The 144,179-nt window shown below is 46.3% G+C and overlaps 3 protein-coding genes across 3 annotated transcripts; 1 reads left to right on the top strand and 2 right to left on the bottom strand.

Moving 5' to 3' along the window:
- The first annotated feature begins 42,060 nt into the window (after positions 1 to 42,060).
- LOC142312977 (uncharacterized) lies at positions 42,061 to 84,705 on the top strand. The gene is made up of 9 exons (XM_075351965.1): positions 42,061 to 42,745; positions 45,383 to 45,455; positions 66,846 to 66,993; positions 67,346 to 67,495; positions 67,621 to 67,800; positions 67,882 to 68,005; positions 68,089 to 68,186; positions 68,384 to 68,474; positions 80,659 to 84,705. Exons 1-9 carry the CDS (start codon positions 42,061 to 42,063, stop codon positions 81,933 to 81,935), a joined length of 2,826 nt encoding a protein of 941 aa, XP_075208080.1. The 3' UTR covers positions 81,936 to 84,705.
- A 24,081-nt stretch (positions 84,706 to 108,786) lies between these two features.
- LOC142312244 (uncharacterized) lies at positions 108,787 to 139,973 on the bottom strand. The gene is made up of 6 exons (XM_075351166.1): positions 139,828 to 139,973; positions 139,519 to 139,698; positions 139,315 to 139,438; positions 139,138 to 139,235; positions 117,913 to 118,003; positions 108,787 to 111,085 (listed from the first exon to the last, which is right to left on the bottom strand). The coding sequence occupies exons 1-6, from the start codon at positions 139,903 to 139,905 to the stop codon at positions 109,701 to 109,703; spliced, it is 1,956 nt and encodes a 651-aa protein (XP_075207281.1). The 5' UTR covers positions 139,906 to 139,973; the 3' UTR covers positions 108,787 to 109,700.
- LOC142310564 (RCC1 and BTB domain-containing protein 1-like) lies at positions 118,365 to 127,027 on the bottom strand. Its single transcript, XM_075348084.1, has 4 exons — positions 126,994 to 127,027; positions 125,334 to 126,031; positions 118,587 to 118,766; positions 118,365 to 118,505 (listed from the first exon to the last, which is right to left on the bottom strand). The coding sequence occupies exons 1-4, from the start codon at positions 127,025 to 127,027 to the stop codon at positions 118,365 to 118,367; spliced, it is 1,053 nt and encodes a 350-aa protein (XP_075204199.1).
- Positions 139,974 to 144,179: the final 4,206 nt, after the last annotated feature.

Here is a 144,179-nt window from a genome sequence, read left to right as displayed (position 1 = left end):
GGTCTTGAGAGGGCGTTTGGTGGGATATGCGGCCATGATTAAATGGAAGACGAATGAGAGTTACAACTCCCACAGCGAGACAGTGCGGATAGCATATACTAAATATTTGACGGACAGGTCTAGTACGGCAAAAGATAGGTGGTTGGTGGCTAAGAGAGATTTTGACGAGTGGGCAAAAAAAAAAGAACAGCTTTTTTGGTCTTACAAGGAAGCTGATCTTCACAAATTTGGCAATAAGGCGGGGAGGATGTTGGCAAATTTAGCAAGGGGCCACAGAAAAATGACAGTAATCTCTAAACTGAAAACAAGGGGTGGGGGGGCGACTTCGGATCCCAAGGAAATTAACAGGGTGCTGGGAGACTATTATAGGAAGTTATATGGGTCAGGACATAGCGACATGATGACGTGTCAGAGTGGCTACGACGAGCCCAATTGCCTAGCTTAACGGAAGAGGAAATAGAAGCCCTAAACGCGGACATTACAGAGGAAGAGGTTTCAAGAACAATAGGGGAACTCAACACTAATAAGGCACCAGGACCTGATGGTTTCAATAGCAAATTTTATAAAGCACTTAAGGATCTGATTTCACCAGATCTAACCTTAGTTTTTAATGCAATCCTGGGAGGAACAGAAATCCCTAGAAACGCCAACATAGCATACATTAAATTGATACCTAAGGGAACTAAAGATCTGGATGACCCCTCGAGCTACAGGCCCATCTCATTCATCAACCATGACTTAAAAATAATGTCCAAAATCATGGCTGACAGATTGGCCATGGTCCTACCCGGGTTAATTTCAGAACATCAGGTAGGGTTTATTAAAGGGAGAAATGCGGTGACCAACATCAGGAAGACGATTTTAGTGGTTGATGCGGTTAGACTGGGGCGTACTGAGGGAAGGGCAAGGCCTGCTTTAGTCACACTCGACGCTGAGAAAGTGTTCGATAATGTTAATTGGGGCTGGTTGGACAAGGTGATGGAAGCTGTGGGGCTTAGAGGTAAAATGAGACTCTACATCAAAAACCTATATGCTAACTCGGGAGCAAGGATACACACCCTGGGCTTCCTGTCGGAAGTGTTTCCTCTGATGAAAGGGATGAGACAGGGATGCCCGTTATCCCCCCTACTATTTAACCTGGCAATTGAGCCGTTATCAAGGGTGCTGCAGGGTCACAATAGTTTCAAAGGGATAAACATAAGGGGAGCAGAAATGAAGATAGCACTTTTCGCCGACGACGTGATTTTATTTATGGGGGATCCAGGTGCGGACCTGCCCCGGACACTTGACATGATTGAAAAATTTGGATCTTTCTCAGGTTTTAAGTTGAATAAAAAGAAATGCGAAATTCTATTTTTGAAGGGAGGTCAAGGGCCAACTGGGAGAAACTTAAGCAAGGGTCATGTGAATGGGATCCCTATAGCACAATCATCAGTTAAATACCTGGGAGTGTATATAGGGAGGACGGTGGAATCAATTTACAAATTGAACTATGGTCCACTGATTAGGAAAATTATAAACCAACTGAGAGGCTGGAAGGGATTACCCCTTCCACTATTGGCAAGATGCCATCTCATAAAAATGATGAGCTTTCCCAGGTTGCTCTACCCCTTCCAAACGATTCCGTTACTGATAACACTAAAGGATGTCAATAGACTCAACTCAGCGTATGAGATTTTATTTGGAGGGGAAGGAAACCTAGACTAAAGCTGCGTACGCTGATGAAGTCAGTGGAGGAGGGAGGAATAAACTTCCCAGACGTCAGGGGTTACAACATTGTGTGCATCATGAGACATGTGATTGACTGGCTGAGAGGAACGAGCAGACACTCAGATCATGGCATGGAACACAAGTATGCGGAGCCATGGGACCTGACGTCCATTCTACACTCCCCACTGTCCAAGGTCGAAGGTCACATAAGAAATTCAATTATATTCCGAGACACCATGCTGGCCTGGAGGTTGGTAAGACGGAAATTGAGACTTTCATGGAAGGTATCAAAATATCTAAATCCTTGGGCATCGCCAAACTTCCCCCAGGGTCGGGAGAATAAACTGTTCCTTAGATGGAAAGAGAAGGGCATTAGAAAAATGAAAGATGTTATGAGTGTGAAAGAGAGAAGGTGGCTAACAGGACGGGAAGTGCTGGATAACTATGACCTCAACAGTTTCCACATTATTCAATATGAACAATTGAAGCATGGAGTAATGAGGGATCTTGGAGAGGTTGGAAGGGAACTGAACAAGAGCATGATTGACGAGCTAATGGAGTGCGATGTAACAAGTGTGAATGTCTCTCAAATATACCGAACATTCAGAGGTTTGTTAATATCCCGGGAAGACAGTCGTACACTTTTAGCGTGGGAGAAGCAACTGAAAGGACGAGAAGTAGTGGGTAACATACTGAAAAGATGGGTGCAGATGCGGAGGCAGGTCACCAATGAGAGCTGGAGAGACACCCAATTTAGAATATTGCACAGGGCGGTGTTGGGTTTCAACATACCGGGTAAAAATGCACGGTGTCCTAAATGCCACAAGGAAAAAACAGACATGCTACATGGTTTGTGGGAATGTAGGGCAATAAAGAGGTTCTGGAATCAAGTCAGAACATTGGTTCAGACAACATGGAAAATTTACTGCAAACCAGAATTAATGGTGTGGATTTTTCACGTCTTTGAGGGTGGAGTTAGAGGGGGACTGAACACTCAAGATAAAAATACATTTGCAATCATACATGACATAGCCATGATAGCTAAAAGGTGCATCCTAAGACATTGGATAAAGGAGGAGGCCCCATCCACAAGGGAAGTCATTGGCGAACTACATAATCTGCTGAGGTTGGAGAAACTAGAAGCAGAAAGGGACAAAGACAATAAGACTACCAAGTTCTTTGGGAGATGGAAAACCTTTATAGAGTCTCATTTCACACGGGAAGAAATAAATAAGTTGGTGACACCTTTCAGGCATTCGGAGTGGTACCTTCTAAATGAAATCCAGGGTAGTTTTGGAAAATTAAGGTTCAACTAGCGGGGACTCAAGGGAAGGGCGAAGGAGAGACATCGGCAACAACAAGGCTCAACATTGATATTGGAAATATTACAGGGTGACAAAGGGGTTCAGGGGTTTGTTTTATATGTGTTACGTTTGGATTTTCTAATACTGACTCATTGTATGTCATTGCAAATCGAAAAATGGTTTGGAATACCATGTTGAGGTGTTATCCTTTTCTTTGAAATATTCTGGCAATGAATGTACGTTTTTTTTTTTGTTTTCTTTGCAATCATACTTCTTTTGCTATGGTTTTGTATAAAATTTTGTAAAATCAATAAAAATTGTTTGGAAAAAAAACCCAAAACAGATGGGGCACGGAACCCCATCCAACAGAGTGCTCAAAAACCAGAAGTGACAGGTGCCTTGGTTGTTGAGGTTCACACTACTTTGCTTGTTTTTAAAGGGAAGGTGTCTTAAAAAAAAAAATTAAATAACTGAAAAAATGTAAAATTTTAATGTTATGTTTAAATAAAATTATTTGGTTTTAATTGAACAAAATGTAAAAAAATTTGAAAGTTTGATATTTCTTTATCGTTCCTATGGGAGACCCAGACCATGGTGTTTAGCTTCTGCCTCCGGAGGACACACAAAGTACTACACTTAAAAGTGTAGCTCCTCCCTCTGAGCTTATACACCCCCTGGAGAACCAGATCTAGCCAGTTTATCGCTTTGTGTTCAGGAGGATGAAGCGGCGGGGGCTTCATTCTCCCCAACTTTTGCAGCAGTGTGGGCTCTCAAAGCCATCTCTGCTTCTCTAGAGGGGATGCATTCCCTCGCCAGGGAATCTATGCCCGAAATGGTTACCTTAACTTTCCAAGCTTCAGCTTTTTCATCCTATGCCATGTCTGCCATGCTGGAGGCTTCTCACCGCACTGCGGTGGCTTCGGCTAATTCCCTCGCTATCCGCAGGATCTTGTGGCTTCGAGAGTGGAAGGCAGATGCTTCTTCAAAGAAGTACCTTGCTGGACTCCCTTTTGCTGGGTCCCGGCTGTTCGGGGAACAGCTGGATGAAATTATTAAGGAAGCTACTGGCGGGAAAAGTACTTCCATGCCACAAACCAAAACCAGGAAACCTGTCCAGGGCAGGAATCAGTCGAGGTTTCGTTCCTTTAGTTCCTCCAACTGGTCCTCCTCTAAGCCCTCGGCCTCGTCCATTAACTCAGCCAAGGACCAGAAATCCAACTGGTGCCCAAAAGCGCATCCACAAAAGACCGCAGGAGGTGCTGCCGGTAAGGCAGCCTCCTCGTGACTATCTGTCCGCGCCAGCAACGTCCTTAGTCGGTGGCAGGCTCTCCCACTTTGGCGACGCGTGGTTTCAACACGTCTCCGATCAGTGGGTGAGGGATATCATCTCCCATGGCTACAGGATAGAATTCTCTTCCAGCCCGCCAAACAGATTTTTTCTCTCAACTCCCCCCTGCTCCAAGGCCGCCGCCTTCTCACAGGCCGTGGCATCCTTGCAGGCCAACGGAGTAATTGTACCGGTTCCCGTCCGGGAACGGTTCAGAGGTTTCTACTCAAATCTCTTCCTAGTCCCCAAAAAGGACGGTTCCTTCCGGCCCATCCTGGATCTCAAGCTTCTCAACAAGCATGTTCAGGTGCGGCATTTTCGCATGGAGTCTCTGCGATCAGTCATTGCCTCAATGACCCAAGGGGATTTCCTGGCATCCATCGACATCAGAGATGCCTATCTGCATGTGCCAATTGCAGTTTCACACCAGCGTTGGCTACGTTTTGCAATCAGAGAGGAACATTTCCAATTCGTGTCTCTCCCCTTCGGGTTGGCCACAGCTCCTCGGGTATTCACCAAGGTCATGGCAGCAGTGATTGCGGTCCTGCACCTACAGGGGTTGGCAGTGATCCCTTACCTGGACGACCTTCTAGTCAAGGCTTCATCCAGCGTGGACTGTCAGCGGAGTGTCTCGCTCACTCTCTCCACTCTAGCCGAATTCGGGTGGCTTGTCAACCTTCCCAAATCCACTCTGACTCCGACCCAGAGTCTCACGTACCTAGGGATGCAGTTCGAGACTTTGCCGGCACTTGTGAAGTTGCCCTTAGTCAAACAGCAGTCCCTCCAACTGGCGGTGCGCTCTCTGCTGAGGTGGCGTCAATGGAGGCTGTTCCCTTTGCCCAGTTCCATCTCCGTCCCCTGCAGCTGGACATTCTCCGCTGTTGGGACAAGCGGCCTTCCTCCTTGCACAGGTTAGTGGCTCTGTCGCCACAGACCAGGAGCTCTCTTCAGTGGTGGCTTCGGCCCCTCTCTCTGTCTCAGGGGCGCTCCTTTCTGGCCCCGTCCTGGGTGATCCTCACCACGGATGCCAGTCTATCCGGCTTGGGAGCGGTATGTCTCCACCACCGAGCTCAGGGTACTTGGACTCCGTCCGAGTCAGCCCTTTCGATCAATGTGATGGAAACCAGAGCCGTGCTTCTGGCTCTCCTAGCTTTTCACCATCTGCTGGCGGGCAGGCACATCCGAGTCCAGTCAGACAATGCGACAGCGGTTGCCTACATCAATCACTAAGGCGTGACACGCAGCCGCCTGGCAATGTTGGAGGTACAACGCATCCTTCAATGGGCGGAAGACTCCAAGTCCACCATATCCGCAGTCCACATCCCAGGTGTGGAAAACTGGGAGGCAGATTATCTCAGCCGTCAAACCGTAGACAGTGGCGAGTGGTCCCTGCACCCGGCAGTTTTTCAGTCAATTTGCCGCAAATGGGGCACTCCGGACGTGGACCTAATGGCATCCCGTCACAACAACAAAGTTCCTGTTTACGTGGCTCGCTCCCACGATCCTCAGGCATTCGCCGCGGACGCTCTGGTTCAAGACTGGTCCCAGTTTCGTCTGTCCTACGTGTTTCCCCCTCTAGCTCTCTTGCCCAGAGTCCTGCGCAAGATCAGAATGGAGGGCCGTCGAGTCATCCTCATTGCTCAGGACTGGCCCAGGCGAGCTTGGTACCCAGCCCTGCTCCATCTGTCCGTAGAGGTGCCGTGGCATCTTCCGGACCGTCCAGACCTTCTCTCACAAGGTCCGTTTTTCCGCCTGAATTCTGCGGCTCTCAAATTGACGGTGTGGCTCTTGAGTCCTGGATCTTGACGGCTTCTGGTATCCCTCCTGAAGTCATCTCCACTATGACTCGGGCCCGTAAGTCTTCCTCCGCCAAGATCTATCACAGGACTTGGAAAATTTTCCTGTCCTGGTGTCGCTCTTCCGGCCATCCTCCTTGGCCATTTTCCTTGCCGACCCTTCTGTCCTTTCTACAGTCCAGTCTGCAGCTGGGACTGTCCCTCAACTCTCTTAAGGGACAAGTCTCAGCTCTGTCAGTGCTGTTCCAGCGGCGTCTCGCCCGGCTGGCTCAGGTCCGCACCTTCATGCAGGGCGCGTCTCACATCATTCCGCCTTACCGGCGGCTCTTGGATCCCTGGGACCTTAACTTGGTCCTCACGGTTTTGCAGAAACCCCCCTTTGAGCCTCTTAGGGAGGTTTCTTTGTTTCGTCTTTCACAGAAAGTGGTCTTTCTAGTGGCCATAACGTCCCTCAGGAGAATCTCCGATTTGGTTGCGCTTTCTTCGGAGTCACCTTTTTTGTTTTTTCATTAAGACAAGGTCGTTCTCCGTCCGACTTTGGACTTTCTTCCTAAGGTGGTCTCTCCTTTCCACCTTAACCAGGACATTACCCTACCTTCCTTTTGTCCGGCTCCTGTTCATCGCTTTGAAAAAGCGCTGCATACTCTGGATCTGGTGCGTGCTCTCCGGATCTATCTGTCTTGCACCGCTGCTCTTAGGCGGTGCACCTCTCTTTTTGTGCTAACCACAGGTCGGCGCAAGGGCTTCTCTGCTTCTAAGCCGACCTTAGCCCGTTGGATTAGGTCGACCATTTCGGACACCTACCAGTGTTCTCAGGTGCCTCCCCCGCCGGGGATCTAGGCACACTCGACCAGAGCTGTCGGTGCCTCTTGGGCTTTCAGGCACCAGGCTACGGCTCAACAAGTCTGTCAGGCTGCCACTTGGACTAGCCTGCATACCTTTTCAAAGCACTACCAAGTGCATGCTCATGCTTCGGCAGATGCGAGCTTGGGCAGACGCATCCTTCAGGTGGCTGTCGCCCATTTGTGAAGTTAGATTCTGCCTACTTCTTAGTTTTTCTGTTTATTTCCAACCCATGGACTGCTTTGAGACGTCCCGTGGTCTGGGTCTCCCATAGGAACGATAAAGAAAAAGAGAATTTTGTTTACTTACCGTAAATTCTTTTTCTTATAGTTCCGTATTGGGAGACCCAGCTCCCTCCCTGTTGCCTGTTGGCAATTTCTTGTTCCGCATGTATTCACCGGCTGTTGTTGTTGACAGAGTCTCCAGTTGTTCCGGTTTTTGCTCTGTTTTTACTTGTGGGTGGCTATTCTCCTTCAGCTTTTGCACTAAACTGGCTAGATCTGGTTCTCCAGGGGGTGTATAAGCTCAGAGGGAGGAGCTACACTTTTAAGTGTAGTACTTTGTGTGTCCTCCGGAGGCAGAAGCTAAACACCCATGGTCTGGGTCTCCCAATACGGAACTATAAGAAAAAGAATTTACGGTAAGTAAACAAAATTCTCTTTTTTCCACTCTTAAACACTAGGGGGAGCAGCTGCTGAAATCCGACTGTAGAAGTACTGTAGAAATATCTCACATTACAGCTTCAGTAAAAGTGGGTGGAATCTGCTCTCCTGTGTGTAATGTCACCCCCCCCCCTCTCCCAAACTGAATGTTTCCAAAAGGATTTGGATGTTATTAAAACAAATAGCCAGTAAATAGCATTTACTGTATTCTGCTTTAGTGTAAGTGACTATTTTGACTCCACTGGCAGACTCTGGAAATTAGCAAGAAGTGGATGTTGCAGAGGGAACATTATACATAGTGCCCAGCTTGTGATCCACGAAACACGTAAAAGGCTGAGACGTATCTAGGACATTTGGCTTTAGGCTATTGCTGGGTTGGATTATGAAGCCATTTCTCTTTATAACCAAGAGTCAGCTACAATCATTGTGGAAACCCTCCATTGTCTAGTAGCAGTTTGGTATAATTTTTAGCCTACAAAACATTGATGGCTCAATTATTCAAATATACGGGAGGCAAAATGAACAAGGAGGGTTGAACATCTTGATCTACTGGTTCCTTCTCTGAGGTCTACTGTTAGATTGTAAACTGTTTTTATTTTAGTAAATAATTACAATTTATATAATTTGCAATTTTTTTAGCTATGTTATGCTTGCAAGTGTGAGTAACAGATGACCCACTGGGCCATAACACTGGATCAACCAGGAGGGGCGTAACTAAGCGATTATGTTATCTTCACTAGAGCCTCTGATGGTGAGGATAAACTTGTGCTGGAAGGTAGCCGCCTGGTGCTACTCCAGGGAGTCTTGGTACTGTGACAGTTGGCCCCATGGCTCTGGGATAAAATACTGACAGTCACTGCAGGTCTGGCAAACACAGCTGCTATAGATAGATATGGCACGTTCAGTAGACACAAATGGAATAGATAGATGCAGCAGGTCCGCAGGGCACAGCGGACACTAGGATACAGACTCGTGTTTGCACACATAGCATAAGACTCATCAAACAGGATGGGACCTCACAACTAGCAACTAGTCTCTAAGGATAAACCACATTGCCCAGGCACCTCTCATTGGGGGAGGATGCCTTAAATACCTAGTGCCTCTCTGTATTAGGCTAAGAGGCAATTCTGGCATAGTGCACACTGGCCCTTTTAAGAATAGGTGTGTGCATGCCCTAAGTGCCCTCTCAGGAGACCTGTGTGGAGGATACAGGTCCTGGGAGACTGTGGCAGGTATTTGGGTGCCTACGTCCCTGCCAGGAAAAGGAGGCAGGACAGTGCAGGAACACCGGTAACAGCGTTATAGTACCACCGCCCCTCTTTTTCCAGGTTTGAAAGGAATGTCGTCGGGAGAGGAGGGTCATTTATATTCTCCTTGGGATTCCATTACCTTTCCTCAGGACCAAACTCCATCCAATCAAGAGGGTTTTACCTTTCACCTTTTTCATGGCAAGGATGTCTTTTGCCTCAAAAGATGTCTTCCGCAATGACTGGTGAAATGAGGGTACCAGGATTTCTGAAGTAGCGACTCAGGATGACAAGCTTGAGGAGAGACAAATGAAAGGAGTTGGGGATCCGCAAGGAGGCCAGAAGCTTCAGCTTATAGGAAAGTGTTGATCTTTTAAAGCACCTCGAAGAGACCAATAAAGTGGGGACCCAACTTGTTGGCAGACTTCTTGAGGCAAACATGTCTAGAAGAAATCCACACCTTGTCTCTCGGATAACGTAGGAGGATCCAGGTATCTCTTATCCGCATGCCTTTTCATCCTGATAGAGCACTGCTCCAAGCAGACAATGGTCTCAGCCAAGACTTCGGAGAACCCCTAGACAAGAACATTGGCCATAGGTTTACAGAAGGTGATGATAACAGGGGGAGGAATTTTGGGATGTTGTCCAGATACATGAGATATGGAGAGTTAGCCGAGGAATTACGTGATTATTATAAAAGAACTCCGCCCATGATAGAAGCTTGACCCAATCACTGTGGTGTTCGGTGACGAAGAGCCACAGGAAATTTATCAGGACCTGGTTGACCTGATCCACTTGGCAGTTAGATTAGAGATGGTAGGCCGTTGAGAAGTTTAAAGGGAACCAATAATCAGGATTTTCGTATATAACCTAAAGCCAGTGCTGTACAGGCACTATCAGGCTGATTATCTACAGTTAGGTCCAGAAATATTTGGACAGTGACACAAGTTTTGTTATTTTAGCTGTTTACAAAAACATGTTCAGAAATACAATTATATATATAATATGGGCTGAAAGTGCACACTCCCAGCTGCAATTTGAGAGTTTTCACATCCAAATCGGAGAAAGGGTTTAGGAATCATAGCTCTGTAATGCATAGCCTCCTCTTTTTCAAGGGACCAAAAGTAATTGGACAAGGGACTCTAAGGGCTGCAATTAACTCTGAAGGCGTCTCCCTCGTTAACCTGTAATCAATGAAGTAGTTAAAAGGTCTGGGGTTGATTACAGGTGTGTGGTTTTGCATTTGGAAGCTGTTGCTGTGACCAGAGAACATGCGGTCTAAGGAACTCTCAATTGAGGTGAAGCAGAACATCCTGAGGCTGAAAAAAAAGAAAAAATCCATCAGAGAGATAGCAGACATGCTTGGAGTAGCAAAATCAACAGTCGGGTACATTCTGAGAAAAAAGGAATTGACTGGTGAGCTTGGGAACTCAAAAAGGCTTGGGCGTCCACGGATGACAACAGTGGTGGATGATCGCCGCATACTTTCTTTGGTGAAGAAGAACCCGTTCACAACATCAACTGAAGTCCAGAACACTGTCAGTGAAGTAGGTGTATCTGTCTCTAAGTCAACAGTAAAGAGAAGACTCCATGAAAGTAAATACAAAGGGTTCACATCTAGATGCAAACCATTCATCAATTCCAAAAATAGACAGGCCAGAGTTAAATTTGCTGAAAAACACCTCATGAAGCCAGCTCAGTTCTGGAAAAGTATTCTATGGACAGATGAGACAAAGATCAACCTGTACCAGAATGATGGGAAGAAAAAAGTTTGGAGAAGAAAGGGAACGGCACATGATCCAAGGCACACCACATCCTCTGTAAAACATGGTGGAGGCAACGTGATGGCATGGGCATGCATGGCTTTCAATGGCACTGGGTCACTTGTGTTTATTGATGACATAACAGCAGACAAGAGTAGCCGGATGAATTCTGAAGTGTACCGGGATATACTTTCAGCCCAGATTCAGCCAAATGCCGCAAAGTTGATCGGACGGCGCTTCATAGTACAGATGGACAATGACCCCAAGCATACAGCCAAAGCTACCCAGGAGTTCATGAGTGCAAAAAAGTGGAACATTCTGCAATGGACAAGTCAATCACCAGATCTTAACCCAATTGAGCATGCATTTCACTTGCTCAAATCCAGACTTAAGACGGAAAGACCCACAAACAAGCAAGACCTGAAGGCTGCGGCTGTAAAGGCCTGGCAAAGCATTAAGAAGGAGGAAACCCAGCGTTTGGTGATGTCCATGGGTTCCAGACTTAAGGCAGTGATTGCCTCCAAAGGATTCGCAACAAAATATTGAAAATAAAAATTTTTTTTGGGGTTTGGTTTATTTGTCCAATTACTTTTGACCTCCTAAAATGTGGAGTGTTTGTAAAGAAATGTGCACAATTCCTACAATTTCTATCAGATATTTTTGTTCAAACCTTCAAATTAAACGTTACAATCTGCACTTGAATTCTGTTGTAGAAGTTTCATTTCAAATCCAATGTGGTGACATGCAGAGCCCAACTCGCGAAAATTGTGCCACTGTCCAAATATTTCTGGACCTAACTGTACATACCATTAGTGGTCAGCTCGGATATTCAGGCTTTCAAATCCAAGAAAGTGAAGTTTAAAAATTTGACAGCTTTTTGATTGACAATTGCACCGCAGCAGAAAATAGCAGAGTGGTTTATGCACATGATTCCCTCCCCCCTGCCGCCTGTTCCTCCCTCTCGCTCTGGCTCTATGCTAATTTTTCTATTCAGTAAGATGGCGGCGGAGTTGGCACCTGCTCATAGCGCTTATCTCTGGCACCATCTTTCTGAAGCCCGTATTTACCCCCTGCTGTTCTATTCTTCCGACTGAGAGGGCGACGCATGCGCTCTTGCATCTTCTGCTCTCGTGACCGCAGGAACGCGCGCGGTCACAACAGCAGAGGACAACAGCTGATCGGAGGACACAGTAACACCCCAAGACACCTGCCAGAGCCAGGGTGAAGAAGACAGAAGACCAGGATCATGGAGGGGTGAGAGGGAGTAAAAAAAATGGAGTCTATAAGTGTGTCTGCGTATTTATTTCCAATTAAGTATTTTCCCTTCGCCACGACAGAGCCAACAGAGAGAGATAGGTCTGTCCCTCAATTTCGACAGGAAACCCACTAAAATAAAAGGGTGGCACCTCTCAACCGCATCAGTTCTGTGTCTCCCATCCTGGGACAGAAACCCGAAGTGCTGTGGCGCTGCCACAGTGAAGGCAGCTAGGGGTTCTTGGTTTTACATCAGGGACTGCCATTTTTTTTTTTTGGCCGGGGCTGTATCCTGCAAGTAGTATACGCTGGCTACCGGGTCTGTGTCCCGCCTGGCTCTGCTGGCGGTTGTACACGCCGTCTTACTGTCCGGGTCTGTGTCCTGCACTTTGCGGTTGCACACGCCGGTAAATAATATGGGCAGGGCCTGTGTCCTGCAGTAACTGTGGTCGTACACGCCGGTGGTTACTATAAAGTCTGGGTCTGTGTCCCGTGGCCCACGAGGCTGCGGTCGTACACGCCGGTGGAGTGTACGGGTCTGTGTCCCGTAGCCGTGAGGCTGTGGTTGTACACGCCTGGGAGACAAGATGTGCGCCAGGTCTGTGTCCCACAGTCGGGAGGCTGCGGTTGTACACGCCGGTAATGATGCGCCAGGTCTGTGTCCCGCAGCCTGCAGGGCTGCGGTAGTACACGCAGGGGATTGTGTGCTGGGGCTGTGTCCCGCAGCCTGCGGGGCTGCGGTGGTTCACAGCGTTCACTTACTTTGTCTTGACTGAGGACACGTGGTTCTAGCGCAGTTGTGGAGGTCCTGGAGAACAGGATGTGACGTCGGCCGGAAGTCTTCTAATGTAACTTCTGATAAGATGGCGCTGCCCTTGTGGCAGCTTGAAAAACCCCAGGACATTATCGGAGCTTTGTTGCTTCATGATGAGGTTTCTGCTATGGATCAGGATCCTTCACAGCAAGAGCGGCAACAGTAGCGGAAACAGCAGCAGTCGTTATCTCCACCCTCACCGCCACCACCATCCTCACCACCCAGACGGAAAAGCATTGGAGGGAGCCGCTCGGGCAGCACTCGGGGAGTTCCCGTAGGAGTCCTCTATCCTCCCATACTAGGGAGAAGATGAAAAGCCTGGTACAGCCTCAGGGGTGGGTAAGTGGCTCATTATGAGGTCATACTTACTTGTTTTTTTCTGTTTTGTCATAAGATAGACTAAAGAAGAGACTTGAGAAGACCCACAATAGGGAATGTCCTCTGTGTAGGACCCCTTTGCCCTCAGGGGTGGATAAAAAAACCTATGCCAGGATTGTATTCAGAGTACCGTAGCTGAGGAAACACAGGGTTTTCAGGCCAGTCTCCGAGACCTCATCAGCAGGCATTAAGGAGGCTCTGGGGGATTACCTCAACCCGGCACTAGTTCTTCCCCCGGCAAAAGGAAAACTAGTGCTAAAGAATCCAGTTACTCATCGTCATCAGATTCTGGTTCGTCTTGTGACTCGTCCTTTTCAGAAGAAGATCTGGAAGGGAGGCCCTGTTTTCCAACCTCAGATGTTCCACGTCTCATAAAGGCAGTCCATGCTACTATGGGGTTGGTGGATACCAAAGGCCCGGAATCTTTAGAGGACCTGATGTTTAGCGGCCTGGAGCACAAACAGAAGCGCTCCTTCCCGGTCCATGCCAAGATTAGGCAGTTAGTATTAGATCAATGGGAGAAGCTGGATAAGAAACCCTTCCTGTCCTCGGCTTTCCGTGCAAGATATCCGTTTCAAGACGAGGATTCTGCTCTATGAGACCATTTTCCAAAAATTGATGTAGCTGTCTCTAAGTTAGCCAGAAAATCTGCCTTACCCTTTGAGGATGTGGGCACATTGAGAGACCCGCTTGATAGGAGGGCGGACACCTACTTAAAGACGGCATGGAAGACCTTGGCAGGTGCACTTCGGTCATTGGTGGCAGGCACATGTGTGGCTCACTTACTCATGGTCTGGATGCAGCAGTTGGAAGACCATCTGACGACTGACATTCCCCGAGAGCAACTATTGCATACGTTTTCCCAGGTTAAGGGAGCCGCAGCCTTTCTTGCCGATGCATCAGCCAATTCCCTAAATCTTACGGCAAAAGCAGCGGCTTTTTCCAACTCAGCCAGAAGGGCACTTTGGCTAAAGTGCTGGCCCGGGGACTCTCAGTCAAAGGCCAGGCTGTGTGTAGTCCCATGCGGTGGTAATTTCCTATTCGGTAAGCCACTTGATGATATCTGTGAGAAGGCCGGAGACAGAAAGAAGGGTTTTCCTACTTCCTTCTGTTTCTTTTAGAAACAACTCCTTCAGGAAAAGAAGGTACCAGAGGAGGAGAACTGCACCACAGGAAGTGTGGCCGGAAAATAAGAAAATGTGGTCGGGGTTTATGTTTGACCCTTCCCAGGAAGGTAAGAAGTCTGAGCGGTAGCTCCGCTCCTCCAGTAGGAGGTAGACTTTCCTCCTTTTCCTCCGCCTGGCAGGCTATTTCATCTAGTCCCTGGATTCTTGAGATCATACCTGGATTCTTGAGATCATACAATCAGGTCTCAAGTTACAATTTGCATCGATCCCCAAGGGGTCACTAATTGTTACATCACTTGGCAGGTCTCAAGAGTACCAGTTAGCTCTACAGCAGGAAGTACAAAAACCTGTCCGAAGCGCAGTCCTGGTCGAAGTTCCCAAGGGAGAATAAGGCCAAGGTTTTTACCCCCCTCTATTTTTGGTGCCAAAACCAGACGGAACATTCAGAACTATTATCAATTTGAAAAAATTAAATCATTCCCTGACAGTACGTCACTTCAAAATGGAATCAATACAATTGGCAGTAAAGCTCCTATTTCCAGGGTGTTTCATGGCAGTGACAGACCCTAAGGATGCCTACTATCACATCCCGATCCACCCCTCCCACTAATGGTTTCTGAGAGTAGCTCTGCCAATCGACGGACAAATAAAGCACTTACAGTTCCGGGCTCTTCCATTTGGCCTGGCAATGGCACCGCGAGTGTTTACAAAAGTGATGAAGTCACGGCCTACATCCGAGAACAGGAAGCTTTAATAGTGCTATACCTGATGACTTCCTCATAGTCGGCACCTCAGAAGTGCATTGTACAGGCCAGGTGCAGGTGGTCATCTCTATCTTGCAGAAGTTGGGATGGATAGTCAACTTCAACAAGTCCCGTTTGACTCCACTACCTATTCAAATTTTTCTCGGCCTGATCCTGGACTCCACAGTTCAGAGATGTCTTCTGCCACAGGACAAAATAGCTTCACTACAGACAAAAGTGCAAGCGGTTATCTCAGCTTCGGTCATGACCTTCCAAGAGGCCATATCCCTTCTAAGGACCTTGGTGTCTTGTATTCCAGCTGTCCCATGAGCTCAGCTCTATTCCCGAGACTTGCAGGGGGAGGTTTTGATTACTCAAATGCGATTAGGTGACTGTTTGGACCATATAGTAACACTTTCCTCCCCGGTCTGTCACTCTCTCCAGTGGTGGTTGCAATCCCAGAACCTGCACGGGGGAGTTCCATGGGCTATTCAAGTCTCAGATACAGTGACCACAGATGCCAGCGTGCAGGGCTGGGGAACAAACTTACAGGGTCACTTTATTCAAGGGAGTTGGAGTCCTCCAGAGGGCAGAGCATCTTCCAATTTCAGGGAACTTTGCGCCATAGAGAAATCTCTTTGGGCCTTTCTCCCCCTCCTGATGGGTCGTCACGTATGTGTTCTGTCGGACAACAGAACAGCAGTGTCTTACATCAATCACCAGTTGGGGGACACGATCACTTACCCTGATGAAACTCACTGATCGGATATTTATCTTCGCACAAGCACACCTGGTTTTCCTCACAGCCCTACATATCAGGGGGGTGGACAACACGGTGGCCGATTTTCTCAGTCGCACTCAGGTTCATCAGGGGGAATGGTGCCTTCACCCGGAAGTTTTCAACAGCCTAACACGTCTTTGGTGCATTCCGGTACTAGATCTGTTTGCAGCCAGATCCAACCGCAAGGTTCCAGTATTTTGCTCTCTGAATTTGCACGAGAGGCCTCGGGCAATAGATGCATATCAGATCCCGTGGGGGTCAGGTCTTTACACCTTTCCTCCTCTGATATTAATTCCGGCAGTATTGCGTAAGATCAGGGAGGATGGGACCTAGATTCTCCTCATAGCTCCCTTCTGGCCCAGGAGGACATGGTTCTACTGGCTCAGGAGACTGTCAGTGTTGGCTCCTTGCGTGTTGCCAGAGAGACCAGATCTTCTCTCCCAGGGCCCGCTGCTACATCCCAGGGTTTCCAACCTCCATCTGACTGCCTGGCATTTGAGAGGCAGTTATTAGAAAGTGAGGGGTTTTCCTTGGGCCTGATTAACACATTCCAGGGTAGCAGGAAGCCTTCCACCACTAAAATCTATGCTAGGGTATGGAGGAAGTTTCTTTCCTCTACGGGTTGCTCTCCAGAAGTCTCTGCTCTGCTCCTACAGATTCTGGAGTTTCTCCAAGGGAGGTTGACCTTGGGTTTGTCTGTCAGTACCCTGAAAGTGAACATGTCAGCTCTGGGAACCTTGTACAGTTGTGACTTAGCAGGGAATAGATGGGTTAGACGATTTATCTCATCCTGTCAGAGGCAGACCCCTGTGCCTTGTCTGTCCTTCCCTGCTTGGGGCCTTAATTTGGTTTTGGATGCACTTACAGGTCCCCCTTTTGAGCCAATTGCTTCTTCCTCAGTTAGATTCCTCACACTCAAGGTGGCACTTTTAATTGCACTTAACTCGGCACGTAGAATGAGTGATTTGCAGGCTCTGTCATTTCTCCGTATCTCCAGGTCAATGATTATAGAATTGTTCTGCGCACTGAACCCGGCTTTTCTTCAGAAGGTGGTGGGTTCGTTCCATCGTTTGCAAGAGATTGTTCTTCCCTCATTTTGTTCCTCTCTACAAAATCCGGGAGAAGAGAAATTTAATTCTCTGGATGTTAGAAGGGCATTCCTTCACTATTTAGATGTCACTGCATCTTGGCGGAAAAGTCAGTCACTTTTCATTTGTTTTCAGGGACCTTGGAAGGGATGTGCAGCTTCTAAAGGTTCTATTGCACTTTGGGTTAAAGAAGCCATTAAAGAGGCTTATGTTGCTCAAAGTGTTCCACTGCATCAGGGCATGACAGCCCACTCTACTTGGTCCGTTTCTACCTCCTGGGCGGAAAAGCGGACGTGCCTCTTGATCTTATTTGCAAAGCGGCCACTTGGTCTTCACCTACCACTTTTTTAGGCACTGCCGGCTAGAGCTTTCCGCTTCCACTGACATGACCTTCGGTAGAGGGGTTCTGCAGGCGGTGGTCCCTCCCTAGTAGTGTTCTTTCAAATCTCTCTGGTGGCGCTGTCGTGGCGAAGGGAAAACTCTAAGTTACGTACCAGTAATGGGGTTTTCCAGAGCCACGACAGCGCCACCCTCTTTTTGCTCACGCGTGGTTTTCCACATTTGGGGTGAACATTTTGGTGTTGGTTTGACTAACTTTTTCAGGTATTCCTCTCTATGCTCTGTAACCTAACTGATGCAGTTCAGAGGTGCCACCCTTTTATTTTAATGGGTTTCCTGTTCAAATTGAGGGGCGGACAAAAACATGGCGAAGCCCACATCAATTTTATTTTATTTATTTTCGTTTTTGGGCAAAAAAACTTAAAAAAAAAAGGAAGGGGCTTCCCTGGATTTTCAATTGCCAGTGTAGGTAACACCAAGCAGTGGGGGTTAGCAGCCAGTAGCTGCTTGGGTTACCCTTAGCTAGCAATAAAAAATGCAGCAGGAGCCCACGCATTTTTTTTTTTATGAATTGAAAAAAAATGACGTGGGCTTCGCCATATTTTTGTATGCTAGCCAGATACAGCAGACAGTTACGGGATGCCCCCAGCCCCCAGCTGCCTATTTGTACCCAGCTGGGACCCAAAAATATAGGGAAACCCTTTTTTTTTAATTATTTAATGAATTTCATGAAATAATTAAAAAAAACCGACGTGGGCTTTGCTTAATTTTTGTATCCAGCCAGGTACAACTTGGCAGCTGGGGACTGGAATCCGCAGGGTAGGGTGGCCAAAGCTTTCTGCCCCCCCCGCTGCGAATTGCAGTCCACAGCCGCCCCAGAAAATGGTGTTTTCATAGAAGCGCCATCTTTTGGCGCTGTATCTAACTCTTCCAGCGGCCCTGTGACCCGGCCATTAAGAATCTCCAATAAAGGGTTAATAAAAGACACCACACAGAGAAAAAATACTTTATTAGAAATAAATACACAGACACACTTAGAGACTCCATCTTTATTACTCTCTCTCACCCCTCCATGATCCTGGTCTTCTGTCTTCTTCAACCTGGCGCTAGCAGGTGGATTGAGATGTTACTGTGTCCTCCGATCAGCTGTTCTCCTCTTCTGTTGTGACCACGCGCGCTCCCGCGGTCACAAAAGCAGAAGATGTGAGGGCGCATGTGCTGCCCTCTCAGTCAGAGGAATAGAACAGCAGGGGTAACATGAGCTTCAGAAAGATGGTGACGGAGATAAGCGCTATGCGCAGGTTCCAACTCCGACGCCATTTTTCTGAATAGAAAAATTAGCATAGAGCCAGAGACAGAGAGAGGGAGGAACAGGCAGCAGGGGGTTGGGAATCATGTGCATAAACCACCCTGCTATTATCTGCTGCAGTGCAATTGTCAATTAAAAAGCTGCCGTATTTTTAAACTTCACTTTTTTGGATTTGAAAGCCTAAACATTCGAACTGACCACTAATGGTATGTAGATAATCAGCCTGATAAGTGCCAGTACAGCACTGGCTTTAGGTTATATACGAAAATCCTGATGATTGGTTCCCTTTAAAGTGACATCCAGCACCTTACAGGTGGCCTTCCAGAACCGAGATGTTAATTGGACGCCTATATCAGGTACAATGTGGAGAGTATATTCGTGCAGGAGAAAGTGAAGGTTGAGAGGCACTTCTGGGTTAGGGCACGTTGGCTCTTTAAAAATAGGTGCTCACGCCCTAAGCGCACTCCCAAGAGTTATGTGTGGCGTGCACAGGCCCTGTGAGATGGCAGCAGGGACTGAGGACATGCAAAGACAGGAGGGTAAGTGTGTCGGGGTCCCTGTCGGCGAAAGGTTGCAGGGCTGTGCGGGAACATCAGGAACAGCGTTACAAGCTATTTTATAAATTATATCCTTAAATTTGAATATATTAACAATAATTTTTATTCTTGGCAGATGACTGTACTAGGAGATTAGAGGCACAACTGACATCTTCAAATTTTAAATCAGATGATATTGATATCAGACAAGATATAACTGAAGGGAATGCCACTGTTCAAGATATAGCACCATCCCTTCACAGCAAAGATCTACCATCTGATTCTTTTAAACAAGTCTTATCCTATGATTCATCACAGACTATTAAGAAAAATAAATGTCATAAAAAAGGCATTAAAAATCGAAGTGCTCTTACAGCAAAGAAGCCATTGTCAAATTCAGAATATCGAAAAATCCATAAAAAAAAAAATCACACAGGGGGGAAAAGATTTTCATGTTCAGAATGTGGGAAATGTTTTAACCAAAAATCATATTTTGTTACACATCAGAGAACACACACAGGGGAGAAGCCTTTTTCCTGTTCAGAATGTGGGAAATATTTTAACCAAAAATCAAATCTTGTTAAACACCAAAGAACTCACACAGGGGAGATGCCCTATTCATGTTCAGAATGAGGGAGACATTTTAGCTATAAATAAGATCTTGTTAGACACCAGATAACTCACACAGGGGAGAAGCCATATTCATGTTCAGAATGTGCAAAATGTTTTAACCACAAATCACTTCTTGTTACACACCAGAGAATTCACATAGGAGAGAAGCCTTTTTCATGTTTAGAATGTGGGATATGTTTTGCATATAAATCATATCTTGTTACACACCAGAGAAGTCACACAGGAGAGAAACCATTTTTATGTTCAGAATGCGGAAAATATTTTGCATATAAAACAAGGCTTGTTATACATCAGAGAACTCACACAGGGGCGAAGCCTTTTTCATGTTCAGAATGTGGCAGATGTTTTCTAGATCTAGTAAGGCTTGATATACATCTGAGAACTCACAGGGGAGAAGCCTTTTATATGTTCAGAATGCGGGAAACGTTTTAATGGGAAATCACATCTGGTTACACACCAGAGAACTCACAGAGAACTCATGTTCAGAATGCGGGAAATATTTTTACTGGAAATCAGGTCTTGTCACACACCAGAGGACTCACACAGGGGAGAAGCCTTTGACATGTTCAGAATGTGGGAAATGTTTTGCATACCAATCAAGTCTTGCCAAACACCAAAGAACTCACAGACAAGGGAAGAAACCCTTGTCATATTCAGAATGAGGGAAATATTTTACATACAAATGGAATCTTTTTAAACATCACAAAACTCACAATGGTAGAAGCATGATCATACCTAGAAGGTGAGAAATTTTGTACTTGAAAATTCTAATTTGTTGACCACTAAGAAAAAATCACATAAAAAGATATATATTTGACAAACTGAACAAGTAAACACAAAAGAGATAATAAAAGTAATGGCAATTAAACAAAAAAGGGAAAGCACGTGCTAAGCATCTCTGGAAACTTCTTCAAGACTGTTGGAAGACCATTTCCGGTGACTACCTCTTAAAGCTCATCAAGAGAATGCAACTCAATATGAGGCTCAGGCCTTTAAAATATTGAAGAATTCCAAGAGTTATACTAAATTATTAGTTAACGCATTGCCTAAATATCAAGCGGAACTATTTGAAATTTTAGATCAGGCGGTCCAAGAGGGAATTATCCCCAAAAAAATTATGGATGCATTGATAGTACCCAACCTCAGAATACCAACGTTCTATTTGATACATAAACTGCACAAAAATTATATAGATCCTCCAGGTCGCCTCATTGTATCGGGCAATGGGGGTCTCTGTGAGAGAGTCTGTGACTTGATAGTTTTATCTTCAGCCATTGGTCTTTACGCTACCATCACATATTAAGGATAGTTCAAAGAGTGAGGGCGGTCCTGCACCAATGTTCAGCGCATATGTTACCTGCGGTGCCGCATGTATTCCGGAGGGAGGTAATACAGTGATAAAATCCAAAGCGGGGGTGCTCGTCACAGGAGAAGGTCCATATGGAAAGAGACGAGAAGGAACTGACCGCACTCCAACCGCTGTGTAGGAATTCTCATTTAATCATCAGTGCAGGTAAAAGGCTGGACGCAGCCGGTGAGCAGGCTCCTACAAGAGGACGACGGCCGTTTTGCCTATCAATTAGGCTTCCACGGGTCCACATGTGGAGCTGAAACAGCACGCCTTATGTAGGAGTGTTCACAGGCAGCGTCACAGAACCACATAAAAACAAAGAGGAATGTACATACATATGACAAGCGGATAATTGAGCAATATACAAAAATATCAAAATACAGATACAAAAATACAATTCAAGCGGACATGATGAGTCAAAAAGGATTCATAAAAATACCGTGAGGTCTAAGCGATCATTTAGACCCAGAGCGCCCTGTGCCCCATAGTTAATAATCAATTTGGTCTCAGCCTGTAACAAGAGTTTGTGTAAGTCACCGCCTTTGAGAGGGAGGGTGACCCTCTTGAGGCTCGAGAAGAGCAAGACGTTTGGGTTGCCTGCATGCTGATCCCGTACATGAGCGATTAGCCTAGGGGAACCTTTACCAGATGTGACAGAATTATAGTGCTCCCTAAATCTTACATATAGACACCTTATGGTCTTTCCTATATAGAATCTGCCGCAAACACAAAGAACTACGTAAAACACAAACTTGGTTTTGCAAGAGATAAATTGGTGCACCTTGTGTACATGCGAACCAACCTGCACGGAACAACCAGTAAGATGGAGAGTACAAAACCTGCAGTTCCCGCATCGAAAATTTCCTGGCGGGCAACATTTATCAAGCCAAGTAGTGGGAGTACTCAATCTATTCTTAACCAGCATGTCCCACAGGCTGTTGCAGCGTCTAAAGGTAACAAAGGGGTTGGAACCGGTCATTTCAGATAAATCAGAGTCCTTTTCCAAAATGTGCCAGTGCTTCTGCAAAGTCCTCCTTATTATCCCATCCAAGGGTCCGAATTTAAAACTAAAGATAAACCTCCCAGGACTGCCCCTATCAACGTTGGTGCGGTTGTTACGAACAGGTCTGGGGCGATCAGCAATAACTCTCTCAAAGGCAGTATCACCCAGACCACTGGGATAGCCCCTCTGCTGCAGTCTACTTTTAAGATCAGACGCTTGTTGGAAAAATGAGTCGTCAGTATCATTGCACCTGCGTACTCGCAAAAATTGGCTATAGGGTAAAGCCGTTTTTGTATATAGCGGGTGAGCACTCTGATAGTGTAGGAGCGAATTAGATGCCGTGGGTTTTCTGAACAAACGGGTGTGGACCCCACCATCAACAATAGAGACCTCAACATCAAGAAAGTTGAGGACATCGCCACCATAAGAGGAAGTGAAAGACATATCCATTGTATTGACGGTATTAAGATGGAAAACGAAACTATTAAATAAAGCTTCCGTACAGTCCCATACAATGAAGATGTCGTCCACATACCTCAAATAGTGGTGAATGTGCTTCAAAAAAGGATTGGAGTCAGAAAACACATATTCGCATTCGAAGGAGCCCAAAAATATATTGGCCATGGCACATGAGACAGGGGTACCCATAGCGGTACCCCCGCACTGCAAGTACCATTTTATCCAAAAACATAAAGGCACTCTTAGAAAGGATGAAATAAAGCTTCTCCCACGAAATTGCAAAAAAGATCGCTCTTACCACACTGTGCCACCATATCTCTCACGGTTTGAACCCCCAGCCTCTGGGGTATGCAAGTATACAGTCTCTCTACGTCAATAGATGTCAGCTTGAAACCCTGCTGCCAAGTTATGCCCCTAAGGAGTGTTAAAACATCTCCAGTATCCTTTACATAGGAAGGGATATGACATAACATTGGTCTAAGTAACCAATCCAGGTAGTGCGACAGTGGCTCAGTAAGGGAACCAATCCCAGCCACTATCGGACGACCCGGTGGGTTATCCTTATCCTCGTGTATCTTAGGGATACAATACCAGCAGGGTTTAGATGGGTAGAGGGGAATTAGTTTGTCAGCCTGCGTGTGAGAGAGAAAGCCTTGCGCCACATAGCCGTTCAACAACCGCACCAACGTCTTCTTGAAGCCTTGAATCGGATTAGAGGGAAGGGGAATGTAGGTAGTTCTATCAGCCAACTGTCTCAAACATTCTTGGACATAATTCTTGCGGGTTAGGAGGACAACGTTTCCCCCCTTGTCAGCATCTCGGAAAATCGTGTCCTTCCAACCCCGCATCACATATTAAGGACACAACAGCTGCCTTAAAAAGATTTCATAATTTGAACATCAGTGACCATGCCCTCATGGTGACTACGGATGTAGAGGCATTGTACTCTTCGATTAGACACCATGATGGCATTGAGGCGGTGAAGTTATTTTTGAAATCTAGTAACTTAGATTCGCAATTGGTTGAATTGATTCTTACTCTACTGGAGTTTATCTTGAGACATAATTGTTTCATATTTAAAAATAAGATATACGTACAAGTGCAGGGAAAAGCGATGGGGGCGTCTTGTGCCCCCTCTTATGCAAACCTATTTTTGGGGCATGGGAAAGAAAAATCTTCCAGACTGAGCAAGCTGTGTCGGTGTGTCTGGTCCAAAATTGGATCAGATACATAGACGACATCTTGTTCGTCTGGGAGGGAAATGTACAAGAATTGGAGAAATGTATGTACCGCCTCAATCAAAATTAGAAAAAAATCTTTTTGACTTACAAATATGGCCACATGGTGGAGTTTTTAGATATCAAAATTCAAGCTTCCCCTACTGGAGACATAAGTACTGATATTTATAGGAAGAAAACCTCCACAAATACATTGCTGCATGCAGAATCCTGCCACCTTCCTGCTACAATTAAAAGTATTCCTGACTCCCAATTTCTCAGAGCAAAACGAATTTGCTCTTCAGCAATCAATACCCCCAGAAATCAAACATTATACTCCAACTCCAATAAGGAAACAGTCGCACAACCAATGAGATTAATAACCACATATAATAATAGATGGCAAGACATTCTAATAATTCTCAGGAGACATTGGAGTGTATTGCTGGTGGATCCAATCCTCAAGAAGTGTCTCCCTTACCAGCCACTGGTGACCGCAAAACGTTCAAAAAATCTGAAAGATTTACTACCGTGTTTTTCCAAAAATAAGACACTGTCTTATATTTTTTTTTACCCCCCTAAAAAGCACTAGGGCTTATTTTTGGAGGAGGTCTTATTCTTGGAGAAACACGGTTGGGGGTAAGTTTAGCCCCCAAAAAAGCGGACCCCCCCACTTCCCAGGAGACTTATACTCACCAGACCAGGACGTCTGCATAGTTCCAAGGTCCTCCTGTGATCTCCGGTCGGTGCTGCACGCCGTCTACCCCTGCTGCTAGCTGACACACACAGCAGATCGCAGGCACACACAGCAGATCACACACACAGCAGATCACTCATACACACACACAGCAGATCACACACACAAACAGCAGATCGCAGATATACACAGCAGATCACACACAGCAGATCGCAGGCACACACAGCCAATCACAGATACACACATCCGATCGCAGGTGCACACACACAGCAGATCGCAGATATACACAGCAGATCACATACAGCAGATCGCAGGCACACACAGCCATCACAGATACACACAGCCGATCGCAGGCACACACAGCCGATCACAGATACACACAGCCGATCACAGATACACATAGCCGAACGCAGACACAAACAGCCGATCGCAGAAAAACACAGCTGATCGCAGACACACACACAGCCGATTGCAGACACACACAGGAGATCACACACACATCATATCACATCCAGCACTTACGGCAGCAGGGAATGAGAGCAAGTCACGTGTCCGGCCACAGGTCCTGTTCGTTGCGCTCCACTGCACTGCACACTGCCTCTCAGGATTCTCCCAGCCAGAAGAGATCGGTGTTGCTGGATGAGGTGAGTGTGTATGCGATCCGATGTGTGTGCGATCCGATGTTTGTGTGTGTGTGTGATTTGATGTTTGCGTGTGATCCGATGTTTGTGTGTGCGATCTGATTATGTGTGCGATCTCACTGTGTGTGCGATCCGATGTTTGTGTGTGAGATCTGGTGTGTGTGTGATCTGATTGTGTGTGTGTGTGTGTGTGTGTGTGAGAGCTGATGTGTGCAGGTGTGTGATCACTGCAGGTCCTGCCGCTCAGCTTCGGGTGAGTGTAATTGCCGGGTGCCGCTGTGTATAATGAAGTGTCCTGCAGTATCTGTAACTTTTTTAGCTGCACGGACACTCATTATTGATCCGCGACTAGGGCTTATTTTCGGGGGAGTGCTTATATTTAAGCCTTTCTCCGAAAATGCTGAAAATCCCTGCTAGGGCTTATTTTTGGGGGAGGTCTTATTTTTGGTAAAACACGGTAGTGCGAAGTCACTACATGAGTTCAAAAAGAGATTTAAAATCCAAATTGTCCCCAGGTTTCTATCCACGCGGTATGTGCAAGAGATGTCTAAATATGATACGTTCAAAGAACTTTAGAGGTATTAGAAACTCTAAGGAATATAATATCAGACTACACCTTACGTGTTCATCAAAAAACGTCATCTACCAGGCCAAATGCGGTTGTAATACTATGTAGGTCTTACAAGCAGGGAAATAAAAATACGCGAACACATACACGATATCGAGAAATCAAAGGCTGCCCAGGAGGCGAACACTTGAAAACATTGCCCAGACACTATAAGCAATACCACAACTCCAACCCTGCCTCCCTCCAAATAAAAGCTATTGATCAAATCCAAGTTGATTCAAGAGGAGGAGATATAAATGCAATGCTGGGGAGATTGGAGAGAAAGTGGATATATACATTAAGCACAGTCGCACCATTTGGCCTAAATGAGCATTTTGGATTTATCTCATTTTTATAGCTTTGGAATAACTCCTCCTTAGTATGTAGGGCTGGTTTAATTAACTAAGGTTTAAGTTAAATTTTAATTGTTTTGGTTTTAATTAGAGTTAACATTAATTATTTGAAAACAGATAAATAGATCATATTGCGGACGTGCAAATATGTCAATTCACTTATGGTTTCCTCAGCTTCCTCTTCCTTCATCATCCCCCCTTTTTTTTTTTTTTTCTTTCTCTCTCTTCCTTAAAAATATAATGGTATTCATACCGGTTCCATGTTATGATTCTAATTTTATAAATATATTTCTTTCAAAGATGTTGAAATATTCACTTCAGAAGGTTTCATTGGCTGAAGCAATTATCGTTGTGACAAGGATTACCGTGTTTCCCCGAAAGTAGGACCCCCCGAAAGTAAGGCAGGGTGGGGGTTTCGGGGGGGTCCGCCAATGTAGGGCACCCCCCGATTGTAAGGCAGGGTAGCGGGGGTGCCCGGGGAATGTAAGGCCGCCTATGGGTGGTGGTCGCGGCGTAATGTATACCTCCTCCGGTGAATGGCCCCCGCAATCTCGCCGGCCTGCGGCGCGTCCCGGGTCAACGCTCTTCCTGCTTGATGCTGATTGGCCGATCAGCCTGTTCGTCACAGGCTCCCTGCTGGCCATCAGCTCGAGCTGTGATTGGCCAGTCAGCCGGCTCGCAGCTGATTGGCCCTCAGCTCGAGCTGCGATTGGCCAGTCAGCCGGCTCGCAGCTGATTGGCCCTCAGCTCGAGCTGCGATTGGCCAGTCAGCCGGCTCGCAGCTGATTGGCCGAAATCAGCCGCGACGTCACCGCCTGCAGGCTCGCTCCGATTTCGGTAAGTTCCGAAACTCTGTGTGTGTGTGTGTGTGTGTGTACGGTATGTGTATGGGTGCCGTATGGGGCTGTATGTGTCAGTGTGTGTGTGTGTGTGTGTGTACGGTACCGGTACGATATGTGTGTGGGTGCCGTGTGGGGCTGTACCGGTACCGTATGTGTCAGTGTGTGTGGTGGCAGAGTGGGGGGCAGAACCACTGTATGGGGAGGCTGCAGGGGGGAGGATGGGGTGGATGCCGGATCTCAAACAATGGGGAGGCTGCAGGGGGGAGGTATGTCATTTTTTTTCCAATGTAAGGCCTCCCCCGAAAGTAAGGCAGGGTGGGACTTTTGGGGGTAAATTTAATGTAAGACAGGGCCTTACTTTCGGGGAAACACGGTAGAATCGCTATGAATAAGAATTACCTCTACAAGATGGACATTACTTTCACTTGGACCCACACAAGATTGCCAATAAGCTTTAAACCGTCGTTTAGCATATAAATATCTGATATAATTAATAACGGAATTTAGACTTCCTGTTCCGGCGCTGAGGATGTAGGACGTGTGGTGAGGAGCTCCTGCACCTGCAAGAGATCATACTAAGAATCAGGGACGGATCTGTGCGCATCCACCACCCCAAAGACACAGCTGCTGAGGGATAGTTGCCTCTGCAAGAGACTCCCTGAGAAAAAGCGGGGTGAGAGACAGATTGAGGGTCTGGCAGACGCATAGGGGTAGAAACCGGAGGATCCCCTGACCCAGGAATCCTGCTGTGGAGACTTCCGCTGATATTCCTCGCTCTGGCCAGATTACAGTGAGGAAGACAGAACACAGCAGTGCTGGGCTGGAGCCTACCATTAAGAGCTTAAGCCAGGGACAGAGACTGGATCAGGGGTAGGTTGGGGTGGTCCACGCTCCCCCCCTCCCTCCCTTGGGTAGCACGGATCACTGAACTGCTGGTTGAGGTCCCCACTGGTGTCCCTCTGCCCCCCTAGACTGTGCTAAGTAGATTCCTCACCTGTGCTGAAGAGAGAGTCCTGAGGACTGCTGGAGGTCAGGAGGGCAGAGAAAGCTGCATGGTGATCACTGACACATTTTTTTTCTCTTTGAAAACTCAGCCTGCCCGACTGCTGGATCCCCGGGAAGCAGTGAGACATCTAGTGGGTGAAACAATACAGTGCATCTCACACAGAGCCATCTGCAGGATACTGCCTCCCTCTAGTAGCCATCATACAGAACTGCATCTTGTAAATTGATTGCTGGCTTCTGAAGGAGCAGACAGTAAGCCACTCATATACTAAGACCCTCACACTACAATTTATTGTCTCCCCTCTGTAGCGCCTGGTCCCACCAGACCCCGTGGGGGGCGCGCTCCCTCACATGTGCCCAGTCCCAGCATGGCTCCCACTAGCACTCCCAGTCATAGCCCCAGGCAGCGACAGCCTTCCTCTTACCGGTCCCATGGCTCTGCAGACGTTGCTCCTGCTCCCAGGCATGCTGCAGCCTCTTCCTGTCTCCCTTCCTTAGGGTATGTGCGCACTAGGCGTTTTTTTCACGCTGCGTTTTTATGTGCGTTTTTGTCTAAAAAACGCACCCGCGGCTAAAAAACGCGGCAAAAACGCATGCGTTTTTGCCGCGATTTGGTGCGTTTTTTGCTGCGTTTTTGCTCACTGCGTTTTTAATCAGTGCACAATGCCATTAAAGATTGTTGATGAAAAAAAAAAAAAAAAAAAGGTCTGATGTCATTTCCTTCTTCAAAATGTTCATTGTATGCAGGAGAGCAGACAGCTGCAGAACTAGTGTATGCAGGAGAGCAGACAGCAGCTGCAGAACTACAAGTCTCAGCATCCTCCATTCACTAGTGTATGCAGGAGAGCAGACAGCAGCTGCAGAACTACAAGTCTCAGCATCCTCCATTCACTAGTGTATGCAGGAGAGCAGACAGCAGCTGCAGAACTACAAGTCTCAGCATCCTCCATTCACTAGTGTATGCAGGAGAGCAGACAGCAGCTGCAGAACTACAAGTCTCAGCATCCTCCATTCACTAGTGTATGCAGGAGAGCAGACAGCAGCTGCAGAACTACAAGTCTCAGCATCCTCCATTCACTAGTGTATGGAGGAGAGCAGACAGCAGCTGCAGAACTACAAGTCTCAGCATCCTCCATTCACTAGTGTATGCAGGAGAGCAGACAGCAGCTGCAGAACTACAAGTCTCAGCATCCTCCATTCACTAGTGTATGCAGGAGAGCAGACAGCAGCTGCAAAACTACAAGTCTCAGCATCCTCCATTCACTAGTGTATGCAGGAGAGCAGACAGCAGCTGCAGAACTACAAGTCTCAGCATCCTCCATTCACTAGTGTATGCAGGAGAGCAGACAGCAGCTGCAGAACTACAAGTCTCAGCATCCTCCATTCACTAGTGTATGGAGGAGAGCAGACAGCAGCTGCAGAACTACAAGTCTCAGCATCCTCCATTCACTAGTGTATGCAGGAGAGCAGACAGCAGCTGCAGAACTACAAGTCTCAGCATCCTCCATTCACTAGTGTATGGAGGAGAGCAGACAGCAGCTGCAGAACTACAAGTCTCAGCATCCTCCATTCACTACTGTATGCAGGAGAGCAGACAGCAGCTGCAGAACTACAAGTCTCAGCATCCTCCATTCACTAGTGTATGGAGGAGAGCAGACAGCAGCTGCAGAACTACAAGTCTCAGCATCCTCCATTCACTAGTGTATGGAGGAGAGCAGACAGCAGCTGCAGAACTACAAGGCTCAGCATCCTCCATTCACTAGTGTATGCAGGAGAGCAGACAGCAGCTGCAGAACTACAAGTCTCAGCATCCTCCATTCACTAGTGTATGCAGGAGAGCAGACAGCAGCTGCAGAACTACAAGTCTCAGCATCCTCCATTCACTAGTGTATGCAGGAGAGCAGACAGCAGCTGCAGAACTACAAGTCTCAGCATCCTCCATTCACTAGTGTATGCAGGAGAGCAGACAGCAGCTGCAGAACTACAAGTCTCAGCATCCTCCATTCACTAGTGTATGCAGGAGAGCAGACAGCAGCTGCAGAACTACAAGTCTCAGCATCCTCCATTCACTAGTGTATGCAGGAGAGCAGACAGCAGCTGCAGAACTACAAGTCTCAGCATCCTCCATTCACTAGTGTATGCAGGAGAGCAGACAGCAGCTGCAGAACTACAAGTCTCAGCATCCTCCATTCACTAGTGTATGCAGGAGAGCAGACAGCAGCTGCAGAACTACAAGTCTCAGCATCCTCCATTCACTAGTGTATGCAGGAGAGCAGACAGCAGCTGCAGAACTACAAGTCTCAGCATCCTCCATTCACTAGTGTATGGAGAGCAGACAGCAGCTGCAGAACTACAAGTCTCAGCATCCTCCATTCACTAGTGTATGCAGGAGAGCAGACAGCAGCTGCAGAACTACAAGTCTCAGCATCCTCCATTCACTAGTGTATGCAGGAGAGCAGACAGCAGCTGCAGAACTACAAGTCTCAGCATCCTCCATTCACTAGTGTATGCAGGAGAGCAGACAGCAGCTGCAGAACTACAAGTCTCAGCATCCTCCATTCACTAGTGTATGCAGGAGAGCAGACAGCAGCTGCAGAACTACAAGTCTCAGCATCCTCCATTCACTAGTGTATGCAGGAGAGCAGACAGCAGCTGCAGAACTACAAGTCTCAGCATCCTCCATTCACTAGTGTATGGAGAGCAGACAGCAGCTGCAGAACTACAAGTCTCAGCATCCTCCATTCACTAGTGTATGGAGGAGAGCAGACAGCAGCTGCAGAACTACAAGTCTCAGCATCCTCCATTCACTAGTGTATGGAGGAGAGCAGACAGCAGCTGCAGAACTACAAGTCTCAGCATCCTCCATTCACTAGTGTATGCAGGAGAGCAGACAGCAGCTGCAGAACTACAAGTCTCAGCATCCTCCATTCACTAGTGTATGCAGGAGAGCAGACAGCAGCTGCAGAACTACAAGTCTCAGCATCCTCCATTCACTAGTGTATGGAGGAGAGCAGACAGCAGCTGCAGAACTACAAGTCTCAGCATCCTCCATTCACTAGTGTATGCAGGAGAGCAGACAGCAGCTGCAGAACTACAAGTCTCAGCATCCTCCATTCACTAGTGTATGCAGGAGAGCAGACAGCAGCTGCAGAACTACAAGTCTCAGCATCCTCCATTCACTAGTGTATGGAGGAGAGCAGACAGCAGCTGCAGAACTACAAGTCTCAGCATCCTCCATTCACTAGTGTATGCAGGAGAGCAGACAGCAGCTGCAGAACTACAAGTCTCAGCATCCTCCATTCACTAGTGTATGCAGGAGAGCAGACAGCAGCTGCAGAACTACAAGTCTCAGCATCCTCCATTCACTAGTGTATGCAGGAGAGCAGACAGCAGCTGCAGAACTACAAGTCTCAGCATCCTCCATTCACTAGTGTATGCAGGAGAGCAGACAGCAGCTGCAGAACTACAAGTCTCAGCATCCTCCATTCACTAGTGTATGCAGGAGAGCAGACAGCAGCTGCAGAACTACAAGTCTCAGCATCCTCCATCCAGGACTGTATGCAGTTTTTTGCCCAAAAAGAAAAAAAAAATGACGTGGGCTTCGCCATATTTTTGTATGCTAGCCGGGTACAGCAGGCAGGTACGGGCTGCCCCCAACCCCCAGCTGCCTATTTGTACCCGGCTGGGAACCAAAAATATAGAGAAGCCCTTTTTTTTTAATTATTTCATGAAATAATTAAAAAAAAAAATGACGTGGGCTTTGCCTAATTTTTGAGTCCAGCCGGGTACAACTAGGCAGCTGGGGATTGGAATCCACAGTGCAGGGTGCCCATGCTTTCTGGGCACCCCCACTGCGAATTGCAGTCCGCAGCCACCCCAGAAAATGGCGCTTTCATAGAAGCGCCATCTTCTGGCGCTGTATCCAACTCTTCCAGCTGCCCTGAAGCCGGGTGGCTAGCTAGGTAATAATGGAGTTAGGGCTAGCTGTATATTATCAGCTAGCCCTAAGCCCGAAATTCATGGTGTCACGCCAATATTAGACATGGCCACCATGAATTTCTAGTAATGATAAAAAAAAAACACAACACAGAGAAAAATATTTTTATTAGAAATAAAACACAACACAATTAGTGACTCCATCTTTATTGAAATAAACCCCCCTCCGCAGTAATCCTGGGTCAAGGGTCCCGCGCCGTCCAATCCGGATCCAATATCATCTGATCGGTTTGCTGGAAGGCAAAGCGATCAGATGATGTGTCAGGATCAAGTGCCTGAATCCCATCACACATCAGCTGATTGTATAAAAGCCGATTATACAATCAGCTGATGCATCAGTGCCAAAAAAAAAAAAATAAAAATAATACTCACTTATGTGCTGTGCTGATTACCGGCAGCTCCTGGAGCGATCGATTGGACAGGAGTCTGATCCTATACGATCGCTGCCGGAGCTGCCGGTAATCAGCTGATGAAGTCCCCTGACGGCAGGATCAGCTGATAGCCGGCCGGGCGCGAAAAAGCCGGCGAGACTACGATCAGCTGATGCGTCAGCTGACTGCATCAGGTGATCCACCGCCAGGTCCTGCAAGCAAGGTCCTGCCCCGGGGAGACTGCACACCGCCAGAGCGGCGGAACCGGGAGGAGATGGGAGTGGGCATGGCATCGGGACCCTGCAGACAGGTGAGTATATGACATTTTTTTTTTTCTACTGTTCACTTTGTTTTTCGCCGCTGCCTCCACCTCCTGCCTGTACATGGCGCCGCACGGAGCTGACATGCACAGGACGGGAGGTGGAAGCAGCGGTGACGGTACCGGGAGGATTCCTGCTTCTGTGTTTACCAACAGAAGGAATCCTCTTCCTGTACACGTCACTGTAGTGCCCACCCCTTGCGTTTATAGCTGCGTTTTTAGTCATAGAAACGCGGCTATATGCGTTTTTCATTGCGTTTTTAACATCTCATTGAATTCAATGAGTGAAAAACGCAGAAATAATTGACATGCTGCGTTTTTGTGGTCACCACAAAAACGCAGCTAAAAAAAAACGCTGTGTGAGGACAGCACTTCTGAAAACCCATTGACATTGCTGGGGAAGCAATGTCACTGCGTTTTCAGCACAAAAACGCGGTAAAAAACGCCGCTAAAAACGCGGCAAAAACGCCTAGTGCGCACAAGGCCTTACACAGAGCTGCAGTAAGTGACTCTAAGCTGCGCGCGAGGCCACGCCCCCTTTCTTAAAGCGGTATGCCCCGTTTTCTGGAAGTGACCTCAGAGGTCACCTGTTACCTAATGGGTATTTAGGTTCACCTCCCCCAGCAGCAGGCGCCCGAGCAACGCTTCCATTAGAGCCTTGCCAGTGTCCAGACCCCCTTGTGCTGTTATCTGTATATTTGTTACCTGGTTCTAATCCCTTGTCTCACCGTAGTGCCATCCGTATCATTCCGAATGTGGATGTCACCGCTCATACCGACAGTGGACGTCACCGTGCCCTACCTGCCGGGGACATTATCTGTGCCGTACCTGCTGTGGACGTCACCGCTCATACCAACAGTGAACGTCACCGTGCCCTACCTGCCGTGGACATTATCTGTACCGTACCTGCTGTGGACGTCACCTGCTGTGAACATCTCCGGTGCCGTTTCCGTGTTCTGCCGGCTGTGGACGTCACAACCGTGCTACACCTGGCCCTACAGAGACTCATACTACCGGTTCCTGGCTACCGTGCATTTAGGCCTTCTGGGGAGGTGCCGCACAGTCCCTGTATAGGGGTTCGCTGCTGGTCGCCTTCTCGGGGGAGTCCAGTGCACGGTCCAGTGGGTCCACCTCCGGACGCTCGCCGCTCCTCGGTGAGCGTAACAGTTTGCTCGGGCCATGGACTCCGCCGGGATCAAGGTTAACCCACTGACTGACCTGCAACAGGAGCTCTCCCGCCAACGCAAGACGCAAGCAAGATTAGTGGCTCACATGAAGTCTGTGGAATCCCGTCTGGCATCCTTGCAAACCTCCGGATCCTCCAACGGCTCCCAATTAATTGAACTACAGAAGGAATTGTCCCGCTAGCATGAGGCCCAGAGACGCATGGCCGAATATATGGCGTCCGTGGATTCCCGTCTATACGCCCTGCAGAATCCGGCCTCCTCAACAACCCCTGACTCTGCGGGATTATCGACATGCATGTCTCCTTCCCGCCTGGCCTCCCCACCCATGTATGGAGGGGATCCCCGTTTGTGTCGCGGTTTCTTAAACCAGTGCTCCCTGCACTTTGAGCTGTCGCCGCTGCAGCGAGCGACTGATCGCTCGAAAATCGCATTTATCATGTCTCATCTGACTGGTCAGGCTCTGGCTTGGATGAATCCGCTCTGGGAGAGGAATGACCCGACCGTTCAAGTCCTGTCCGTCTTTCTGACCACCTTCCGTAAGGTGTTCGATGAGTCAGGCCGTCTCTCGTCTACTGCCTCTTCACTCATGAGAATTCACCAGGAGAATCTCATCGTGGGACAGTATGCAATCGAATTCCGCACTCTGTCCTCTGAACTCAAGTGAAACAATGACGCCTTGGTAGCTGCCTTCTGGGAAGGGTTATCCGGTAAAATCAAGGATGAACTGGCCGGCCGGGATGTACCTACCACCCTGGAAGAGCTGATCTCTCTGGCTACCCGTATTGATCTCCGCTTCCAAGAGCGTGCCAGAGAAGTCACCCGGGCGAGAAGAACCCCGCGCCTTGCGCCCACCTTCCACAGGCCGATGTCACCTCCCTCCACCCGGCCTACTGCTCCGCACGAGCCCATGGAGGTCGATCGCGTCAGTGAGTCCAGACTGCGACAGAGGAATCGGAGAATGGCAGGAGAGTGCTTCTACTGTGGAAGTGCCAAACATCTGATTCAGGACTGCCCAGTAAAGCTGGGAAACTACAGAGCCTAGGGTCCATGGGAGAGGCCACCCTAGGTCATGCCAAGTCCTCTCCTTTTCTCCATGTACCTGTATCCCTGTCCTGTGGTTCCATCCGGTTGTCAGAGCATGCGTTTCTGGATTCAGGCTCTGCCGGGAACTTTATCCAACAATCCGTGGTGGACCTACACCAGATTCCCGTCCGATGTCTTGCTACCCCCATCAGTCTTTCTTCCGTGGATGGAAAACCGCTATCCGAACCCATCCGGTACATCACGGAGAACTGTACTATGCAAGTGGGGTTGCTACACTCTGAGACCATAGCCTTCCACGTACTCCCTGGCATGACGCATGCCCTACTACTGGGAATACCCTGGCTTCGGTCGCACAAGCCAGTACTGGACTGGGATTCTGGAGACATCCTGCAATGGGGTGTGTCTTGCCACAGCAACTGCCTGAAAACAGTGCATCCTCCGCACCGACCCGTTGAACCGGTCACCCTTCCCGGGTTACCCCCTGCCTATTGGGCCTATGCCGATGTCTTTGAGAAGAAGGAGGCTGAGATGTTGCCGCCACACAGACCCTACGATTGTCCCATTGACCTGCTCCCCGGGACAACCCCTCCGCGTGGGCGCATCTACCCTCTGTCCCTAGAAGAGACCCAAGCCATGTCTGACTACATAAAGGAGAATCTAGCACGAGGCTTCATCCAAAAATCCTCCTCTCCTGCCGGAGCGGGCTTCTTCTTTGTGGGGAAAAAGGACGGGGGTCTACGGCCTTGCATTGACTACCGCGGATTGAATAAGATCACGGTGAAGAACAGATACCCGCTACCCCTGATACCAGAACTGTTTGACCGCTTTCAAGGTGCCAAGATCTTCTCCAAATTTGATCTCCGGGGTGCGTACAATCTGGTCCGCATTCGGTCGGGGGACGAATGGAAGACTGCGTTCAACACTCGGGATGGGCACTATGAATACCGAGTGATGCCCTTCGGGCTCAGTAACGCTCCGGCGGTCTTCCAGGAGTTCGTGAACGACGTCTTCCGTGATTTTCTATACACCTGTGTGGTTGTGTATTTGGACGACATCCTTATCTTCTCTCCGGACTTGCATACCCATCGAAGGCATGTCCGTCTTGTCCTGCGGAGATTGAGAGAGAATCGTCTTTACGCCAAACTCGAGAAATGCCTGTTTGAGCAGACCTCGCTACCCTTCTTTGGCCACATAGTCTCTGATACCGGCCTGAAGATGGACCCCGATAAGGTATCAGCCGTACTGAATTGGTCCCGTCTGGAAGGGTTGAAGGCTATCCAGCGATTCCTGGGATTCGCCAACTATTACCGGCAATTCATTCCACACTTCTCGTCTCTGGTGTGTCCCATAACCTCTCTCACTCGCAAAGGGGAGAACCCAAAGAAATGGACCATGGAAGCTGAAGAATCGTTCCTGTCCCTTAAACGAGCCTTTGCTTCTGCTCCAGCCTTACACAGACCTGACACGAACAAGCCGTTTATCCTTGAGGTAGATGCCTCCTTATCCGGAGCCGGTGCGGTTCTTACACAGAAAACGTCAGAGGGTAAGACAGTAACCTGTGGCTTCTTTTCTAAGGCTTTCTCCCCAGCAGAACGAAACTACTCAATCTGAGACCGTGAGATGCTGGCAATCAAGCTGGTCCTGGAAGAGTGGCGATACCTGCTGGAAGGGTCATTGCATCCAGTTACCATCTATACTTACCACAAGAATCTGGCATATCTCCAGACAGCCCACGGGCTAAACCCCCGACAGGCTCGATGGTCATTATTCTTCGCCCGCTTTGATTTTGTTCTGCATTTCCATCCAGCCGAGAAGAACCTGAAGGCCGATGCGCTGTCTCGATCATTCCTGTTAGAGGATCAGGAAGATGAACCTCGGCACATCATTGAACCTTCCAAGCTAATGGCGGCACCAGTTGACATGCACCACCTTCCTCCCAGTAAGACGTTTGTTTCTGATGTCGATAGAGAACGTGTACTCCGTTGGGGACACTCTTCCTGAATAGCAGGTCACGTGGGTCAAAAGAAATCTCTGCAATTGATATCCCGATATTACTGGTGGCCAGGGCTACGTCGAGACGTCCAGGACTTTGTTTCATCCTGTTCCTCCTGTGCCCGGAACAAGGTCCCGAAGACTCTTCCGGTGGGCCCTTTGCTTCACAAGCAAATCCGCTCCATGGCAACTTATCGGCATGGATTTCATCACGGACCTGCCAAAATCGTCTGGCTGCACAGTCATCTAGGTGGTGGTGGACCGGTTCTCCAAGATGGCCCACTTCACGCCACTCTCCGGGCTACCGTCCGCTCCGGTTCTTGCTGAATTATTCATTCAACATATCTTCCGGCTTCACGGCTTGCCTCTCCATATCGTGTCCGACAGAGGGGTCCAGTTCACCGCTCGGTTTTGGAGAGCAGTCTGCAAAATGATGGATGTTCAATTGGACTTTTCTTCTGCCTACCACCCTCAGTCCAATGGGCAAGTGGAGCGCATTAACCAAGTCTTGACTAACTATCTCTGCCACTTCGTGGACGAACACCACAGCAACTGGGTCAAACTGCTTCCATGGGCCGAGTTCTCCTATAACAACCATGAAAGTGAGTCCTCTGCTAAATCTCCGTTCCATGTGATTTATGGACAGCGACCTAAAGTGCCGTGTCCTGTGACATGTTCTTCAGGCAACCCTGCAGCTGATGACCTCGTGAGGTCCTTCTCCGCCATCTGGGCTGAGACCAAGTCGACTCTGGAACGTTCCTCCGTCCGCATGAAGAAACACGCCAACAAGAACCGTCTGGATGTTCCTTTCTTTCATCCCGGAGATAAAGTATGGCTCTCGTCCAAGTATGTCCGCCTGAAACTGCCGTCTTACAAGCTGGGTCCCCGCTTTATTGGTCCCTTTGAAGTGCTCCGACGAATCAATGAAGTGTCTTACAAGTTGAAGCTGCCATCCACACTTCGCATCCCGAACTCCTTCCATGTGTCCCTCCTCAAGCCGGTGGTCCTGAGCCGTTTCCACAGTGATCCTGGGACTTTGCCTCCTCCTTTTGGTGATGACGACGTCTATGAGGTAAAAGCCATCCTTGCGGCTACGGAGGTCCAAGGTAGAACCTACTATCTGGTAGACTGGAAGGGGTTCGGTCCTGAGGAGAGGACGTGGGTACCTGCGGAGGACGTGGATGCTCCTCGTCTCCTCCGGAGCTTCCTGAGGAGGGGGAATGGGTTATGTCATGTCATGTGGGGCCTGCTATGCCAGAGGACGCTTGTTCACATCATCTCTATCCCCATCTGGGGATGTGTCCTGTGGTTTGGTGGGGGAGGAGGTGGAGTGGTCTGTTTAGACAAATTGTGAGGGGATAGTTGGGGGATACGGATGTCGTCCTGATTGATATTCCCTACATTTCATGTGGTGCAGGTTGAGTTTCTCTAATATGCTTGTGTAATCAACCACTTTCCCAATCTCAGAAAAAAGTGAAGTCCATAGCACTTCTGGTGGTGTGCGCAGTTCGGAACACACCACAGTGCATTTCGAATTTAGAGTTATTGTTGCCCTAGGATATTTTTCCTTGTTGTGTATTTCTTTTTCTTTTTTTTTTAACACCTTTCTTCTTTCAACAAAACAATGGGAAGACCTGATGAAGGCATCCCGCCGAAACGCGTTGTGGTATACATCTGCCATTCATCAGTGTGCACAAGCCGGTGTTTTCATTTGGAATATGGATATTTATTTTTAACCAAGTTACAAATAAAGAAGCATTTTTATTCATCCCCTTGGAGTCCAGCTGGATCTTTTCCATTGTTCTGTTCCATTACCTTCCCAGCTTGCTGCTCTAATCCGTGCCGGACTAAAGGACATTAACAGGAGGATATATTCAGGCTTGTCTCTGCAGTGGTGAGCGGTTTTTGTTCTTTTCTCTATATCTTTCTTCTTTCAGGAGTCACAGACAGACTCCGCATGCTGTTTAACCCTTCCACAAGTATCAACTATCTGATAACAGGTAGTAACCAAAACTAACAGGGATTCCTATGATTGTCATTTCCTGGAATGTAAAGGGTCTACGATCTCCGAACAAAAGGTCTAAGATACTGAGGCACCTTAAACGATTCTCCCCAGACATTGTCCTACTTCAGGAGACTCACTTAAGGGAAGAGGATTTTTTTTAGGCTTAATAGATTCTGGGTGGGCACAGTAGTGGGATCGGCAGCACAGGGTAGACATGCAGGGGTAGTGATTTTGTTCCATCGCAACTTTGTTTTTAAATTATTGTCTCAGGAGTGTGATGACCAGGAGAGATGGGTACAGGTCACTATAGACCATGGAGGAGAAACCTATTCTATATATAACATTTATGGCCCTAACGGTTCAAACAAATCCTTTTTTGAAGATATAGAAAGAAAGATTGTCCTGGATAATTCTCCCTTGATAATTACTGGATGTGACTTTAATACTGTACATAGGATAGAGGAAGATAGAAGGAGACAGGGTAGGACCCCCCAGAGAGAGGAAAACACACTCACCTCTCTACTTAATCAGACTGGGCTGAGGGATGTCTGGCGCTGGCTGCATCCTGATGCCAGAGAATTTACTCACTTTTCCCATGTCCACCAGTCCTGGTCGAGAATTGACTACCTCCTGACCGCTGAGAGTCTATTAAACAGATTGAATATGGTCGAAATTTTTGATTTGGTTATATCAGATCATGCCCCAGTGGGTATGGAACTGACGGACAGGGTGCTCAGGGGAACAGACTTTATATGGAGGTTTCCAGCCTTCCTGACAAAGGACGAGGGATTAAATGACAAATTGCGATGCTGGTGGGATGAGTTTGTATCTGACAACAGAGAACACGTAGATGAAACTGCTCTGTTTTGGAACACGGCAAAGACGGTGCTGAGAGGCAGAATTTTAATGTACGTCTCTTTCCTTAATAAAAAAAAGTGAAGGAGGGGTATTCTGAATTGAGTGCAAAACTCAGACATGCCTATACAGAGTTCCTGCAGAACCCCTCAACTCAAAACAGAGAACATTGGAAACTGACCAAACAAGAGCTTGAGACGTGGATAGACAGGAGGGAGCAGGTGTATAGATCTAGGCAAGAGGTTGAATTACTTAGATATGGCAACAAAGCAGGTAAGCTTCTGGCGAAATTGGCAAAGGGACGTTTCCAAGTATCACCCAGAGTCAGAATAAAAGATGGACAAGGAAAGGTAACCTCTGATCCCAAAAAAAATAAATTCCACTCTATAAAACTTTCATAAAGATCTATACAAACTCTCACACATAAATACGACAGAGGGTAGAGCCTTCCCCCAAAGCTTATCTCTCCCTAAACTCACGCAGGAGCAGCTGGATGTAATTAATGCAGACATAACGGAAGAAGAGCTGAAGCAAACTATAAGTCTTCTTCAAAATGGAAAGGCACCCGGTCCTGATGGGTGTAGTGGGGAATTTTACAAAGCACTCAAGGAACAGGTTTCCCCGGTATTGACTACTTACTTCAACAACATTTTGACAACAGGAGATAGTTTAGGTAGATCCAAGGAGATGTATATATCAAAGTAATTCCAAAGCATGGCAAAGACCCCTTGGAGGCTGGTTCCTATAGACCTATTTCACTTATTGACTTAGACCAAAAGATTATATCCAAAATAATGGCTGATCGCTTAGCAATGGTGCTTCCCCAACTGGTAAAGCCAGCTCAGGTGGGATTTGTTAAAGGGAACCTGTCAGCAGAAATTTCCCCTAAAACCTAACAGATTCCCCCTCTGCAGCTCCTGGGCTGCATTCTAGAAAGGTCCCTGTTAGTATTGTGGCCCCTTTCTGACCAAAAAAAAGAGTTTATAAAGAGGTACCTTTTTGGCTTCGGATTCTATAAATCAGACACGGGGGCGGGCAGCCTGATGGCCGTTATTCTGCCCCCTGGTCCTGTATGCCGCCCCCATCGCTGATTTCCATACTTTTGGACGCCGCCCACTGCTCCAGCCATCCCCGCGCATGCCCAGTGCCAGTCTCACGGGACTGAGCACTGTGACTGCTGGTGACGTGTGCGCAGGCAAGTGATTATGGGCGGGACTGTGACTGTTATCAGCAAGTACCCGCCCATAATCTCGTGAGCGCGCAAACCTCTCCAGCGTCACACTGTGCTCAGTGTAGATGCTAGACTGTATGGGCTGCTTCCAGGGATGACGTCCCTTTGTCACGTGATAGGGGCGTGTTCAAAATACTATCACGTGACAAAGGGACGTCATCCCTGGAAGCAGCCCATACAGTCTAGCATCTACACTGAGCACAGTGTGACGCTGGAGAGGTTTGCGCGCTCACGAGATTATGGGCGGGTACTTGCTGATAACAGTCACAGTCCCGCCCATAATCACTTGCCTGCGCACACGTCACCAGCAGTCACAGTGCTCAGTCCCGTGAGACTGGCACTGAGCATGCGCGGGGATGGCTGGAGCAGTGGGCGGCGTCCAAAAGTATGGAACTCAGCGATGGGGGCGGCATACAGGACCAGGGGGCAGAATAACGGCCATCAGGCTGCCCGCCCCCGTGTCTGATTTATAGAATCCGAAGCCAAAAAGGTACCTCTTTATAAACTCTTTTTTTTGGTCAGAAAGGGGGCACAATAATAACAGGGACCTTTCTAGAATGCAGCCCACGAGCTGCAGAGGGGGAATCTGTTAGGTTTTAGGGGAAATTTCTGCTGACAGGTTCCCTTTAAGGGAAGAGCTGCAGCTAAAAACATACAGTCAGGGCCAGAAATATTTGGACAGTGACACAAGTTTTGTTATTTTAGCTGTTTACAAAAACATGTTCAGAAATACAATTATATATATAATATGGGCTGAAAGTGCACACTCCCAGCTGCAATATGAGAGTTTTCACATCCAAATCGGAGAAAGGGTTTAGGAATCATAGCTCTGTAATGCATAGCCTCCTCTTTTTCAAGGGACCAAAAGTAATTGGACAAGGGACTCTAAGGGCTACAATTAACTCTGAAGGCGTCTCCCTCATTAACCTGTAATCAATGAAGTAGTTAAAAGGTCTGGGGTTGATTACAGGTGTGTGGTTTTTTAGAAATCTTCGCCTGAAAGCACACTTTGCTAATGATACTTCCGAGTTCAGCCCACCATCCTCCGCATCCTCTACTTCTTCACCCCCTAGTGGGTTTACACTCAAGGGTCTCAACCTCAGGATTCCCAGCAATTACCAACCCCCACGCTGATACCACCCAGTTGAGACCTTCATCAGCCTAGTCTCGAGGGATGTTCAGGCCATCACTACGGACATTAGTAGGGGGGCACTACCACCTGAGTAACAACATGACCCCCGATGAGCGCAGGGCCCTGACCTCTCTTAAAACTCATAAGAATATTGTCATCAAGCCAGCTGACAAAGGCGGGGCGATCGTGGTACTAGATAGAATCTACTACATGGATGAAATTCGCCAGCAACTTAGCGACACCAATACCTACCGCCCATTACCCCATGATCCCACGTCCTGCATTTCTGCTCTTATACAGGAAAAGGTGCAACATTACAAACAAAATGCCATCATTGACGACAAACTGAGTGAGTTTTTTACTAACAACCACCCCATCACCCCGGTGTTCTATACTTTGCCCAAGATCCATAAGAATTTGACCTCTCCGCCTGGCCGTCCCATCGTCGCATACACTGACTCGCTACTGTCACCTATCTCTATCACCCTTGAAAAAATACTAACTCCACATATTCCTAAAATTCCCTCATATCTGAAAGATACTAACCATTTCCTCTCCATTCTAAGATCCATTTCCAGCGTCCCTGATAACTGCCTACTCGCCACTCTAGATGTCTCCAGTTTGTATACGAGCATAGGCCATCATGAAGGCATCCATGCAGTTGACAGGTTTCTAGATACTCACACTGACCTTCCCTCCTCCAAAAAGGAGTTCTGTCTTGATATGCTCGAGGTGGTCCTTACCCAGAACTTCTTCCTGTTCGAGGATCAGTTTTTTCTGCAATGTAGGGGGACCGCGATGGGATCCAGTGTCGCGCCCCCCTATGCTAATATTTTCATGGACCACTTCGAGCACTGTCATATCTATCTCCATCCATTATTTGACAGTCAGGTGACACTATGGAAACGCTATATAGATGACATCTTTCTGATCTGGACTGGTGACGTTATATCGCTCAACTCTTTCTTCACTGACATCAATAGTGCCACTGACAACATCTCATTCACCCTCCATCACAGTGATCATTCCATCAACTTCCTCGACACCACGGTAATCATCAACCCCGACCATACCCTCTCGACAGATTCGTACACAAAGCCGACTGACAGAAACAGTCTCCTCCTACATTCCAGCTGCCACCCACGGCACATCAAAAAATCTTTGCCCCACTCTCAGCATTGCCGTGTCAACCGGATCGTGTCAGATCCCCCCACTAGGGTCACACGCCATGCTGACATGGATAGGAAATTTTTAGCCAGAGGCTATCCGCCATATGTGAGACCCCCACCCTCTCTTACTGCTCCCAACCCACAGGGTAAAAACAGGGTCCCCTTCGTGAGTACATATCACCTGTTCAGTCCTCTTATTAATGGTGTCATCTTCAAACATTGGCCTCTACTCCATCAAGCCTATCCTTCTATTCCAGAATTTGACTCCCGACCACTCATTTGCCACAAGCGACCCCACAACCTGAGGAACAGCCTTGTCAGGGCCGACATTGGCCCCTCCAAGCCACCTGCCAGACAGATCTTCCTCTCATGCCAATGTAAGGGCACTTTTCCATGCCTGCATTGTCTCCAATGCTCACACATCATCAAGGGTGATTTTTTCACACACCCACGCACCGGTAAGAAATTCCCGATCCGTGGATATTTCACCTGCGAATCGAACTTTGTCGTCTATCTGATCAAGTGCCCCTGCGGTCTCGGATATGTTGGTGAGACCACCCAACATATCCGGGACCGCATTAATAAGCACAAATCCACCATCCGCTGTAAACAGACCACCTTACCCATCCCAGCCCATTTTATTGCCGCAGGCCACACCATACCACAGCTCAGATTCCAAGTCCTCGAGCATGTTGACCAACCCCGCCGTGGCGGCAACCGCATCAAAACACTCAGAGAACGCGAGGCGTTCTAGATTCATACTCTCCAAACTCTAGAGCCACTAGGGCTCAATAGGGAATATGAGCCCCCCCGTTAACACATTTATGGGTTGTATACTTGCATGTCCTCTTGACTGTAATTTCTGGCATTATACTGCTAAGGTTTTAATTTATCAATAATCCCCTAGTCTCTTTCTCTGGACCTATGTAACTATGAATTTATACTTCCTTCACTTGTTTTGTATAATTATACGTCGCGGGCGGAGGAGGGGATGCTGCGCTCTCCCACTGCTCGGGTCCGGCCGCTGGTGCTGCTGCTCTGCGGCTGCCGCTGCTGCTCGGTGGTGGCTCGAGTGGTGGGCCGGATCCCGGGGACTCGAGCGGCGTTCCTCGCCCGTGAGTGAAAAGGGGATTTGATTGTGGGGATTTATTGTCCGTGACGCCACCCACGGTTGTGGTAATAATGGTGATACCACCGCTGCTCTGGACGGGGATCCCGGGAGCGGTGACAGGGAGCAGCTTGGTTGTTATTTCTCTCCTCCGTGGGTAGGGGGTTGGTTGTCCCGGGGCCCGATGATGGGGTAGGAATTGATGGCAGGCGGGCACCGGGGCCTGGTGAGGTGCAGGGTCGCAGGGGCAGCGCTGTGCCGCACGGCACGGTGGTACTCACTCAGCCCAATGATGAAGACACAGTCTCGGTAAAACACATGGCTGGATGGACGGGTCCCACAGACGGCTGCGGTGTTGTTGCTCCCGGCAGGTTGGTGGTGACTGCCTTTCCCTGCACCTAAGATGTCTGTACGGTTCCAATGGGTTCCCACCGGTAACCCGCTCCCCGGCTTGGATATGGGCCGGAGGAGCCCCTTTTGCCCACAGGCGCTGGCCCAGAGAAACGGTTGCCTTGGTGGTGGCGGTGTCTCTCTCACTCGGTTGGACGGTTGCCTTCTGTCGGGATTTGACTGTTTGGAAACCCAGGAGGTCCCCTTCACTAACGGATTTGGCAAATTCACGGCAACTCCTAGCCTTGCCGGGGTCCGAAAAGCCCCTGCCAGATGGTGCTGGCTCCTCTTTGTGTACCGGTCCGGTACCGCCGGGCCACCGCCCGTCCACGGTCCTTACGGTAGACTCCAATCGGCCACTCCTGCAGACGGTCATCACCGTCTGCCAACCTTGCTGATCTGTCCGGGCCACACACCCGGACCAACTTCAGGCTGCTCTACTACCACTTTCCTTCCTCTCACTTTCACTTCTCAACTCTATCTCCTGGTTTTCCCGCCTCCAGGACTGTGAACACCTCGGTGGGCGGGACCAACCGCCTGGCCCACCCCCTGGTGTGATCATCAGCCTCTGGAGGAAAGCAACAAGGGTTTTGTGTTCTGGCTTTGGTGTGCCTGCTGGGAGTGTGGGGTGTGTGGGTGTTGTGCTCTGTGGCCCCTGGCTTGTCCAGGGCGCCACATATACATCTCTAACCTCTAATCTCCTATATGTCTCCAGCTAGCCTTTAGAATTAACCCCCTGTCTTTTTCTTTCCAGATATCGCACAACTGATCTTCTCCCATCCCCCACCTCCATCTAGTGGCACATTCCCATTCACGCTCTGCAGCAGGTAAATTACCGATACAATGCCCTTTCAGCGCACTGCTCCTTCACCCACCCACTGGCCGTCTCATTGTCACGTGCTACTGCACGTCACAGACATGCGCACTCCATGCGTTCCACACGTGCGTTCCTCTGCACGTGACCGGATGTGACGCGCCTCCCATCACACAACTGACTTCCTTATAATGGCGCCGCACGGCAGTCATCTCCACGCCGCTGCAGCCTCTCTCCTTGCCACTGATGCCAGTTCCGGATCTCCACTGCAGGTAGCGCCGCTGTCCTGCACACTCCAACCACCACCGATTTTTGAGATTACCCCATCTCACCATGCTGCTTTGTTTTCCAGGCGTCCTCTCACCTCACATAGTGATCCTGTCACCCCTTCACCTACGGTATGTAGCATCTGCCTCCCTGTTGTCACTAACCATACTTACCAGCTGTGTTCCTCTTCTCCCTCCATCTCTTCCTCTATTCCCCCTTTTGTCTTTCTCTGCACCATTTCTCTTTCCCCTCCTTTTCTTTCTCTTTCCCTCTTTCTCTTTCCCTCTTCTCTTTTTTTCTCTCTTTCTGTCTCTCTCTCTCTTTCCCTCCCTCTCTTTCTCTCGCTCTCTTTCCCTCCCTCTCTTTCTCTCCCTCTCTCTCTCTTTTTCTCCCTTTTTTCTCCCTCCCTTTCTCTCCCTCTCCTCTTCCTCTCTCTCTTTCTCTCCCTCTCTTTCTCTCCCTCTCTTTTTCTCCTTCTTTTCTTTCTCTTTTTCTCCCTCTCTTTCTCTCCCTCTCTTTTCTTTCCCTCTCTCTCCCTCCCTCTTTTTTTTTCTCTTTTTCTCTCTCTCTTTCTCTCCCTCTCTTTTTCTTTCTCTCTCTTTCTTTCTCTTCTCTCTCTTTCTCTCTCTCTCTTTTCTTTCTTTTTTTCTCTTTCTCTCTTTCTTTCTCTCTTTCTCTCTCTCTTTCTCTCTTTTCTTTCTCTCTCTCTCCTCCCCGCTTCTTTCTTCTCCACCCACCTTGGTACTGATACCAGCTCCGGCTGTCTGGTTTGAATACCAGCTGCGGCTTTCTGCTTTTACCTTTGTCACCTGACCATTATTATCTCCTATGGTACACAATTTTGTTATTATACCTTGTGATAACACGCTCCGGGATCGCCTTTGCTGGGTTCAAAGGGCACGTATTCACCTCAGGCAGACAGCCGAATTCAAGGTGTAACTGACGCTTGGTCAGGTTTATTGCAGTGAAGCATAAACAAAAAGAAAAAAAAAACACCAACAAAATAAATCCTTGCCTGTCCGGCACTAACTATACACAGTGTTATCCTAACTACCAACTGGAGGGCTTCTCCCTTCCAGCTAAACCATACAAACACCAGGCACTGCTCCTCACAAGTGTCTCCTACACAGCCAGGCTTACTGTGTTCCCAGATGGAGACCCTCCCCCAACTTCCCAGATTCCTTTTACCTCCGTCCTTCACCTCCCATTAATCCATTAGTAGCCAGGTGATCCTGGCCAGGCTAAATCACATAGGACCGATACCGGGGTGAGATATACCTGCCCTCATCGACTAATCCCACATGAGTCTCACATATCCCCCCCCTCTGCTCAGACCACTGCAGCTGAGCAACAGCACCCACAAAACAGTGCACACGAGACAGGGCATCAGCATTCCCCATCCGCACCCCCGGGCGGTGCTCCACTGTAAAACGGTAGGCCTGAAGTGCAAGGAACCACCGGGTCACTCGGCCATTCCGTTCCCTATTCAAGTGCATCCACTTGAGAGGGGCATGGTCAGTGATCAGCCGGAACTTCCTTCCAATCAAGTAATATTTAAGGGACTCTAGAGCCCACTTAATGGCTAAGCATTCTTTTTCCACTATGGCATAGTTGCGTTCATGCTTATTAAGTTTCCGACTAAGATAAAGGACCGGATGTTCCTCTCCGTCCTTCAGTTGTGACAATACAGCCCCTATACCGGCATCAGAAGCGTCCGTTTGGACCACGAACTCGCTGCGGAAGTCAGGAGTCATGAGCACAGGTTGAGAGCAAAGAGCTAGTTTTAAGTTATGGAAGGCTTCTTCGGCTGCCGTGGTCCATTTGATCATGACAGAGTCTTTCCCTTTGGTAAGGTCCGTCAGGGGAACAGCGGTAGCCGCAAAATTGGGAATGAACCGTCGGTAGTAGCCGGCTATTCCTAAAAACGCTCTCACCTGCTTCTTGTTGACTGGTTGCGGCCATTTCTGAATGGCTTGTATCTTGTCAATCTGGGGTTTAACAATTCCCCTCCCAATTACGTATCCCAAATACCGGGCTTCTTCCAGCCCGATATGACATTTCTTGGGGTTTGCTGTTAGACCCGCCTCCCGCAGGTCCTCAATCACGGCCTCTAGTTTCTGGAGGTGCGTCTCCCAGTCCAGGCTGTAAATGACTATGTCATCCAAATACGCAGAAGCATACTGCCTATGGGGCCTCAGGACTCGGTCCATCAACCTTTGAAAGGTTGCCGGTGCCCCGTGTAGTCCAAACGGCATATACACATACTGGTATAAACCTTCCGGTGTAGAAAACGCAGTTTTCTCTTTAGCGGCCTCTGTTAGCGGGATCTGCCAATAGCCCTTCGTTAAGTCTAGGGTCGTGATATACCGGGCTTTTCCAAGCCGATCTATTAATTCATCGACCCGTGGCATAGGGTATGCATCAAATTTGGAGACCGCATTTAATCTCCTGAAGTCATTGCAGAATCTAATGGAGCCGTCTGGTTTCGGTATTAACACAATCGGACTCGACCAGGCGCTATGCGATTCCTCGATTACACCTAACTCTAACATGGTCTTCACTTCTCGGGAGACAGCTTCCCGCCGAGCTTCCGGTATTCGGTAGGGCTTTACCTGAACTGTTACTCCAGGCTCTGTTATGATGTCATGTTTAATGAGAGTGGTCTGCCCGGGCTTTTCCGAGAAAAACTCGTGATTGTTGATTACAAACTGCTTGACGTCTGTCTTTTGCCGCTCTGACAGCGTCTCCGCAATCCCGACATCCGGTATGGTCTGCTTGCAGACCGGAAGGGCCAGACCTGCTGACAGAGCTGGACGGTCCTTCCAGGGTTTTATCAGATTCACGTGATAAATCTGTTCAGGCTTCCTTTTACCAGCCTGGTACACTTTGTAGTTTACCTCACCCACCCGTTCCTTAATTTCAAAGGGGCCTTGCCACTTTGCCAGAAATTTGCTTTCTGCCGTGGGGACCAGGATCAACACCCTATCTCCGGGTGCAAAAGTACGGATCTTGGCCCCCCTATCATAAATCCTTTTCTGTGCTCCTTGAGCCTGTATCATATGCTCTTTAACGATGGGCATCACCGCCGCAATACGGTCCTGCATTTGGGTTACATGGTCTATTACGCTTTTGAACGGGGTGACCTGTCCCTCCCAGGTTTCTTTAGCGACATCTAACAGTCCACGGGGACGTCGGGCGTACAGAAGCTCGAAAGGAGAGAACCCGGTGGAAGACTGGGGCACCTCCCGGATGGCAAAAAGCAAATACGGGAGTAAGTAGTCCCAGTTCTTCCCGTCCTTGTCTATCGCCTTACGGAGCATCTGTTTCAAAGTTTTGTTAAACCGTTCGACCAGTCCGTCCGTTTGAGGGTGATACACGGAGGTGCGTAACTGTGCTATTTGTAACAGCCTGCAGAGTTCTTTCATTACTTTAGACATAAAGGGGGTTCCTTGGTCTGTGAGTATTTGTTTTGGGACACCAACCCGACTAAACACATGGACCAGCTCCTTGGCAATGGTCTTGGTGGCCGTGTTACGCAAAGGGATGGCCTCGGGGTAACGAGTGGCATAATCCAAGATGACAAGGATGTGCTGGTGTCCTCGTGCAGACTTGGGGAGGGGTCCAACTAAATCCATCCCAATTCTCTCAAATGGGATCTCGATGATAGGCAGAGGTACTAAGGGGCTACAGAAACGGGGCCTAGGTGCAGACAATTGGCAGTCAGGACAAGACTCACAATAGGTGCGAATATCGTGATGCATGCCGGGCCAAACAAAACAGTGTAATATCCTTTCGGTAGTTTTCTGGACCCCCAGGTGTCCCCCCATCATGTGTCCGTGTGCCAGGTCCAGCACTCTCCGCCTGTAGGCTCTCGGCACAACCAATCGTTGTACTGTGTCATCCCCCTTCTTCTCTATCTGATAGAGAAAGTCATTCTCCAGTGCCATGTAGGGGTAAGACAGCCTAGTACCTGCATCCACCTGCACCCCGTTTATCATTTTAACATTTTTTATAGCCTGAGAAAGGGTAGGATCTCTCATTTGCTCACTTTGGAAGTCATCTTTCTGGACTTTCAAATTCAGCCAAGAGGAAGGGGGACAGCCACCCGTGTCCGCCTCTGCCCCGGGTTCATCGGAATCACCCGCCAGAACTGAAAAGGGGAACTGGGGGTTGTTTTCAGCGGATTCCTCCTCTGAACCCTCTTGTGGGGCATCCTCTAGTGGCTCCGGGCCCACACAAGGTGTGGGAGAAGGATCATCCGTGCGGCTACCCTGGGGTACTAATTGGTTCTCCCACAACTGCCAGAAGTGGGGAAAATCCCTGCCCAAAATGATATCATGCAATAGTGCTGGTACTAGTCCCACCTTATGATGCACAGACCCATAGGGCGTAGTAATGCAGGAGACCGTTGTGAGGTACGAGCAGGTGTCTCCATGCACACATGTCACAGAAAATTTATCTGACGGTCCCATCGGGACTGTTACCAGACTGGCCTTTACCAGAGTCACCACACTCCCCGAGTCCAACAGCGCAACAACAGTATTGCCATCAATGGACACTTCACACAGGTGTTTTTTCATATCGCCTTGACATGCAGCAACACACACTACCCGTGCAACCATAGCCCTGCGTTTTTCAAAGTCCGTGACATCACACTGCATCGGTTCTGCAGTTACTGGACAGTTTGCAGCAATGTGGCCCAACTCCTGGCAGCGGAAACACCTCACGGGCCCCTTGCTGAGACCATAGTTTGGCACCTTAGCCCTCACAGGGCCAGCAGTCCTGTTTTCCTCCTCCACTGCCTTAGGATATTTTCCTCCTCCCCATGACCCTGGAACAGTCTTACCAGATCCTCGTCGAGAAGGGGAAGAGCGAGGATGTGTAGCATCGTCCATAAGTCCTTCTGCCAAGGAATAACGCTCCACTAGATCCACTAGCTGATCCGCTGTCGTGGGGTTTCCATGGCTTACCCACCTCTTCAGAGATGGCGGTAGAGCTCTTAGGTATTTATCCAGAACGATTCTTTGTACCATCTCTGGCGCCGTCAAAACCTCGGGCTGTAGCCATTTCTTGGTCAAGTGAATGAGGTCAAACATCTGTGACCGCGGTGGTTTATCGGGCTGATAAGTCCATTGATGAACTCTCTGTGCTCGCACGGCCGTCGTCACTCCCAGCCGGGCAAGGATCTCGGCTTTTAGTTTATCAAAGTCATGCGCTGCTTCAGGCTCAAGATCAAAGTAGGCTTTTTGGGCCTCACCTGCCAGAAACGGTGCAAGCAAGTCGGCCCATCGCTCCTTTGGCCACTTTTCCCGCTCCGCCGTCCGTTCAAACGTGGTCAGGTAAGCTTCCACATCGTCATCTGTGGTTAGTTTCTGCCAGCACCGACTCACATGAATCACCCTCTGGTCAGCCTCTGCATTACTCTCCGGTACGGTCGCCAGACGCTGCGCCACCTGCTGCAAAAGTTGGCGGTCTCTAACCGTCGATTCCACCAGTTCCTTCAACTGTGCCGACATCAAGCGATTAGCTTCCTGCTGCACAGCTGCGGATTGTACCAGCGCTTTCACCACGTCCTCCATTATGATGCGCTGTAACGTGCTGCCCGCATTCTCCACCACAATGTGATAACACGCTCCGGGATCGCCTTTGCTGGGTTCAAAGGGCACGTATTCACCTCAGGCAGACAGCCGAATTCAAGGTGTAACTGACGCTTGGTCAGGTTTATTGCAGTGAAGCATAAACAAAAAGAAAAAAAAAACACCAACAAAATAAATCCTTGCCTGTCCGGCACTAACTATACACAGTGTTATCCTAACTACCAACTGGAGGGCTTCTCCCTTCCAGCTAAACCATACAAACACCAGGCACTGCTCCTCACAAGTGTCTCCTACACAGCCAGGCTTACTGTGTTCCCAGATGGAGACCCTCCCCCAACTTCCCAGATTCCTTTTACCTCCGTCCTTCACCTCCCATTAATCCATTAGTAGCCAGGTGATCCTGGCCAGGCTAAATCACATAGGACCGATACCGGGGTGAGATATACCTGCCCTCATCGACTAATCCCACATGAGTCTCACAACCTGTACTAATTATCTCTCTCTCCATGTGATTAAGAGCATACTCTGCAAAAACGTGTGGAACCTTACCTTTATTTGCAAACCTCCGGTTGTCCTTCGAGACCCGTGTTTCCTTACTCTGACCAGTGATGTACGTTCCGCAGTATATTTTCATGTATATTTGTATTATCTTGTACATAATCTGTGTATCACCTGTATATAATGCACTCATTATTGTTATTGTCTTCACACCTTTTCAGGCAACAACCTTGAGAAAGGCTCTATGCCGAAACGTTGGTGCTGTTGTCCTGGTTAGGTTCCTTTTGCAGTGTATTAGTCAATAAATTCACTTTTGCATAATTCCCCCTTTGTTTTCATTCTGAGTGCTGGGATTTACTTTACTAGGTAAAGCCAGGCAGCTGGGTACAGGGATTCTCGGCAGCCCGCGGCCGTCCCTGGAAATGGCGCATTGTTTCTTAGCGCCATTTCCAGACGCTTTACCCGGCTCGTCTAGCGGCCGTGATGGAGGTGGCTAGCTGGGTAATAAAGGGGTTAATACCAGCTTTGTATTCTTAGATGGTACTAAGCCCGAAATGCATTGAGTCATGACAAATTAGACATGGCCGCCATTAATTTCTAGGAAACAGTAAAAAAAACCACAAACACAGAGACATTTTTTTTATTAGAAATAAAACAATAAAAACTCTTAGAGACTCCATCTTTATTATAAAAAAAACTTCCTTAGTCCGATGTAATCCACAGGGAGAGCAGTGTCAGCTCTGCTTCATCACTCTGTACAGACACAGTCTATACACAGTGAGAAGCACAGAGCCAAGTCAGCTCTGCTACATCGCTCTCTACATAGCAAGAAGCAGCCTGATAGTGAGGGGATGATTGCACTTCCGTCTTGCATTACATCACCCCGCACCTGATGATCTCTAGACAGGAGCACATCAGCTGTATGGAAACACATGCAGCCAACCGCTCCTGCGGGGAGAATGTGTGCCATGATCCTCGAACAGTGACAATGAAAGTTCAGTTACCAGGACCTTTGATGACATCTTAGTCATGTGACCATTCTGTAAGCCAATCAACATTCACACCAGACGGTCACATGCTATGACATTATTGAAGGTCCTGCAGGTCACTGCTGATTACCAGCGGCACAGCAATGATCGGACTCAGAAGCAGGAGCGGCCGGGAGTCTGCAGGACCTGTAAGTATAATGACTGTTTTTTAATAATGTGCTTCTTTTTTTTTTTTTACAGCCCATGACCCGATCTGGAGCCGATCTGTAACACAAGCTTCCCAGAAAAGCTTGTGATCGGGATCGTGTACACGATCATTATGTGATCAGTACGATCCCCGATCTTTACAGATCAGGACCGCCCATCCCTACTCTCCAGGTTTGCAATGCTCCTGAGTGTTGTGAGCTGCATATTTACATCAGTTACCTGAGTTTCCAAATATGTAACACGCTGACATCGAGTGCAGAATATTCACCCTCCAACGGCTGCTCAAGGCATGCATACATCTAACAAGACCCACACCTGGAAGCATTGTCCATGGAGCACCTATTAAATGGGGATAAACAGCACAGATAAAAGTAGAAAAACAATGGAAAACTTGTAATAATTCCAAACTATGATATTGTGTTAAACTATGAACCTACCCGACCCCTCACAAGATCAGTGACCCTCGCCTGCTGGATGGGATAAGTAATTCTGGTCATACACACACGGCTCCGCTCCGTACACATCGTACACACACGGCTCCGCTCCGTACACCTCGTACACACACGGCTCCGCTCCGTACACCTCGTACACACACGGCTCTGCTCCGTACACCTCGTACACACACGGCTCCGCTCCGTACACCTCGTACACACACGGCTCCGCTCCGTACACCTCGTACACACACGGCTCCGCTCCGTACACCTCGTACACACACGGCTCCGCTCCGTACACCTCGTACACACACGGCTCTGCTCCGTACACCTCGTACACACACGGCTCCGCTCCGTACACCTCGTACACACACGGCTCCGCTCCGTACACCTCGTACACACACGGCTCTGCTCCGTACACCTCGTACACACACGGCTCCGCTCCGTACATCTCGTACACACACGGCTCCGCTCCGCACACCTCGTACACACACGGCTCTGCTCCGTACACCTCGTACACACACGGCTCTGCTCCGTACACCTCGTACACACACGGCTCCGCTCCGCACACCTCGTACACACACGGCTCTGCTCCGTACACCTCGTACACACACGGCTCCGCTCCATATACCTCGTACACACACGGCTCCGCTCCGTACACCTCGTACACACGCGGCTCCGCTCCATACACATTGTACACACACGGCTCTGCTCCGTACACCTCGTACACACACGGCTCCGCTCCGTACACCTCGTACACACACGGCTCCGCTCCGTACACCTCGTACACACACGGCTCTGCTCCGTACACCTCGTACACACACGGCTCTGCTCCATACACCTCGTACACACACGGCTCTGCTACATCCACACTGTAAACCCCTCCTGACCCCACACATAAACTTCCCCTCATCCAGCACCATGACACCCAGCACAGCAGAGTCCTGCATACACTGAGGAGCTGACCATGTGACCCCTGACTCCTCCCCTCCATGTGACATCATCACAGGTCCTGTAAGCACTAGAGATGGGAAGTCCGGCTCTTTTCGGTGATCCGGTTCCTATGGCTCCGCTAACCAAAAATAGCTGGATATTTCAGATCGTTCTCGGCTCCTTATTAAATATGTGTTCACCCCAGGTGAACACATATTTAAGATTATAGTAACGCCGCAAAAGCCCCGCCCACTTACAAGCGGCCAATTAGATTGCTGAGTAGGCGGAGTTTAGCCGCGGGTGTGCTGGGTTTTGGCGGCGAAAAGAGCCATTTAGAGATTTGAGTGGCTCACACTGGTGATCTGGCTCCTGTTGTTCACAGCAGGGAGCCGGATCTTTGTGTCAGATCGTTCGCGACCGACACATCACTACAGAGCAGCCATATATCTAGTGTGCGGCTCTGCAGGAGGAGGTGTGTGGAGATTCCCCATTACTGGGCTCAGGCTCCATACACATTAGATGCTGGGGGAGAACAATCGCTCTATAGAAGAGAATTCTCCTGATTGCCCCGTGAAGGATGGATATGGACAGGGACAAGATGGCGGAGAGGATATTACACCTCACCCTAGAGATCCTCTTCCGGCTTACTGGAGAGGTGAGAGGTTCTGATGACGTCACATTACACCATTCTTATCTATGGGAATAACAGATGGACAGAACTGGAGAGGTGAGGACTCTGGAAATGTCTGGAGTGAGATTTATTACTGTGTCTCTCCATAACCAGGATTACACAGTAGTGAAGAAGACCTCTAGTGAGCGCTGTCAGGCCCCTGTGTCTGAGGGATGGGGAAGACCCCTGAGCCCAATCACGGGGCCTCCACCTCACCCCCGGATACATGAGGACATCAATGACCAGAAGATCCTAGAACTCACCTACAAGATGATTGAGCTGCTGACTGGAGAGGTGACACTGCAGGGAATGCTGGGACATTATACAGTAACGCTATGAAGGGATCGGGGGTGACGGTATCATTGTATGTGTCAGGTTCCTATAAGATGTCAGGACGTCACCGTCTATTTCTCCATGGAGGAGTGGGAGTATTTAGAAGGACACAGAGATCTGTACAAGGACGTCATGATGGAGGTTCCCCAGCCCCTCACATCACCAGGTAATAGACAGGACTAAATACACACGGCCTATAATTATCTGTATGTAAGGAATGAATTCAGTCCCTGTATGTGTCTCCTCCAGGTCTATCCAGTAAGAGGACAACACCAGAGAGATGTCCCCGTCCTCTTCTCCCACAGGACTGTAAACAAGAAGACCCCGATGTTCCTCAGGATCATCAGGTAGATGGAGAGAAGGTGCCATGAAATCTCCCTATGATGTGTAGACAGCTGTGAAGGTCTTGTGCTCAGTCTTGTTTTATCCTCCAGTATTATATGTGTTATACTTGTGTAATGAGAGCGGTGGAGATGGCAGGATTAGGAGAGATAAGAGCTTTGCTGATTCCTTTTAGTTCTCGTTCACACTACTGTATTTTCAGTATAATTGCTGTCCATAAAATAACACAGCGTCTCGCCCTCAGGCCATTGTTATTGGATGTGGCGGGGCAGATGGGGGATTTTTCTTTCTCACTCACAGAATCTGCGTGTGAGAATAATCCCAGCATCCTCTAGGGTCTTGTGTAAAATTGGATAAGACTCGTCCATTCAGATCTGTGCCTACAGAAACCTCAGATTCCGACCAGCTCCACCACACAGCAGACATTGTGTTACGGATATGTGACGCCCTGGCACAGCCAGGTTGTCACAGAAAGAGTTAATCCTCCTTGGTAATCTGATCTCACACCGGTGCAGCCAGACAAGCCACAGCCCCAGTGTGAGAGAAAAGCAGAGGAGAGGGGAGGGGCTAGAGCAGAGAGTGTGTGGAGGGCAGACAGGACAGAGGTCTGGAGTTTAGCTCCCAGGCTGGGAGTGAAGCGTTCTCCAAAAGGGCCGGGGCAGGCCGTAGTGAGGAAGGGGCCAGAACAGGTAGCCGGAGCCGGGTGGTGGCCCCTCGGTACCTGGGTACCCGGATCACTATAGGGGAGAGGATTCCCCGTTCCCGGCTGAGGAGAAAGAGGAAGAGAGAGGAGAAAAAGGCACTTTGCTGCAGGGAAGGAACAACAAGGGCTGCTGCACCGTGTGTGGGACACTAACACCCCCGTACCGGAGGCCGCGGACACCGGCAATTCTTAGTTCACCAGTGACTCCGTGTGACTTTCTTGTGAGTACACCCGTGCCCTCGGGCACCGCACTGCAGCACTGCGCCCTGCTCCCTGCTTACCCCATCACCGGGCCCCGGGACAACCAACCCCCCTACCCACGGAGGGGACATAACAACTACGCTGCTCCCTGTCATCGCTCCCGGGATCCCCTTCCAGAGCAGCGGTGGTGTTCCACCATCACCACAACCGTGGGTGGCGTCACGGACAATCTCCCCTAACAAAACCCCTTTTACTGTGGAGCCTGGGATCACAGACCGGGTCACGCCATCGTGATACCCACAGAAGTGACTCTGTGGCCCGGATCTGAGTACCCCCTGGTCCCCGGGCGAAACAGATACATTACAATTCTTTAATGACTTACATTAAACTTACCATATTTTTTGGATTATAAGACGCACTTTTCCTCCCAAGAATTTGGGAGGAAAAGGAGGAGTGCTTCTTATGCAAATGTAGCTTACCGGGAGGTGGAAAATGGGAGCTGTGCTGGCTGCAGTGGGCACTGTGCTGGATGGGGTGGGCGCTGTGCTGGCTGCGGTGGGGGCTGTACTGGCTGTTGTGAGGGCTGTGGTGAGAGCTGTACTGGCTGCGGTGGGGGCTGTACTGGCTGCTGTGAGGGCTGTACTGGCTGCTGTGAGGGCTGTACTGGCTGCTGTGAGGGCTGTACTGGCTGCTGTGAGGGCTGTACTGGCTGCTGTGAGGGCTGTACTGGCTGCTGTGAGGGCTGTACTGGCTGCTGTGAGGGCTGTACTGGCTGCTGTGAGGGCTGTACTGGCTGCTGTGAGGGCTGTACTGGCTGCTGTGAGGGCTGTACTGGCTGCTGTGAGGGCTGTACTGGCTGCTGTGAGGGCTGTACTGGCTGCTGTGAGGGCTGTACTGGCTGCTATGAGGGCTGTACTGGCTGTGGTGGGGGCTGTGCTGGCTGCGGTGAGGGCTTTACTGGCTGCAGAGGGCACTGTGCTGGATGCGGTGGGCTCTGTGCTGGCTGCGGTGAGGGCTGTACTGGCTGCAGTGGGGGCTGTACTGGCTGCGGTGAGGGCTTTGCTGGATGGGGTGGGCACTGTGCTGGATGGGGTGGGCACTGTGCTGGATGGGGTGGGCGCTGTGCTGGCTGCGGTGGGCGCTGTGCTGGCTGCGGTGGGCGCTGTGCTGGCTGCGGTGGGCGCTGTGCTGGCTGCGGTGGGCGCTGTGCTGACTGTGGTGGGGGCTGTGCTGGCTGCGGTGAGGGCTGTACTGGCTGTGGTGGGGGCTGTGCTGGCTGTGGTGGGGACTGTGCTGGCTGCGGTGAGGGCTGTACTGGCTGTGTTGGGGGCTGTGCTGGCTGCAGAGGGCACTGTGCTGGATGTGGTGGGCTCTGTGCTGGCTGCGGTGAGGGCTGTACTGGCTGCGGTGAGGGCTGTACTGGCTGCGGTGAGGGCTGTACTGGCTGCGGTGAGGGCTGTACTGGCTGCGGTGAGGGCTGTACTGGCTGCGGTGAGGGCTGTACTGGCTGCGGTGAGGGCTGTACTGGCTGCGGTGAGGGCTGTACTGGCTGCGGTGGGGGCTGTACTGGCTGCGGTGGGGGCTGTACTGGCTGCGGTGGGGGCTGTACTGGCTGCGGTGGGGGCTGTACTGGCTGCGGTGGGGGCTGTACTGGCTGCGGTGGGGGCTGTACTGGCTGCGGTGGGGGCAGTGCTGGCTGCGGTGGGGGCAGTGCTGGCTGCGGTGGGGGCAGTGCTGGCTGCGGTGGGGGCTGTACTGGCTGTGGTGGGGGCTGTACTGGCTGTGGTGGGGGCTGTACTGGCTGTGGTGGGGGCTGTACTGGCTGTGGTGGGGGCTGTACTGGCTGTGGTGGGGGCTGTACTGGCTGTGGTGGGGGCAGTGCTGGCTGTGGTGGGGGCAGTGCTGGCTGTGGTGGGGGCAGTGCTGACTGTGGTGGGGGCAGTGCTGGCTGTGGTGGAGGCTGTGCTGGTTGTGATGGAGGCTGTGCTGTCTGTGGTGAGGGCTGTACTGGCTGTCGTGGGGGCTGTGCTGGCTGCAGTGAGGGCTGTACTGGCTGCGGTGGGGGCTGTGCTGGCTGCTGTGAGGGCTGTACTGGCTGTGGTGGCTGCGGTGAGGGCTGTACTGGCTGTGGTGGGGGCTGTGCTGGCTGTGGTGGGGGCTGTGCTGGCTGCTGTGAGGGCTGTACTGGCTGTGGTGGCTGTGGTGAGGGCTGTACTGGCTGTCGTGGGGGCTGTGCTGGCTGCAGTGAGGGCTGTACTGGCTGTGGTGGGGGCTGTGCTGGCTGCTGTGAGGGCTGTACTGGCTGTGCTGGCTGCGGTGAGGGCTGTACTGGCTGTGGTGGGGGATGTGATACCTGCAGTTGGGTGCTGTGTGCAGCAGGGCGGTGTGGTGGGTGAGATGCTCTGTCAGCAGTGTAGGTTTCCAATAATCTCGCCCAGAGTCGCGCATGCACACATGGAGCTCTCAGTTAAAGATCTCATCCGCTTCCAACCCATTGATCTCCCAGCAGTGGACTAAAATGGTGCCCGGAGGTGGCGTGTGCGCAGATTGAGCTCTTAGCTCAATGACAAGCCGATATCTCATCTGCGCACGCGCCGAGTCCGGATATAACTTCTTTTTTGAAGCCCGCACTGCCAACAGAGCATCTGTGACACCCGTCGCACAGCCCTGCTCCACACAGCCAGCACAGCCCCCACCGCAGCGCCTGGAGCATTGCCCTACTCCAGAACATGCCCCTGCCTCCTGTGACCCCGCTCCACCACCGCTGTAGCCCATCTTCGGTATGACACCACCAGAGTATAAAACGGACCCCCTCTTTTTTTTTTTTTTTATCTCTAAATTTGGGGTGCGTCTTATAATCCATAGCATCTTATAAAACTAAAAATACGGTACATCCAAGTCATCAATAGTGTTGGGATTTTCTAATCATTTTTTGTCATCTCATATTAATGTTTTTTTGTGCCAAATTCTTCAGAATGGAGCAAGTGGATCATGAATTTTGCGCACAATAGAAATGCTTTGTATTTTCCCTTTGACCTGTGTTTGTGACTTCTTATTGCAAAAAGTCTCATGTTTTCCTAAATGGCGGCAAGTTTACACCAAAATATTTGATGTACAAAAAATTGGAGTACATTTAGGTTGAAGGTAGACAAACCGTTCCCTGAAAAACTATTCACACCCGGTGAACTTTTCCACCTTTTTTCACATTACAGCCACAAACAAATGTATTTTATTGGGGTTTTATGTGATAACAACACAAAGTAGGAAACACGTGAAGTATAAAGGAAATTATACATGGGTTTCTAAATATTTTAAAAAATATAACTCTGAAAATTGTGATATGCATTAGTATTCAGCCCCTGAGTGAATACTTTTCAGGACCTTCCTTCGTATTGGAAGTCGTTCGGGGGATGTGTTTACCAGCTTTGCACATCTAGAGGTGACATTTTTGCCCCTTCTACATTACAAAATAGCTCTATCTCAGGTAAATTGGATGACGGCGTCTGTGAAACAATTTTTAATTCTTATGTTTGCTATTAAAAATGTCCACTCTTCCATAAAGGCCAAATTTGTGGAGACTACGACCTATAATTGTCCTGTTGATAGATTCTTCCCCTGGAGCTCTTGATTTCTTCTGCTTTTCCACTGACCATAGGTCTATTGGCTGCTTCTATATAATTAGTGTGCTCCTTGCTTGGGATGTCAGTTTAGGTGGTCGGCCATGTCTTTGTAGTTTTGCACTTGTGCTATATGTGACAACGCAGCATCTGAAGATTTATGTGAGGGGTGAACTGTTCTTAATTAGGCCAGACATATTGTTCCTTTGATAGCCATTGTTTCATGTCAGAGTGACTGGAGCCCTATTGCCTGTTAGATGTGCATCTCAATAAATTAGAATATCATCATAAAGTTATTTTTTTTCAGTTCATCAATACAAAAAGGTAAATGCATATATTATATAGTCATTACAAACACAGGGATCTATTTCAAGTGTTTATTTTTGTTTATGTTGATATTTATAGCTTACAGCCGATGAAAACCCATAAGTCATTTATCTCAGAAAATTAGAATATTATATAAGACCAACTGAAAAAAATTATGTTAAACTCAAAAATGTTAGCCTACTGAAAAGTCTGTACAGTAAATACACTCTCCTTTTGCATAAATTACTGCATCAATGCTGCGTGGCATGGAGGTGATCAGCCTGTGGCACTGCTGAGGTGTTATGGAAGCCCAGGTTGCTTTGATAGCCGCCTTCAGCTCATTTGCATTGTTGGGTCTGGTGTCTCTCGTCTTCCTCATGACAATATTCCATAGATTCTCTGTGGGGTTTACGTCAGGCGAGTTTGCTTGCCAATCAAGCACAGTGATACTGTTGTTATTCAACCAGGTATTGGGACTTTTGGCAGTGTGGACAGGTGCCAAGTCCTGCTGGAAAATGAAATCTCCATCTTCAAAAAGCTTGTCAGCAGAGGGAAGCATGTACTGCTCTAAAATTTCCTGGTAGACGGCTGCACTGACTTTGGTCTTGATAAAACACTGGACCTACACCAGCAGATGACATGGCTCCCCAAACCATCACTGATTGTGGAGACTTCACACTAGACCTCAAGCAGCTTGGATTGTGGCCTCTCCACTATTCCTCCAGACTCTGGGACCTTGATTTAAACGGAAATGCAAAATTTACTTTTATCTGAAAACAACACCTTGGACCATTGAGCAATAGTCCAGTTCTTTTTTGTCTTTGGCCCAAGTAAGACGCTTTGGCATTGACTAATTGGTCATTTGTGGCTTGACACAAGGAATGCCACAGTTGCAGTCCATGTCCTGGATACGTCTATGTGTGGTGGCTCTTGAAGCACTGACTCCAGCAGCAGTCCACTCCTTGTGAATCTCCCAAAATTTTTGAATGGCCTTTTCTTAACAATCCTATCAAGGTTGCGGTTATCCCGGTTGCTTGTGCACCTTTTTCTACCACACTTATTCCTTCCACTCAACTTTCCATTGATATGCTTCGATCCAGCACTCTGTGAACAGCCAGTTTCTTTAGCAATGACTTTTTGCGGCTTACCCTTCTTGTGGAGTGTGTCAGTGACTGCTTTCTGGACATCTGTCAAGTCAGCAGTCTTCCTCATGATTGTGCAGCCTACTGAACCAGACTAAGGGACCATTTTAAACACTTAGGAAGCCTTTGCAGGTGTTTTGTTATAATTATTCTAATTTTCTGACATAATGACTTTTGGGTTTTCATTGGCTGTAAGCCATAATCATCAATATTAACAGAAATAACTACTTCAAACAGATCACTGTCTGTAATGCCTCTATATAATATATGTGTTTTTGTATTGAATTACTGAAATAAATGTAACTTTTTGATGATATTCTAATTTATTGAGATGCACGAGTTAATGTGGATTTCTTCATGTTTTTTGACTACATCAATCAGAGGAAAATTAGTTAGTCGGATTGAACTGAACCAATGAGAGAATGGCTATCTCCCACCAATCCTGTAAGACACAATACCCTGAAATGAGAACTGTGGGGTATAAAAGGGCTTTGCGACGGTTTCAGCTGGAGGATTACAGATCTGCTTCACTGCTCAATGGTGAGCTAACAAATTCGCTTGAAGAACCCAGGTTAGGACAATTAATTTGCCTAGCTACAATGCTGGCCAAAAGTATTGGCACCCCTGCAATTCTGTCAGAGAATACTCAGTTTCTTCTTGAAAATGATTGCAATCACAAATTCTTTGGTATTATTATCTTCATTTAATTTGTCTTCAATGAAAAAAAATAAAAAAAAATTGTCAAAGCCAAATTGGATATAATTCCACACTAAACATAAAAAAGGGGGTGGACAAAAGTATTGGCACTGTTTGAAAAATCATTTGATGCTTCTCTAATTTGTGTAATTAACAGCACCTGTAACTTACCTGTGGCACCTAACAGGTGTTGGCAATAACTAAATCACACTTGCAGCCAGTTGACATGGATTAAAGTTGACTCAACCTCTGTCCTGTGTCCTTGTGTGTACCACATTGAGCATGGAGAAAAGAAAGAAGACCAAAGAACTGTCTGAGGACTTGAGAATCCAAATTGTGAGGAAGCATGAGCAGTCTCAAGGCTACAAGTCCATCTCCAAAGACCTGAAAGTTCCTGTGTCTACGGTGCGCAGTGTCATCAAGAAGTGTAAAGCCCATGGCACTGTGGCTAACCTCCCTAGATGTGGAAGGAAAAGAAAAATTGACGAGAGATTTCAACGCAAGATTGTGCGGATGGTGGATAAAGAACCTTGACTAACATCCAAACAAGTTCAAGCTGCCCTGCAGTCCAATGGTACAACAGTGTCAACCCGTACTATCCGTCGGTGTCTGAATGAAAAGGGACTGTATGGTAGGATACCCAGGAAGACCCCACTTCTTACCCCAAGACATAAAAAAGCCTGACTGGAGTTTGCGAAAACTTACCTGAGAAAGCCTAAAACGTTTTGGAAGAATGTTCTCTGGTCAGATGAGTCAAAAGTAGAGTTTTTTGGGAAAAGCCATCAACATAGAGTTTACAGAAAAAAAAAGGCATTCAAGGAAAAGAACACGGTCCCTACAGTCAAACATGGCGGAGGTTCCCTGATATTTTGGGGTTGCTTTGCTGCCTCTGGCACTGGACTGCTTGACCATGTGCATGGCATTATGAAGTCTGAAGACTACCAACAAATTTTGCAGCATAATGTAGGGCCCAGTGTGAGAAAGCTGGGTATCCTCAGAGGTCATGGGTCTTCCAGCGGACAATGACCCAAAGCACACTTCAAAAAGCATTAGAAAATGGTTTGATAGAAAGCACTGGAAACTACTAAAGTGGCCAGCAATGAGTCCAGACCTGAACCCCATAGAACACCTGTGGAGAGATCTCAAAATGGCAGTTTGGAGAAGGCACCCTTCACATCTCAGGGACCTGGAGCAGTTTACCAAAGAAGAATGGTCTAAAATTCCAGGAGAGCATTGTAAGAAACTCACTGATGGTTACCGGAAGCGGTTGTTCGCAGTTATTTTGGCTAAAGGTTGTGCAACCAAGTATTAGGCTAAGGGTGCCAATACTTTTGTCTGGCCCATTTTTTGGAGTTTTGTGTGAAATGATCAATGATTTGATTTTTGTTTCATTCTCTTTTGTGTTTTTTCATTGCAAGCAAAATAAATGAAGATAATAATACCAAAGAATTTGTGATTGCAATCATTTTCAAGAAGAAACTTGAGTATTATCTGACAGAATTGCAGGGGTGCCAATACTTTTGGCCAGCACTGTACATATCTTGAAGGGCTCAGTCAGCTTTCTAAGCTTGCTGCCATATCCTCTCAGTGGGTGCTTGTCAAAAGCGGGGTGCTGCTGGCTGGAATAGTGTCACGCATATGGACTGCTTCCAAGGGACAGGAGCTTCTCTGACCCTGTAAGTTAGAGAACCCTGACGTGCCCTCAAGCCACAGGTACACTTGACGGTAGCGAGGTGTGACCATACGACCTGTCCTTGTCTCCTACACGGACCCAGGTCTAGAGACCCCCTACCTGTTCAATAAGACAACTCCAGGTAACAGCACAAAAAAATAAAGAAAAACAACAAAATAACGTCGCTTCTGCAAACTTCACCTTGTTTGCAGAAGGCTACAGAAAATAGGAAATAACACAACCAAACACACAGGCTGTCTCTATCACTGTGGAGAGAAAATAACCAGCGCTGTGTGAAGGATGCTGGAGCCTTTTAAAGGTCCAGCCTAATAGATAACTTGGAGCACCTGAGGGAATGCCTCTAAGCACACTTGCAAAAGAAGCATTAGCCCCTCAGGTGCTAAAAGGAAAAAATGTCCAATTAAATAAGGACAAGTCTCGCTGGAAAGAAACGAGCATGACAAATAGCTGGACCAGGAAGCCCTTAAGTCACAAAGATTCGAATCCCTTGTACCATCTTGTTTTCTTGCTGGAAATGTATGATACGTGTTTGTCTTTTGGTGAACCAGTAACGTCTTCCTAAGATGTGGTTCCCTCACCCTGTGTTGTCTGAGTAGTGTTAGGCCCATAAAGAAGGAGTGTGGGCGTTCAATGGGATGAGCCCTAATCCGAGCGGTCTCTCTGATGAAAGCTAGGCCGGTAGACGACCGTACCACTGACCCTCGTGTCTCCACACTATACTGCTGCCATTTTTGGATGATGGATTAAAAAGTGGTTAGTCAGATGTTCAGAGCGTTCACCATTTTTTTTTTAATAACTATAAGGGGGTAAGTGCAAACCTGGATATTGGTAATGCAGCTGATGTGATTTATTTGGACTTTGAAAAGGCATTTGATACTGTTCCACATAATAGCCTTATACTAAAGCTCCAGAAGCAAGGACTAGGGGAAACTATATGCCACTGGGTAAGGAATTGGCTAAAAGATAGGAAACAAAGAGTAGTCATAAATGGTACATTCTCTAAATGGGCTATAGTCAGCAGTGAGGTGCCGCAGGGATCTGTGCTAGGACCAATTCTTTTTAATCTCTTTATTAATGACCTTGTGGATGGGATTGATAGTAAAGTGTCAGTCTTTGCTGATGACACCAAACTATGTAGGATATTAAAAACGGACCTTGATAGTATAATATTACAAAAAGATCTGGATAAGATGTCAGAATAGGCAGATACTTGGCAAATGAGATTTAATGTAGATAAATGTAAAGTAATGCACCTAGGACGGAGTAATCCTATAACTGCGTATACATTAAATGGAAGTAAACTCGGGACTACAGAACAGAAGGACTTGGGTATTCTCATTACAAATAAGCTGAGCAGCAGCACTCAATGTCAAGCAGCAGCTGCAAAAGCAAACAAGATTTTAGGGTGTATAAAAAGAGAGATTATATCCCATGATCCCAACGTATTGTTACCCCTCTATAAATCACTTGTAAGGCCACATCTGGAATATGGGATCCAGTTTTGGGGTCCACATTTTAAAAAGGACATTCAGAAGTTAGAGTCAGTTCAAACTAGACTACTACAAGGAATGGAAGGCCTCCCATATGATGACAGGTTGAAAAGGTTAGATATGTTTAGCTTAGAAAAAAGACGTCTCAGAGGAGATCTCATCATTTATATGTATAAATACATGTGTGGTCAATATAAAGGACTGGCACATGACTTATTTCTTCCAAAGACAATACTAAGGACCAGGGGGCACTCGCTGCGAGTGGAAGAAAAGCGATTCCGACAGCTAAATAGGAAAGGGTTCTTTACAGTTAGAGCAGTCAGATTTTGGAATGCCCTACCACAAGAGGTAGTAATGGCAGATACTATAACAGCTTTTAAAAAATGGCTGATTTCCTCAGTACACAAAACATTGTTGGTTATGAATGACTTATGTAGAACTGGTGGAGGAAGGTTGAACTAGATGGACCTAGGTCTTTTTTCAACCTTAGTAACTATGTAACTGAACCCTGCTTTACTCTTCTCCACAACTTTATCCCTGACCTGTCTGGTGTGTTCCTTGGTTTTCACGATACTTTTTGATCCCTAATGTTCTCAAACAAAACTCTGAAGCCTTCACAAAACAGCTGTAGTTATACTGAGAATAAATGATACAGGTGACTCAATTTACTAATTATGTGACTTCTGGAGGCAATTGGTCACTCGGGCATCATACTACAAGGGGCTTAATACAAATACACATCACAATATTCAGATTTATATTTTTAAATATTTAGAAAACCATCTATCATTTCCTTTTACACATCACAAATACTTGTTACTTAATGCTGGTATATCATATAAACTTCTAATAAAATACTTTTACATTTGTGGCAGTATCCTAAAATAAGTGGAAACGTTTCGGGGATATGAATACCTTATCAAGGGGAAAAATTCCTTCATGACTCTAAAGATATCAGACTAGTTCCAATCTAGTACTGATAACCTACAATAATATACTTTTTACGGAAGGCATCCAGGCCCGCCTTGAATTTTTGTAGTCTATCAACAATTATCACATCATGTGTCAGAGAGTTCCATATTCTCACTGCTCTTACAGTAAAGAATCCCCATCTTTGATTATGATTGAACCTCCTTGTCATCATTGGAGGGCTCAGTTGTAAAAAGCTTATTAGAAATATCTCAGTAATGCCCCTGATATACTTGTACATTGTAATAAAATCACCCCATAGCCTTTGTATTTCCAAAATGAATAACCCCAAGCCTGCTAACCTGTCCTCCTATTGCAGTCCTTCTTATTCACTGGAGCCCAAAATTGTGCAGAATATTCTAAGTAGTGACTTGTATAGAGGCAAAACTGTTCTTGTCTGGAGCATCTATGCCTCGTTCAATGCATCCTATTATTTTATCTGCCTTGGCCGCAGCTTCCTGGCACTGGTTGGTTTTCTCGACTTCCCACACACCCACGTCTTTTTCAATGTCATTATACAGTAATTTTGCAGAATATTTTAAATAATTGCAGTTTAAGAATCAGACAAAAAAATCCCCAAAAAAATCCCAATACACGAATACTTATAAAACAGTCACGTGCCATACATGTGGAGTAAAAGCCACTTCTTAATATTATTGGATCAAGGATCCTCATTTAAGTTCCTGCAGCCCAAAACCATGAATTGTCTTCTCCTTCATGCCGTACATGTTAGCGTTATTTCTGCAGCCGGTGATCGGATATAAAGTCTCCAGTAATTATATTACTATACATGATTCTTATGATGTTCTCCCCATTCAGATCCCTACAATATCGGATCCTCTCAGTGGAGATCTTCTATACAAGAAAATTCACTTGATTGACTCCTCAAGGATGGATATGGACAGGGACAAGATGGCGGAGAGGATATTACACCTCACCCTAGAGATCCTCTTCCGGCTTACTGGAGAGGTGAGAGATTCTGATGACGTCACATTACATCATTCTTATCTATGGGAATAACGGACAGAACTGGAGAGGTGAGGACTCTGGAAATGTCTGGAGTGAGATTTCTTACTGTGTCTCTCCATAACCAGGATTACACAGTAGTGAAGAAGACCTCTAGTGAGCGCTGTCCGGCCCCGCTGTCTGAGGGATGGGGAAGACCCCTGAGCCCAATCACGGGGCCTCCACCTCACCCCCCGATACATGAGGACATCAATGACCAGAAGATCCTAGAACTCACCTACAAGATGATTGAGCTGCTGACTGGAGAGGTGACACTGCTGGGAATGCTGGGACATTATACAGTAATGCTATGAAGGGATCGGGGGTGACGGTATCATTGTTTGTGTCAGGTTCCAATAAGGTGTCAGGACGTCACCGTCTATTTCTCCATGGAGGAGTGGGAGTATTTAGAAGGACACAAAGATCTGTACAAGGACGTTATAATGGAGGTTCCCCAGCCCCTCACATCACCAGGTAATAGACAGGACTAAATACACACGGCCTATAATTATCTGTATGTAAGGAATGAATTCAGTCCCTGTATGTGTCTCCTCCAGGTCTATCCAGTAAGAGGACAACACCAGAGAGATGTCCCCGTCCTCTTCTCCCACAGGACTGTAAACAAGAAGATCCTGATGTTCCTCAGGATCATCAGGTAGATGGAGAGAAGGTGCCATGAAATCTCCCTACGATGTGTAGACGGCTGTGAAGGTCTTGTGCTCAGTCTTGTTTTATCCTCCAGTATTATATGTGTTATACTTGTGTAATGAGAGCGGTGGAGATGGCAGGATTAGAGCTGATCATAGATGGGACTTCTCCATCTGTCTGTGACTTTTACAATATTTGTTTCAGGGTGAAGATCTGCCCCATATTAATACTACAGAGACATATGTGAGGGGTGATGAGTGGTGTAAAGAGGAGATTCCTACAGATAACCGCCCAGGTGAGTAGTGACCACTAAATGCAGAGAAGTAAAATTCTTCTCAGTCACCGGCTGTGGCTGCTTTATCAGGATTGTTATCTGGCCATATCAAATGGTCACCATTCTGCTGCTAGACCACCACATGCTCCTCCACCCAAAACTGTCCAAATTAGATCAGACACCCCCATACTTTGCACTGACGAGGGGCAAGCACCCCGAAACACCGTGTCTGCAAATTGGGATTCTGATCTGGCTTATATATCCTGAGTCATATTGCAAAGGATTGTTGAAAATCCACTTGTGACTATTAGGATCGCTACTTCCAATAGGTGGCGCTGTGCTAGAGTTTGTCTCCTTTACTGGAGAGACAATTCAAATTAGTTTGGACATTTGACGCCCTTCTGTTGGAGTGAGATCTGTATCAGCCAGATCTTAAGGCCACGTCACACTAAGCAACATCGCTAGCAACATCGCTGCTAAGGAACAACTTTTGTGAAGTAGGAGCGATGTTGCTAGCGATGTTGCTGTGTGTGACATCCAGCAACAACCTGGCCCCTGCTGTTAGGTCGCTGGTTGTTGCTGAATGTCCTGGGCCATTTTTTAGTTGTTGCTCTCCCACTGTGAAGCACAAATCGCTGTGTGTGACAGCGACAGAGCAACAACTAAATGTGCAGGCAACAGGAGCCGGCTTCTGCGAACGCTGGTAACCACGGTAAACATCGGGTAACCAAGAAGCTCTTACCTTGGTTACCCGATATTTACCTTCGTTACCAGCGTCCGCCGCTCTCACGCTGTCAGTGCCGGCTCCTGCTATCTGCACACGTAGCCGGAGTACACATCGTGTAATTAACCCGATGTGTACTGTGGCTAGGAGTGCAGGGAACAGGGAGCCGGCACTGGCAGTGTGAGAGCGGCGGACGCTGGTAACGAAGGTAAATATCGGGTAACCAAGGTAAGAGCTTCTTGGTTACCCGATGTTTACCGTGGTTACCAGCGTCCGCAGAAGCCGGCTCCCTGCTGCCTGCACACGTAGCCGGAGTATACATCGGGTAATTAACCCGATGTGTACTATGGCTAGGTGTGCAGGGAGCCAGCGCTAAGCGGTGCGCGCTGGTAACCAGGGTAAATATCGGGTTGGTTACCCGATATTTACCTTAGTTACCAAGCGCAGCATCGCTTCCACGCGGCGCTGCTGGCTGGGGGCTGGTCACTGGTTGCTGGTGAGATCTGCCTGCGCAACAGCTCACCAGCAACCCGTGTAGCGACGCTCCAGCGATCCCTGCCAGGTCAAGTTGCTGGTGGGATCGCTGGAGCGTCGTTAGTGTGACATCTCACCAGCGACCTCCTAGCAACTTACCAGCGATCCCTATCAGGTTGTATCGTTGTTGGGATCGCTGGTAAGTTGTTTAGTGTGACTGGGCCTTTACAGGTAGGATCCACCCTATCCCTTGAAATTAGATGTTAACCCTTAGGTGCCCAGATCTCTAATCTGCAAAGCCAAATGACAGCGTACATAGAATGTGCAGACAAGTTAGAAAATTATGGGAAGAAGAATCTAATCTTTATGGTGGACCCCTAAAAGAAAGCGGAGGGTAATGATGCTGGTGACGTCCTAGATTCTTAGTTTGGTGCCGTGTTCACCAGGTGAATAAACATTGATTGCTCTTATTGGGAGAAAGAAAATAATAATCTTATAGTTGATGAAGAGACCTAAGTAGTCTGGAAAGCTTGCTTTGTTTTTTTTTTTATTATAACTGTTTGTTTATTTGCAAAGATTTTCCATTTTAGAACATAAAAGTGCAAAATTACATTTCAAAAGTTTTCAACAAGAATTGACTAGACTTTTAGACAGGTGAGACTCAGGGAAAGATAGGGTAGGGAAGAGCATGGGGGGGGGGCATTTGACACATTTGGATATAATACGTCTGATCGGCATATTGAGGCATGTACACTTATGTTTTTTCTCTGGCGGTTAAGTACGATTGTTCACAAAGAGATCCCAAGGCGACCATATCCTTTGATATTTTTCCAGTTGGTTGTTGATGCATGCGGTGAGGTACTCCATCCGCTTTGTGTTGAATTCTCAACTCCAGATCCTGGAGAGTAGGAGGAAGGGTCTTTTTCCAAAACGACGATATTAGACATTTCGCCAAGGTCCAAATGTGAAGGAGCAGTCTGGCCGAGTCCCTCGAAACCCCCACAGGTGGAGCATTAAGTAGATAATTGAACGGGTCCAGAGCGACCTCATATCCCAGAACTCCACGGATCAACCTCCCCACCTCTCTCCAAAACAGAGCAAGGACTTCGCAGTCCCAAAAAATGTGGGTGAGGGACCCCCTAACCTTCGCACACCGCCAGCATTGGTCCGGTGTGTTGGGGAAGAGCCTATTCGGGACCTCTGGGGTATGATACCAATGCATTAGTATTTTGTATTGGTTCTCTTTTTGTGCAGTGCATATGGAGGTCTTTGCTGATCGCTCCCAGATGGACTGCCACATTTGTCTCGGTATCACTTTTCCTAAATACGTCTCCCATTTCGTCATGTATGAGTACTGTATTTCTACGTGTGATGTAAGCATATCATATTGACGTGAAATTAGCCCCATAGTCGATGAGCCCTGCCTGCAGAGGCCCTCAAATGGAGTGAGCTTGGGAAATGTAGTAGATTTTATCATTGATATGGCCAGATGCCGTATCTGAGCATAGGTGTAGAAAGCTTCTTTAGGGAATTTAAATCTTTCTCGTAAAGTTGCAAAGGGTAAGATTGTGTTAGTGCAGGGATCGATTATGTCCGCAAAATGAAAAAGCCGTGCCTGAACCCATGGAGTCGTCACCCGATTGTCTGTACTGTTCTGCAAAGTTGGAGTGTATAAAAATGGCGTCAGTGGAGATTCGATTGGAGCTAGTGTGAAGACTTTTCTAGCCATTCGCCAAACTTGTCTTGTGAAAGCCATGGGCCCCAAAAGACTTGCATCTGAGGCGTCTGAAGAGTTTCCATGCAGTAAGGCACCCAGATGGATTGGGGTCAGCCAGTCCTATTCTACCTCTCTCCATCTATCCACCGAGGTCAAATTGGTCCAGGCAGGGATACGTCTCAGGTGTGTGGCAATGTAATATTTCCATATATCAGGAAAGGCTAGGCCACCCATCTTCCTAGGAGTCAACAGAACCGTCTGAGCGATTCGGTGGCGTTTATAAGCCCAGACATAATTATTTAACCATTTCTGGACTCGTCGGCTCGCCAATCTTGGGATCGGTATGGGAAGTGTCTCTATTAAATATAAGAGTCTTGGAAGGATCGTCATTTTAATGGAGGCCATTCTCCCAAAAAACGATAAGTGGAGCTTGTCCCACGTGGCTAGTGTTTTTTTTGAGATCTTCAAAAAAAGAAGGCAAGTTTTGTGAGTAGAGCGTTTTGTATGTGTATGTTAGGTATAACCCTAGGTATTTTAAATGGTCTTTTTTCCAGGTGTATGTAAATGCCGATTGTAGTGTTGCGATGGTCGATGGCTTTAGGTTTAGTGGCAGAGCCTCTGTTTTTGTATCATTAATTTTATATCCTGACAAATTACCGTATTCAGTTAGAATTCAGTGCAGATTGGGCAGGGAAATCAGGGGATTTCGTATTGTTAAAAGGATGTCGTCTGCAAAGAGCGACAATTTGTACTCACGCCCACCTACCTGGATTCCTTGAATATCTGGGCTCCCTAATCTGTGCAGCTAGGGGTTCTATACATGATACGAATAATAAGGGGGACAGGGGGCACCCCTGTATGGAGCCGTTATAGATGGGGAAAGTAGATGATGATGCATGGGGAAGCTTCACCGAGGCTTCAGAGTTCGTGTATAAGCCCCGGATAGCCTGCAGAAAAGGTCCCTCGATGCCGAATCTTTTAAGTGTGGCAAATAGGCTAGGCTGGCCTTTCCTATCGAAGGCCTTTTCCGCATCGAGACTGAGGAGCAGGCCCTCCCCCCTCTGGTGGTTTAATACATCTATAAGACTTATCATTCGTCTGGTGTTGTCTCCTGCTTGTCTATTCAAAACAAACCCCACTTGATCCCTATGAATTAGCCGTGGGAGGAACACTGACAATCTAGTGGCCAGAATTTTTGCGAATATTTTTAAGTCTGCGTTCAGCAACGATACTGGGCGGTAGCTTGCACAGTCTGAGGGATCTTTTCCTGGCTTCGGAATCACTGTTATGTGGGATTTCAGCATCGAGGTAGGGATTGGGTTACCATTAAGGATTGAATTGAATAAAGTCTGTATGTGAGGAATGAGTGTGTCATGGAATACGTTATAGTACAAGTACGAGAAATCGTCCGGTCCCGGAGCCCTTCCATTTGGGAGTTCTTTTAATTGTGGAAGTCAATTCCTCAACGGAGATTGGGCTATTGAGTGTATTAAGGGCATCCGCATCTAGTGATGGAAGTGACCGAGCGGCCAGGTATTCATTGAGTAGATGATTTCTTGTTTCTACATCTGATGGAAGGGCTGAGGGAAGTGAGTATAATTTAGCATAGTAACCCCTGAAGGCGTTTGCGTGTCCCTGGGGGTCATACATCAGGTGTCCTCGTGTATCCCTAATAGTCAAGGGCGTGGATTGTGCTTTTCGATCCCTGAGTTGTGCTGCAAGAAGGGAGTGGGCTTTATTGCCTTTCTCGTAATACCGCTGTTTAGTAAATATCAACATTTTTTCCACCTTCCTAATCGCCAAATCTTTCAGCTTACCCCTGTACGGACACAATAGATTTTAGTTTGGAAACGGAGGGTCTAGCAAGCATGTCCCGCTTTAATTTTGCAAGCTGGCTGGTGAGCTCCCTATGTTGTTCGCCTGCGTCTCTTTTCAGATGGGATGCCAATGAGATGCAACTACCCCTCATAACAGATTTATGTGCCTCCATAGAATAGACTGGGAGGAGACAGATCCTCCATTCAGTTGAAAATAGTCCTCCAAATGACCTCGTAACTTAGATTGGTGTATGGGGACCTTTAGGAGATGATCGTTGAGTCTCCAATGGCATACCCTTCTGGTCAAGGCAGAGTCACAGACGTCAAGTAAGACGGGAGCGTGGTCAGACCAAGTAATCTGGCCAATCTCAGAGTTTCCAGTGAGACGCAATGCTGGAAGATTGCCCAGAAAGGTGTCAATGCGTGTATGTGTGGAGTGGGGATGTGAATAAAATGTGTATTGTCGGGAGGTGGGATTGGTCACTCGCCACAAGTCAAAACGTGCATATTTATGAATCAGGGCACGAAAAGCTTTTGACTTTCTGATTAGGTGAATTCCTGGCTGCTGACCACTCATCGAGTTTCTATCCCTGATTTCTGAGAACGGCATATTAAAATCACCTCCAATAAACAGTGTTGAAGGGAGCTCTTATGTAATCTTATTTAGGACCTGTTCAAGGAAGGGTATTTGGCCCGTGTTTGGTGCGTATACATTGCATAGAACAATTGGGGCTCCTTTCAGCTGTCCGGCCAAAATAATGTAGCGACCTTTGGGATCTTTTAATAGTCTTAGTGATTTGAATTGGGCACCCATTGGCTATGAGAATGGCTACTCCTGCTCTCTTTTTATCGCAAGGAGCTGTGTCTGCTGTAGGGAATTTCCCCCTTGCAAAGTGGAATGAACCTGTATCATCGTGATGGGTTTCTTGTATAAACGCCACATCTGCCTTTGAGGTCTTTAACTCCTGTAGGGCCAATCGCCGCTTAACATTGGAGTTAAGCCCCTTGACATTTATGGTTATTATACGAATCATGGTTGTGTGTGTAAATGGTTAGTTGAGAATGATCTTTAATCTGACCCCGCTTCAGCAGATGGATTATTCCTACCCCCGCATAGTAGTTTTCAGCCAGACTGCTCCTTGGCGCTATAGATATCGGAATGCATCTTGTAAATCAAACAAAGATAATACATGTTAGGAAAACACATTAAGAAAGGTGGGGAACGACAAATAACAGGATCATCATGCACTGGTATGTCAACAATAACATTTTGGAATCGGTTTTCCCGGTCTTCAAAAACCTATGAAGGACCGTGGTCGAGTGTCTGCAACTAGCGTATAGATAACAATAGAATTAGCCTCCACTAGAGCCGTATTTGCTCTAGGAGTTGGATTCAATCTTAGGGGTCTGCGAACTCAGAAGTAAAACAGAGCTTCCACTTTAAATCCAACACCTCTGTAAAGAGATATAAAAAAAAAAAGGAAATACAACTGGCTTTATGCACGTCTGCTTCCCGTGGTCGTCTTTTGCAGGTAGTGTTCAATGCGGCCAAATAGGATTACTCCATATTTTCAATGTGGCTGTGCCCTATTTCTTATCTCCTGTAGGCCGGTCCTCCGTCCTTTGCTCTGCTAGAATTCGGAGATGTAGGTGAGCGCTGTCTTTTAGAAGTGACTTGGTGCCAAACTGCCGGAGGGGATGGCTTTGGGGGAGTCAGCTCCCAATTGGACAATTTCGGTACAGGGATCTCCAGAATTTCGCAGAAACGAGGAAGGTCAGATGACTCTTGGATCGTGGCTGTGCGACCATTTTTTCTGACTGAGAGACTAAAGGGGAAGCCCCACCTGTAGAGAATCTGGTTTTCCCCTAGGACGTCTAGGAGAGGCTTGAGCATCCTCCTCTTTTGCAGGGTAATCCAGGAGAGGTCTGGTAAAAGTTGGAGATGATGTCCTTCATGCTCTATGGTACGCAGTCTCCGTGCTTGTAGCATGATCTCTTCCTTGAGCTTATAATCAGTGACACAACAGATGATGTCTCTAGGTGTTTGAGATGCATTTTTTGGCCGGAGGGCTCTGTGTGCTCTGTCTAAGCTTATTTTGTGAGATGGCGGAGCTTTCAGAATTTTGTTGAATATGGTTTGTAGGACCATAAATAAATTTTCCTCTCCACTATGCTCAGAGAGACCCCGGACTCTAATGTTATGACGTCGCCCCCTATTGTCCAGATCTTCCAGGTGACGTTGATATTCACAGAGGGTGTCATGTTGTGCTGCTACTGTAGATTGCAGGCTAGCTACATAATTTCTTGTGTCATCATGTTCACTCTCTAGAGTTTCCACTCTTTGGACCACATGTTGAATATCCTGTCTGACAGCCGAAATTTCTGTTCTGCACACCTCCTTGATTTCCTGTATCATGGATTGCAAATCCTCTTTTGTAGTTAATTGTGCCATGTACAACCTCCAGTCCCTCATAGATATACCTTGAGAGTCATCATCTGGCAAAAGAGGGGTATCTGGGGTGTTGGAGAAAAGAGTGACTAGTTGTGCAAATCTGGACATGGAGGGGGTAGCAGATAGGCTGAAATCTTCTGCAGATCTCTGTGCCTGTGAGGAGTCACTGTGTTGTTCCTTGTTTTTTGTATTTTGGATTGTCATGGAGTCAGCTTCCTGCCTTAGCTGTTGTAATGCCTGGCTCCCTGCTGGGACTTGTAGGCCTTCTCCCTCCATGTGTCCTTTCCCCTCCCTCTGCTCTGCTGTGTGTTGCTGGAAGCTGCGTTTTCCTGTGCCCCCCTCCCCCTGTCTGCCCTGAGTCTTCTGCTCGTTCAGGGTTGTTATACAGCAGTTATGTCCCAGGTTCCCCTCCTGCTGTGGGGGGCTGGCGACACTCTCCAGAGTTTCCGGCCGAGCGGCCGCCGCCATGTTACCTGTGTGTGCTTTCCCAGCACCAGGATATAGGAATGCGTCCAGGGGGCCTGGTGTTGAAGCAGGCTGTGAGGAGGGCACCGATCTGTTCAGCGGCTTCTGCTGGGGCTTCCTTACCATCTCTGGAATGTCAGCAGTGAGATTGTAAGTATTTATGACCGCAAATGTAGCTGTGACCACGGGGAGAGCTTAGCCAGGCGTCTCACTTCATGAACTTCCGGTCCCGCCCCAGAAAGCTTGCTTTGTAACATCATTTATTTTATTTTTATTCACCATTAATAAGTATAACTACAAGATTCTTATTGTTTCTCCCACTGAGAGCAATGAATCCATCTTCCTAGAATCTCGGCATCTTATTGATGGATCTTCCTTCTCTCCCTTCTGCTGAATGTGCTGATAGGGGCGTTTATATCCAAAGTTCAGCACCGGGTAACTGTAACATATGAGGGAGGTTAGAATTACCCCACAGTGGGTGCATGGAGGCCGGGCAGCCCACCCACAAGATTTCCATAATGTAACTAGAAAGAAAAAGGAAAGTAGTTAACACATAAAGTTCTGATATTTTTACCTTCAAGAGCCTGAAAGATATTTTCTCTGAATTGTACAAATGTCCATTATATAAGAACTTGTACTGGAGTCGTCCATTGTGGAGTCCGAGAGGCAGAAAGTAAATGTCTAATATTTCTTCTAGAATCTCCTCTGACAGAAAATATTGGCCCCTACAATAGTTTGGATTGCCGAGAGCCCCCGAGCCACATACTATAATTACTCCAGATGTGTCACCTCTAGTTACTAAATCACTGACAGTGAAGGCTGTCGGGCGGAGGGCGATCATTTTAGTAGATGTGTTATTGTCTATAGTTACAGTTTTCTCTATAGTAGTTAGTACCAAAGCCGCTCTTATTTCATGGCTTTCCACTGCAGCCAGTTTTCTGCTCCTATCCAGGCCCCATTTCTCCAATCTGACATCTGTCACTTTACATCAGGGGTGGGGAACCTTTTTACTGCCGGGGGCCATTTGGAATTTCCTACTAACCTTTGGGGGCCGCACAACATTATCAACCTGAAAAATAACCCTGCTATATTTGGTCAAACGATTAACTCACCCCTATTGTGGTGGCCGGAGCTGCTTCTCTTTGGTGCGATTGTAATGTTCGGTGATATTGATCATCTTGTTTCTCACAGCTGCTTTTCCAGGTTTGTCTCTGTCTGGAGATGCTGGGGGCATACACATCACAGGAGGGGCCAGGGCGCATAAATTACAGGAGACACTGGGAGTACACATCACAGGAGGGGCTGGGGCATATACATCACAGGAGGGGCTGGGGCATATACATCACAGGAGGGGCTGGGGCATATACATCACAGGAGGAGCTGGGGCATATACATCACAGGAGGGGCTGGGGCATATACATCAGTAGGGGGCATGGACAGCCCTGGCGGTGGCACAGACATGACTGGGGACACGCACAGCACTGGGTGGCAGCACGCACAGCACTGGGTGGCAGCACGCACTGCACTGGGTGGCAGCACGCACTGCACTGGGTGGCAGCACGCACTGCACTGGGTGGCAGCACGCACTGCACTGGGTGGCAGCACGGACTGCACTGGGTGGCAGCATTAGGGAGACAGACAGGTCTGGGGGAACATAGACATCAATAGGAGAGCACGGACTGGGGAGCATAGAAAGCAGTGGGAGGGTACAGACAGCAGTAGCGAGTTAAGAGCACTGAGGGGTGGCACACAGCACTGGGGAGCATGGACAGCATAAGGGGGACACAGGCAGCACTCACCGTGGCATGGACAGCACTGGTGGCAGCATGGACAGCATTAGGTGGTGCGGACAGCACTGGTGGGGGGGCATAGACATCACCCAGGGGGTACAGACAGCACTAGGGGGGGCACGGACAGCAGTGAGGGGTTACACCGCGCTGAGGGGGTACACAGCACTGGGGTGTACACAGCATTAGGGGGTACACACAGCACTAGGGGGTACACACAGCACCTGGGGGTACACAGCACTGGGGGGTACACACTGTACTAGGAGGTACACAGCACGAGGGGGTACACACAGCACGAGGGGGTACACAGCACGAGGGGGTACACAGCACGAGGGGGTACACACAGCATTAAGGGGTACACAGCATTAGGGGGTACACACAGCATTAAGGGGTACACACAGCATTAGGGGGTACTCACTGTACTAGGGGGTACTCGCTGCACTAGGTGGTACACACTGCACTAGGGGGCACATAGCACGAGGGGGTACACACAGCACTGGGGTGTACACAGCACTAGGGGGTACACACAGCACTAGGGGGTACACACAGCACCTTGGGGTACACAGCACTGGGGGGTACACACTGTACTAGGAGGTACACAGCATGAGGGGGTACACACAGCACGAGGGGGTACACACAGCACGAGGGGGTACACACAGCACGAGGGGGTACACAGCACGAGGGGGTACACAGCATGAGGGGGTACACAGCATGAGGGGGTACACAGCATGAGGGGGTACACACAGCATTAAGGGGTACACACAGCATTAGGGGGTACACACAGCATTAGGGGGTACTCACTGTACTAGGGGGTACACACTGTACTAGGGGGTACACACTGCACTAGGGGGTACATACAGCACAAGGGGGTACACACAGCATTGGGGGGTACATACAGCACGAGGGGGTACACAGCACGAGGGGGTACACACAGCATTGGGGGGTACATACAGCATTGGGGGTACACACAGTACGAGGGTGTACACAGCACTGAGCGGAGGGGGGGGGGCAGCGATGGGTTGAGTACTCGCAGTGAGGGGGAGGGAGAGTCACACACACACACAGCACAGTTTCGGGAGGCTGGTAAACCTGCTGCAGCTCTTCTGTGTGACTTTATCGCAGCTTGCTGCTTACCCGCCCACCAGAGCACACAGGCCGGGGATAAGCCTAGAATGTATGGGCTGCAGTCAGGTCCTGGAAGTCAGGATCTGGAGAGAGCCCGTACATTCTAGCATCTACCCACAGGGCATCAGGCTGTGGGATTTAAAGGGCCGGCAGCCGGGAAAAGCGCGGCTGCCACCAAAGCACAATGGTCCCCGGGAATGTGCCCGGGGGCCGCATAAAAAGTCGTCACGGGCCGTATACGGCCCGCGGGCCGGAGGTTCCCCACCCCTGCTTTACATGATAACACCTTTGTAATGCTTCATCTGATCCCAGTGTCTGACATTTTTTTTCTGTGACATTCTACTTTATCTGAGCTGTAATGTTAGGTTGATTTTGTTTTGCGTTTATTAAAACAAAAAACTAAAAAAAAAAACAAACCTGAAATTCACCAAAAATTGTAAAAGAATTAGAAGTGATCAAACATTGCATTTGGATGCTTTTAAAACAAATAGTGATACCACAATATATAGTCAATAAATAGCATTTACCGTACTCTGCTTCAGTGTAAATTACTATTTTGACCCCACAGGCAGTCTCTGGAAATTAGCATGGAGTGGATGTTGTAAAGTGAAAATTGATAATCTGCTGTTTACTGTCCAATACATAGTGCCTAACTTGTACTCCATGAGACACACAACTGTAAATTTGTATGTATGTTCTTCCCTGTGGCAATGCTTAACATGTGTATACTAGCAGTGGTTTGGCACAATGCAAAACTGAGAAGCTTTGGGATTTGCTGGATTGGATTATGAAGCCATATCTCTTTATAATCGAGAGTCTTTCAGATACAACCATTGTGGAAACCCTCCATTTCTCCAATGACAAAGTAGCAGTTTGGTATAATTTTGGCCTACAAAACACTATTTGATGGCTTATTATTCCAATACACAGGAGGCAAAATGAACAAAGAGGGTTGAACATCATGGTCTATTGGTAGATACAGCAGGTGCGGGAGGCCCAGCTGGTATAGGTAGATGCAGCAGGTACAGCTGACACAGTGGATACTACGATACAGAAACGTGTTAGCATACACAGTATGAGCCTCAGCAAATAGAAAGGGATCTGACAACTAGCCACGTGTCTCAAAGGATAGACTTTGTCATATATATATATATATATATATATATATATATATATATATATATATATATATATATATATATATATATATATATATATATATATATATATATATATATATATATATATATATATATATATATATATATGTGTGTGTAAAATATACTATACTATACAATACACATTGTGCAGGCACCTTCCATAGGGGGAGGATGCCTTTGATACCTAGCAACTCTGTCATATGCTGAGATGCTCTTCCTGGTTAGGGTATGCTGGCCCTTTAAGAATGCATGCTTGCGCACTCCCAGGAGAATGCATGGTGTGCGCAGGCCCTGGGAGATGGCGGTAGGGACCGAGGACATAGAAGCCATTGAAGGGCGGCCGGGATGCTGAGTGTGCTGGTGCCCCTACCTGCGAAAGGGGGCAGTACAGTAAGGGGATGGTGGTGATGGTGTTACAAGCTATTTTATAAATTAAATCCTTACATTTGTATATATTATTTAAAATAATTTTTATTCTTGGCAGATCACTGTACCAGGAGATCAGATGGACAACTGATATTTTTAATTTTGAAACCAGATGACATTGATATAATTGAAGTGAATGCCACTATTCCAGATATACCATCATCCCTTCACAGCAAAGATCTATCATCTGCTTCTTTTCAACAAGTCCTGCCTTTTCATTTATCACATACTATTACCGAAAGTAACAGTCACAAAAGAGGCATAAAAAATTGGGGTGCTCATACAGAAAAGAAAGCATTATCAACTTCAGAATATCAAAAAATTCACACAGGGGAAAAAAGACTTTCTTCAGAATCTGTTAGTTACCACAGAACTCACACGGGGGAGAAGCCATTTTCATGTACAGAATGTGGGATATGTTTTGCATATAAATCACACTTTGTTGCACATCAGAGAACTCACACGGGGGAAAAGCCATATTCATGTTCAGAATGTGGGAAATGTTTTACCCAAAAATCAAATCTTGTTGGACACCAGAGAACTCACACAGGGGAAAAGCCATTTTCATGTACAGAATGTGGGAAGTGTTTTGCACATCAATCACAGTTTGTTGCACATCAGAGAACTCACACGGGGGAGAAGACATATTCATGTTCAGAATGTGGGAAATGTTTTACCCAAAAATCAGATCTTGTTAGACACCAGAGAACTCACACAGGGGAGAAGCCTTTCTCATGTTCAGAATGTGGGAAATGTTGTAGCAAAAAATCACATCTTGTTTTACATCAGAGAACTCACACGGGGGAGAAGCCATATTCATGTTCAGAATGTGGGAAATGTTTTGCAGATAAAACACATTTTGTTACACACCAAAGAACTCACACGGGGGAGAAGCGTTTTTCATGTTCAGAATGTGGAATATACTTTGCACATAAAAGACATTTTGTTACACATTTGAGAACTCACACAGGGGAAAAGCCATATTCATGTTCAGAATGTGGGAAATGTTTTAATCAAGAATCTCATCTTGTTACACACCAGAGAATTCACACAGGTGAGAAGCCTTTTTCATGCTCAGAATGTGGAATATGTTTTAACCAAAAATCGTATCTTGTTATACACCACAGGATTCACACAGGTGAGAAGCCATATTCATGTTCAGAATGTGAGAAATGTTTTAACAAAAAATCACATCTTGTTAGACATCACAGAACTCACACAGGGGAGAAGCCTTTTTCATGCTCAGAATGTGGGAAATGTTTTGGAGATAAATCAAGTCTTTCTAAACACCAAAGAATTCATACAGGTGAGAAACCCTTGCCACATTCGAAATGAGAGAAATATTTTACACACAAATGGCATCTTTTAAATATAACAAAACTCACGAGGGTGGAAGTCATTATCATTCCTAGAAAGTAAGAAATGTTTTACTTAAACTATAAATTGGTGATCACAAAGAAAAATTTGCATGGGGAGAAACTATCCCCCCCTTCCACATTTTCCCAATTAAGAATGCTGGGGTAAGGTTATCTATACCGAGACGTCATATAGAGACAGATAAGGGCTACAGCAACATCACACTCTTTATACAGAAGAATAGTTCTGTCTGCATAGCTCTTTATACAATGACTTATAGTTCAGACAAGCTCCTCATATTTCGGCAGTTTTGTTTTTACTCAGACGATGAAAGAATCTGGGCCCCGGGGCTGGAGACTTTGGGCTTCCAGTGTGTCAGTACGAGACGGGGTCTTTGTCCCTGGTGTTTCTCTACTCCAGACTGGGCAAGGGGCGGCCCGCGGGCCACATCTGGCCCGCCTACTCTCTGTGACCGGCCCGCCTGGCTCAGGGCGTCCTTGCTGGCCGGTCAGTGATGAGGGCAATCTGACCTGTTGTCCGGAGCCCCATGCTCCGGGAGGCCCGTGGTCAGATTGACTTCATCACACGCTGCGTGCCGGGCAGGGAACAGAAGATAGATCCTGCAGCGCCGCACAGTGCAGGCAGCGGTACGCAGGAATCTGTCCTCTGTTCCCTGCCCTTTTTGACTTTTGACTTTCTCTGTGACACACACGCGCGCCCTGATGTCGTCAGTACGGCGCGCGTGTGTGTCATTTAAAAAGTTCCCGCCCGGCAGGAGAAGAAGCTGCAGAAGCCGGGGCCCGTACAGAGAGAAGCAGCGGCGGGGACCCTACAAGAACAGCAGCGGCGGGGGCCCATACAAGAGAAAAAGCATCTCGGCGGGGGCCCGTACGGAGGGACCTGAGGAGGGAGAGGTGAGTAATAACCTGAGGACAATGGGGGGAGGGGGGGGTTACTGGTGAGTAATATTTGGGTGTAGTGATGTAGTATATGGGAATGTAGTTTTACAGGTGTAGTATATAGGGGTCTAGTGATGTATATGGGGATGTAGTGATGTATATTACAGGTGCAGTATATAGGAGTGTAGTGATGTATATTACAGGTGCAGTATATAGGAGTGTAGTGATGTGTATATTACAGGTGCAGTATATAGGGGTATAGTGATGTATATTACAGGTGCAGTATATAGGAGTGGAATGATGTATATTACAGGTGCAGTATATAGGAGTGGAATGATGTATATTACAGGTGCAGTATATAGGTGTGTGTAATGATGTACATTACATGTGCAGTATATAGGAGTGTAGTGATGTACATTACATGTGCAGTATATAGGAGTGTAGTGATGTATATTACAGGTGCAGTATATAGGTGTAGTGATGTACATTACAGGTGCAGTATATAGGAGTGTAGTGATATATATTACAGGTGCAGTATATAGGTGTAGTGATGTACATTACAGGTGCAGTATATAGGAGTGTAGTGATGTACATTACAGGTGCAGTATATAGGAGTGTAGTGATGTACATTACAGGTGCAGTATATAGGAGTGTAGTGATGTACATTACAGGTGCAGTATATAGGTGTGTGTAATGATGTACATTACATGTGCAGTATATAGGAGTGTAGTGATGTACATTACATGTGCAGTATATAGGAGTGTAGTGATGTATATTACAGGTGCAGTATATAGGTGTAGTGATGTACATTACAGGTGCAGTATATAGGAGTGTAGTGATGTATATTACAGGTGCAGTATATAGGTGTAGTGATGTACATTACAGGTGCAGTATATAGGAGTGTAGTGATGTACATTACAGGTGCAGTATATAGGAGTGTAGTGATGTACATTACAGGTGCAGTATATAGGAGTGTAGTGATGTATATTACAGGTGTAGTATATAGGAGTGTAGTGATGTATATTACCTCCCGCTCCTGACCCCCGCTCATTCATCGATTATTCACTGCACTCAGGACCTGGAAGCTGGAGCATCACGGTGACAGCGCCATGCACAGCACCGCTGAGGACATCACCGCAGGGACAGGTGAGTATTCTGCAAGCACAGTGAGCTCAAGGAGGTCATCGGAGTTTCCAATGAACTCTGATAACCCCCCTGCGACACCCACGCTACAGCTTCACGGGTTCATCAGAGTTCATTGGGATCTATGACGAGTCCCCGAGGTGTTCCGGCTTCCAGGTTCTCAACACACACACACACCTGTATACTCACCCAGCGATGCGGTCCCCAGCGTTGTCCCTGCTTCCAGCTGCTCACTGCATTGAATTTTCAGTGAGTATAATTACCGGCGATAAGGAGCGGAAGGCAGCAGAGCCAGAGACAGCAGCGCTGGAGAGAGGTAAATATAGAAAATCTTTTTATTAAAAAAACCCGTGTTTTCTCCGGTACGTGTCACACTGATGTCACATAAATCACATCAGTGTGCGATCCTTGTGACACCCGTGCTGCTGGAGAAAAAAATTGACATGTCTGCGTGTGTGCGTGCAGGGCCACGAGGGGTCACACAGTCCGTAACTTACTGTTTGTTTATGAAGGGATAGTATATATACTGTATACAGTCTTGGGTAAAACTGAGTTAATTATATTAGTCCGGCCCTCTAAAACCATCCCAATTTCTCATGCGGCCCCATGAGAAAATTAATTGCCCACCCCTGCTCTACTCAGTATAATGAGACTCACTGATCTTATTCATATAAAATTAATAAGATCAGTTAGTGTCATTATACCGAGTAGAGAAACTCCAGGGACAAAGACCCCGTCTCGTACTGACACGCTGGAAGCCCGAAGTCTCCAGCCCCGGGGCCCAGATTCTTTCATTTTAGGCTCTAGCGTTTCTTTAGAATAAATCCCCTTCTCATACCGTCCTGTAGTAATGACTTTGTTAATCACGTTTTGTCGGAGAGTTTTCTGAATCCATCTAAATGTTATCAATTTATGTGTAAGTAACAATAAACGTCCTACCGTAGATTTCCCACGTGTGTCCAGTGTCAGTTCTTCTATATTCTCTTATATGAAGCCTTGGTGTCTCCGACCAAACCTGGTGATTATGATTTTACAATTGTAATAACTTTACTCCAAAAGGTATTTATAATCCGCAGCCTGTGTATAAGATCAGCAGCTTCCGCTAAGCAGTTCCCACCTTTCTCTTCTGTACGTATGCCGACCTTGTGGAGAAACAGAGGGATCATACATCCCCTATGAATGATTTATACAGTGGCTTGCAGGCAAGGGGGAAGTGGGAAAGTGACTTAGGCCCTATGATGGACTGCTGAATAATACATCAAGGACTAATGGGAAAAGACGTTAGTTTCTATTTTATTTATAAGTACTGTATGCATGTTTAAGAGGGAGGTCGGTGGAATCTGAAGCAAGACCAATTACTCAGTACGTTCACATATCTGTGGACACATACGCTCCGTAGTAGCTGGAACTGAATAAAGGTGGAACTATTTCTGTGCTGCTGTAGGAATGACACATCCAAATATACTGAAGTATAGGTGATTTTATTCTACGCATTTTGAAGGAAAATCCACCGATCCACCAATTTCTGATGAAGTGCGGACACACTTTGAAACGCGTAGAATAAAACCACCTATACTTCAGTATTTTTGGATTTTTGTAATTTTTACAGCACCACAGAAATCTTTCCACCTTTATTCAGGTCCTGATTTATACCGGTTTTTGTGTGCGTGGACTCTGCAGCAGCTGATTGTGTTTTGATACTGGTTGTGTGTCACACAACCACACAAGGTGAGCACTATTCCTCATCACCTTTCATAGGTTTATTGTGTAAGACCCTGTTGCACTTTATATCCCTAGCTTTCATCCGTAGTAGCTGGAGACAGTGTTTCAACAACATGGTGGTAGAGTATCTGATGGTGGTGCTGGATGTTGTGGCACGCTGCGGAACGTCCTGTCGCCTGCGTGCAGCAGGGGAAGGTGTTTAATTTGGGCACGTTGCAAGCACAGAGAAACCAGGTCTTCTACTTGCAGCAGCTCCATCTTAACCACTAGCACAGCATCACAGCCATGTCCCCTATTTTATGCCTATTTTATGTCCACATTTTCTGCACTCCAAAACATGCAGAGTATTCCATGGCCAGTATACAGAGAGAATGCCTATCAGATTATTATACTTCCTCTTTTCACAGTTCCCCCACAGAACCAAAATATCAGCTCCAGTACCTCACACTATATATAAGTTAAAAAGCTGGTTATTGGATTTTGGGTTGAGCTGGCGGTCCGGTGCAAGGCTTGGAAAAGTTCCCCCATAGGGCATGAATTTTCAAAAAGTCCATTGCAGATCCTGTTTTCACCGTTGAACCAGACAGCTAAGATTGGCAAAGTTTACCCACAGAACAGCAATTTTAAATGTAGGCCTCAACAGAGCCTCTTTCCACAGTTGACCCACACAGCCAAAAACTGAAGATTTCCCCCACAGAGAAACAAAGCTCCCGCAGAGCTTTTTTTCAGAGTTCACCTTCACAGCTAAAATTGGAAGTTTTCCCTACAGACCAGCAATTTTAACCCCTAAGGAAGAAGCCAATTTTGTACTTAATATCCGGGACATTTTTTGTAATTCTGACAGTGTCACTTTCACAGGTTATACCGTATTTTTCGGACTATAAGACGCCCCGGACCATAAGACGCACCCTGTTTTTAGAGGAGGAAAATAGGAAAATAAAATTTTAAGCAAAAAATGTGGTCATGACACACTTATGGGGCGAGGATCTGCTGCTGACACTGTTATGGGGGTAATGTCCCCAAATTCTCCACTAAGGTACCCCATCCTGATAATGATCCTCCTGCCTTGTATATGATCCCCATCCTTGTATATATGTCCCTCATCCTGGTATATATTCCCATCCTTCTATATACCGCCATCATGGTAGAGCCTCCATCCTGCTACATAGCGTCATTCTGGTATATGCCCTTATCCTGCTATATACCGCCATCATGCTATATACCCCCATCCTGCTATATACCCTCATCATGCTATATACTGCCATCCTGGAATATGCCCCCATCCTGCTATATACCACCATCCATCCTGCTATATACTCCCATCCATCCTGCTATATACCCCCATCCTGCTATATGACCAGCTACATGTGGCACGCAAAAAAAAATAAACGTTCATACTCACCTTTCCTCGCTCCATGCAGCATCGCTCCTCCTGTCATTGCCGGCAGCAGCGCCGCTGGAGTGTGGAGCCGTCCCCGTTCCCCTGCAGCATTGCGATCTCCTCCTGTCTGCCTGTCAGCTGACCTGTGTGGAGACTAGCGGTGCGCACAGGGATGACTTCATCTCTATGCTCACTGCTTCTACACAGATCAGCTGGCTGGCAGACAGGAGGAGATCGCGATGCTGCAGGGGAACGTGAACGGGTGAGTATACTGATTCACTGCACCCCGAAGTGATGATGGTGCTCGGGGGGCAGTGAATACAGCCGCACATGATCACTCCAGGCTGTAGTTGCCAGGGGTGATCATGCGGGCCGGCTCTTTACTATGCGCGCACCCCCCGCTCATAATCCCGCCCACCTGTCAGAGCCGGCTTCAGCGCTGAGGGATGATGGGCGGGAGGTTGGGCGTGCATATCAAATGAGCCGTCCTACGTGGTCACGACAGGCGCTGCTACAGCCTGCTCATGCCACAGATGACCCGCTCCACCTCAGCACCCTCATTCCCCGCAGCCACATTCAGACTATAAGATGCACCCCCCCCACTTTACCCCAATATTTGGGGGGGAAAAAGTGCGTCTTATAGTCCAAAAAATATGGTAACTCTGGAACGGTTCAACAGATCCCGGTGATTCTAAGATTGTTTTTTCGTGAGATATTGTAGTTCAGGATAGTTATAAATTTAGGACGATGTATTCTGTGTTTATTTGTGAAAAAAATCGAAAATTTTGCAGTTTTCAAACTTTTAATTTTTATGCCCTTAAACTAGAGATTTGTCACACAAAATAGTTAAATAATGACATTTCCCTCATGTCTACTTTATATCAGCGCAATTTTTGAAACAACATTTTGTTGGGGTTAGGAAGTTAAAAGGGTTCAAAGTTCATCAGCAATTTCCCATTTTTTTTTCAACAAAATTTACAAAACATTTTTTACATTTTTTTAGGGACCACATCGCATTTGAAGTGACTTTGAGAGGCCTAGGTGACAGAAAATACCCGAAAGTGACCCCAGTCTAAAAGCTGCACCCCTCAAACTACTCAAAACCGCATATAAGAAGCGTATTAACCCTTCAGGTGCCTCACAGAAGTGGAATGAAAAAAAAAAAATTCATTTTACCTAAAAATGTTGCTCTAGCACCAATTTATTCACTTTTAGAAGAAATAACACAACAAAATGGAACCCAAAATTTGTTTCCCAGTTTCTCCTGAGTGCGTTGATACCCCCCATGTGGTCAAAACCTTTGTATGGACAAATGGGAGGGCTCGGAACAGAAGGAGCAATATTTGAATTTTGGAACACAAATTTGGCTGAAATAGATTGTGGGTACCATGTTTCACTTGCAAGGCCTCTAAGGTACCTAAACAGCAGAAACCCCCCACAAGTGACCCCATTTTGGAAACTAGACCCCTCACGAATTTTATCTAGGGGTATAGTGAGCATTTTTAACCCACAGATACTTCACAGAATGTGATAACATTAGGCCGTCATATTGAAAATTTTCATTTTTTTCACAAAAATGTTGCTTTAGCACCCTAGATCTCACTTTTTCAAGAGGTAACACCAATAAGTGGACCCCACAGTTTGTTACCCACTTTCTTATGAGCGTGATGATACCCCAAATGTAGTTAGAAACCTCTGTTTGGATACATGGGAGGGCTTGGAACAGAAGGAGCAATATTTGAATTTTTTAAAGCAAATTTGTCTAAAAAGAAGGTACCATGTTGAGTTTGTAGGGCCCCTTAGGTACCTAGACAGCAGAACCCCCCTCCCACAAGTGACTCAATTTTGGAAACTAGTCCAAGGAATTTATTTAGATGTTTTGTGAAAACTTTGAACCCCCGGGGTCTTCACAGATTTTTATAACGCTGAGCCGTGTATCAGGAAAAAATGCACCATAAAATGCATTGTGCAATTTCTCCAGAGTTCGCAGATACCTTATATGTGCTGGAGATCAGTTGTTTGGGTGCACGGCAGGGCTCGGAAGGGAACGAGTGCTATTTGACTGCAAAATTGGCTGGAATCATTAGCGAATGCCATATCGCGTTTGGAGCACTCCTGAAGTGCTTAAACAGTGGAGTTCCCCCACAAGTGACCCTATTCTGGAAACTAGACCTCCCAAGGATTTTATTCAGTGGTATAATGAGCATTTTGAACCCACAGGTACTCCACAGAATTTAATAACCTTAGGTCGTCATATTGAAAATTTTCATTTTTTTCACAAAAATGTTGCTTTAGCACCAAATTTCTAACTTTTTCAAGAGGAAACACCAAAAAGTAGACCCCACAGTTTGATATCCAATTTCTTATGAGTGTATGTATACCCCACAAGTTTCAAAATAACAAAAATATTTTTTTCCCCATAACAAATATTTATTAACCCCTTCACGACCATGGACGGATCTTTCCGTCATGGATCGTGTCCCGGTAAGCCCCGCCCCCTGCCGCGGGCAGGCGGCGTGGATCGGCACACATATCAGCTGTTTTCAACAGCTGACATGTGTGCCTACATGTTCCGAGTGGAATCGCATTCCACCCGGAACATTAACCCCTTAGATCTCGCTGCCAAAGTCTGGCAACGAGATCTATATGCGCGCGGCCATGTTTTTTACTTACCGCCGCCCCCTCCGGACGTCACGTGAGTGATCACGTGACGTTCAGTGGTTGCCATCGTAGCACAGGGTCATGTGATGACGCCTGCTGCTATGAAGTTTCACTTTCATTCTTCCTCGGCCGAGAGCAGAGGAAAAAAGAAAGTGACTATTTCTGCTGTTTACAGTGGTATAGCTGTGATCAGCAGATAGCGATCAGCAATCGGATTGCTAATCGCTATAGCCCCCTAGGGGGACTAGTAAAATAAAATGAAAAAAGTAAAAAAAAAGTTTTAAAAAATTAAAAAAAAACCAAAAAACCTAAAAGTTCAAATCACCCCCATTTCCCCCCATTGAAAATTAAAGGGTTAAAAAATAAATAAATATACACATATTTGGTATCGCCGCGTTCAGAAATGCCCGATCTATCAAAATATAAAATCAATTAATCTGATTGGTAAACAGCGTAGTGGCAAAAAAATTCCAAACGCCAAAATTACGTTTTTTGGTCGCCGCAAGTTTTACGCAAAATGCAATAACAGGCGATCAAAACGTAGCATCTGCACAAAAATGCAACCATTAGAAACATCAGCTCGAGACGCAAAAAATAAGCTGTCACTGAGCCATAGATCCCAAAAAATAAGAACGCTACGTGTTTCGGAAAATGGCGCAAAACGTGCGCCACTTTTATTGGACAAACTTGTGAATTTTTTTAACCCCTTAGATACAAGTAAATCTATACATGTTTGGTGTCTACAAACTCGCACCGACCTCAGGCATCATACCTACACATCAGTTTTACCATATAGTGAACACCGTGAATAAAACATCCCAAAAACTATTGTGCCATCACACTTTTTTTGCAATTTTTCCACACTTGGAATTTTTTTGCTGCTTTCCAGTACACCATATGGTAAAACTTATGATTTCATTTAAAAGTACAACTTGTCCCGCAAAAAACAAGCCCTCATATGGCAAGATTGATGGAAAAATAAAAAAGTTACGGCTCTCGGAAGAAGGGGAGCAAAAAACAAAAACGGAAAGTGCCCCGGGGCTGAAGGGGTTAAATATAAAACCAACAAGTGGTAATCACACTATGGTAAGACAAATGCAAATATTGATTACCAATTTGTCCCAGTAAATGGGTTAAGATATCAATTTCTTGGCCCTGAATGTCAGGGACAAGGTAAGATAGAACAAAATATAACAAATTGATACAATTCAAAATAGAGACACTGTAACGTATACAAGGAAAAGGACAATCATATATCCCAGTCACTAGAAATAAAGATAGCGCTATGAGGAGCACCCGTGGCAACAATTTAATTATAGTAAAATGAAAACTTCTCACCTGATTAGGTTGTGCGCCCTCGCACAACCTCGGTGATGATCATGTAAATCCTCTGGAGGATATGGGGTTGTCTCAGCTAGTGTTATCCGATGTTACGCTGAGTAATCCTGGGGAGATGACCGCTCCTGGTTCCTGGTTCACCGACTCTTGAGATCCTGGAACTGATTACGGCCATTTGTCTTCCTCTCAAAGTATTTGGAATGATTAGAGCTATTACTATCAGCAGCTTTAGAACCGGAATCCCATAAGGGAGTAAAAGTATATGGAGAGTGGATGAAGCCGGTCTTTTTTTAGCGCTAGTAATAGATCTATTAACTCAGGTTATCTTTATGAATAGATTATGCTTTATTTGTGACATTCCAAGTCAGATAAAATAAAGCTCTTGTTAACACAACGCGTTTCAGCAGGAATATACTGCTTTCCTCAGGTGTAGCAAGAGCCAGTACACTTTAAATTTATAGATAAAACGGCCTCTCCGATGGGGCTTAAGGGTGTGTCTTATGTTCAGACAATTTTAACCCTTTTAGTACCAAGTAAAACTATATTGTTACATATCAAGTAAAACTGTGTTTTTTATATAGTAAAAGTAATTAATTAAATTAAAAAAAATTTTTTATATATATAATTAGAGTCGGATATAAAATAATGTAAAAACTTTAAAAATATTTAAATAAGTCAGGACTATTGTTATCTTAAAAAACATATAAATATATACATCTGTGTAAACGTATATCATTAATAACTAAAAAGGACAGGAACCTCCTAATTTATCTCTATACACTGTATTAAAAAGAATTTGTTAGTTTTTATATATATTTTAGTTAAAGAAATCTTCTTAGCCATATCTAAATATATTTACACATATACCTTCATATATAAACATATGCATATGTGTACATATAACCCATATACATACAAAATCAGTGTTAATCTTTAGCATTATAAATTACCATTATTCATTTTTATAATAATGCTAGTATTATTATTATTATTAATTCTTTTATAAGTTTATATTCAAATGTTACCCAGAAATATGAATAAAATTTATTTTTAATCTATTTTGTATGATATTTTCATTTTTAATTATATTAAGATTAATTTCTTTTATATATATATATATATATATATATATATATATATGTATTCTTATGCCCACACATCTGTGGTCTTATATACTCTTGCTTATATGCGTATATGATTACCCCAGGTATTGATTAATATTTTTATTATTATTATTATTATTTTGCAACGTTATCTATCATTATATTATGACCTTCAGGGGTCAATGTGCCCAATTTAAAAATCCAATAACTTTCCCTTTTAGTAAGTTTAATTATTGCTTGTGGATCTTTCTTATCCACAGAGTCTATAATAGTAAGTTTCATCATTGGATTTTTATTATGCACACTATTGTAGTGTCTTGAAATACTATGTAGGGGGTAGCCGTTTTTTATATTATATCGATGTTTATTCAGACGTGCATGCATTTCCTGAATAGTTCTTCCCACATATTGGGTACCGCAAGGGCACTCGATCATATAGATTATATGTGTAGAATGACAATCATATCTCTGTTTTATTATAAACACTTCCTTTTGTAGTTTTAGACATGAAGGTTTTTTTATTTTTTGTAATTACCTGACAGCATAAACATCTTGATGTATGGCATGGGTAACAGCCCCATGTATTAGGATTATTAATATTAACGGTTATTGGTTTCAGAAGGGTATTACTAGGTGCAATTAGATTGCCTAAATTCTTGTTTCTTTTATATATAATAATTGGTTTTTGTGGTATATAGTCTGTTAGTATGGGGTCTCCTTTTAATATAAACCAGTATTTATTAATCAATCTCTCAATTTGAGTTCTGGGTTGGCAATATGTAGTGACAAGGCTCCATTTAGATAGTTTGGATTTTTCATCTTTTTTAGGGGCATCCATTTGCTTTGGTTGTACACATATTTCCTGAGTTAGGGAGTTTGCTTTCTTATAGGCATCCTGTATTAGTTTCTTGGGGTATCTTTTTTCAAGAAATCTATGTTTGAGGATTTTGCATTCTTTGTTATAATCAATATCTGTTGTGCAATTTTTTCTAATTCTTCTGTATTGTCCATACGGTATATTCTTAATCCATCTAGGTAGGTGTCCGCTATTGTATTTTAAATAGCTATTCACATCCACTGATTTAAAATGTGTGGATGTTGTGATTAGTCCTACTTCATTTAAGTTAATTTGTAGATCTAGGAATTGGATAGTTTTATTAGAATAGGTAGCCGTGAATGATAAGCCCCATTCATTCTTGTTAATATCCTCTATGAAGTCCAATAATTTCTCAGGGGGGCCCTTCCATATAATGAACAGATCGTCAATAAATCGACGATAATGTATTATATTTTCCTTATATTTGGATTGCCCGATGGAGATGGTTTCAAATGCACCCATAAAGATGTTGGCATAACTGGGTGCGAAACGCGTCCCCATCGCGCAGCCTCTAACTTGTTTGAAGAAGTCACCCTCAAAAGTGAACACATTGTTCTCTAAGATAAATTGTATCGCCTTTATTATAAATTTCCGTTGGGGTGTTGAAATTTCCCTGTCATTTAACAGTGTTTTTTCAATGGCTGACAAACCCCTACTATGTGTTATATTATTATACAAAGAGCTGACATCCATTGTAAGAAGTAAGCTGTTTTTTAGAGGGGGTAAAGTTAATAATTCCCTAATCAATTGTGTTGAGTCCTTTAAATAGGACTCTAACTTTAACACATATTCTTGTAAAAACAAGTCCACAAAGTGGGATAGGTTGCTGGTTATGGAATTGACCCCTGAAATTATTGGACGTCCTGGTGGGTTCAACGGATCTTTATGTATTTTTGGTAGAAAATAAAAAAATGGCACTGAATAATTAGTGATGTCGAGAAATTTTTTCTCTTTTTTGTTTAGTATTCCTTGTTGCGAAGCATCTTTTATGATCATACCGTATTCCTTTAAAATTTGGATTGAGGGGTCCTTATCTAGGGATAAATAGTATTCCTTATCACTTAAGATTTTTTTGCCCTCCTCATGGTACCAAGTCCTATCCATAACTACTATCCCTCCCCCTTTTTTACCTCCCCCTTTATCTGCTCTTTTTATAATAATATTTTTATTTTTTTGTAATGTAATTATAGCTTTTTGTTCGTTTTTTGTGAGGTTAATTTTCATTCTTTGATTCGGGAGGGATCTAATGTCCTTTAATATTAATTGCTGAAATGTCTCTATGTGGGACCCTTTATGATGCAATGGGTAGAAATTACTCCTTAGATTTCTTGGATTTACATGCTTAATATTTGGTTGGTTTATGTCAATTGTATCTTGTTTTATTGTGGAGTCTTGACTTAATTTTCCTTTTTCTTCTATTAAAAAATGTCTCTGAATAGTGATCTTTTTAAAAAAGTCATTTAGATCTAGATATAATGAAAAATTGTCCAGTCCTGTGGTTGGACTGAATGATAAGCCATGACTCAAAAGTGATTTCTCATCATCCGTTAAAATGTGATTGGAGATGTTAAAAATCCCTATTTTATCTTTTTGTTCGTTTGTATCCTTTTTATCACTGTTGAGTAACATTAATTGTTTGGTTGGTTGATCTATTGTATTTTTGTTTTTTTCTGAATTATTTCCTGATCGTTCATCTCTTTTTCTCTGGTTACATCTTGATCCACCACCTTAATAAAATATTTCTTGAAAAATATTTACTAGAAAATTTAATACCAACGGAATTTAAACTAAATTATAAATCACCTTTCCCTAATGATATGAATTTTACAAACAAATGGGAAGATTATTCAAAAAAATGCTCACAAGGATTACTAAAAATGATTATAGGACAGAATAATATGGAAATTGAAAAAGCATTAAAAAAATTGAATAATTTAAAACAAACCTTGAATCTTTACTCAATATCCTATGATTATAAAGAAATAGACCTTATTCTTAAAATAACACTAAATAAATATGAACAGGAAATAATAAAGAAAAAAGCCATAAACTATATAAAGGATAGATATGAAAATAATAAAGATAGTGATAATATGGAAATCGCTACTAATCCCACTAATCCAAGAATACTAGATGACAATACTGGTAATACAAATAAATCAAGAGAAAAAACAATTAGAGACCCTAATAAAAATAAAGATAAAAACAATATTAAAATTAATAGAGAAATGATTAAACAAATAAAAAGTAAAGACTCGTCAAGTTTTTTGATATCTGAAAAACAGAGGAATTACTATGAAACTCATAAATCTAAACTTGAAATGAGTAAAATTATTAATAATGAGTCTGACAATAAAATCACAGAATTAATACACAACCAAACTCCTGATTTTCCACTTACTCCGATCAGCTGTAAGAACTATACTAATTTAGAGTTGAGAACTAATAAAAAAGCTCCGATAATATCATCTAGTGAGAAAAGAGCTAGCAACCTTGCTGGGGAAGGGATATCTAATTAAGAAACAGTCACTAATATTAATAGCAACATTATGAATAAATCCACCTTAATTGATGAAACTAGCATACATTTACTTGATCTATCAATATTTACAACACATGGAGAAAATGATCCACAAGAACCCCTATTATCCGATTTATCCCCTTCCATATTAAACAAATCTATAGATAATCAAAGAGATACTAGCCTGGACAAACTAACTAATCTTAATACTATGAAAATCACCCATTATTTTCGGGTGGCTCCAGGACGCCACTCCAAAAGAAAAAGAGAAGGAGAGGATGCAGAGGAGGATCAAGATGTAACCAGAGAAAAAGAGATGAACGATCAGGAAATAATTCAGAAAAAAACCAAAATACAATAGATCAACCAACCAAACAATTAATGTTACTCAACAGTGATAAAAAGGATACAAACGAACAAAAAGATAAAATAGGGATTTTTAACATCTCCAACCACATTTTAACGGATGATGAGAAATCACTTTTGAGTCATGGCTTATCATTCAGTCCAACCACAGGACTGGACAATTTTTCATTATATCTAGATCTAAATGACTTTTTTAAAAAGATCACTATTCAGAGACATTTTTTAATAGAAGAAAAAGGAAAATTAAGTCAAGACTCCACAATAAAACAAGATACAATTGACATAAACCAACCAAATATTAAGCATGTAAATCCAAGAAATCTAAGGAGTAATTTCTACCCATTGCATCATAAAGGGTCCCACATAGAGACATTTCAGCAATTAATATTAAAGGACATTAGATCCCTCCCGAATCAAAGAATGAAAATTAACCTCACAAAAAACGAACAAAAAGCTATAATTACATTACAAAAAAATAAAAATATTATTATAAAAAGAGCAGATAAAGGGGGAGGTAAAAAAGGGGGAGGGATAGTAGTTATGGATAGGACTTGGTACCATGAGGAGGGCAAAAAAATCTTAAGTGATAAGGAATACTATTTATCCCTAGATAAGGACCCCTCAATCCAAATTTTAAAGGAATACGGTATGATCATAAAAGATGCTTCGCAACAAGGAATACTAAACAAAAAAGAGAAAAAATTTCTCGACATCACTAATTATTCAGTGCCATTTTTTTATTTTCTACCAAAAATACATAAAGATCCGTTGAACCCACCAGGACGTCCAATAATTTCAGGGGTCAATTCCATAACCAGCAACCTATCCCACTTTGTGGACTTGTTTTTACAAGAATATGTGTTAAAGTTAGAGTCCTATTTAAAGGACTCAACACAATTGATTAGGGAATTATTAACTTTACCCCCTCTAAAAAACAGCTTACTTCTTACAATGGATGTCAGCTCTTTGTATAATAATATAACACATAGTAGGGGTTTGTCAGCCATTGAAAAAACACTGTTAAATGACAGGGAAATTTCAACACCCCAACGGAAATTTATAATAAAGGCGATACAATTTATCTTAGAGAACAATGTGTTCACTTTTGAGGGTGACTTCTTCAAACAAGTTAGAGGCTGCGCGATGGGGACGCGTTTCGCACCCAGTTATGCCAACATCTTTATGGGTGCATTTGAAACCATCTCCATCGGGCAATCCAAATATAAGGAAAATATAATACATTATCGTCGATTTATTGACGATCTGTTCATTATATGGAAGGGCCCCCCTGAGAAATTATTGGACTTCATAGAGGATATTAACAAGAATGAATGGGGCTTATCATTCACGGCTACCTATTCTAATAAAACTATCCAATTCCTAGATCTACAAATTAACTTAAATGAAGTAGGACTAATCACAACATCCACACATTTTAAATCAGTGGATGTGAATAGCTATTTAAAATACAATAGCGGACACCTACCTAGATGGATTAAGAATATACCGTATGGACAATACAGAAGAATTAGAAAAAATTGCACAACAGATATTGATTATAACAAAGAATGCAAAATCCTCAAACATAGATTTCTTGAAAAAAGATACCCCAAGAAACTAATACAGGATGCCTATAAGAAAGCAAACTCCCTAACTCAGGAAATATGTGTACAACCAAAGCAAATGGATGCCCCTAAAAAAGATGAAAAATCCAAACTATCTAAATGGAGCCTTGTCACTACATATTGCCAACCCAGAACTCAAATTGAGAGATTGATTAATAAATACTGGTTTATATTAAAAGGAGACCCCATACTAACAGACTATATACCACAAAAACCAATTATTATATATAAAAGAAACAAGAATTTAGGCAATCTAATTGCACCTAGTAATACCCTTCTGAAACCAATAACCGTTAATATTAATAATCCTAATACATGGGGCTGTTACCCATGCCATACATCAAGATGTTTATGCTGTCAGGTAATTACAAAAAATAAAAAAACCTTCATGTCTAAAACTACAAAGGAAGTGTTTATAATAAAACAGAGATATGATTGTCATTCTACACATATAATCTACCTGATCGAGTGCCCTTGCGGTACCCAATATGTGGGAAGAACTATTCAGGAAATGCATGCACGTCTGAATAAACATCAATATAATATAAAAAACGGCTACCCCCTACATAGTATTTCAAGACACTACAATAGTGTGCATAATAAAAATCCAATGATGAAACTTACTATTATAGACTCTGTGGATAAGAAAGATCCACAAGCAATAATTAAACTTACTAAAAGGGAAAGTTATTGGATTTTTAAATTGGGCACATTGACCCCTGAAGGTCATAATATAATGATAGATAACGTTGCAAAATAATAATAATAATAAAAATATTAATCAATACCTGGGGTAATCATATACGCATATAAGCAAGAGTATATAAAACCACAGATGTGTGGGCATAAGAATACATATATATATATATATATAAAAGAAATTAATCTTAATATAATTAAAAATGAAAATATCATACAAAATAGATTAAAAATAAATTTTATTCATATTTCTGGGTAACATTTGAATATAAACTTATAAAAGAATTAATAATAATAATAATAATAATAATACTAGCATTATTATAAAAATGAATAATGGTAATTTATAATGCTAAAGATTAACACTGATTTTGTATGTATATGGGTTATATGTACACATATACCTTCATATATAAACATATGCATATGTGTAAATATATTTAGATATGGCTAAGAAGATTTCTTTAACTAAAATATATATAAAAACTAACAAATTCTTTTTAATACAGTGTATAGAGATAAATTAGGAGGTTCCTGTCCTTTTTAGTTATTAATGATATACGTTTACACAGATGTATATATTTATATGTTTTTTAAGATAACAATAGTCCTGACTTATTTAAATATTTTTAAAGTTTTTACATTATTTTATATCCGACTCTACTTATATATATAAAATTTTTTTTTTAATTTAATTAATTACTTTTACTATATAAAAAACACAGTTTTACTTGATATGTAACAATATAGTTTTACTTGGTACTAAAAGGGTTAAAATTGTCTGAACATAAGACACACCCTTAAGCCCCATCGGAGAGGCCGTTTTATCTATAAATTTAAAGTGTACTGGGTCTTGCTACACCTGAGGAAAGCAGTATATTCCTGCTGAAACGCGTTGTGTTAACAAGAGCTTTATTTTATCTGACTTGGAATGTCACAAATAAAGCATAATCTATTCATAAAGATAACCTGAGTTAATAGATCTATTACTAGCGCTAAAAAAAGACCGGCTTCATCCACTCTCCATAATCATATATCCCAGAGCAGGACTTAACTTGCTGACTGTAAGATGAATCCAATGCAGTACAATTTATACAGAGTATAGAGCTGCATAAATAGGTATAATAAATATACAGTCCATTGTTCGTCCGAAGATCATATATTACAGATGTCACGTATCCAGGTTATTCCGTTTGTAAACAGTAGCCATCTAAGATGAATGAGGTATGTCTCAGCCTTAACGCGTTTCCCCAAGTGAATGGTTCATCAGGAGGCAATTAAAGATGATCCATAGATGCATATCCATGATACAGTCCCATATATAAGATCAGCGGTGGTGCAGAGAATCCTGGTAGTATGACCCACAGCAGTCAATAGGAGTGTAAACACTCCCATGCAGGCTCCCATCCCATGTGGCCTCCACTCCCATGCAGGCTTCCACCCCATGTGGCCTCCTCTCTCATGCAGGCTCCTGACACACCCCAGGGCTGTGGGGTACTCTGTCCCGGGCCTTGAATCACAAGGACATGTCACGGGAATGGCCGGTGCGCAGTTAATTTTCTGTCACACAAGATAGAGGGCAAATTCACACGTTCAATCACAACACAATCCACAACGCGCATGTCACCTGGTATTATCAGGTCTAGTCCAATCCTGTTCGTGACACCAGAAAGCTGACACACCCCAGGGCTGTGGGGTACTCGGTCCCAGGTCTTGAATCACAGGGAAATGTCACAGGAATAGCCGGCGCCCGATTCCGTGACCCTGGGGTCGCTTAAAAAGGGGAATGAAGGAAAACTACGAATAAAAAATAAAATGTTTTTCGTGACGCCACTTGCGGTATGCGGCTAGGTGAGGAAAGCCGCAGCTGCAAATTCTCTCACAGCCGGGGCTGGTGGTATTGAGCAGCTTGGATATTGTGGCCCACCGCAAGTAGAGCTTAGCCCCATGTCACGGATGTGTCTGGACCTTCAGGTACTGGTACTGGGACCAGGTGCAGAAGGGCCTGGCGATCATGCAGACATTAATAGACACTGTCCCTTTAAGGGCTGGATTTAGGGTTTTTTTCTGCTCCTTGCCAGTTTGGAGGAGCCTTTCCTCCAACTGGTAATTAAAGGCCTTTATAAGGTTGGGCCTCTCACTCCTCCAGTGCGGGTTATGCTCCTCACTTACAGAAGTTGCTTGCTCCGGTGTGCATGTTGCTTCAGACTACATTAGCTGTATTTTCTGAAGATTCCCTCTCAAAGATAAGTTGTTGTTTTTTCCTTTTCCCCTTTTGCTGGTTATTTTTGTGTTTGTCCCCCCTTCCCCCCCCGTGGATTGGTGGGTGGTAGGATTTAGTCCTAAAGTCTGGCTAGGAGACAGGGGCATGTTGGTGGGCCACTCCTCCTAACCATTATAGGTACCTGGGGTTTGAGGGTAAGCGTAGGGCTCCCCAGTGTCAGGGTCAGCGCAGGAGCCCTTGGTCCCCCCCCACCCCCTTTGTGTTACAGCCTCCCTTATTCCCTGGAGTCCACATGCTGGGTGTCTCTCCCCACACCCAGAGTAACCCGCCTACAAAAAATGTGCAGGAAAAAAAAAAGAGTGCGTTGTTGACGTTTTACTTTTTTTTTTTCATTATGGATCCTGTTTCTAAATTGACCCAGCAACTTTACAATCTCTCTCTGGAAGTGACTGATATTAAAAAATCCATTCAGGAGAGAGTTGATATCTCTTTTGCGTCCCGTTTAGAGCCAAAAATAGCACTTCCTGATCGCTTTTCAGGAGGTAAAGAGAAATTTACAACCTTCAAGGAGGCCTGTAAATTGTATTTTCGTCGTAGACCTTACTCTTCTGGAGCAGCTCAGCAGCGGGTCGGCAACATTATCTCCCTCCTGCAAAGGGATCCTCAATCATGGGAATTTTCATTGCCGGAAGGCGCCGCTTGTCTCCAGTCAGTCGAGGGCTTCTTTGAAGCTTTGGGCCTTATCTATGATGACCCTGACCGAGTCTCTTTAGTGGAGTCTAGATTACATCGGCTACGGCAGGGAGATGAAGCTACTGGTGAAGACATGGAGACCTCAAGTCAAGATGAGCATGTACCTGATGGAGTAGCCAAGCAGCGAGAACGCTTTACTCAACATAAATTACATGATCTCATCAGAGACCTTTCATTGTCAAAAGATAAAGTTGAACTTCTTGCATCTAGGTTGAAACAGAAGAATCTTCTTTATGATAATGTCAGAATTTTTCACAGTTGATGGACCAATGGTATACTGTAGTGATTGGAAATCTAGTTCATTTTGGTGATTAGTTCACCATGAACTAGTTCACTGAAAAGATTAGTTCAAAAGATTAGCTCATTTAGTTCATTTAGTTCAGTATTTCTCTCCACCCTATCCTGTGAGGAGCGGATAGGAAATGCATCATGTGACCTGTGAACTAAATGAACTATATGAGCTGCTGAACTAAATGTTCTACTGAGAATGAATCAGGACAGTCTAGTTCAATCTGATGCATCTCACTGAGCCCAGCAGCGCCCCCTGTGGTAGTGTAGAGTACTGACTCATAATGAATGTGTATGAGGGAGCTGAGAAGTAGTTCAGCAGCCACCATTTTGAGAACAGAACAGGAGCCAGTGGTAAAGATTTTAGCAAGACTGATCTAGGCTACAGGAGGGTGATCCTATCACACAGACGGGTGAGGGGCATGAACCACACACACAAACTCTCTCTCATACACACATATGAGCTGTGTCTATCTACTGTGCAATTTCAGTTTTTATTAATATTATTATTCCTATTCTATTTGTATTTGATGTGTGCTAGTGTTTTACTACCTTCTTTTCCAGCATCAGGGGCTATAAAGAGCAAGTGTGAGAGCAGGAGCCTCCTGGAGCTGTAGAGGATCACTCTGTCTCCTCACACTGCTGTTTAGTTCAGTATTTCTCTCCACCCTGTCCTATGAGCTGACAGGAAATGCATCATGTGACCTGTGAACTAAATGAACTATATGAGCTGCTGAACTAAATGTTCTACTGAGAATGAATCAGGACAGTCTAGTTCAATCTGATGCATCTCACTGAGCCCAGCAGCGCCCCATGTGGTAGTGTAGAGTACTGACCCATAATGAATGTGTATGAGGGAGCTGAGGAGCAGTTCAGCATTCACCATTTTGAGAACAGAACAGGAGCCAGTGGTAAAGTTTTTAGCAAGACTGATCTAGGCTACAGGAGGCTGATCCTCTACAGGAGGCTGATCCTCTACAGGAGGCTGATCCTATCACACAGACGGGTGAGGGGCATAAACCACACACAGAAAAACTCTCTCATACACACATATGAGCTGTGTCTGTCTACTGTGCAATTTCAGTTTTTATTAATATTATTATTACTATTATATTTGTATTTGATGTGTGCTAGTGTTTTACTACCTTCAAGTGTGAGAGCAGGAGCCTCCTGGAGCTGTAGAGGATCACTCTCTGTCTCCTCACACTGCTGTTTAGTTCATAATGAACTAATCTCTGTCAGGATGGTGATAGATGAACTAGTTCACTCTGAAGATTAGTTCATTTTGAACTACTCACTCACGAACTACCCATCACTAGTATACTGCAACAATGTGAATGGCCTCTTTAAAGAACTGAATCAAGAGTATTTTGTTGCTGATTTGCGATTGTTTATTGACTCTACCAAACAGAGGATTGAAAGCAGTGTTGCTTCACAATAGAAATATGAAACCATCAATCCCTATTGCTCACTCATGTCATCTAAAGGAAAGTTATGAAAATGTGTCATTTGTTTAGGATGGTATACAATATAAGCATCATCAATGGAATATCTGTGGAGATTTGAAAGTGATTGGTCTGCTAATGGGAATGCAAGGAGATTTCATAAAATATTGTTGCTTCTTGTGTTTATGGGACAGTAGATGTCTTGGATCTTGACTTGGATGTCGCATGTCTCTGAAAATACACTTTTACATTCACATTTAGATTTCTTCCCTCAAAATCTTGGGGTCGTAAGCGATGAACAAAGCGAGCAGTTTCACCAGGACATTGAAGTAATGGAACACCGCTACCAGTGTTTTTGGAATGACTCAATGATGGCAGATTACTGTTGTATGTTATATAGGGACAACCCTGAAAAATCGTCTCAACGACAGTCTAATGTCAGCACTTTTAATTTCTGCTCATATTATGGTTTCTATTTTGCATGTCAAATTATTTTGGTTTACTAAAACTGTTTTGTAAGGTGAACCATTATTTTCTGATATGTAGATTACTGTTTTATTAATGTCGCCAATATATTTCCTAGTCCTTATAATAATGATGCTGCTCCGTGGAAAGTATACGTGCTACAGGAAAACTATATACATTTTTAAGTAAGAAAAAAAAAGGATTCAGAAAAGTACAAAGTCACCTGCGATGATTACAAAAAATATTTTTTGTAGACCCATGTAATCAGCAAGTTTGGTCAGAGACACCAAGGTTTCGTATAAGGCAATATAGAAGAACTGACACTGGACACACGAGGGAAAACTGCAGTAGGATGATTATTGTTTCTTACACATAAATTGATAACATTTAGATGGATTCAGACGACCCTCCGACAAAACGTGATTATCCGACAGTCATTACTACAGGACGGTATGAGAAGGGGATTTATTCTAAAAGAAACTCTGGAGCCAAAAATGAGAGAATCAAGGCCCCGGGGCTGGAGACTTCGGGCTTCCAGCGTGTCAGTAAGAGATGGGGTCTTTGTCCCTGGAGCTTCTCTACTTGGTATAATGACACTCACTGATCTTATTCATATAAAAAGTGTCCGAGTAAAATAGAAACTGCCTAAATATGAGGAGCTTGTATGACCTATAAATCATTGTATAAAAAGCTATGGAGACAGCGCTTTTCTTCTGTATAAAATATGTGATGTTGCTGTAGCCCTAATATTTCTGTACATGAGGCCTATGTATAGATAATCTTACACCAGCGTTTCGGACTGGGGAAAGTGGAAGGGGGGGAGCATTTTATTGTCATTTCTGTTAAAAAAAAAAAAAAGTCTAATTAGAAAAAATAAGAATAACAACACTTCCCGACATTTTCTTTCTCCACTTAAACCTAAATTTGTATTTAAAAAAAAAAGTATATCTAATCATAAAAAATTTAATCAAGGATCTCGTGTGGAGAAGTAAACAGCTGTGGAAAGGAAGGAAAAGTCATATGGTTGAAAATAAAAAGGACAAGAATATAAAATAAATTATGTCAGGCCTTGCAAAGGAAAAATGGATATAGTTTTGGAAACATTAGCAAACAGTTAACCCCTTCAGCCCCCAGCCTGTTTTCACCTTAAAGACCCGGCCATTTTTTGCAATTTTGACCAGTGTCACTTTGACAGGTTATAACTCTGGAACACTTCAACGGATCCTGGCGATTCTGACATTGTTTTTTCGTGACATATTGTACTTCATGTCAGTGGTAAATTTAGGCCGATATGTTTTGCGTTTATTTGTGAAAATTTCGGAAATTTAGCGAAAATTTTGAAAATTTTGCAATTTTCAAAATTTGAAATTTTATGCCCCATAAATCTGAGAAATATGTCACACAAAAAAGTTACTAAATAACATTTCCCACATGTCTACTTTACACCAGCGCAATTTTTGAAAAAAAAAAAAATTCCGTTAGGAAGTTAGAAGGGTTCAAAGTTCATCACCAATTTCTCATTTTTCCAACAAAATTTACAAAAAAAAATTGTTTAGGTACCACATCACATTTGGAGTGATTTGAGAAACCTAGGCGACAGAAAATACCCAAAAGTGACCCAATTCTAAAATCTGCACCCCTCACTCTGCTCAAAACCACATCCAAGAAGTTTATTAACCCTTTAGGAGCTTCACAGCAACCAAAGCAATGTAGACGAAAAAATGAAAATTTTACTTTTTTAACACAAAAATGTTACTTTAGCCATAAAAAATTAGTATTTTCACAAGGGTATCAGGAAAAATGCATCATAAAATGTATCGTGCATTTTCTCCTGAGTACGCAGATACCCCATATGTGGTGGTAATCAAATGTTTGGGCGCACGGCAGGACTCGGAAGGCAAGGAGCGCAATTTGAATTTTTGAGTGCAAAATTAGCTGCACTCATTAGCGGACGCCATGTCGGGTTTGAAGACCCCCTGAGGTGCCTAAACAATGGAGCTCCCCCACAAATGACCCCATTTTGGAAACTAGAGCCCTCAAATATTTTTTCTAGATGTTTGATGTGCACTTTGAACCCCTGGGGGCTTCACAGAAGTTTATAACGTTGAGCCGTGAAAAGAAAAAAAAATTTTTTTACCACAAAACTGTTGCTTCAACCAGGTAGCTTTTTTTATCACAAGGGTATCAGGAAAAAAATGCACCATAAAATTTATGGTGCATTTTTCTCCTGAGTACGCAGATACCCCATATGTGGTGGAAATCAAATGTTTGGGCGCACGGCAGGACTCGGAAGGCAAGGAGCGCCATTTCACAGCAAAATTGGTTGGAATTATTAGCGGACGCCATGTTTCATTTGGAGATCCCCCTGAAGTGCCTAAACAATGGAGCTCCCCCACAATTGACCCCCATTTTGGAAACTAGACCCCTCATGGAATTTATCTAGCTGTTTAGTGAGCACTTTGAACCCCTGGAGGCTTCACAAGCGTTTGTAATGTTCAGCCGTGAAAATATTTTATTCTTTTTTTTACCACAAAATTGTTTTTTCAAACAGGTAGCTTTTTTTTCCACAAGGGTATCAGAAAAAAATGCACCATAAAATGTATTGTGCAATTTCTCCTGAGTACGACGATACCTCATATGTGGTGGAAATCAATTGTTTGGGCGTACGGCGGGGGCTCAGAAGAGAAGGAGCGCCATTTTCACAGTAAAATTGATTGGAATTATTAGCAGACGCCATGTTTCATTTGGAGACCCCCCTGAGGTGCCTAAACAATGGAGCTCCCCCACATGTGATCCCATTTTGGAAACTAGCCCCCCCCCCCCATACAAAAAAAATTAGTTTGGCGAAATAAAAAATACAGACATCAGTAAAAAAAAAAAGAGCGCCTGCCACTAAGACCAGTGCCAAACGTGAGAGCAATGCACGAGTCTCGTATCGCATCATCCACTGCAGTCTGGAAAGCGAGCAACTGCGCTGGATAATGCGATGCGAGAGGGCGGGGCGGCAGATGAGAAAGAGCGCAGCGGATGGAAGATGGGAAAGGGCGCAGCGGGTGGAAGATGGGAAAGGGCGCAGCGGATGGAAGATGGGAAAGGGCGCAGCGGGTGGAGGAGCGGCAGAGGATGGGAAAGGGCGCAGCGGATGGATGATGGGAAATGGCGCAGCGGATGGAGGAGCGGCAGAGGATGGGGGGGTGAGATGGGGATACCTACCTTACAGGATGGATCTAGGCAGCAGAATCACAGCAGACAGAAGAGGCAGCAGATGAAGGAGGGTGAAAAGGATGGGAAGAGAGCAGGCAGCAGATCAGGGAGGGGGGCAGAGTCTGATGGGAGGGGGGAGGCAGCACATGGGGGGGGAGGCAGCACATGGAGGGAGGGGGGAGGCAGCACATGGGGGGGGGAGGCAGCACATGGGGGGGGGAGGCAGCACATGGGGGGGGGAGGCAGCACATGGGGGGGGGGAGGCAGCACATGGGGGGGAGGCAGCACATGGGGGGGAGGCAGCACATGGGGGGGGAGGCAGCACATGGGGGGGAGGCAGCACATGGGGGGGGGAGGCAGCACATGGGGGGGAGGCAGCACATGGGGGGGAGGGCAGCACATGGGGGGGGAGGCAGCACATGGGGGGGAGGCAGCACATGGGGGGGGAGGCAGCACATGGGGGGGGGAGGCAGCACATGGGGGGGGAGGCAGCACATGGGGGGGGAGGCAGCACATGGGGGGGGAGGCAGCACATGGGGGGGAGGCAGCACATGGGGGGGAAGGCAGCACATGGAGGGAGGGGGGAGGCAGCACATGGGGGGGGAGGCAGCACATGGGGGGGAGGCAGCACATGGGGGGAGGGCAGCACATGGAGGGGGAAGGCAGCACATGGAGGGGGGGAGGGGGGAGGCAGCACATGGAGGGGGGGAGGGGAGGCAGCACATGGAGGGGGGAAGGGGAGGCAGCACATGGAGGGGGGAAGGGGAGGCAGCACATGGAGGGGGGAAGGGGAGGCAGCACATGGAGGGGGGGAGGGGAGGCAGCACATGGAGGGGGGGGAGGGGAGGCAGCACATGGAGGGGGGGAGGGGAGGCAGCACATGGAGGGGGGGGAGGCAGCACATGGAGGGGGGAGGCAGCACATGGAGGGGGGGAGGCAGCACATGGAGGGGGGGGAGGCAGCACATGGAGGGGGGGAGCCCGATTAGGTGCAGTGGCAGCCGATGGAGGCGGCGGCCGATCGGGTGCAGCGGCGGCTGAAAAAGGTGGGTGCGACTGAAAGGGGACGGTGGCGACCAGGGACAGCGGCGTGGCGGGCAGCAGAGGTGGATCGGCGGGCAGGGACAGCGGCGGGAACAGCGGCGTGGCGGGCAGGGACAGCGGCGTGTAAAGCGGCGTGGCGACCAGCGGTGGATCGGCGGGGAGCGGCGGTGGATCTCGGCGGGGAGCGGCGGTGGATCTCGGCGGGGGAGCGGCGGTGGATCTCGGCGGGGAGCGGCGGTGGATCTCGGCGGGGAGCGGCGGTGGATCTCGTGCGGTGGGATCTCGGCGGGGAGCGGCGGTGGATCTCGGCGGGGGAGCGGCGGTGGATCTCGGCGGGGAGCGGCGGTGGATCTCGGCGGGGAGCGGCGGTGGATCTCGGCGGGGAGCGGCGGGGGATCTCGGCGGGGAGCGGCGGGGGATCTCGGCGGGGAGCGGCGGTGGATCTCGGCGGGGAGCGGCGGTGGATCTCGGCGGGGAGCGGCGGTGGATCTCGGCGGGGAGCGGCGGGGGAGCGGCGGTGGATCTCGGCGGGGAATCTCGGCGGGGAGCGGCGGGGGATGGGGGTGCTATAACTTACCGATGGGCACCTGCAGCGACCGCTCTCATCAGCTTTCACGGACGGAGTGAAGCTGAGGGTAGCGGGTGACGGCACAAGATCCACAGTGATTGGGAGAGATCGGTCACAAGGCCGGTCTCTCCAATCAGAGCTGGGGGGCGGGTGAAACAAAGTTCACCCAGCTCCAGCCAGTCATCAGTGCTACAGCAGCACTGATTATGGCTGGATTGCAATGTGTTAGCCATTTTCAATGGCTGACACATTACAGTGACTGTAATTGGCTGAGCGGCGTTCGTCAGCCAATCACAGCCTCTGTAGGTTCGGGGAGGAGGCACCACCCCTCCTGAGGTCAGGCAGAGGTCCCCTCCTTCCCGAATCCACCGTTTAGGTAAACAAATTTCACTCCCAGGGGCTCCGGGACCGCGATTTCGCCAGGACGTACTGAGTACGTCATGGGTCGTTTAGCACCATGTGACCATGACGTACTCAGTACGTCCAAGGTCGTTAAGGGGTTAAAGTTAAAGCTTTGTTAGGGAGAAATTGCAGTAATAAGAGTATTGTATCCAAGATATTTAATGCCATAATGAGGGAACAGGTTGGGCGACCTCTGCTCCAGCAAAAAGGAAATGGAGGAAGAAGAAATGAAGAATATTAGTTTAGATACTCAGACTTTATTGAAAAAAAAAATGTTTTCAGTGTCAGATTATTAGGACAATTTAGTAAGTATTTACAATCAAAGTCCCCTTAGAACCTATAATATGTGTATTGGGGAATAGAGAAGGGAGTCAGTTCCCAATGATGATGCGAAAACTACTAAACTTAGCGGAAAGTGATTATAAAAACTCGATCACATCAGATGTTCCCACAAAGAAGGAATGGATCGTAGATGGAACTAGTAACTTGTAATATGAACATGTTTATTATTGTAGTATAGAGAAGTTACAGACATTGTTCAGACATGGAGATTGTGCGCTGAAAGTAACTGTAATGAATGGCAGATCGCTGAGATTGGGAGTTAAGAAAAGGGAGGAGGAAGGTTGGGTATTTGGGGGGAGGGTGCAATACTCTTGTCCATATAGTGAATATATAAAGATGTAGCAATGTGAAATGTTCAATGCACATGGAATATCAATTATTTGATTTTTAGGAAACAGACGTCTATTAGTAACTGAATATATTATAATTCTAATGTCACTTCAAACGTGCTTTCCCTTTCTTGTTTACTTACTTGCCTTTACTTTGACCGTCTCTTTTGTGTTTTCTTGTTCAGTTTGTCAAATCTATATTTTCTCCCCATGTGAATTTTTCTTAGTGGTCAGCAAATTATAATTTAAATAAAATATTTCTCACTTTCTAGGTATGAAAATGGCTTCTACCCTTGTGAGTTTTATGATATTTAAAAAGATGCCATTTGTGTGTAAAATATTTCCCTCATTCTGAACATGTTAAGGGTTTCTTCCCTGCGTGAATTCTTTGGTGTGTAGCAAGATTTGATTGATTTGCAAAACATCTCCCACATTCTGAACATGAAAAAGGCTTCTCCCCTGTGTGAGTTCTCTGGTGTGTAACAAGATTAAATGCTTTGTTAAAACATTTCCCACATTCTGGACATGAATATGGCTTCACCCCCGTGTGAGTTCTCTGATGTGTAACAAAATGTGATTTATATGCAAAACATATCCCACATTCTGAACATGAAAAAAGCTTCTCCCCTGTGTGAGTTCTTTTATGTGTAACAAAATGTGATTTATGTGCAAAACATCTCCCACATTCTGAACATAAAAAAGGCTTCTCCCCTGTGTGACTTCTCTGGTGTGTAAACAAGATGACATTTTTTGGTAAAACATTTCCCACATTCTGGACATGAATATGGCTTCTCCCCCGTGTGAGTTCTCTGATGTGCAATGAAATGTGATTTCTCTGCAAAACATATCCCACATTCTGAACATGAAAAACGCTTCTCCCCGTGTGAGTTCTCTGGTGTCTAATAAGATTTGATTTTGAGCTAAAAGATTTCCCACATTCTGAACATGAACATAGCTTCTCCCCAGTGTCAATTCTCTGATGTGTCACAAGATGTGTTTTGTGTGCAAAACATTTCTCACATTCTGAACATGAATATGGCTTCTCCCCCGTGTGAGTTCTCTGATGTGAAATAAAATGTGATTTCTCTGCAAAACATTTTTCACATTCTGAACATGAAAAAGGCTTCTCCCCTGTGTGAATTCTTTTATGTTTAGGAAGACTTGATTTCTGGGTAAAACATTTCCCACATTCTGAACAGGAAAAAGGCTTCTCCCCTGTGTGAATTCTTTTATGTTTAGCAAGACTTGATTTCTGGGTAAAACAATTCCCACATTCTGTACAAGCATATGGCTTTTCCCCTGTGTGAGTTCTCAAATGTGCAACAAAATGTGATTTATGTGCAAAACATTTACTACATTCTAAACATGAATATGATTTCTCCTTTGTGTGATTTCTCTGGTAAATAACAGAGTCTGGAGAAAATCTTTGCTCCCCTGTGTGAATTTGTTTATCAATTTTTCGATATTCCGAAGTTGAAAATGGCTTGGTTTCTGTATGAGCACTTTGATTTTTAATGCCTCTTTTGCGTCTTTTATTTTTGTTAATAGTCTGTGATGAATCAGAAGGTAGGACTTGTTTAAAAGAATCAGATGATAGATCTTTGCGGTGAAGGGATGATGTTATATCTGGAATAGTGGCATCCACTTCAGTAATATCTTGTGTGATATCAAGGTCATCTGATTTAAAAATTGAAGATGGCAGTTGTGCCTCTGATCTCCTGGTACAGTCATCTGCCAAGAATAAAAATTATTTTTAATAATATATACAAATTTAAGGATATAATTTCTAAAACAGCTTGTAACGCCATAACCAGCATCCCCTTACTGTCCTGCCCCCTTTCTCAGGTAGTAATGCCAGCACACTTCCTGTCCCAGCCGCCTTTAAGTAGTTTCCACATCCCCGGTCCCTGACGCCATTTCCAAGGGCCTGCGCACATCACGCAGCTCTCCTGAGAGTGCACAGGAATGTATTCTTAAAGGGTCAGTGTGCCCTAACCTGGAAGAGCATCTCAGCCTATGGCTGAGAGGCACTTGATAGTTAAGGCATCCTCCCTCTATGGGAAGAGCCTAAGCAATGTGGTATATCCTTTGAGACATGTTGCTAGTTGTCAGGTCCCATTCAGTTTACTGAGTCTTATGCTGTGTGTGCTAACATGTATGGAGCCTAGTATCCGCTGTACCAGCTGTCCCTGCTGCATTTATCTATATTATAAATATCAAATTCCAGATTTTTTTATACATTCTGTATGCCGACTGAATTTAACAAACTTTTGCCTCATAAGAAAACAGGAATCTTCAACGCATCAATTTTTAGTACAAAATATTCAACCATATTTTCTTGAATTTTTTTCACATTTAAGAGGACACAGGATTCAGTGTATGATAAAAAAAACAGTAAACGATTACCCCAAATCCCAGAGACATGCAATTTGAAAGTTAATACATTTCCAAAAAAATAGACACTATTTAATGAAGGTGATCTTGGTCATATAATATAGCTGTATTTCCTTTACATGAAAATTGCTGCCATATTTCTATTGACCACAAGGTGTCATTGTGCTCTTAGTACTATGTATAGCTGCTCCCCCAAAAATTACTATATCCACTACTTATATTTAATGTTTACGTAACACCCATTGGTGGCTATAGTGAGAATATTAAAATTATATCCTGCCCCAGCCTGTGCTGCAGGGTAGTAAAAGAGGCAGCATTCAATGATATTGTTATGAATTTGATGAAAATTACCCATATTGCAGTACTCCAGGTTTTTTGATCGCACACTGAATCTGATATGTGTCCTTTTAAATGCTGTGTAAAAAAAACCGTAATAAAATATGTTTGAATATTTTTTGCTAAAAATTGATGCGTTAATGGAGGGGTGGGGAACCTGCAGCCCGTGATGACTTTCTCTGTGGCTCCTGGGCACATTCCTGGGAACCGCAGTGCTCGAGCACCAGCTGCGCTTTTGTCGGCCCTTTAAAACCCAGTGCGTGATGCGAGGAAGCGCACGCACTCTGGGTTGATGCTAGAATATACGAGCTTCTTCCAGATCCTGATTGCAGTGTGTACATTGTAACAGACTTACTACCGGCTTTTTCCGGGACATGACTGTAGCCCATACATTCTAGGCTCAACCTTGGCCTGTACTAGTGTGCTCAGGGCTTACCTTGTGGGCAGGGTAAGCAGCGCGCTGCTCTCCAGTCACAGAAGAAGAGGTGCAGCAGATTTACCTGCTGTACATGCCTCCCGGACCTGTGCTGTGTGGACTCCTGGTCCCCCCCCCAGTACTGTGAGTATGCAACCCATCGCTGCCCCCTCCATCCCCTGTCCAGTGCTGTATACCCCTAGTAGTTTGTAGCTCCTTGTACTGTGTGTACCCCCTTAGTGCTGCCTCCTAGTGCTGTCAGTGCTGCTACATAGTACTCTCCGTGCTGCCACCTAATGTTGTCCATGCCCCAGCCTCTCGTGGGATGTATACGTCCCCAGCCTCTCGTGGGATGTATACGCCCCCAGCCTCTCGTGGGATGTATACGCCCCCAGCCTCTCGTGGGATGTATACGCCCCCAGCCTCTCGTGGGATGTATACGCCCCCAGCCTCTCGTGGGATGTATACGCCCCCAGCCTCTCGTGGGATGTATACGCCCCCAGCCTCTCGTGGGATGTATACGCCCCCAGCCTCTCGTGGAATGAAGGGATGTCTATGCCCCCAGCCTCTCCAGATCGAGACAAACCTGGAAAAGGAGTTGTGAGAAACAACATGATCAATATCACCGAACATCACAGCCTCACTAAAGAGAAGCAGCTCCGGCCACCACAGTAGGGCTGAGTTAATTAATTGTTTGACCAAATATAGCAGAGTAGTTGTCAAGTTGATATTTTTGTGCGGCCCCGAAGGTTGGTCTAAAATTCCAAATGGCCCCCGGCAGTAAGAAAGTTCTCCACCCCTGCGTTAAAGACTCCCATTTTCTTATGAGGCAACAAAAAAAAAAAAAAAATCTATCAGCTGTGCCTGCCGGACCTGCTGCATCTACCTATACCAGCTGTGCCTGCCGGACCTGCTGCATCTATCTATACCAGGTGTGCCTGCCGGACTTGCTGCATCTACCTATATCAGGTGTGCCTGCCGGACCTGCTGCATCTACCTATACCAGGTGTGCCTGCCGGACCTGCTGCATCTATCTATATCAGCTGTGCCTGCCGGACCTGCTGCATCTATCTATACCAGGTGTGCCTGCCGGATCTGCTGCATCTATCTATACCAGGAGTGCCTGCCGGATCTGCTGCAACTATCTATACCAGGTGTGCCTGCCGGACCTGCTGCATCTACCTATACCAGCTGTGCCTGCCGGACCTGCTGCATCTAATCTATACCAGGTGTGCCTTGCGGACCTGCTGCATCTACCTATACCAGCTGTGCCTTGCGGACCTGCTGCATCTACCTATACCAGCTGTGCCTGCCGCACCTGCTGCATCTATCTATACCAGGTGTGCCTGCCGGACTTGCTGCATCTATCTATACCAGGTGTGCCTGCCGGACCTGCTGCATCTATCTATACCAGGTGTGCCTGCCGGACCTGCTGCATCTATCTATATCAGCTGTGCCTGCCGGACCTGCTGCATCTATCTATACCAGGTGTGCCTGCCGGATCTGCTGCATCTATCTATACCAGGTGTGCCTGCCGGATCTGCTGCAACTATCTATACCAGGTGTGCCTGCCGGACCTGCTGCAACTATCTATACCAGGTGTGCCTGCCGGACCTGCTGCATCTATCTATACCAGGTGTGCCTGCCGGACCTGCTGCATCTATCTATACCAGGTGTGCCTGCCGGACCTGCTGCAACTATCTATACCAGGTGTGCCTGCCGGACCTGCTGCAACTATCTATACCAGGTGTGCCTGCCGGACCTGCTGCAACTATCTATACCAGGTGTGCCTGCCGGACCTGCTGCATCTATCTATACCAGGTGTGCCTGCCGGACCTGCTGCAACTATCTATACCAGGTGTGCCTGCCGGACCTGCTGCATCTATCTATCTATACCAGGTATGCCTGCCGGACCTGCTGCATCTATCTATCTATACCAGGTGTTCCTGCCGGACCTGCTGCATCTATCTATCTATCTATACCAGGTGTTCCTGCCGGACCTGCTGCATCTATCTATACCAGGTGTTCCTGCCGGACCTGCTGCATCTACCAGAACATGATGTTCACCCTCTTTGTTCATTTTGCCTTCCGTGTATTGGAATAATAAGCCATCAAATAGTATTTTGTAGACCAAAATTTTACCAAACTGCTACGTTGTCTGTGGAGAAATCGAGGGTTTCCACAATGGTTTTAGATGAAAGACTCTTGATTATAAAGCAATATGGCTTCATCATCCAATCCAGCATAATCCCATAGCCAAATATCCTCGATGCTTCTCAGCCTTGTAGTGGCCCAAACCCTGTTATAAGTCAAGTTTGGCATTGCAAGAAACCAAAAACATTTCCAGATTGCAGGTCGCGTGGAGCAAGTGATGGGTACTATGTATTCTGCACTAAAATGGAAAATTTACAATTTTCACTCTGCAACATCCACTTCTTGCTAATTTACTGAGAATCCCTTTAGAGTCAAAGTAGTAATTTACACCAAAGAAGAATATGGTTTATGTAGAGACTATATGTTGTGGTATTTCATCACTTCTAATTCTTTAACATTTTCGTCGAATTTCAGATTGTTTTGTTTTGTTTTCCTTTTGTGTAAAGAAAACCCCAATCAACCTAAAATTATAGCTCAGATAAAGTAGAATATGCCACAGAAAAAATCTCAGGAACACTGGGATCAGATGAAGCATTACAAAGGTGTTATCATGTAAAGTGACAGATGTCAGATTGGAGAAATGGGGCCTGGATAGGAGCAGAAAACTGGCTGCAGTGGAAAGCCATGAAATAAGAGCGGCTTTGGTACTAACTACTATAGAGAAAACTGTGACTTTAGACAATAACACATCTACTAAAATGACCGCCCTCCACCCCGACAGCCTTCACTGTCAGTGATTTAGTAACTGGAGATGACACATCTGGAGTAATTACAGTATGTGGCTCGGGGGCTCTCGGCAATCCAAACTATTGTAGGGGCCAATATTTTCTGTCAGATGAATTTCTAGAAGAAATATTAGACATTTACCATATTTTTCGCTTTATAAGACGCAATTTTGTTCCCCCAAATTTTGGGGGAAAGTAGGGGGTGCGTCTTATAAACCGAATATACGGATTATACACTGCAGGGTCCAGGGAAGGTGGGGGCCGCTCTGGAGCGGTGCTAGGGGCTGCTGGGGGGCTGGTGAAGCTGCGGGAGGGAATCTTTGATCTCCTGCTCCCGCTCATATAATATGCAAAGCCGCTGTCCATCACTGTGGTGCTGAAACCGCACCGCGGTGATGGGCTGGGGGAGCGGGGCATATTATACCTGCCTGCGCCCCTTTGATCGCACATGCACCCCTGTGTTACCTATGGCCCCAATGCTGCTGCCCATAGTAAAATAAAAAACCTCTTTACTCACCCCCTCCAGTGAGTCTCTCTCCTGGTGCTATGATCAGGCACGCAGAGATTTCACTCTGCTGTGCCGATCACATGACCGGGACCGTGAACCAGGAAATGCAGGCAGGAAGCCGGAGCTCAACCCTAAGGAGGGGGACACGAGGGAGCACAGTGCTGGAGAAGGTAAGGAAAGAGTTTATTTTACTAACAGCAGCCTGGGGGCGATATCTAACACAGGGTGATGTGTGGCAGCCACGGGGGGGGTGGGGGGGGGGGCGTGTGTGGCAGCCACAGGGGGGGGCCGTGTGTGGCAGCCACAGTGGGGGGACCGTGTGTGTCAGCCACAGGGGGGGCCGTGTGTGGCAGCCACAGGGGGGGGGGCCGTGTGTGGCAGCCACAGGGGGGGGCCGTGTGTGGCAGCCACAGGGGGGGGGCCGTGTGTGGCAGCCACAGGGGGGGGGGCCGTGTGTGGCAGCCACAGGGGGGGGGCCGTGTGTGGCAGCCACAGGGGGGGGCCGTGTGTGGCAGCCACAGGGGGGGGGGCCGTGTGTGGCAGCCACAGGGGGGGGGGCGTGTGTGGCAGCCACAGGGGGGGGGCCGTGTGTGGCAGCCACAGGGGGGGGCCGTGTGTGGCAGCCACAGGGGGGGGGGCCGTGTGTGGCAGTCACAGGGGGGGGGGGGGGCCGTATGTGGCAGCCACAGGGGGGGGGGGCCGTGTGTGGCAGTCACAGGGGGGCGGGGCCGTGTGTGGCAGTCACAGGGGAGGGGGGCCGTGTGTGGCAGCCACAGGGGGGGGGGGCCGTGTGTGGCAGCCACAGGGGGGGGGGGCCGTGTGTGGCAGCCACAGGGGGGGGGGCCCGTGTGTGGAAGCCACAGGGGGGGGGGGGGCCCGTGTGTGGCAGCCACAGGGGGGCTATATTCAATATAAGGTGGCCATATCCAGATTAAGGGGGCTAATTCTAGGATGGGGGGGCTATGAGGGACATATACCCTATATGATTTGTTAGATGGACACTGGCATTATAAGAGGGACCCCAATTATTAAAAAAAAATTCTCTATTCCTTCACCAAATTTGGGGGTGCGTCTTATAAAGCGAAAAATACGGTACTTTCTGCCTCTCGAACTCCACAATGGACGATACAAGTACAAGTTCTTATAGAATGGACATTTGTACAATTCAGAGAAAATATCTTTCAGGATCTTGAATGTAAAAATATCAGAACTTTATGTGTTATTACTTTCCTTTTTTTTTTCTAATTACATTTTGGAAATCCTGTGGGTGGGCTGCCCGGCCTTCATGCACCCACTGTGGGGTAATTCTAACCTCCCTCATATCTTACAGTTACACTGTGCTGAACTTTGGTAAAAACGCCCCTATCAGCACATTCAGCAGAAGGGAGAGAAGGAAGATCCATCAATAAGATGCCGAGATTCTAGGAAGATGCAGTCATTGCTCTCAGTGGGAAAACCAATAAGAATCTTGTAGTTATGATACTTATTAATGACGAATTAAAATAAAATAAGTTACAGAGCAAGCTTTCCAGACTACTGAGGTCTCTTCATCAACTACAAGATTATTATTTTGTTTCTCCCACTGAGAACAATCAATCTTTATTCACCTGGTGAACACGGCACCAAACTAAGAATCTAGGACGGCACCAGCATCATTACCCTCCGCTTTCTCTTAGGGGTCCACCAAACATTAGATTCTTCTTCCCATTATTTTCTAAGTTGTCTGCACATACACTGTCATTTGGCTTTGCATATTAGAGATCTGGGCAGTTAAGGGTCAACGTCTTCTAATTTCAGGGGATAGGATGGATCCTACCTGTAAGATCTGCCTGATACAGATCTCACTCCAACAGAAGGGCGTCCAATGCCCAAAATAATGGGGACAGTTTGGGTGGAGGAGCATGTGGTGGTCTAGCAGCAGAATGGTGACCATTTGATATGGCCGGACTACAACCCTGATAAAGCAGCCACAGCCGGTTACTGAGAAGAATCTGTGACTTCTCTGCATTTAGTGGTCACTACTCACCTGGGCGGTTATCTGTAGGAATCTCCGCTTTACTCCGCTCATCACCCCTCACATATGTCTCTGTAGTATTAATATGGGTCAGATCTTCCCCCTGAAACAAATATTGTAAAAGTCACAGACAGATAGAGAAGTCACATCTATGATCAGCTCTAATCCTGCCATCTCCACCGCTCTCATTACACAAGTATAACACATATAATACTGGGGGATAAAACAAGACTGAGCACAAGACCTTCACAGCCGTCTACACATCATAGGGAGAAGATGCCATGAAATCTCCCTATGTACCTGATGATCCTGGGGAACATCGGGATCTTCTTGTTTACAGTCCTGTGGGAGAAGAGGACGGGGACATCTCTCTGGTGTTGTCCTCTTACTGGATACACCTGGAGGAGACACATACAGGGACTGAATTCATTCCTTACATACAGATAATTATAGGCCGTGTGTATTTAGTCCTGTCTATTACCTGGTGATGTGAGGGGCTGGGGAACCTCCATCATGACGTCCTTGTACAGATCTTTGTGTCCTTCTAAATACTCCCACTCCTCCATGGAGAAATAGACGGTGACGTCCTGACATCTTATAGGAACCTGACACATACAATGATACCGTCACCCCCGATCCCTTCATAGCGTTACTGTATAATGTCCCACCATTCCCAGCAGTGTCACCTCTCCAGTCAGCAGCTCAATCATCTTGTAGGGGAGTTCTAGGATCTTCTGCTCATTGATGTCCTCATGTATCGGGGGGTGAGGTGGAGGCCCCGTGATTGGGCTCAGGGGTCTTCCCCATCCCTCAGACACAGGGGCCTGACAGCGCTCACTAGAGGTCTTCTTCACTACTGTGTAATCCTGGTTATGGAGAGACACAGTAAGAAATCTCACTACAGACATTTCCAGAGTCCTCACCTCTCCAGTTCTGTCCATCTGTTATTCCCATAGATAAGAATGATGTAATGTGACGTCATCAGAATCTCTCACCTCTCCAGTAAGCCGGAAGAGGATCTCTAGGGTGAGGTGTAATATCCTCTCCGCCATCTTGTCCCTGTCCATATCCATCGTTGATGGGTCAATCAGGAGAATTCTCTTATATAGAAGATCTCCACTGAGAGGATCCGATATTGTAGGGACCTGAATGGGGAGAAGATGACGATGTAACATCATAAGAATCCTGTATAGTAATATACTTATTGGAGACTTTATATCTGATCACTGGCTGCAGAAACAACGCTAACATGCATGGCATGAAGGAGAAGACGGTTCATGGTTTTGGGCTGAGGGAACCAAAATGAAGATCCTTGATCCAATAATATTGAGAAGCGGCTTTTACTCCACATTTATGGCACTTGACCATTTTATAAGTATTCGCCTGTTGGGTTGTATGTTTGCAGGCTTTAGCTTCTCAGATTTTTTCGTCTGAATTTTAGACTGCAATGTTTTTAAATAGTCTCAAAATTACTGCATATTAATGACATGAAAAAGATGTGGGTGTGTGGGTCGACGAGAAAACCAACCAGTGCCAGTAAGCTGCGGCCAAGGCAGATAAAATAATAGGATGCATTGAACGAGGCACAGATGCTCCGGACAGGAACAGTTTTGCCTCTATACAAGTCACTAGTGCGGCCACACTTATAATATTCTGCACAATTTTGGGCTCCAGTGAATGAAAAGGACATAACTGAACTAGAGCGGGTGCAGAGAAGAGCGACCATTTTAGGGAAAGGAAGGACAGCAATAGGAGGACAGGTTAGCAAGCTTGGGGTTATTTATTTTGGAAATACAAAGGCTATGGGGTGATTTTATTACAATGTACAAGTATATCAGGGGCATCACTGAGATATTTCTAATGAGCTTTTTACAACTGAGGCCTGCAATGATGACACGGTGAATCAATAATAATCACAGATGGTGATTCTTTACTGTAAGAGCAGTGAGAATATGGAACTCTCTGACACATGATGTGATAATTGTTGATAGACTACAAAACTTCAAGGCGGACATGGAGGCCTTCCGTAAAAAGTATATTATTGTAGATTATCAGTACTAGATTTTGTGATGGGACATTGATCTAGGGAACTAGTCTGATATCTTGAGTCATATAAAAAGGAGAATTTGTTGAAGGTCATAAAAATAACATTCTAAAATCTCAAAAAAACAGCGCTGAAAAAAGGTTTGAATACTGAAAAATTAATTTATTAATATCCTTGTTCTAGGTGTAAAATGACAATATTTAATACAATAACAATAATAATCACAAATATGTACAAAAAATGCCGCACAAAGCACACAGAACGAACCAAATAATCATGTAGCCCTGGCCGGCAGGCAGTCACGATCAATTAGATTAATGGGGTAGTGGTGATTCAATAAATGTAGGGAATCGTATTAGCAATCCGTAATAACACCATCAAATTAACATGGGTATATGTCCAGATAATTGTTCGTTCCCAATTCCCATACCAAAAGCTTTGCAGGTAGGGGCTTTTAATAAGAAAGCCACAAAAGCCACAGCGGTCCAGATGCTCGTTAAATATATTTGAATTTGCCCGTACTCTGATAGTAGAGTTTAGCGGGAATACAGCAGGGCACCGGCACGTTACACTGCCCCACTAAGGTATACCTGATTGCAATGTCAGGCAGGGGAACTTCAGTGTTGTAGTCTCTGCGCGATGCTTTTTCCTCCCGTTTAGCAGATATTCTTTCTGTGTAGATCTCCTTTTAGCTCATGATCCTGGATCCAAAAGGAGCAGAGCCAACGAGCGAGCAGTGGCAGACCGAATGTGCGGCTTCTCAAAGGCGGCTTGGGCGTTTGCCCTGTAAGCGGTCTGTTACTCCCTCCGTTAGCAGGGTACCCTGCTAAGTGATGAGCTGAGCAAAATCCGACTCGCGTTTCGGGGGCGTTACCTGTCCCCTTCCTCAAGGATAGCTCAGCTGTTACTTTGGATCCTATTTAAGCTCAAACTTAATTAGATTCAATAGCACTATATCACCATCAACAAATGCAAAATACTGTGCAAAATATTATACAAGATACATAAAAATAGACGTGTTATACAAAATATAATACTAAAAAATTAGCTGCACTTTTTGTACGTTTTTGTGATTATTATTGTATTAAATATTGTCATTTTACAACTAGAACAAGGTTATTAATAAATTAATTTTTCAGTATTCAAACATTTTTTCAGCGCTGTTTTTTTTGAGATTTTAGAATGTTATTTTTATGACCGTCAACAAATTCTCCTTTTTATATAATTTACCCCAGGTAATTAGAGGGGATTTTGCCTTCAAACCTAGCTGCAGATTTATAGGTTTTTGGGTCAAGCGCTGACTATTGTCTTTGGACAAACTGTGTTTTTTTTCTTGATATCTTGAGTGATGAAGTATTTTTGCCCCTTGAAAAAAGGTATTCACACACCCGGAAAGTTTCCACTTATTTTTACGTTACTCCCACAAATGTAAATGTATTTTATTATGATTTTGTGTGATATACCAGCATTAACCCCTTCACCCCCGGCCACTAAAACACCCTAATGACCGGGCCATTTTTTGCAATTCTGACCAGTGTCACTTTGACAGGTTATAACTCTGGAACGCTTCAACGGATCCTGGCGATTCTGACATTGTTTTTTCGTGACATATTGTACTTCATGTCAGTGGTAAATTTAGGTCGATACTTTTTGCGTTTGTGAAAATTTAGGAAATTGTGCGAAAATTTGGAAAATTTCGCAATTTTCAAACTTTGAAAATTTATGCCCATAAATCAAAGATATGTCACACAAAATAGTTACTAAATAACATTTCCCACTTGTCAACTTTACATCAGCGTAATTTTCGAAAGAAATTTTTTTTTCGTTAGGAAGTTAGAAGGGGTCAAAGTTCATCAGCAATTTCTAATTTTTCCAACAAAATTTACAAAATATTTTTTTTTAGGGACCACATCACATTTGAAGTGACTTTGAGAGGCCGAGGTGACAGAAAATACCCAAAAGTGACCCCATTCTAAAAACTGCACCCCTCACACTGCTCAAAACCACATCCAAGAAGTTTATTAACCCTTTAGGTGCTTCACAGGAACCAAAGCAATGTGGAAGGAAAAAATGAAAATTTTACTTTTTAACACAAAAATGTTACTTTAGCCATAAAATTTTCATTTTTACAAGGGAGAAAAGAGAAAGTGCACCCTACAATTTATTGTGCATTTTCTCCTGAGTACGCTGATACCCCATATGGGGTAAAAATCAATTGTTTGGGCGCACGGCAGAGGTCGAAAGGCAAGGAGCGCCATTTGAATTTTTGAACACAAAATTAGCTGCACTCATTAGCGGACGCCATGTCGGGTTTGAAGACCCCCTGAGGTGCCTAAACAATGGAGCTCCCCCACAAGTGACCCCATTTTGGAAACTAGAGCCCTCAAATATTTTTTCTAGATGTTTGATGAGCACTTTGAACACCTGGGGGCTTCACAGAAGTTTATAACGTTGAGCCGTGAAAGGAAAAAAACATTTTTTTACCACAAAACTGTTGCTTCAACTAGGTAGCTTTTTTTTTCACAAGGGTATCGGGAAAAAATGCAACATAAAATGTATTGTCCATTTTCTCCTGAGTACGCAGATACCTCATATGTGGTGGAAATCAAATGTTTGGACACACGGCAGTGCTCGGAAGGCAAGGAGCGCCATTTGAATGCAAAATTAGCTGCACTCATTAGCGGACGCCATGTCAGGTTTGAAGACCCCCTGAGGTGCCTAAACAATGGAGCTCCCCCACAAGTGACCCCATTTTGGAACTAGACTCCTCAAGAAATTTATCTAGATGTTTAGTGAGCCCCTTATACCCCCAGGGGCTCCACTGAAAGTTGATAACGTTGAACCGTGAAAATTATTTTTTTTTTAAATTTTTTTTTTAAATTTTTGCAGCAACAAGGTAGCTTTTTTTTTTTTTCTTTTTACATTGGTATCAGGAAAAAATGCACCATAAAACGTATTGTGCAATTTTTCCCGAGTACGCAGATACCTCACATGTGGTGGAAATCAATTGTTTGGGCGCATGGCGGGGCTCAGAAGACAAGGAACGCCATTTGACTTTTCAAACGCACAGACGCAGTGCACTGATCGGCCGCTGCAGGAGGCACGGTCGGATGAGATACAAAAAGCGCTGGGGATACGGAAAAAAAAAAAAAAAAAAAGTCACGCCAAAAATTGAGCAGGGATGTTGATCCGCGCTCAGCGGGACGCACGGACAGATGCGATACTTTTTTTTCCGTATCCCCGACGCTTTTTGTATTGCATCAGTCCGTGCGTCCCGCCGAGCGCTGATCAGGGATGCACATAACGGATCGGCATCCCTGCTCAATTTTTGGCGTGACTTTTTTTTCCGTATCCCCATGCTTTTTGTCACGCCAAAAATTGAGCAGGGATGCCGATCCGTTATGTGCATTCCTGATCAGCGCTCGGCGGGACGCACGGACAGATGCGATACAAAAAGCGTCGGGAATACGGGAAAAAAAGTCCCGCCGAAAACTGACCACGGATGCAGATACGTTATCTGCATCCCTGATCAGCGCTCGGCGGGACGCACGGTCGCATGAGGTGTAAAAATGGAAAGGGGATAAAGGAAAAAAAAAGAAAAAAAAAAAAAAAAGTTTATACTCACAGTACCCAGAGGATTATCAGGAGGAACAGAAGGCAAGGAACAGCTTTACAGCAGCAGCCAGCAGGCAGGAAGTTGGACAGCTCAGCAGAAGACCCAAGAAGAAGGACCCAGCGATGGAGGCAGATGTGATCGGCCGGTGAGGACAGGTAAGAGGACGTCGGGGGGACAGCAGAGGGGGACGGGGACAGCAGAGGAGGGAGATACCGGAGGAGCTGCAGAATAGAGATCACGGGGGAGGCCGGCAGATTGGGATGTCGGGGGGGGCAGATTGGGATGTCGGGGGGGCAGATTGGGATGTCGGGGGGGCAGATTGGGATGTCGGGGGGGCAGATTGGGATGTCGGGGGGGGCAGATTGGGATGTCGGGGGGGCAGATTGGGATGTCGGGGGGGCAGATCGGGATGTCGGGGGGGCAGATCGCAGGGGGGCACGGGCAGGGGCCATTACGGGAGCGCGCAGGAGCAATCACAAGAGCGCGCAGGGGCTGCAAGGAGAGCAGAGGAGGAGGGAGATACCGGAGGGGCTGCAGAATAGAGATCACGGGGGAGGCCGGCAGATTGGGATGGCGGGGGGCAGATCGGGATGTCGGGGGGGGCAGATCGCAGGGGATCACGGGCAGGGGCCATCACAAGAGCGCGCAGGGGCTGCAAGGTGAGCACAATACTCAACGCTCCTGCTCCGTGACAGCAGCAGCAGCGGTGGCGTGGTACCACTAGTACCAGCCAGTGCTGCACGCTGCAGACATGTTGGGGGAGGGTCCCCAGACTAGCACAGGCCTGGGGAGGGCGGCCACCGGCAGATCAGACTGCCCCACTGCACACTGATTGGAGCGATTGCGCGTCATAGCACGATCGCTCCAATCAGTGCTGCAGGGGCTGGGGGCGGCATGTTTGAGATCCACCTATGATCTGCTGTAGCTTCTACAGCACATCATAGCCGGATCTCACAGTATCGCACTATTTCCGGTATTATTTTTACCGAAATCAGTGCGAAAGATGTGGTTGGCGGTTATTATTATTATTATTATTATTGTTTATTTATAGAGCACCATTGATTCCATGGTGCTGTACATGAGGGGGTTACATACAGAATACATGTACACGTTACAATAGACAGACTAGCACAGGGGGAAGAGGGCCCTGCCCTTGCGGGCTTACATCCTAAAGGATTTTGGGGAGGAGACAGTAGGTGGGGTGTAGGTGGGGCGGCAGCTCCGCGCGGTGGTGGGGCGGCAGCTCCGCGCGGTGGTGGGGCGGCAGCTCCGCGCGGTGGTGGGGCGGCAGCTCCGCGCGGTGGTGGGGCGGCAGCTCCGCGCGGTGGTGGGGCGGCAGCTCCGCGCGGTGGTGGGGCGGCAGCTCCGCGCGGTGGTGGGGCGGCAGCTCCGCGCGGTGGTGGGGCGGCAGCTCCGCGCGGTGGTGGGGCGGCAGCTCCGCGCGGTGGTGGGGCGGCAGCTCCGCGCGGTGGTGGGGCGGCAGCTCCGCGCGGTGGTGAAGCAGTGAGGTCATTGAAGGTTATAAAGGGGTATTCCATTTGTAAGTTTATGGGGGATGTCTCAATGGGTAAAACTGTCGTCTACCGCTGAGCCCAATCATTGGCTGCAGCACCGGAGATGTGACATTATGGCTGAAGCCTGTACACAATCATGGGAGCAGCGGAGGACCGCACTGGATGGAGAATGCTCGCTTATATAAACAAGTATTAAAGGGGGAAATCTCATCAAACTTCACTAATAACCCACAAGCAATTTAACAAGAATTATTCTCACCTGAACTATGCACACTTGCTGAACAAACACCACTTTACAGGGAATTAGTTGGTTTCCTGTACCCCCAACGCCAAGTTGACCAGTACCATTATAACCCCAGCCATAAACCTGTCCATTGTCTGTTATGGCCATAGAACATGTTGGTCCAGCAGCTATGGCAATGACCACCTTGGTTTGTAGCTGGGCGCACACTCTGCGAGGGGTTGGCTGGTTTGCTGTGGTGCCAGAACCAATTTGTCCACAGTTATTGTATCCCCAGGCAAACACCTCTCCTTCTGACGTTAACACCATTGAGTGATGGGAGCCACAAGCCACTTGCATCACTTTCTTCAGTTCAACGCAGATCTGGATAGGAACGGTACCTTGGACAGTGTTACCATTCCCAAGCTGGTTGTACCCATTGTGCCCCCAAGCATAAAGCTCTCCATCTTCAGTGCAGACCAGTACATGAGGGCCGCTGCCATAACTAATGCCAGTTATTTTCTTGCCACAAAGGATATCAAGTCTTCTTGGAGTCATCGTACTTTGGTTGTCACCAGTTCCCAGACAATTACTGCAATTCTGCCCAAACGCAAATACCTCATCATTGTCAGTGGTGTAGATGACTTCATTTGCACAAGTACCAAACAGCCAATCACATCGATCGTCGATGGGGGGTGGCGATGCCACCCCCCCTGGGGTGAAGCAAAGGTCCCCTGCTGTAAGAAACAGCAGGGGACATCATTTGAAAGCCGTTGCTATGGCCACGGCAATCAAATGAAGTTTAGGCAGTAAAATTACGTCCCTGGTAGTTAAGTCACGTTAAAATAGGACGTAATTTTACTGCCCGCGGTCGTGAAGGGGTTAAGAAACAAGTATTTGTGAAGTGTAAAGGAAATGATAGATGGTTTTCTAAATATTTAAAACTTTAAATCTGAATATTGTCACGTGCATTTGTATTAAACACCTTGTAGTATGATGCCCGAGTGACCAATTGCCTCCAGAAGTCACATAATTAGTAAATTCAGTCACCTGTATCATTTATTCTCAGTATAACTACAGCGGTTCTGTGAAGGCTTCAGAGTTTTGTTTGAGAACATTAGGGATCAAAAAGTATCTTGAAAACCAAGGAACCACCAGACAGGTCAGGGATAAAGTTGTGGAGAAGAGTAAAGCAGGGTTCAGCTATTAAAAAAAAATGGTGAACGCTCTGAACATCTGACTAACCACTTTTCAATCCATCATCCAAAAATGGCAGCAGTATAGTGTGGAGACACGAGGGTCAGTGGGTACGGTCGTCTACCGGCCTAGTCTTCAGAGAGACCACTCGGACCAGGGCTCATCCCACTGAAAACCCGCACTCCTTCCTTGTGGTCAGGACACTATTCCGACAACACAGAGTGAGGAAACCACACATTGGGAAGACGTTATTAGTTCACCAACAGGCAAACACGTATCGTACATTCCCAGCAAGAACACAAGATAGTACAAGCGACAGAGTCTCACTCATCCATTGTCTCGCATGGCATTAGAATCTTTGTGACTTTGAGGCTTCCTGGGCCAACTATCCTAGCCAGCAGCAGCCCGCTTTTGAGGAGCACCCACTGAGAGGAGATAGCGGCAAGTGGAAAGCTGACCGAGCACAGCAAGATATGTAGCCAGGCAACTGATTTGTCCTCACCTGGGTTCTCCAAGCAAGTTTGTGAGCTCAGCATAGAGCAGTGACGCAGATCTGTGATTCTCCAGTTGAAACCGTGGATCCTAGCCTGAAGTCCTGTAGAATGAATGTGGTGACAGGAGCAAAGCCCTTTTTATACCCCTTAGTTCTCATTTCAGGGTATTGTGTCTTACAAGATTGTTGGGAGATGGCAGTTCTCTCATTGGTTCATTTCAGTCCGACTGCATCATTTTCCTCTGATTGATGTAGTCAGAGATGCTGAGGCAATCCACATTTAACAGACAATAGGGCTCCGGTCAGTCTGACATGAAACTATAGCTAACTTCTCTTGATTTGCCAATCAAGGGAACTTTACGTCTGGACTAATTAAGAACAGTTCATCCTTCACACAAATCTCCAGATGCTGAGTTGTCACATATAGCACAACTACACAACTACAAAGACATGGTCGTCCACCTAAACTGACATCCCAAGCAAAGAGATCACTAATTATAGAGAAGCAGCCAAGAGGTCTATGGTCAGTGGAGAAACAGGAGAGATGCAGAGCTCAGGGGGAGAATCTGTCCACAAGACAACTATAAGTCATAAACTCCACAGATTTGGCCTTTGTGGAAGACTGAACATTAATAAAAAGCAAAACATAAGAATTGAAAATTGCTTCACAGACGCCTTTATCCAATTAACCTGAGATAGAGCGGTTTTATAAAGTAGAAGGGGCAAAAATGTCACCTCTAGATGTGCAAAGCTGGTAGACGCATCCCCCAAAACACTGTCAGCAGTAACAGGAGGTCCTGCAAATTATATTTTTTGTCTTATAAGACGCACCCCAAATTTAGAGATAAAAAAAAAAGGTAAAAGAAAAAAATGGGGTCCGTCTTATACTCCGGTGTTGTCTTACAGGAGTGGGATGGCAACGGTGGTGGAGCAGGGTCACAGGAGGCAGAGGCGGTGCTAGCAGCAGCGGTCAGTCCTGGCAGTGGCGGGGCAGTCCTGGCAGCGGCGGGTCTGTGGCAGTGGAAGCTGCAGAGGTTGTGTGGTGGAGTAGGCCGGTGCGGCGAATGTCCCAGTCTGTCTGCGGTCCGGGCTTCAAAGAAACGGCGCATGCGCAGATGGAGCTCTCATCCGCTGAGTCCGGGCGCCATCATTTGAATCTTGGAGCACGGACACACTGGCACACCAGTCGCACAGCCACCGCAGTCCGCACAGCCACCAGCCCAGAGAGGCAGCCGGCCCACAGAAACGCACAGACAGCCCCCCACAAATTCTCCACTTCCCGGTAAGCTATATTCGGATTTTAAGACACACCCCTCAAAAGTGCATCTTATAATCCGAAAAATACGGTATTTACTCAGGGGGCTGAATACAAATGCACACCATAATGCTCAGTTATATTTCTTAAATATATTTTGAAATCCATGTAAATTTCCTTTATACTTCACAAGTGTTTGCTACTTTGTGTTGTTCTCACATAAAACCCCAATAAAATCCATTTATTTGTGGCTGTAAAGAGAATAAAATGTGGAAAAGTTCACCAGGTATGAATAGATTTTAAAGGAATGGGATGTTTACCTTCAACTTAAAAAACTAGGAAATTTTGTCACAAATGTTCTCCAGTCCAACAGGATCACATGGCAGGATAAAATATCATCACAGCTTCATCCAGAAAACTAGGACAAGTCTTTTCTTATTTGTCATCCATATACAATCCGGTATTTACAGCCGCTATTAATAATTTACAAGACCATTTACAGCTTCCTACATTATAGAATCGCAATGTATCCGTAACACCTTGTCTGCTGTATGGTGGAGCTGGTGGGAATCTGAGGATTGTGCAGACACAGACCTGAATGGACGAGTCTCCTCCAATTTACAGAAGGCCCTAGAGGATGCTGGGATTATTCTCACACTCAGATTCTGTCAGTGAGAAAGGAAAATCTCCCATCTGCCCCGCCACATCCAATAACAATGGTCTGAGGGCGATCCATTGTGTTATTTTATGGACAGCAATTATAATGAAAATACAGTAGTGTGAACGAGAACTAAAAGGAATCATCGAGAGGCTTGTGGGCGGAGCCAATGACGTAGCAGCAAGTGAAAGTGAGCTCCCTTCGATTTCCTCAAAAGCAACGATATTAAAAATGTCAAGACTGTGATCCTTCTACAGTAGTGATTCCTTGGACTTTGGAGGTCCCCAGGATACTGTAGAAATTTACCTCGTGAAAATCGGAGCTGGGATAGCTGAGATATTAAAGACAGAAGTTGGTGAGGTGATGTACCATATTTTTCGGACCATAAGACGCACTTTTTTCCCCCCAAATGTTGGGGGAAAGTGGGGGGTGCATCTTATGGTCTGACTATAGGGCTGCGGCCGGGAATGTGGGTGCTGCGGTGGAGCGGGCCATTGGGGGCACGAGCAGGCTGCAGCAGCGCCTGCCGTGACCACGTGGGCCCGCTCATTACATATGCACGCCCATCATCTCTCAGCGAAACCGGCGCTGACAGGTGGGCGGGGTGATGGGCGGCTGGGTGCGCGCATAATTAACAGCCGGACGTGATCACCCCTGGCAACTACAGCCTGGAGTGATCATGTGCGGCTGTATTCACTGCCCCCCGTGCATCATTATCAGCGCGGGGAGCAGTGAATCAGTGTACTGACCCGTCACCTAGTGTGGCGCCGTCCCCCTGCAGCATCGCACGATGTCTTCCTGTCTGTGCCGGTCAGCTGATCTGGACACTAGCGGCGCGCACAGCGATGACGTCATCGCTGTGCGCGCCGCTAGTGTCCACCAGCTCAGCTGACCGGCACAGACAGGAAGACATCGATTCGCGATGCTGCAGACAACAGTGACGACTCCACACACTGTGACTGCTCCACACAGCGGCGCTGCAGCTGAGACAAAGATCGGTGCTTCAGAGAGTGAGGAAAAATGAGTATAAACGTTTATTTTTTTTTCTGTGCCACAGGCCATATACCAGGATTGGGGTATATCATGAGCAGGATGGATGGGGGGGTATATCATGAGCAGGATGGATGGGGGGGTATATCATGAGCAGGATGGATGGGGGGGTATATCATGAGCAGGATGGATGGGGGGGTATATCATGAGCAGGATGGATGGGGGGTATATCATGAGCAGGATGGATGGGGGGTATATTATGAGCAGGATGGATGGGGGGTATATTATGAGCAGGATGGGGGTATATATTATGAGCAGGATGGGGGTATATATTATGAGCAGGATGGGGGTATATGAGCAGGATCATATACAAGGCAGGAGGATCCTTACCAGAATGGGGTACCTTAGTAGAGAATTTGGGGACATTACCCCCATAACAGTGTCAGCAGCAGATCCTCGCCCCATAACAGTGTGTCATGACCATATTTTTTGGTTAAAATTTTATTTTCCTATTTTCCTCCTCTAAAACCAGGGTGCGTCTTATGGTCAGGTGCGTCTTATAGTCCGAAAAATACGGTAAGTGTAATTGTACTACACTGTAATAGTCTTCCTACCGCTTCACACTCCCATAATAAAGCTCTGCTCTGGTCTCACTATTATACCTAGTCTTCGCTAAGACCAGCTGAAAAACCTTTTGTTTCACATACATACATAATTTAATGATTTTATTAACTTTAAAAGGCCGATTAAAGAACTGAGCTGGAGCTACAGCAAGTGTTGTTGCCATAACAACGGTTTGAGGTAAAGTGAAAGTAAAACTCATAGCTACATTGGAAAGATGGCAGCCTCTTATTATCAACAAAGAATATATTACCACTCATCATGATTTGCAAAAGAGAATAAGAACAAGTGTGACAGTCAGTAAAAGTCATTAATAAATTGCATAAACCTCTGCCTCCTATCCAATATGCTGCAGACTTGGTGGTGTCCAATGATATGTGGCAGCCAGAGGATCTGATATAGCTGATAGCGGCAAATATGCAGGAAAGCACTTTACATTGGATCTGACAGCTCAACTCAACGTAGCTAGGCTGATCCAGCTCCTACACTTGTAAGAGGACTTAATAAAAATATTAAAGGAACCCCGCCTCATACCATAAGGTTACGAAATAATCCATATATTTAAGCCAATATTTAAAGGGGCAGTACATCAAAACATATTAAGATGGATAAAGACACTAAACAGAAAGTGAAACCAGTATATATTCCAAAGAAAAAACTTTCAATCTAAATACGAGTAAAAAAACTTGAAAAAAAATAATCCTGATCCTAGGATTAACACCTTAAAGGCAGACCCAAGAGATTTCGGGATTAATTCAAATAAGGTAACCCAAACAAACAGTGAATCTTTTAACCCCTTAACGACCGCCGATAAGCCTTTTAACGGCGGTAAATAAGGGTACTTTTTCCGATCCGCCGCTTTTTAACGGCGGTCGGAAAAAAGGGTCTAGCGCCCCCCAGAGTCAGAAAATTTCCGGGGTCTCAGCTGCCGGGGGTAGCTGAGACCCTGGAGATCATGATTCGGGCCGGTTTTTCCGGTCCCCAGTCACGTGATGACCGGTATACACCGTATACCGATCATCAAGTTATAGTAAATGACCGCGCCGGGAAAAAATGATTTATCTCCCATCTGGCATGATCAAACATGCCAGATGGGAGATAAATCTTTTTCCCGGTTCCCTCCGGTCCCCCAGTGTCCCCAAAGTGCCCCCCCGACCCCCAACCCCCTCCCGAAAATCCAAGATGGCCGCGCGCACCGGCGAGCACAGCAGCGCGCCGGCCGCATTTCCACTGTTCCTATGGTTTCTGTCGTATGTGCCATAACACTTACGACAGAAACCTGCTCCCTAGGCCCTGCCGGGTCCCCCCCTACCCCCCCCCTGGTGTTCCCCCGGTGTCATACATACCTGTCGCAGCTCTGATCCCCCGTGGCCCCCTCCTCCGGCTCCTTCTCTGCAGACTCCGGTCACATGTGCAGAGCGCGGCTGTCAGCTTCCTGTGTTCAGGACGCTGGCTGCTCGCACTCTGCAGCTGTGACCCGGGGAGGGTGGGTGCAGATTCTTTGCACCCACTCTCCTCAAATGGAGGGTCTGCCCTCCTAGAAAATGGGGGATACGTTCCCTGAACGTGTCCCCCATATTCTAGAAGGTCCAGAGTCGACGTGGGACGTCCAAATGGATTATTGTGGATTTTTTTTTTCTTTTCAATAAATTGGTCAATCAGGGAATGTTTGGGGGAGTGTTTTTTCAAATAAATTTTTTTTTGTTGTCAATTTTTTTTTTTTATTACTGTCAATTAGTTATGTCGGGTATCTGATAGACGCCGTGACATAACTAATTGCTGGGCTTGATGCCAGGTGACATTACACACCTGGTATCAACCCCATTTATTACCCCGTTAGCCAACGCACCAGGGCGCGGGATGAGCTGGGGCGAAGCGCCAGAATTGGCGCATCTAATGGATGCGCCACTTCTGGGGCGGCTGCGGCCTGCTATTTTTAGGCTGGGAAGAGTCCAATAACCGTGGCTCTTCCCATCCTGAGAATACCAGACCCCAGCTGTCAGCTTCACCTTGGCTGGTGATCTAATTTGGGGGGACCCCACGTTTGTTTTTTTTTTTTTAATTATTTATTTATAAATAATTAAAAAAAAAAAAACAGCTTGGGGAGCCCTCCAAATTGATCACCAGACAAGATGAAGCTGTCAGCTGTGGTTTGCAGGCTACAGCTGTCTGCTTTACCCTAGCTGGCTATCAAAAATAGGGGGGACCCCACGTCATTTATTTTAATTCTTTTTTTTTTTTTTTGGGCTAAATACAAGGCTAGGCATCCTTTAGTGTCACATGAAAGGCACTAAAGGGCGCCAGCTTAGAATATGCAGGGGGGTGGGACGTTATATATGTTTGACATCTATCCATTCATCCATTGTAGCATTTTACGCTGTGTGCCCACAATCAGGGTTTGCAACGTTTTGGGCGCAGAGTGTTTTCCCTGCGTCCATAACGCTGTGTTGTGCAGTAGAAGCACAGTGGCAGGATTTTTAGAAATCCCGTGCCCACTGTGTTTCTTTTCTCCGCAGCATAAATCGACCTGTGGCGCAGCTTCCCGAGCCTCAGCATGTCAATTTATGCTGCGGAGATGAGTGTTCTCTGCAGGTAGAATAGAACTAAAGTCCACAGCAGCCTGAACCCAAATCGTGGGCATGCGCAGCTGCGTTCTCCCGTGGACAACACTCACATTTCTGCAGGAGGCTGACACTGGGTACTAGACGCCGTGTCGCTGGATCATGGCCACATAGCCTAAAGGCTACTTTACACGCTGCGATATCGGTCCCGATATCGCTAGCGTGGGTACCCGCCCCCATCTGTTGTGCGACACGGGCAAATCGCTGCCCGTGCCGCACAACATCGCGCAGATGCGTCACACATACTTACCTGCCCGGCAACGTCGCTGTGACCGGCGAACCGCCTCCTTTCTAAGGGGGCGGTCCGTGTGGCGTCACAGTGACGTCACTGAGCGGCCGCCCAATAGAAGCGGAGGGGCGGAGATGAGTGGCCAGAACATCCCGCCCACCTCCTTCCTTCCTCATAGCGGCCGGGAGGCAGGTAAGGAGAGGTTCCTCGTTCCTGCGGCGTCACACATAGCAATGTGTGCTGCCGCAGGAGCGACGAACTACATCGTTACTGCTGCAGTAACGATAATCGAGAATGGACCCCCATGTCACCGATGAGCGATTTTGCACGTTTTTGCAACGATGCAAAATCGCTCATCGGTGTCACACGCAGCAACATCGCTAATGCGGCCGGATGTGCGTCACCAATTCCGTGACCCTAACGACTCCGCATTAGCGATGTCGCAGCGTGTAAAGCCCCCTTAACAGTGAGAAATTTGTTGCTACAGCAACAGTTTTGTGAAGTACCTGTGGATTCAAAATGTTTACTATACTCCTGAATAAAATCCTTGAGGGGTCCAGTTTCCAAAATGAGGTCACTAGTGGGGGGTTTCTGATGTATAGGTGCCCAAGGGGCCCTGCTAATGTGACATGGTGCGCGCAATTTACTTCAACTTTTCCAAAATTCAAATGGTGCTCCTTCCATTCCAAGCCCTCCCATTTATCCAAACAAAGGTTTTTGGCCACATGTGGGGTATCCCTGCGCTCACAAGAAATTAGATAACAACCTGTGGGGTACACGTTTTGTTGTTGCCTCTTGAAAAAGTTAAAAATGTGTCGCTAAATCAACATTTTTGTGAAAATAATGAAAATTTCAATATGGCAACCTAAGCTTATCAAATTCTGTGAAGTATTCCTGGATTCAAAATGCTCAATATACACCTAGATTAAAGCCTTAAGGGGTCTTATTTCCAGAATGGGGTCACTTGTGGGGGACCTCCACTGTTTAGGCACCTCAGGGGTTCTCCTAATGCAACATGGCGTCCGCTATTGATTCCAGCCAATTTTGCAGTCAAATTGCACTCCTTCTCTTCTGAGCCCTGTAGTGTGCCCAAACAGTTGATTTCCACCACATACAAGATATCAACAAACTCAGGAGAAATTGCGCAATAAATTTTATGGTGATTTTTTTCCTGTTACCCTTGTGAAAAAAAAAGCTACCTGGTTGAAGTAACAATTTTGTGGTAAAATTTTATTTTTTTATTTTCATGGCTCAACGTTATAAACTTCTGTAAAGCACCTGGGGGTTCAGGGTACTCACCAAACATCAAGATAAATTCCTTGAGGGGCCTAGTTTCCAATATGGGGTCACTTGTGCGGGGTTTCTGCTGTTTAGGTACCTTAGGGGTTCTCCAAATGCGACATGGTGCCCGCAATCTTTTTCAGCCAAATTTCCTTTCCAAAATTCAAATATTGCTCCTTCCGTTCCAAGCCCTCCCATTTCTCCAAACAAAGGTTTCAGACCACAAGTGAGGTATCACCGCGCTCATAAAAAAGTGGGTAACAAACATTGGGGTCAAATTTTTGGAATTACCTCTTGAAAAAGTGAAAAAATTGATGCTAAAGCAACATTTTTGAGAAAAAAATGAAAATTTTCAATGTGACAACGTAAACGTTATAAAAATCTGTGAAGTACCTGTGGATCCAAAATGCTCACTATACCCCTAGATAGAAGCCTTAAGGGGTCTAGTTTCCAAAATGGTGTCACTTGTGAGGAGTTTCTGCTGTTTAGGTACCTTAGCGGACATGTAAATGCAACATGGTGCCCGCAATCTATTTCAGCCAAATTTGCTTTCCAAAATTCAAATATTGCTCCTTCTGTTCCGAGCCCTCCCATTTGTCCAAACAAAGGTTTCTGACCACATGTGGGGTATTGGCGCATTCATAAGAAAGTGGGTAACAAGTTTTGGGGTTCATTTTGTTGTGTTATTTCTTCTAAAAGTGAATAAATTTGGGGTAGAGCAACATTTTAGGTAAAATTTTATTTTTTGCTTTTTTTCATTCCACTTTGCTTTAGTTCCTGTGAAGCACCTGAAGGGTTAATAAACTTCTTGGATGTGGTTTTGAGTACTTTGAGGGGTGCTGTTTTGAGAATGGTGTCACTTTTAGGTATTTTCTGTCACTTAGGCCTCTCAAAGTCACTTCAAATGTGATGTGGTCCCTAAAAAAATGGTTTTGTGAATTTTGTTGAAAAAATGGGAAATTGCTGATGAACTTTGACCCCTTCTAACTTCCTAACCCCAAAACATTTTGTTTCAGAAATTGCGCTAATGTAAAGTAGACAAGTGGGAAATGTTATTTATTAACTGTTTTGTGTGACATAACTCTCTGGGTTAAGGGCATAAAAATTAAAAGTTTGAAAATTGCAAAATTTTCATCAAATTTCCAATTTTTTCACAAATAAAAGCAAAAAATATCGTTCTAAATTTATAACTATCATGAAGTACAATATGTCACGAAAAAACAATGTCAGAATCACCGGGATCCGTTGAAGCGTTCCAGAGTTATGACCTCATAAAGTGACACTGGTCAGAATTGCAAAAAATGGCCTGGGCATTAAGTACAAAACTGGCTTCGTCCTAAAGGGGTTAAAAGGTACAAGTTTGGAAGGAGAAATATCTCATAAGAAAACACAAAACAATCATATATCCTCGCACCATCAAGACTGTTTAAAAAAAAACGAGATAATAGGTAAAAATCAACATGTCATACCAAGATGGGGGGGATGTCAAATGATAGTAATAAACAACAATACATTAAACCCACTAAGCTGATTCCTTCTACATATGACAATCTGGACACATCGACCTCTTCCCATATGGATATGGACTCGTCAGTTTCACTCAAAAGAAAAGGAGGAGACAATGAAGAAAACCCTTCCACAAAACATGTTGCTACCTATAGCTCAATCTCAAATGCTAGAGATGATTTAGAAGGGACAAGCCCGGATAAACAAAGGCTAAGAATAGACTCTATTGCTTCTATGTCTCCTGCCAGGGATCCTCTGACATTGGCCAAACTGGATAGTATTCTTGGATTCGGAAACAACGCTATCAAGGTTTACTTTGGGAGCCTACTCAACGCCATTATTGAGAATATTGATTTGGCAATTAGCAAACAGACAAAAATCTTACAAGATAGCCTTCAGGCGGTCAACAGTAGGATATCGGACAATGAAAACAGAATTGTAGAGGTCAAAAACAAGACTGAAGAACTCTCTAAAAATCAAAGTGACATCCAGAGTCAATTAACAACCCTAAAAAATAAAGTGGCAGATCTCGAGGATAGATCTAGGAGAAACAACATAAAACTGAGGGGCATAGCAGAAAACATATCGAATAATAACCTAGCAGACTATGTTAAAAATCTAATCCGTAAAGCTATTCCTGGATTGTCAGAGCTGGATTTAACAATCGATAGAATACACAGACTTCCAAAACCGAGAACTGTACCATCTGATCTACCTAGAGACGTTATATTAAGACTTCACTACTTTAGTACCAAGGAGATTCTTTTGAGATACTTGAGAAACAACAGATTTCTTCCAGAACCATATAATGAAATAAAGGTGTTCATTGACTTATCTAGAGAGACAATTGCCTCCCGGAGAGCTTTTACAGATACTACCAAACGTTTACAGGAGTGGCGAATTCTGTATAAATGGGGTTTCCCCACAAAACTCATGGTCTGGATTAAGAACAAAATAACTCCAATTTATACTCCTGAGGAAGATTTAAGGCAGGGTTCCCCAACTCCAGTCCTCGAGGGTCGCCAACAGTGCATGTTTTCAGGATTTCTTTAGCATTGCATGGGTGTTGGAATCATCAACTGTGCAGGTGATTAAATTATCACCTGTGCAATACTAAGGAAATCCTGAAAACATGCACTGTTGGCGGCCCTCGAGGACTGGAATTGGGGACCCATGGTTTAAGGGGTACTTCACACACAGCGAGATCGCTACTGAGATCGCTGCTGAGTCACGGTTTTTGTGACCTCATTAGCGATCTCGCTGTGTGTGACACTGAGCAGCGATCTGGCCCCTGCTGTGAGATCGCTGCTCGTTACACACAGCCCTGGTTCGTTTTTTATTGTTGCTCTCCGGCTGATAAGCACACATCGCTGTGTGTGACAGCGAGAGGGCAACAATCCTGAATGTGCAGGGAGCAAGAGCCGGCGTCTGACAGCCTGCAGTAAGCTGTAACCAAGGTAAACATCGGGTAACCAAGGTGGTTACCCGATATTTACCTTCGTTACCAGCCTCCGCAACTCTCACGCTGCCAGTGCCGGCTCCTGCTCCCTGCACACGCTAAGCTAAGCGGTGTGCGCTGGTAACTAAGGTAAACGTCGGGTAACCGGCTCCGTGCAAGGGCAGCGTCACTTGCACGTCGCTGCTGGCTGGGGGCTGGTCACTGGTGAGATCTGCCTGTTTGACAGCTCACCAGCGACCAGCAGCGATCCTGACCAGGTCAGATCGCTGGTGGGATCGCTGCTGCGTCGCTAAAGTGTGACGGTACCCTAAGGCTCATTGCGACTCTAAGTGAGGATCCACAGCACAAAACCTGATTCTCACCGAGATGCTTTTCAAATGAACCTGGAAATGTTAAAATTATACTACACCAAGGATTATAAATCCGCACAATTCACAAAAGAATTTTGTAATATATATTTTTCATATATTGTCTTATTTTACAAGGACTACTCATCTATAAGAACTTATCCTGATTGACTACCATGATCTTATTGTTGGAATACCATTACCCACTTTTCTACAGCCAACTGACTATAAGAGGATTGTCGGATGGACACGCAGTAGGCCTTCCATTATTCCTTTTAGGATGCTCATCTTCAAGAGGACTCTTCAACATATCCAAAAGGAAACTATTATTGGAATATAATAATCTATTTCACCATAGTCAACTTAATAGGAGAGGATTTCCGAATGAGCTTGGAGCTTCATTAATTTTTTTTATTTTTTTTTTTATAAATAAGCCATTGTCGGAAAGGGGGAAAACCTATTTTTATCTTCCCTTCTTTCCACGAACTATTGCCTACTTGAGGTTCCTTTCCATCTTTTTTTTTTTTTGGAAAGAACCCTAAAGGAATTTTTTTTTTGCTTTTTCTTTCCTTTATTATACTTTCTGTAGGTGTTTGATACTTATTGTTATAAACTTATAGGTAAAATACTTTATTAACATAGCTATTTACAGTGAAGGTAATTACTAGTTGCTAAGAGAATTTAATTTTAAATAAGGTTTTTTCTTATCATTTTTTCGATGTATTTTAAACGTTTGTTAATATTAATAAGCGATCATAACAATATTTTACATGAACTAAATAAGCAGGAATGTTTCCCCAACCTCCTTCCCTATTACTCACTTACCTTATTCTTCCCCTGGTTTCTCCCCTAATAAAACCCCTCTCATCCCTCCCATCTTTTCCTTTTCCCTCATGTAAAATAAAATTATAAGCATTATACTATATGAGTTATATGTATTGAAAGTTTGAAGCGAATTCATAATTCATGAATATAGTTAAATATACTTTCTTCATGTAATAAAACATTATTGAAAACTAAAAGAAATCATCAAAGCTCTTATCTCCCCTAATCCTGCCATCTCCACCACTCTCATTACACAAGTATAACACATATAATACTGGAGGATAAAACAAGACTGAGCACAAGACCTTCACAGCCGTCTACACATCATAGGGAGATTTCATGACACCTTCTCTCCATCTACCTGATGATCCTGAGGAACATCGGGGTCTTCTTGTTTACAGTCCTGTGGGAGAAGAGGACGGGGACATCTCTCTGGTGTTGTCCTCTTACTGGATAGATCTGGAGGAGACACATACAGGTACTGAATGCATTCCTTACATACAGATAATTATAGGCCGTGTATATTTAGTCCTATTACCTGGTGATGTGAGGGGCTGGGGAACCTCCATCATGCCGTCCTTGTACAGATCTTTGTGTCCTTCTAAATACTCCCACTCCTCCATGGAGAAATAGACGGTGACGTCCTGACACCTTATAGGAACCTGACACATACAATGATACCGTCACCCCCGATCCCTCCATAGCGTTACTGTATAATGCCCAGCATTCCCAGCAGTGTCACCTCTCCAGTCAGCAGCTCAATCATCTTGTAGGTGAGTTCTAGGATCTTCTGGTCATTGATGTCCTCATGTATCGGGGGGTGAGGTGGAGGCCCCGTGATTGGGCTCAGGGGTCTTCCCCATCCCTCAGACACAGGGTCCTGACAGCGCTGACTAGAGGTCTTCTTCACTACTGTGTAATCCTGGTTATGGAGAGACACAGTAAGAAATCTCACTCCAGACATTTCCAGAGTCCTCACCTCTCCAGTTCTGTCCATCTGTTATTCCCATAGATAAGAATGGTGTAATGTGACGTCATCAGTATCTCTCACCTCTCCAGTAAGCCGGAAGAGGATCTCTAGGGTGAGGTGTAATATCCTCTCCGCCATCTTGTCCCTGTCCATGTCCATCCTTCACGGGGCAATCAGGAGAATTCTCTTCTATAGAAGATCCCCATTGAGAGGATCCGATATTGTAGGGACCTGAATGGGGAGAAGATGACGATGTAACATCATAAAGAATCCGCTGTAATAATACAATTACTGGAGATAATAAGGGGAAACATATAAAGAGAACATTCTGGGGGAACATTATACTGTGTGGGGGCAGAAAGGGGCCGAGGACCGAGGGCAGAAAGGGGCCGAGGACCGAGGGCAGAAAGGGGCCGAGGACAGAAAGAGGCCGAGGACCGGGGGCAGAAAGGGGCCAAGGACCGAGGGCAGAAAGGGGCCAAGGACAGAAAGGGGCCGAGGACAGAAAGGGGCCGAGGACCGAGGGCAGAAAGGGGCCGAGGACCGAGGGCAGAAAGGGGCCGAGGACCGAGGGCAGAAAGGGGCCGAGGACCGAGAGCAGAAAGGGGCCGAGGACCGAGGGCAGAAAGGGGCCGAGGGCAGAAAGGGGCCGAGGACCGAGGGCTGAAAGGGGCCGAGGACCGAGGGCTGAAAGGGGCCGAGGACCGAGGGCAGAAAGGGGCCGAGGACCGAGGGCTGGAAGGGGCCGAGGACCGAGGGCTGGAAGGGGCCGAGGACCGAGGGCAGAAAGGGGCCGAGGACCGAGGGCAGAAAGGGGCCGAGGACCGAGGGCAGAAAGGGGCCGAGGACCGAGGGCAGAAAGGGGCCGAGCACTGAGGGCAAAAAAGTGGCTGAGGACTGAGGGCAGAAAGGGGCCGAGGACTGAGGGCAGAAAGGGGCCGAGGACTGAGGGTAGACGGGTTTCCTCACTTCCGGCCTCTCATAGTTGGGGCGTCTGTATCTATCAGAGGAAAAGGAACAAAAACTTCATGGTTCATAGAAATCAGCGAGAGAAAAACACCAAGAAAGTCTCAGAGCTGAAGGGGTTAATGCCCCCTGCCCCAGTAATGGGGAATCTCCACACACCTCCTCCTGCAGAGCCGCACACTAGATATATGGCTGCTCTGTGCTTCCAGGACCTGTGATGATGTCACATGGAGGGGAGGAGTCAGGGGTCACATGATCAGCTCCTCAGTGTATGCAGGACTCTGCTGTGCTGGGTGTCATGGTGCTGGATGAGGGGAAGTTTATGTGTGGGGTCAGGAGGGGTTTACAGTGTGGATGGAGCAGAGCCGTGTGTGTACGAGGTATACGGAGCGGAGCCGTGTGTGTACGGAGCGGAGCCGTGTGTGTACGGAGCGGAGCCGTGTGTGTACGAGGTGTACGGAGCGGAGCCGTGTGTGTACGAGGTGTACGGAGCGGAGCCGTGTGTGTACGGAGAGGAGCCGTGTGTGTACGGAGCGAAGCCGTGTGTGTACGGAGCGGAGCCGTGTGTGTACGAGGTGTACGGAGAAGAGCCGTGTGTGAACGAGGTGTGCGGAGCGGAGCCGTGTGTGAACAAGGTGTGCGGAGCGGAGTCGTGTGTGAACGAGGTGTGCGGAGCGGAGCCGTGTGTGAACGAGGTGTGCGGAGCGGAGCCGTGTGTGAACGAGGTGTGCGGAGCGGAGCCGTGTGTGAACGAGGTGTGCGGAGCGGAGCCGTGTGTGTACGAGGTGTACGGAGCGGAGCCGTGTGTGTACGGAGCGAAGCCGTGTGTGTACGAGGTGTACGGAGCGGGGCCGTGTGTGTACGAGGTGTACGGAGCGGAGCCGTGTGTGTACGGAGCGGAGCCGTGTGTGTACGAGGTGTACGGAGCGGGGCCGTGTGTGTACGAGGTGTACGGAGCGGAGCCGTGTGTGAACGAGGTGTGCGGAGAGGAGCCGTGTGTGTACGAGGTGTGCAGAGCGGAGCCGTGTGTGTACGAGGTGTACGGAGCGGAGCCGTGTGTGTACGAGGTGTACGAAGCTGAACCGTGTGTGTACGAGGTGTACGGAGCGGAGCCGTGTGTGTACGAGGTGTACGGAGCGGGGCCGTGTGTGTACGAGGTGTACGGAGCGGAGCCGTGTGTGAACGAGGTGTGCGGAGAGGAGCCGTGTGTGTACGAGGTGTGCGGAGCGGAGCCGTGTGTGTACGAGGTGTACGGAGCGGAGCCGTGTGTGTACGAGGTGTACGAAGCTGAACCGTGTGTGTACGAGGTGTACGGAGCGGAGCCGTGTGTGTACGAGGTGTACGGAGCGGAGCCGTGTGTGTACGAGGTGTACGGAGCGGAGCCGTGTGTGTACGAGGTGTACGGAGCGGAGCCGTGTGTGTACGAGGTGTACGGAGCGGAGCCGTGTGTGTACGAGGTGTACGGAGCGGAGCCGTGTGTGTACGAGGTGTACGGAGCGGAGCCGTGTGTGTACGAGGTGTACGGAGCGGAGCCGTGTGTGTACGAGGTGTACGAAGCTGAACCGTGTGTGTACGAGGTGTACGGAGCGGAGCCGTGTGTGTACGAGGTGTACGGAGCGGAGCCGTGTGTGTACGAGGTGTACGAAGCTGAACCGTGTGTGTACGAGGTATACGAAGCTGAACCATGCTCGAGTCTCTGCTCCTCATGTTTGGTATCTATTTTCAGCCACATAACATGCGGAGATTACCTGCTAGTCATGGTAATGCTGTAGCCATGTTGTCTCCTGGCATTACTGTGATTGGCAGCCACATCGGGTCTATATACCCAGTTGCTCGCCCCTCGGCTTTCTATCCCGGAAGCAGTGTAGGGAGAGCTGCTGGAGAAGGGACAGTGTATTAGAGGCATCTAGGGATAAAAATAATGTTTAAAAGAACTGAAGTCCTCGGTGGTTTATACCTTTTAATGGCTAACTGAAAAGATGGTAATAATTGCAGCTTTCCAGACTACTCAGGTCTCTTCATCAGGCGTCTAGGAAAAAAACAAAAGTCTTTCAGGGCCAAGTCTAATCTATTCTATTTTGTAATAATTCCCCTTGTGAGGAGCTGGCCCCGGACTGAAGACTATTGGACCAATGGATGTAGAGCGACTTTTTTACATCATGGAGCGCTGGTTACATCAGTCTTAAGGCTGCTTTACACCAGACAATCTATTGTGCGATAGATCGTCGGGGTCACGGTTTTTGTGACGCACATCCGGCATCGCTGGCGATGCCGGCCTGTGTGACACCTCCTAGCGACGCAGTATCGCTCACAAATCGTGAGTCGGGTACTGCTCGTTAGGTTTCATAATATCGTTTAATTTAATTGTTCATTGTTCCCGGGGTAGCACATGCCGCTCCGTGTGACACCCCGGGAACGATGAACATCGCTTACCTGCGACCCGCGGCTCTCGCCGGCTATGTGGAAGAAAGGAGGTGGGCGGGATGTTTACGTCCCGCTCATCTCCACCCCTCCACTTCTATTGGCCGGTGGCCGTGTGACGTCGCTGTGACGCCGAACGTCCCTCCCACTCCAGGAAGTGGACGTTCGCCGCTCACAGCAAGGTCGGACGGTAGGTAAGTACGTGTGACGGGGGGTTACCGACTTTGTGCGCCACGGGCAGCGATTTGCCCGTGACGCAAAAGGACTGGGGCGGGTACGATCGATTGTGAAATTGCACAATCGGTCGTACCGTGTAAAGCAGCCTTTACTGTTGTGTCATAGTACAGATTACTGCTCATCAGTTTTAGGTACACAATTTGAAGGGGGATGGGCTTGTAACAGTGTGATCCTAGTTGACCTCCATGGACTCTAATGTATTCCGGCCTGCAGTAGGATTCATTGTCCTGCATGTGTTGGGGGTTGTGAGTTTTCTGTTCCTCTCTGCTGGGGGCTTTCCTAATACACAATCCTATAGACAGGGCCGGAGACTGGGCTTCTGGAACCTTCATACTTTGAGCCCCATGTAGAAAATGACTAAAGCCTGCTTTACACGTGTCAATTTCACATATGATATCGTATGCGATGTGACACGCCCCCATCGTATGTGCGGCACGTTCAATTTGTTGCCCGTGTCGCACAAACGATTAACCCCCGTCACACGTACTTACCCTTCCAAACGACCTCGATGTGGGCGGCGAACTTCCACTTCCTGGAGTGGGAGGGACGTTCGGCGTCACCGCGACGTCACGTGGCAGCCGGCCAATAGAAGCGGAGGGGCGGAGCCTAGTGGAACGTAAACATCCCGCCCACCTCCTTCCGCATTTCTGACGGGAGCCGCGGGACGCAGATAAGATCTGTTCATCGTTCCCGGGGTGTCACACACAGCGATGTGTGCTGCCTCGGGAACATTGAACAACACAACGTGCAATTTTTAGCAAATGAACGACGTGTATGCGATGAACGGTTTTACATTCAATCGCAATCGC

Source organism: Anomaloglossus baeobatrachus, chromosome 5 (assembly GCF_048569485.1).
Source record: "Anomaloglossus baeobatrachus isolate aAnoBae1 chromosome 5, aAnoBae1.hap1, whole genome shotgun sequence".
NCBI classification, from domain to species: Eukaryota; Metazoa; Chordata; class Amphibia; order Anura; family Aromobatidae; genus Anomaloglossus; species Anomaloglossus baeobatrachus.
Note: the sequence above shows the minus strand (reverse complement) of the source record. Positions and strands in the feature narration are given on the sequence as shown.

What these genes read in the sequence shown, in the direction of transcription:
- LOC142312244 (XM_075351166.1), bottom strand. Translation starts at nt 139,905, where the DNA reads ATGGACATGGACAGGGACAAGATGGCGGAGAGGATATTACACCTCACC. An exon ending in TTGAGCTGCTGACTGGAGAG is followed by an intron (nt 139,439 to 139,518) that starts GTGACACTGCTG and finishes TGTATGTGTCAG; the next exon opens with GTTCCTATAAGGTGTCAGGA. An exon ending in TCCTACAGATAACCGCCCAG is followed by an intron (nt 111,086 to 117,912) that starts GTGAGTAGTGAC and finishes TATTCTTGGCAG; the next exon opens with ATGACTGTACCAGGAGATCA.
- LOC142312977 (XM_075351965.1), top strand. Translation starts at nt 42,061, where the DNA reads ATGACCCCCGATGAGCGCAGGGCCCTGACCTCTCTTAAAACTCATAAG. An exon ending in GCCGCAGCTTCCTGGCACTG is followed by an intron (nt 66,994 to 67,345) that starts GTTGGTTTTCTC and finishes CTCCCCATTCAG; the next exon opens with ATCCCTACAATATCGGATCC. An exon ending in ATGTTCCTCAGGATCATCAG is followed by an intron (nt 68,187 to 68,383) that starts GTAGATGGAGAG and finishes TATTTGTTTCAG; the next exon opens with GGTGAAGATCTGCCCCATAT.
- LOC142310564 (XM_075348084.1), bottom strand. Translation starts at nt 127,027, where the DNA reads ATGCTGAGCTCACAAACTTGCTTGGAGAACCCAG. An exon ending in AGCAAGTGTGCATAGTTCAG is followed by an intron (nt 118,767 to 125,333) that starts GTGAGAATAATT and finishes CTCCATAACCAG; the next exon opens with GATTACACAGTAGTGAAGAA. An exon ending in TTGAGCTGCTGACTGGAGAG is followed by an intron (nt 118,506 to 118,586) that starts GTGACACTGCTG and finishes TGTATGTGTCAG; the next exon opens with GTTCCTATAAGATGTCAGGA.